The 144,179-nt window shown below is 37.9% G+C and overlaps 6 protein-coding genes across 7 annotated transcripts in view; 3 read left to right on the forward strand and 3 right to left on the reverse strand.

Moving 5' to 3' along the window:
- Nucleotides 1-1,677: 1,677 nt before the first annotated feature.
- LOC134542280 (solute carrier family 35 member B1) lies at nucleotides 1,678-2,806 on the reverse strand. The gene has a single exon (XM_063386423.1). It carries the CDS (start codon nucleotides 2,719-2,721, stop codon nucleotides 1,777-1,779), a length of 945 nt encoding a protein of 314 aa, XP_063242493.1. The 5' UTR covers nucleotides 2,722-2,806; the 3' UTR covers nucleotides 1,678-1,776.
- Nucleotides 2,807-3,535: 729 nt separating this feature from the next.
- Nucleotides 3,536-8,850, forward strand: LOC134542281 (elongation factor Ts, mitochondrial). The gene is made up of 4 exons (XM_063386425.1): nucleotides 3,536-3,818; nucleotides 4,314-4,562; nucleotides 5,553-5,847; nucleotides 8,500-8,850. Exons 1-4 carry the CDS (start codon nucleotides 3,660-3,662, stop codon nucleotides 8,733-8,735), a joined length of 939 nt encoding a protein of 312 aa, XP_063242495.1. The 5' UTR covers nucleotides 3,536-3,659; the 3' UTR covers nucleotides 8,736-8,850.
- Nucleotides 8,851-10,221: 1,371 nt separating this feature from the next.
- Nucleotides 10,222-70,450, reverse strand: LOC134542279 (luciferin sulfotransferase-like). Its single transcript, XM_063386422.1, has 7 exons — nucleotides 70,353-70,450; nucleotides 58,497-58,712; nucleotides 47,685-47,784; nucleotides 14,665-14,806; nucleotides 13,137-13,257; nucleotides 12,227-12,321; nucleotides 10,222-12,014 (listed from the first exon to the last, which is right to left on the reverse strand). The coding sequence occupies exons 2-7, from the start codon at nucleotides 58,699-58,701 to the stop codon at nucleotides 11,694-11,696; spliced, it is 984 nt and encodes a 327-aa protein (XP_063242492.1). The 5' UTR covers nucleotides 58,702-58,712; nucleotides 70,353-70,450; the 3' UTR covers nucleotides 10,222-11,693.
- Nucleotides 70,451-86,847: 16,397 nt separating this feature from the next.
- On the forward strand, nucleotides 86,848-105,944 carry LOC134541875 (SAP domain-containing ribonucleoprotein). The gene is made up of 7 exons (XM_063385579.1): nucleotides 86,848-87,228; nucleotides 90,983-91,088; nucleotides 93,356-93,429; nucleotides 93,646-93,936; nucleotides 98,632-98,736; nucleotides 101,778-101,855; nucleotides 104,281-105,944. Exons 1-7 carry the CDS (start codon nucleotides 87,178-87,180, stop codon nucleotides 104,443-104,445), a joined length of 870 nt encoding a protein of 289 aa, XP_063241649.1. The 5' UTR covers nucleotides 86,848-87,177; the 3' UTR covers nucleotides 104,446-105,944.
- Nucleotides 105,945-108,968: 3,024 nt separating this feature from the next.
- LOC134541874 (chymotrypsinogen A-like) lies at nucleotides 108,969-115,752 on the reverse strand. The gene is made up of 7 exons (XM_063385578.1): nucleotides 114,859-115,752; nucleotides 114,377-114,461; nucleotides 113,335-113,485; nucleotides 112,404-112,564; nucleotides 111,152-111,250; nucleotides 109,616-109,755; nucleotides 108,969-109,244 (listed from the first exon to the last, which is right to left on the reverse strand). The coding sequence occupies exons 1-7, from the start codon at nucleotides 114,910-114,912 to the stop codon at nucleotides 109,044-109,046; spliced, it is 891 nt and encodes a 296-aa protein (XP_063241648.1). The 5' UTR covers nucleotides 114,913-115,752; the 3' UTR covers nucleotides 108,969-109,043.
- Nucleotides 115,753-120,414: 4,662 nt separating this feature from the next.
- The window catches only part of LOC134542518 (DNA repair endonuclease XPF), a 27,030-nt gene continuing 3,265 nt past the window's right edge, over nucleotides 120,415-144,179 (forward strand). Inside the window, exons 1-17 of one of the 2 annotated variants that reach the window (XM_063386890.1) lie at nucleotides 120,415-120,725; nucleotides 123,964-124,156; nucleotides 124,269-124,385; nucleotides 125,135-125,366; nucleotides 126,294-126,497; nucleotides 128,531-128,710; nucleotides 130,425-130,605; nucleotides 131,030-131,182; nucleotides 132,754-132,867; nucleotides 134,405-134,553; nucleotides 135,985-136,163; nucleotides 137,494-137,660; nucleotides 139,787-140,071; nucleotides 140,319-140,483; nucleotides 141,388-141,525; nucleotides 141,956-142,183; nucleotides 143,764-143,937. In XM_063386890.1, coding sequence (XP_063242960.1) covers nucleotides 126,430-126,497; nucleotides 128,531-128,710; nucleotides 130,425-130,605; nucleotides 131,030-131,182; nucleotides 132,754-132,867; nucleotides 134,405-134,553; nucleotides 135,985-136,163; nucleotides 137,494-137,660; nucleotides 139,787-140,071; nucleotides 140,319-140,483; nucleotides 141,388-141,525; nucleotides 141,956-142,183; nucleotides 143,764-143,937 — 2,181 coding nt within the window. In that variant the 5' untranslated portion in view covers nucleotides 120,415-120,725; nucleotides 123,964-124,156; nucleotides 124,269-124,385; nucleotides 125,135-125,366; nucleotides 126,294-126,429. Of the gene's footprint in view, nucleotides 120,726-123,963; nucleotides 124,157-124,216; nucleotides 124,386-125,134; nucleotides 125,367-126,293; nucleotides 126,498-128,530; nucleotides 128,711-130,424; nucleotides 130,606-131,029; nucleotides 131,183-132,753; nucleotides 132,868-134,404; nucleotides 134,554-135,984; nucleotides 136,164-137,493; nucleotides 137,661-139,786; nucleotides 140,072-140,318; nucleotides 140,484-141,387; nucleotides 141,526-141,955; nucleotides 142,184-143,763; nucleotides 143,938-144,179 lie in introns of both variants that reach the window. The other variant, XM_063386889.1, reaches the window with a different exon arrangement.

Consider the following 144,179-nt stretch of genomic DNA (forward strand, 5'->3'; position numbering starts at 1 on the left):
TTTCACATACTGTAACTACAACACTGCATCAGATGTCCAAAAAAGTGCTCAACTGAGCACTGTGCTTCTTAGGCCCTTTGTCATCTTGGATACTTAAAATATGATAGTGCAACATTGTACATGTTACCTAACAGAGTTTAAAATTGTATACACACATCATGCCATAGTTGCCTAGAATTTTATGCTAAAATAAATACGTAATAAAACAAATTTTATCACTGTGAACACGTTTTAGTGTCGTACTGTGTTTAAATTTTCCTTTGAAATATACACCTAAAATGTTGTTTGAAAAACAAATTGGCAGGCCAACTTGGATTTTATGTGACATACAAGTTTTCAGTGCCTATTATGTGTGACCGCACTTAATTGTTTTGGTTTGAATTTCAGACAGATGAGTTCATAAATGCTTATTAGAAAGCAAACCAAAATTTTGACAAAGCATTACGCATATCAGTGCAAACTTTATATTAATTTGTCATTACAGCAGACCATTTTAAAATATGAAATCAGTAGGCTTACTTTTGTGCTTTTACTTCTTAACATCTCTCTTGAGGAGCCTAAAAGCCTAAATGGGACTATTCTAGAACGCGATACCATACCATTTTTCATGACATCACCAAAATGTCATCACTTACATCATTACCACCCTTACTTTCTTTCGGGAAAAGCACGGAAAATAGAGTTTTTGGGTGGAAAACATTTTATTCCCAATTTTTCTTATAATTATTGTTTTCCAGTATCGTTAATTAGAATATAAATCCCCACCCCCATCCCCTCGTATTCTATATTATGATACCAATAACACATTTCCTTGAAATGGAGGATTTTTTAACCAACTAAATACTGGTATTGCAAAAAAAAAAAGTAGACAGGGTGGGACTATTCTCTAATTCATGATACAAAAAAAAAGTGTTTTTTTTTATATTTCTCATACATTTAAATATTTAAATATCGGAATCATCAAACATAGTACACCGGGTGGGACTGTACTATACTTCACAATACCAAGAATAAAATTTTTCTACACTTTTCACACATTTAAAGATTTGAATACCGGTATCGCCTAATAGAATACACCGGGTGGGACTGTATTTTACTTCACGAAACTCGCAAAAATAGTATCTGGATATTTGAAATTATTATTTGTATACCATGAAAACTCCTGAATTATTTTCTCTTATTTGCCTCTCCTATGGTGTTATTTGCTTCCCTCTAACTCCCCCCCCCCCCCCCCCCCGGTATTAGGCCTCCTCAGTTGTCGGTACGGGTTCTAGAATTGAGCCACTTAAATTTACCAGAGTTAATCTATGACTACAACATTAACTAAACATTGCACCAGACCAAACATTGGATTTTTTTGGTGGTTAAAACAATTTGCCAGTTGTGACTGATCCACATTTTCCAATGTACAACTGCATTTAAAGTTTCTCATAGTCTACAGAACAATGCTACATAAGACCACATCAGTTGTATAATACTCTTGATATTAGCTAGATTCAACAGGAATAGCATTTTACCAACTTAACAATGTCTCTTAAACACATTTATCACAGTGCAAATCAAATCACCATCTGCAATTCCCAAAAACAGGCTAGCCTGTTATTTTGGTGGTCATTATCTAACTCATATTACCATAATTAAATTGGCCTTTTATCACTCATGTTTACAATCAATGTAAGCACTTAGCCATTGTGAGCGGTACTGTACACAGAACACCCCATATTTTTGTACAAGTCACACACGTCAAAACAAGCGTGATTCTGCCAGAGAAATGCTTTACTTTTTCTTGCTAACAGTTTTTCCATACATGGTGTCAAGAAAAAGGCCAAAGAACACAATAACTGTCGCAATCCACTGTCTCGGCAGCAGTGTGTTACCGAAAAATAAAACTGAGCCCAGAACAGTGAAGAACTTTCTGGTTGTTGTTATAATTGAACAAGGCAGGGGCCCAAAATCACTCACTGTCAAGAAGATGAAAAACTGTCCCAGTGCACTAGTTACGGAAAAGGTCAGGATCTGCCAAATAATACTTGGATGATTCTGCACAAAGGTGATGAATGCAAATATTTCTCCAGACATAATGACTGCAAAAGATACGTACAAGATAGACCATAAATTCATGTTCAACATCATATGCCCAGACTTAGTCTGGTGCTCTGCACGCATTCTTTCTTGGATAGCGCCTGTCAAGCCATCCATTGTGAGCGACAAGAAAAGTAGCAGTTCTCCAAAACCAAATAACACACTTTCCTCTCCTCCTGCTTTGCCATCTTTAAAAATAAACAAGGCTACACCAACTACAATCATTACCACAAACAAATATTTCTTCATTGAATAATGCTTCTTTCCTACGAGAACTCCTAGAATCATGACAGGTATCGGTTTGCAAGACTTCCCAACCACTTGGGTGGGATAGTTAACCCACTGCAGGGCCATGTTACTACAAACCATTGCAAGCAGGTAGGTCAAAGCACTCGAGGAATAGTAGGCAGTCCTCGTCGAGTCTTCGCCTTGCTTCATCACGGTGGAAAGAATGATCTTCGCATACAAATAGTTCACAATACACTGCACAAGAACAAGTGATAGCATGCATGTGAATTTTTCCTGATTTTCACCTTCACCATAGACTCCTCTGGTTATTCTCTCTTGTAATATGCCATAAAAGAAAAAGCATATAAATACACCTCCAGCATATATAAAAAATTTAGTATTGTTTTGCATACTTGAAAGTTTCTGTCACAACACACCACAGAAACACCTGTCAGTTAAACACTTCACCAGCTGGGAGAGAATAAACAACCTGGAACCGGCACAACGTACCAGAAATACTATAAATTAAAAAAAGTGCTCTAGAAAAAATTGGTATTAGAGTACAGATGTTGCAAATCGAAGTCTGCAAACAATTCTTTTATTCCATCAGTTAGAAAAAAATTGTCAATTGTGAACGGGTGTATACTATTAAAAAGTAAGTATTCATTATGCTATTTCAATTTTATAGTTACAAAACCTCTCTAAAAAACTATTTTCATCATAGAATGCTATGGGAAATTTTATTCTACAAAATGTAACCCTGGCATATTTTTCGAAATAAATACGTAATGTACGATAACTATTGGAAATACACATGTCAATCAAACGCGTTCTCGTTCGTCTCCACGTTGAGGCAAATCACGAATCCACGTTGCGCGAATATAAACCAATCAAACTTTTATTATACAGGTCTGCCATAGCAACGGAACTAAAATTAAAGATTGTCTGTTTCTTGGGATGATTGTTGGGAAAGATTCTCCTTAAAAAACCAAAAGTAAAAATATATATATATATATTAAAAAAATTTGAAATACGTGGGTTTATTTAGCGAATAGTTATGTTTCACTTTTTGTAAATGATAACTTATAACGATAATTTACTAACCGTATGGTTCAATTCAATTTCATCCAATACTTCCTCTACCAACACCTCATCGAGTCTGAAAAGATAATAATTATTGTAGTAAACGTTTTGTTGTAATAAGGAATTTCAGTTTCCTCAGTGTGGCTAACCTGCGGTGTCGTCAATTTTGTTGACATATTTTAATTATAAAAAATATCGGCTGCCCTGTAACCTATACAATTCGGGGGTCGTGTAATAAGTAGAAACTTTTTGGCGTAATCAGTATAATGCTCCGCCGTGCTTGTCATTTTATTGACCTAGGTAAATCATTCTGTAGTAGTGTCAGTGTAAACAAAGGTTCATTGGCTAAATTGAGGAAATCAACCGGCTACACATTTGCTAACTGCAAAAAAGCGTTGCAGTTGCACAACAATGATATAACACAGGTAAGTACCTACACTTCATTTTAGTTTGATTTAAATGTTTTGTTTTATTTTATGAAAATTGGAGCCCATATAAAAAATTAAATGATTAAAAAAAATTGTTGTTTGGGTGGTGCTGTCTGTCTCACGAAAGAACATTTTGAATTTTGTGTAGCCTTTTAATCGAAGATCTGCCATCTACACCACCGCCTTTCCAGGTGCTTTTTTAACATTGAATGGCAGGAGTGCAACTGGCACTCCCGTCTACCTGCAAAGTTTTTTTTTTTGTTTCTTGGTATTTAAATACTTTTTTTTTTGTTGATAACCTTCCAACCCCACACAGTTACATTGGAAAAGCAAGAAGTTGCAGTCATAAAGGTTTCTTAAACTAGTAGCTGACTGAATTACTTTGATTTGTTTAATGGTTTTTTCCCCAGTGTTTACATATTTTATTACAGAAGACTAAAATGAGAACATTAAGCAGAAGTACACTGTGATAGTTGGTGTTGCTTGTGTCAGGCAGAGAAGTGGCTGCGAGAGCAAGCCCAGCAGATGGGCTGGGCCAAGGCCACAAAACTAGAAGGACGGCCAACCCTGCATGGCTTGGTCGCAGTGTGTGTCGACCGCGCCACTGGTATCATGGTCGAAGTGAACTCTGAAACAGATTTCGTGGCTCGGAATAATAATTTCCACTCATTGGTCGAGACTGTGGCCAGCACGTGCTTCCACTTCATGGATAAGAAAGATTTTGACCTGCCATTGGCCAAGGTAAGTCATAATGTCGTTGCTTGGTACTGAATAGTTGCTGAAGCAGTTCCTATATGTCAGTGAAACAAACTGAATACTTTAATGAAACTGACTTAAAACTAACAAACAGATCTTAGTTATACATTTGTAGGGTCGTCATTTAAAGTCCATGGTTGCTTTGGAGTGGTCCATAACCTCTGTACTCTTGTACATATTGTAGAAACAGAACAGCAGAATTGATTTATATCATACATCACTAGCTGAAGTAACCAGCATTGCCAGAGATTAACGCAGAGTGAAGATGTTTCATTTAGGAGAATGGGGGTTGTTTCTTCCAAATCTCAGGTAGTCTGTGATTTTCCTCTTATTTTGGTCTTAGGTTAAATTTGCAAAATTTGACCGAGCTCTAATAAAACTTTAGAATACCAACTTTGTTTTTTTCTTTAAATATATATTTATTACATTTTATGGCAAAACTTAAGGGTATGCAGTGTTTTTTTGTTTGTCTGTTCGGAGTTGTACCCAGTATTTTTTCTCTCTTATTTTGAAAAATCAAGTGTGCATAATTTCATCCAGAAGTACCAAAATGATACGTTAAGGGGGTGTGGGAGGGAAGGAGGATTTTTTTTTTAAATCTCATTTAGGGAGTGACTTATCTAATGTTTTGAAGGTCAAGTTTGCGCAACATTTTATCAAGCTTTGTGTGGATCTGAATAAAAAAAAATTAACCTACAGACTGTATTTTATCCCTTTGTCTATCTGTGTCAGGGGCGTAACAACTAAATTTCCAAGAGGGGGGGGTAGGTCCGGGGGTCCGAAAATTTTGTATTTCAAGGTGGAAAATGGTGTGCTATTTAAGCATTTTTACTATCTAAAAATTGATTACACAGCACTTTCTTTGCCCTCACTTCAAGGTTTCAGAAAGGGGGGGGGGGGGGGGGCAAAATACCCTTCCCCCCCCCCTGTTGAGGCACCCCTGATCTGTGTGCATGAAGTATGTGGTGCACGCAGTTCCAGCTGGGCCAGGAGGAGCTGAAGGGCCTGGTGGCGGGGGACGGCAGGCCGCTGGCGGACCACCTGGCCCTGGCGATGGGGCAGCTGGGGGAGAACCTGACGGTGCGGCGCGCGGCGTGCCTGCGCGCGGGGCCGGGCGCGGAGCTGGTGGGGCACGCCCACCCCTCGCACCCCTCCCAGCCCTCGCAGGCCGGCGCGGTGCTGCGCGGCAAGTACGCTGCCCTCGTGGCCCTGCAGGGAAGCTCGCCGGCCCTCCGGCAGCTCGGCAGGCAGCTGTGCCAGCACGTCGTGGGTGCGTGCTTCGTCGGCATTCGCCGTCAGCGTCCTTGTCGGGTCTCTCAACTTCTTAAGGCCCGTCTACAGTAGCAATGTCCTAAACTGTGTCCGAAGGACACTCGTCGCTGATTGGTCCACATGACCCTCTGACGTCACGCGTCAAGTGGGCGAAGGTCCGAACCTACCTGGTCCGAAGACATTCGTCAATTTGAACTTTTTCTCCCAACCTGTGTACTTCGGACACAGAAAAAAAGAACAGAACACTCACGATATTTGAATTTCTGGTTCCCGTTTGAAAATGTGGTGTTTGTTTTTGTTATTGAAGGAAATGGAATACATATAATTTTGAACTCCCACAACTTTCATAAGTTCAATCTCAAACTACATAGCATCAAAACAATAAACAAAACATTTGGTTTGACACATTTACTGCGCTCTGGTGACATCTTTAGAAATCAATACATTCGGACATCGGACATCGAAATTGTGGACAGGGCAGTTTTCGGTGAGACAATGTGACATCACTCACATTCGGATAAGGACACGGACCACGCACAGATTCGGACTATTTTAGACGGGCCTTTACACACACGTTGTAAAAACAGACGTCCTCGTGACAGCATCAGGGTGTACAGACATCGTGAAAAGTCCCGATATAAACCGTTAGCGGTGCTGGAAGTCACAAAAATTTAATTCCCAGCAGCATTCAGTAAAATTAATTTTGTTTTTTTGAATCCTCACTTCAGTTTATAGCCGCACATTAAATATATAGATATTTATAGACACACTTCTTAAAAAATGTGGAAACTATTAAGTGATATTTTTTTTAGCTTTTCAACATAAAGATGGCACATTACTGTGGGTTGTAGATGATATTTTTTTATAATGGTAATTTTTTTATTCAGTTTTTTGTCTGAAGGTAATTTTGTATCTATACTAATATTATAAAGCTGAAGAGTTTGTTTGTTTGTTTGAATGCGCTAATCTCAGGAACCACTGGTCCAATTTGAAAAAATCTTTCAGTGTTGGATAGTACATTTATGGAGTAAGGCTATAGGCTATATTATATTATCAATAACATTAGGGATCCTTACTAAAAGTCCAATTTAGAATCAAATGCGTTGGAGGGGGTTAGATACAACATGCAGTACACGTACGAAGTGTGTTGACAATGCCGCAGGCGCTAGAAGTTTATTTCCTATTGCCTATTAACATTGTTGCCACACACTAGATGCCTTATTATTCTTAATTTTCCCATACAACAACGAAGCAATTAGTACCCTCATAAGAGTTCAATTAGTATTTAAATACTTTTTATCACTTTAAATCACAAACCTAAACTATTGTTTTTTTTCCTCTCTCTGTGTTTAATTTGTTTTTTTATTTCCCTTTTATTCAAGTGTGTGTGTGTGTGTGTGTGTGTGTGTGTGTGTGTGTGTGTGAGTGTGTGTGTGTGTGTGTGTGTGTGTGTATATATATAATTACAGACTTGAAACTTCACAGTAATGTTCCTTATGTTACGCAGGATATTTTCAGAAAATTATATCCCATGGGTGGTTAAAACCAGGCAACAGTGGGTACTTTGTCTGCATGAGAACAGGACTTTGCATTGTTCGTTCCTTCTGCGTCTCCATGGCAGCGGGCATCGCGCGGCAGTGGCGTACCCACAAGGAGGGGCATGTATAATGAACGGCGCAAGAGTGATCTGCCTGTAGACTGCCGTAGCGAAGTACGGGTACATCAGTTGTGCGTTGTGTGCACGAGTCGGGAAACCATCGGTGCTATTCATTTTCTCTCCGGTACATTATACAGCATTGTAATAAATTTTCACTGAATTTTTTTTATTTACCATTACTGTAAATGGGAGATGTGGCTTAATTTTTTTCCTTTAGTATAGCCGTGCGAAGCCGGGTCGGGCAGCTAGTATGTAATAAGTCCTGAAATTGGTTCACAGGATATTTGTAGACACTCTTGAGTATGTGTGTGTGCATTTGTTTTGTGGGACTTAGAAGTACTTTGTTAAATTTAATATTAGGTATTTATTAGGTTTTATTGTAATTAGTAAATTGGAAGTACTATGAAGGAAAAATTAATAATAATTATATTCAGTAGTTTTATTTAATCATTCGTTGACAAATGTCTCATAAACTTTTTTTTTTTTTCGAACTCCAGTATCATTATCTGTTACATAATTTGCTATAGATAGTGAAAGGTCTTAAATCTTATGTGTTCGGGCTTTTCCAGATTATCAATTAACAATCGTCAATATACTTTTAACCGTGATATCAAGGAAAAAATTAACATGCAATTGAATTTAAAACAAATTGCAATAAAATGCTCAGTAGAAAGAAAAAAATACAGATGAGTGTAGTGTTGTTATCTTCTTCAGAATATCACTATGGAAATAGACCTGTGAATTGTAACCCTCTAGCTAGCTGTGGACGCTGTACTGAAATGAAAACTCAGTGATGATAAACTCTGTTGAGGGAATTAGATATGCCGGTGGTGCAGTAATGCGACCTGACGGTGTGGGTCGAAAGTCGAATCCACGTGGAAAAAATTTGAACGTGTGCAGCTGGATTGGTGGCAGGTACAGAGTGTGCCGGATCGTAGACCTTTCACTGCAGGAAGGTTTGCTGGAGGAGACGGGAGACTGTCGTGGTTGCAGGGATGAACCCGGCGAAGTTCGGGGAGCCGGGCGTGGACGAGCCGGCGGCCGACCCCGACGAGGAGCGGTGCATGATCCACCAGGAGTTCCTGCTCGATCCTTCCATCACGGTGGGGCAGCTGCTGGCCGTCAACGGTGCCTCCGTGCTGGGCTTCGAGAGGTTCGAGTGTGGGGAGGCGCTCGGTAGCAGCTCCGTCGAGCCACCGGTGAACCTCCATGCCCAGATCGGAGGCTAGTCACCCTGAAGTCATTCCGCGAGGAATAGTTTTCTTGTCCGCAGGTCACTAAAGTGACGAAACTGAAGCATTTGTCACGAAAAAGTCCCAAAATATACAGTAATTTCCAGACGCCTTTTGCTAACTTGCGTTTTATTTTTTTGATGCCACAGTTTATAGTTTCATATTAAATGTAAATAAATATGTGAAGACTGTCAACTAAATCATGCGGAAATACTCTCTGAAAAGGTTTTAATTTTTCTAACATAAAAATTGGCACATTTCTGAAAATATCGGATATATTTAGTATTATGTTCAGTTTTACTTATAATGTGTAAAAATTACTCTGTGCTATCAAAAAGCTGTAAGAAATTTTTATTAAATTATCTTGAAAATTTTCCGAAAGAGGTTTGCCAAGTATTTGTAGATAACCTGTTATATTTGTTAAAAAAAAATTATATAACTTTTAAAAAGTGTCTTGAGGATTTAAGAAAGTACAGAATTTTTTATATTTTTTTATTATTACTGTTATACGATGCACAAAGTGGTCAGTATGTTAAATTTTTATGTAGAATTTACACTATGGAAAATTGAGACCTACCCTTAAATAATTAGTTGTGTATAATTTTTTCCTTTGCAATAAAGATATACCCACATAAAGATCATATGGAACCATTGGGTCAGTAGTCTGGAAGTTAACCAGACTTTAGTTAGTTTTACAAACTCGTGAATTCCTTAATGATTTTTTTTAAGGGGGCAATTAAATTAAAACTATTTTGTGGACACATGGCATTGCTGGTTTTCACTGGATGTTGTTCTCTGTGTGTTTATTTATGTATTCTATTAGTTGTCTATGACATCCAGCATAAGCCAGCAGTGGGTTATGTCCCTGTAATTGTTTGACAGTATATGAAGCTGTGCAGGTTAAAGCATTTGTTATCGATTGCTCTGCACATCAACCACACATTATAATTTTTGGCAAGTTACATAAGAAATTTGAAATATATTCTATTATATATGGACTGATCATAATGCAAGCTAAAACTGTTAATTATAACTTTCCCATCTATCTGGCTGTCATTTTAGCTACTGCCAGGGTTATGCTCCTAATCAATTCCGGTTCACATTGAATTTCTCCAGTTATGAAATTGGAGACTTTCCATGACCTTTTAGGGAACTACTCAACCTCAATAGTCAGGTGTCAAATATTGCAAAAATTGTATTGTAAATACACAAAGAATGAAAATTTATCTTTCATTAATGTTTTGCGTGGAGCTGTAATAAAAGTACATTCCTAAAAACTGTTGCACCATAACACACTTCACATACTGATAGAAAGCCACCACAACAGTGATACTGTTTGTCCACAACAGTGATACTGTTTGTTTGTGTTTATGAAGACTTGATCAAATTTATTGTTATAAAGTCTTCATATACAGAACTGATTCAACATAGATAACAGTTATACAAATTCAGGTTAAATCAGAGAATGAATTGATGTAGAGTATTTGAATTGAACTGAATTTTTAATAATCATTATTTTTAAAGGTCATTAAGTACACATATAAATATGATAAATATATTCATTTCTTTAACACTGTAAATTAAATTAGAAATAAGCATATAATATATCCTTTATGCATGCTCCTCTGATCAGGTTATTGCCATGTTATAAGCACTTCTTGCAGCCCCTGATCACGTGCACAGTAAATCGACCTTCACTGAGTTAAAAGTGCTGCTGTTCTAAAGACAACTGTTACTACACAGGCATGAATTTCCCTCACTGTGAGCTGATAACTATAGTAAATCCCTGTTGAGAACTTCTGTAGACACTTAGAGAAATTTAGACTTATTAACGTAAGATTTTTTTTGTATTTGTAGGTCAAGTACAAATTTTTTTTTAATAATAATTTTATTAAGAGGGTTTTACCGTAGAACCTCATTTGGAATAAAATCTCAGAATAACTATCAGGTCAAGGTTGGGACATATTCATTGCTAAGAACTAAGATTATTTTATGAACTGTAAATAATACAGTTTCTTACTAAGTTACAAAACTTCCATCAATTCACACAACAATTACATGAGGACAAAGGCTCTGAATGATAGGTATTTACAAATAAAAATGCTATTTTTATATTATCCATAGTTAGTATATCATAAAAGAAGTAATTTTTGCATTATATTGCAATGATTTGTAGTTGTGAACACAAACAGATTATACAGTCTATTTAGAAATATAAATTGCTAAGGTTGATTATAGAACAGTTGTACTAGATATAGTTCCAACTTGTAACACCATCTTGATTTAATATAAACAATCCACAATACTAGGTCATTGATTCAACTCCATTGATCATCTTCTCAGCATATCACCCCTCCTTCTCCCTCCATTAATTAACTGTTGTAATTATGAAACAAGGGGAGAGATAGTAACTGAAAGATATAGTGGTTTCAACAGTTTTCATGCCATAACTTTTTAACATTAAATGTTCAAAATTTTCTTTCATTAAAGTAGAGCCTGTTGTAAGTATTAGCACAGTTGTGGTCATCCTCAAAAATGAATTCAGTACTAAATGCCAGTGACTTCACAGAGACTACAATTTTAGAAATCAGTCACTACTAACGTCAGACATACTACTAAATTACATACTATGCTTTAACAAAGCCTGATATAGAAAATTGAACAATAAAAAATTGTTCTGGCCTTAAACTCTTTCATTTGAGATGGCATATTTGTGTTCCTATTGCTTCCCCTTAAGTTATTAATTTTTGTTCTTCACTTTGTGGTCTAATACAGTGAAGATCTGTTACATGTCAACTCTTAATGGCTTAGCGGTGTTTGTGTGCGAGACAGTTTTCAATTATGAGAAAACCTGAGGGAAATGCAAATGAGTAATTATGTCTGATTTGCACTTGGCATATCAGAAAGCCTCAAACTACATATGTAGTGCAAGAATGACATGCTGTGTCCGGGACTTCACTTCACCAAGTTCAGGCTTATGTCGTAATCGCTGTCTCGTAACTTGGTGGCGGTCCACTCGTCAAACCTCGCCGCAGTGTCGGGCGACAAGGCCTTGGTCCAGGCACCGGCCTGTCCCTGCCTGATGAACTTGAGGTCCTTCTCCTCCTCGTTCATGTGGTTCCTGCGAATCTCCTCCTTCACGTACACGTCCAGGTTCACTGACGGGTTCTCCTTCATCTTGGAGAAGCTCAGGTGGTCGGCGAGTTTCTCCACCTCTTCCATCGAGTACTTCTTGCCCAGGAACTTCGCAGTTCTTTCAATCACACCGCACAGGTCCTACAGAAGACACGTACAAATATTACGATCATCATAGAATACCCACATAATACAGTAGTAATTTTAACAAACCTTTTTTTTTTAACTTTTGATTTTTTGTAGGTAAATTTTGTTTATCTTGATCAACAATTGCGAAATGTGCACAGGAAAAGACAGGCATGCACAAAAACTGTTAGCATTGTAATACTAGTAACTTCTGTAATGAAAAGTACCTTTTTCATTTCTTCATATGTGTTAAATAGGATGTGTTCTTTATCCCTGCACTTCCAGAACTCTAGCACATGATCCCAGAATGGACTCGAAACAACTGAAACATTATGAAATAGTTGAAACAATAGTTACATTTTTTTTTTTAAATGAACAGCACTATTTACTTTCAAAGGCCTTGGAGTGACAGTGTTCGTAAAACAAAACTTCAGTTATTTGAGGTGACTGTTTGCATGGACTCCCAAACAATGTGTAGAGTTACAGGCGTGAATTTTCAATTCAGAACCTCTCAAGATTTCTGCAATGCATCTGATAGCTAACAACATTTAATTACGTTTTACACAGGCCCGAAATAGTCTCTCTTAATGTGCATTTGTTGATGGAAAAAGTGTCTGAATCTGGTGTTTCCACAAATATATTTTTTTAAATTATGATAATTTGTTTCACAGTGTTTTATATGGTGTAGGTAGGTGCAAGAAACATTCAAGTTAAATTATGTATTCACCGGTGAGAAGTCCAAAAGAGGTGCATTAACTAATAAGACCGCACACCAGTTTACAACCTGAACTTCCCGTAGAGGCAAAAAAGAGGCTTGTGAGGCATGAGTCGGCTGGCACCATTGGTGCACGACTCCAGGCTAAAAGCAACTGCGGTCACATGCATTCTGTCAGTGGACCAAACATGCTCTGCATCTCCAATTCCTTTTTTTTCCTATTCACAAACCATCTACAGCAGTGACTGTTTTGCCTAAGTTTTGCTAGGGTATCTATATATAATTTTAAAAAAATCAGCCTAATTAAATGAGCTTTTAGGTAATAAGAGTAGTCCCAGGAAAATAACGCATTGCAAAAAAAAAAATAGAAGTTATAATATAATACTTGTAAAGAAACCTAAAATTACAGCCTTTGTGCTTACCGACATCTGCCAGAAAGGCTTCCATGAACTCCTCCATGGAGCCTTCGTACCCATTCCACAGCCTGTGGTGGTGATAGTAGGATACTGCAGCATCCTTGGGGTTCCGTGATATATAAATAATCTGTAACAGTGCAGTTTTTATGACTGATAACAGTAGTGTCTCCTTGCGCGACCAACGGGCAGGCAGAAGTCGAATGAGAGGAAAAAAAAATGTCGGCTTATAGGTAATATGGTGTTAAGAAAAAGCCTATTTAACTTCAAACTATGTTATAATTTACCATTACGAACCTAATAGTCATGTTTCTTTATTTATTTTAAGTTTTAACATGCTTACCGACAGCTGAAAATCGAATGTGTTGGCACCGCATCAGAATGTGATGGCAAGTGTAATGTGAGTAGCTGTCGGTGAAGAAAATGGATATAACCTGACCAAACCCAAGTGCCAGCATGCAAATTCATGACCTGAACTCTTTAAGTTACCCAGCGCCTCCCAGACCATCTGCTTCTCAACTACATACATAATTATATAATTTTCAAGCCCGACCACGATCATTGGGTACCACGGCCACGTAACGACCCTGGCAGGCCTGACTACCTCCATCCACGAAGGAGGGAGGTGATAACATGTTCTCCATACAAGCTTAAAAAATATGCTTTCAGAAATTAGCCAATCAAAACACAAGTTACAAGACCTGAAAAAACTCTGCATTCATATAACTCTCCCTTCTCTGTCTCTTTCCAATTCTGATGATACTTTTGTCCTTGAGTTCCCACGCTCAGCGGGGAGCTACCATTTCTGTCTCTGTCTTGCACTTCAGGGCATACCCTGCCCCTCTCTTTCTCACTCTAACACTATGTAATTTACAATCACATGCATCATCGTTCTTTCAGAAAAAAAAGGATGATAGCAAAATAAGTAAAGAAAAATGTGTGACTACACTTGAAATCTTAACCAACCTGCCATGTAGGTAATGATAATTTTTAGCTGTTTTAAAAGTTTAAATTAAGTAAATTAACAGCCATGATTACAAACCTGAACTAATGAGAAATAGAAGCAAAACAACACATTGCTAACTTTGAAACGTGTAATCGGCCGTTATTTACACTGAAACAGAAAAGCTATTCAAGAACTGAAAATTATCAAAAAACATAACAAAATTATTTGTGTCATTGTATTATATCTTATGTGTTGAGGGTTGAGGGCTTGCAATATAACGTGTGTAATAAGTACTAGGACTCGACAGCTCCCATTTTCATCTATGTTAATTTGGCTCTGATGTTATGAAGGGTACAGAAAGTTGTGAAATGAAATAGACCATGGCCTATGCCCAGTGGTAAAATGTATAAGAACCTGTGGCGGGGCTAATTTTAGGAAACCAGGGCAAGCCGGAATCAGGTTGTGAGCCTAGGTGCTCCGTAATGCTAGACCACTGTATCACACAGCTAAGTATGTTGTTTCACGTCTCTTGTCATTGCACAAATAAATAATGTGTGAATCACGTGCATTACAATTTCAGTTTCTTATTACCTTTGGCTTTTTCACCCACACATCCTTGGGAAGCATTTGTTTCGGCAAATGTGTCTTGAATATTCTTGGAGAGCTCAGTTTGCTTGCAAAGGTTATGGAATCTTCGGGCAACACATCTTTCACGTCTGCTATCGTTGAGTACCTGGATGATTAAAAAATGTCGTTCAGTAAGAAAATAATAAATAAAGTAATTATTTCTTCTGCAAAACTTTACACTCTGCGCATAACTTAACAGTGCATTGCCACTACAACTGTACAGCTTTGGTTAATATCGTTAAGTGTAACAAAACTTGATATGTTGTAAGTCTTGTCCATGGGCTTATAAAGCATGTTCTTCCAGCCAGTGCAGGCAGAGAGTGAGGTCCATCTCAAAATTCGTTCTGTTTCAGCCACCAGGACTTATATTTGGTTTTCCGTTAATATTATCACAATTCCATTGGTGGACTGGGCCTCCTTTAACGCTCTCCTCTCTCCAAAATTGCACAGAGAGAGAGAGAGAGAGAGAGAGAGAAACACACACACACTCACTCACTCAACAAGAGAGACACAGGCAGAGCGACATGCAGACAGATACACATACACATACACATACACACACACATGCACACATGCACAAAGAGTTACATATACACACACACTGAGCCACTTTCTATGATTAAAGCAGTGAGATTCTCAGATTCCCAAGATCCTAGCAGGCTTGGATCAACCGGAACAGAGACTCACTTTTTGTAACTTCGAGTCGTGTCGGAAGTTGGAATTGAACCACGAGCATAAGGCATTGGTGGTCACAGACTTCAAAGTTGTCCTTAATGGCATATATATATAAAGATTATATGCAAGTTGGAACATTACAACATCCCATGCCTTTTGTGCTGAGAGTTCAGCAGGGGGCAGCTTAAAGATAACTACAGTTGATTCACCTTTGATCGAACATTTTTGGAAGCCCTGCTTTAAATGTACTTTCAGTATCCCTCTGGCAGATGAAAAATTCAGCTTTGCCATGACCAAATGACTTCTGTGCATGCTTCAATCATGTGAAAATACATTGGTAACTTTTACGCCAAATCATACTGTATTGTTAATGCACAGAAAGAAACGCATTTCAGTGGCCAGCCATTTCTAACAAATCATGTTCACTAGGATGTTAAGTGAAGGAAATGCTTTTCTTTGATTTGCTGCCAACTTCACAGGTTATGTTTGCGTTGATTTAAATGCATTTACCATCAGTGGCATTTTTGAGAGGTTGATTCATAGAGTTCAGTTAAGGGGGTAGTATCTTAAAGTACATATTTTGCTTATTATAAATTCGTAATATAATTGCATTTATTTTTTTATAAAATGCTTTTTCTTCTAAACAAATTGTTAATTATTTAATTTAACTTAACAGGCAATTTTTTGTGTAAGTCTTAGCATGTACTGAAAGCATAAAATAATGTAGTTTACAGATTTGGATTATCCATTTGTATAGCCTTTGTCTTAAAACTATTTTCAGTACCTGTGTCATTTGTTAGTTAAATAGTTCCCAAAACCCTGACACAGGTTTCTATCAGTTTTGGAAAACTTAAGTTGTATTAATTAAATGATTGATATAAGTATGTACTATAAAAAAAAAGAGTTTTAATACTGAGGCTACATGAGAATGGATAATTCAAAACTATGGTTTCATATTTTCAGTTCATGCTAGGACTGACACAGAAATTTGCCTTTAAATTTGTAGAAGTTTTTAAATAAGGACTTGCTTAGTAGAAACAAACTTTTATAAACAATTAAATATGGTTATAGGTAATATGAATTAATTTTAAATCATGTGCAAAAATCACAAAATATTAGAAGCAAAGTAATTTAGTGAACTACCCCCTTAAGCCCAGTGGTGGATCCAGCCTTGAATTTTGGGAGGGGTGGATGACTAGAGAGTTTCAGGTGGTATAGAATACTTCCCAGTTATATGGTATGCCTGAAATTAAAATTAAAAAGAAAAAAGTTACTTCAAATGATGTTTTAACACATTTCTGATGCCTTGAAAAGTTAAAAGTAAAAAAGGCAAAAAAAAATGCAGGATTACACATTAGTAGTATAGGAAAGTATTTCCGGGCGCACGGCGCTGGCGCGTGGAGCCGGAGCCGGTGTCCGCCATATTGGATTGTGACGTCACGGCGGCAAAAATTCCTCAAAATTCCTCAAAAATGACTCAAAATGACTCAAAAATTCCCGTTTTAAGAAAAAATTTCCCGTTTTCGAGGGAAAAATTCCCGTTTCGAGGGAAAATTTCCCGTTTTATTCCTCAAAAATCCCAACGGCTAGAAATGTCCTGATAGAGGCTTAAGCATCCTTAACTCAAGCCTCAGTTAAGCCTCTATCAGGATGTGACCTTGACCTTTGACCTTGACCCCGGCGGCCATCTTGAATCCGCCATTTTGGATGACGTCATTTTGTTTTCTAGAAAATTCCGGCATTGTGTTATCCGCCATATTGGACGATGACGTCACCGTGGCAATTTCCGTTACGGCCGCCATCTTTAACTTTTTTATTTATTATCCGATTTCAATGAAAAAATTTTTAAAATTTATTAAAAAATCCATTTAATAAAATTTTAATAAAAAATATTTAAAAAATGTACTTTTACGACACGGAGTTCAGAGTCCTCGGTTCGAACCCGGTGAGGCCAAAAAAATTAAAAATGGCGACCGATCCTTCCCCCGTGGTGACTTTTGGCAGACTGACTCCCACCACTTTTCTTAAAGCATATATATATCGTCACCTAGTATGACGTCATGTCCGCCATCTTGTCTTCGTTGCTGGAGACCACCATCTTGTTTTCGTCGGCGAGAGTGCGCTGACACCATGTTAGTTTAGTTCGTATCCGCTAGAGTGCAGTAATCATTTATTATTACTGTGACACCCGCCATCTTGAAATATGGCCGCCATCTTGAAAATCCGTAATTATTTAGCTAGAAATTCGGGAAAAATTCCAAAATTCATTAAATAAATCACTCATTAACTTACATATTGATTCGATCCGCTCCAGTCCTTGGTTCGATCCCTGAATGATGCAAAACATTTAATTTTATATAAAAAATAATAATTTCAATAAACCATGTTCAAAATTCTTAAAGAGACTTTAAATCCTCTACTACCATCATCCTATCAGACACCAAGACCACCATATTGGAAATTCGTAATTGTAATGCTAGAGATTCGGGAAAAAGTTCAAAATTCATTAAATAAATTTGTAATCTATATACTGATTGATTAGATCGACTAAGGTCCTTGGTTCGATCCCTGGCCGATACAAAACAACTTTAATTTTAAAAAAGTACCAGAAAAGTGTAAGGTTCGAGAAATAAAACACCTCAAAGTCTATTACAAACATAATATTTATTACACAATTTCTATCCTACTACAGAATCACTTGCGAAAGCCAACAACAATCTTATAAACATTTAGCCCTGCATAGACGTGCAACGACTACTTCTTAGCTCCAAATGGCTCCCAAAGCTCCAACAGCCTCCAAATGCTTGACAGCTCCAAATGCTTCAAAAGGCTCCAAATGCTCCAACAGCTCCAAAAAAAGGCTCCAAATGCTCCAATAGCCTCCAAATGCTTAACACAGCTCCAAATGGCTCCAAATGCTCCAAACGGCCTCCAAATGCTTGACAGCCTCCAAATGCTTAACACAGCTCTAAATGGCTCCAAATGCTCCAAACGGCCTCCAAATGCTTGACAGCTCCAAATGTCTCCAGCAGCTCCAAATGCTCCAACAGCTCCAAAAAAAAGGCTCCAAATGCTCCAACAGCCTCCAAATGCTTAACGGAGCTCCAAATGGCTCCAAATGCTTGACAGCTCCAAATGCATAACACAGCTCCAAATGGCTCCAAATGCTCCAAACGGCCTCCAAATGCTTGACAGCTCCAAATGTCTCCAGCAGCTCCAAATGCTCCAACAGCTCCAAAAAAAAGGCTCCAAAAGCTCCAACAGCCTCCAAATGCTTAACACAGTTCCAAATGGCTCCAAATGCTCCAAACGGCCTCCAAATGCTTGACAGCTCCAAATGTTTCCAGCAGCTCCAAATGCTCCAAATGCTTGACAGCTCCAAATGCTTCAAAAGGCTCCAAATGCTCCAAATGCTCCAAACGGCCTCCAAATGGCTCCAACAGCTCCAACAGCCTCCAAATGCTTGACAGCTCCAAATGTTTCCAGCAGCTCCAAATGCTCCAAATGGCTCCAACAGCCTCCAAATGCTTAACACAGCTCTAAATGGCTCCAACAGCTCCAAAAGACTCCAAATGCTTCAAAAGGCTCCAATTGCTCCAAGAGCTCCATCTTCAATTGGTTCCAACTGATTCCTATTACTTTTATCGAACTTGGCATGATTACTAACATGTCTTTATCAGTATACATTTTGACTGGCAGTGGTAACGTTTTTTTACACCTTTAAGTTATAAGTTTTATTTAGAAATCAGATTTCGATAAATGATAGCTTCCATCTGGAAAGAAAATATATTAATTTATCTTCAAGTTTATACACATACATTTAATTTAATCCATTATTGTATGTAGCCAGCTTCCCTCAGTTCTTTGAGTATGAAGGATATTTCTTTAATGTTCGAATAGTTTCCTGCACAAAGCGATCCATGTAGTAGTCGTAGCCTGTTAACCAATATGTTAGGATCTTCCCATGAGGTATAATCAATCTCTTCTGCTGCCTTCATCATCCTTGCATGTTTATAATAAATATTATCTCTGGTGTTTATCGTTTTAACACCAACCACAAGGTCACTTTCGTCATCTTGCCAGTGATTATCACAAGCTTGATCAGGATAATTTATTTTATTACGCCGTTTCCATCGTTTTGGTCTCAAACCACCATCACAGTCTTCGCTCTTGCATGCTTTTGGTGCTTCAGTACAGTACTCAATCATGTCAGCCTCAGATGTGTCACCACAATCTTCAATCATGCCAGCTTCTGATGTGTCACCACAGTCTTCAATCATGTCAGCACCACAAACTTGATCAGGATAATTTATTTTATTACGTCGTTTCCATCGTTTTGGTCTCAGACTGCCATCACAGTCTTCGATCTTGCCTGCTTTAGGTGTTTCAGTACAGTACTCAATCATGTCAGCCTCAGATGTGTCACCACAATCTTCAATCATGCCAGCCTCAGATGATTCATCAAAGTCTTCGACCTTGTAAGCTTCAGGTGGTTCTCCATCTTTCACATTTTCATGGAGACGACTAGATATTGGAGTAAATATATTTTTATTTCTAATGTGGTTACAACTTCCTTCGTTTGTTTTAAATTTTAAATTATTATCTTGATCTAGATCAGTAATTTTAGCATTAGCTTTTTCGCCTTCGTTCCTCTTCCGCGATGTTGTAGCCCAGTCTTCGTTATCTTTATTCATCTTAATTGTACAGGTCTTGTAATGTCTATCCAAGTAATATCTTCTACCAAAGGATTTCTGACACTGACTGCAATGAAATGGTTTTTGACAAGGACCCAAATTACACTCGCTTCTCTCATGTCGTTTAGCATTCTTTCTCAAGGTAAACACCTTGCTACAGTATCTACAGTGATGACGTTTTGATACAGCAACAAATCCCGTTTCAGGATTCATATTAGTTATTGAGACTAATGCCAGATGCAAACTAAGAGTTTTAAATTAGATATATTACTTAAATAGAATTTTTTAATTATTTCATCAGCGAGAATTAATTTATCTCATTCAAAGGTACTTGTTGCAAGTAGTTCTGCTTTTCAACAACAGATGTCGCCACATGTTACTTGCAGGTAAATAATATTTAGTTATTTTATGCGGGATGCGGGATGCTCACTAACGATCGCAAAAGAAGGATGGCTTCGCTAGACTCCAAGGAGAAGGAAGTTCGTCCATCCTGTTAGTGCTTCTTAGATTTCTCAGAGATTATTTGACTGAGTAATGATATATTTTTTTAAAATTTCCACCTGATAAAAATATTACAAGTGCTGATTTATTGGCAGAATTTCAATAATTAAATGCGACCTTGAATAAAAAATGACATGACTCATTAAGTAAAAAAAATTCTTCATGCAGAGATCAATTCCTCATCAGTAACCAGAAGCACTCGGAGAAAACCATCAGATGTCTAGTCAGGAATAATCAGAAGCACCCAGAGAAAACCATCAAAATATTGTCAAGAATAATCAGGAGCACACGGAGAAAACTACCATAATATTGTCAAGAATAAACGGGAGCACACGGAGAAATCCACCATAATATTGACAAGAATAATCAGGAGCACACGGAGAAAACCACCGCAAGTTTTCTTTGATATCATAAAATTTCAGGAAAAAAATAATACTAAAAATAAAAATAAATTAATAAAAAATTAAAAAAAATACATAAAATTCTGCTAGCTTGTGAACTTCTCATTGTTGAACAAAGATAGAGTTCTAGTACAAGCCAGAATTTTATGTATTTTATTTTATTTTATTTTTTTTTTAATTTTTTATTAATTTATTTTTATTTTTAGTATTATTTTTTTCCTGAAATTTTATGATATCAAAGAAAACTTGCGGTGGTTTTCTCCGTGTGCTCCTGATTATTCTTGTCAATATTATGGTGGATTTCTCCGTGTGCTCCCGTTTATTCTTGACAATATTATGGTAGTTTTCTCCGTGTGCTCCTGATTATTCTTGACAATATTTTGATGGTTTTCTCTGGGTGCTTCTGATTATTCCTGACTAGACATCTGATGGTTTTCTCCGAGTGCTTCTGGTTACTGATGAGGAATTGATCTCTGCATGAAGAATTTTTTTTACTTAATGAGTCATGTCATTTTTTATTCAAGGTCGCATTTAATTATTGAAATTCTGCCAATAAATCAGCACTTGTAATATTTTTATCAGGTGGAAATTTTAAAAAAATATATCATTACTCAGTCAAATAATCTCTGAGAAATCTAAGAAGCACTAACAGGATGGACGAACTTCCTTCTCCTTGGAGTCTAGCGAAGCCATCCTTCTTTTGCGATCGTTAGTGAGCATCCCGCATCCCGCATAAAATAACTAAATATTATTTACCTGCAAGTAACATGTGGCGACATCTGTTGTTGAAAAGCAGAACTACTTGCAACAAGTACCTTTGAATGAGATAAATTAATTCTCGCTGATGAAATAATTAAAAAATTCTATTTAAGTAATATATCTAATTTAAAACTCTTAGTTTGCATCTGGCATTAGTCTCAATAACTAATATGAATCCTGAAACGGGATCTGTTGCTGTATCAAAACGTCATCACTGTAGATACTGTAGCAAGGTGTTTACCTTGAGAAAGAATGCTAAACGACATGAGAGAAGCGAGTGTAATTTGGGTCCTTGTCAAAAACCATTTCATTGCAGTCAGTGTCAGAAATCCTTTGGTAGAAGATATTACTTGGATAGACATTACAAGACCTGTACAATTAAGATGAATAAAGATAACGAAGACTGGGCTACAACATCGCGGAAGAGGAACGAAGGCGAAAAAGCTAATGCTAAAATTACTGATCTAGATCAAGATAATAATTTAAAATTTAAAACAAACGAAGGAAGTTGTAACCACATTAGAAATGAAAATATATTTACTCCAATATCTAGTCGTCTCCATGAAAATGTGAAAGATGGAGAACCACCTGAAGCTTACAAGGTCGAAGACTTTGATGAATCATCTGAGGCTGGCATGATTGAAGATTGTGGTGACACATCTGAGGCTGACATGATTGAGTACTGTACTGAAACACCTAAAGCAGGCAAGATCGAAGACTGTGATGGCAGTCTGAGACCAAAACGATGGAAACGACGTAATAAAATAAATTATCCTGATCAAGTTTGTGGTGCTGACATGATTGAAGACTGTGGTGACACATCAGAAGCTGGCATGATTGAAGATTGTGGTGACACATCTGAGGCTGACATGATTGAGTACTGTACTGAAGCACCAAAAGCATGCAAGAGCGAAGACTGTGATGGTGGTTTGAGACCAAAACGATGGAAACGGCGTAATAAAATAAATTATCCTGATCAAGCTTGTGATAATCACTGGCAAGATGACGAAAGTGACCTTGTGGTTGGTGTTAAAACGATAAACACCAGAGATAATATTTATTATAAACATGCAAGGATGATAAAGGCAGCAGAAGAGATTGATTATACCTCATGGGAAGATCCTAACATATTGGTTAACAGGCTACGACAGTAGGGGGACCATAAGGATACTGGACCAATGTAAACATAGAAATGTAAACACCGGCCCCAGTACCCCCATGGGCGCCGCCATCTTGTCACGTGGGCGCCGCCATTGTTGTTGACATTGGCTACCAGGGCGCGCCATCGTCTGCTGGAGGCCGCCATCGTAGTTCAGCCTTTAGTTACCGGAGCGCGCCACCGTCGCTCCGAAGGCGGGAATTGAATACAAAAAAATCCTGGGCACTGGGTGGATTCGATCCCGGGGACGCACCAACGTCGTGGTTAGGAGACGGACGCCTTGACCACTAGACCACGGGACCAGATGAAGTATGAGGAATTAAATAACGAACATATGCTTTAAAGAAGCTATGCCTAAAAGAAGCTATGTCTTTAAAATTCGAAAAAAAAACATACGTCTATAACCCCAAGTATGCCTAACCGCCATTATGCCAAACCGTCATGTCTTAAAAAATGCAACCATACTAGCTATGCCTATAGACCCCACCACTCCACAATCGCCGCCATGTCTAAATTCCGAAAAATAAATATGTATATAAACCCACACCCACCCCCACCCCCAAGTATGTCTAAAAGAAACCCCCGCCATACTAGCTATGCCTAAACCGCTATGCTTAAAATACCTGCCATATTGTATGCTTAAACCGCCATGTTTAAATGTCAAAAGCCCCGCCACTCCACAACCGCCGCCATGTTGTATGCTTAAAACAATTGACGCCATGATGTATGCTTAAAGCACAAACCCCCCACCATTATACTTAACCGCCATGTCTTAAAAAAATATGTCTATAAACCCCCCACCACTCCACAACCGTCATATCTAAATATGCTTAACCCGCCATGTTGCATTCGAAAATATACGTCTACAACCCCCCACTCCGAGTATGCTTAATCGCCATATCTAAATTTCGAAAAGAAATAAAATATCACTATGCTTAAATTAAAAAAAAAATACAATCATACTAGCTATGCCTAAACGGGTAACTTTCGAAAATAACCACCATGTTTAAAAGCCCCGCAATACCAGCTATGACTAAAACAAACATAACCTCAAAATCCCGCGCAGAGAGAGCGAGATGTTGCCTGCTGGAGCGTCACTCGTAAACTGCGCAATTATAATCCCCACATAATATTATAAGCATAATAATGTCTTTAAAAACAACAGTGTGTGTGCAACACGCCAAGTAATAAGCATAGTTACTATTACGTCGAGTAAAATAAGCATAGTTAAAATATATAATATTGCGTAATCATATTTAAATTATTAATAATATTTTTACAGGCCAATGAGTTAGCACCTTAGCGTTAAGTAATAAACATATTTAAAATTAATAATATTAATAAAATTATTACAAACATTGTGTAGTAACTGGCTCTCGGCCAATGTGTTAAGCATTAAAAACACCGTGCTGGAAGCGTGCGCTGGCGACCAGGAATGTGTTTACCTGCTGGGTGACAGTGAAAGTGTTTACCACAGAGGAGCAAGGTCAAGCCATCGCTGTGTACAGGAAAGGAGCAAGCACAAGGAATATACAGAGGTGGAAATAAAATCCCCACGTCATATTATAAGCATAATATAGGCGCCATGTTGTATGCTTAAAACCCCCGCCATACCTATGCCGCCATGATGTAAGCTTAAAACACACACACACCCAAGTATGCCTAAAAGAAACCCCAGCCATAAGAGCTATGCCTAAACCGCCAAAATTAAATTTCCAATAGTCATATTTAAATTTGGAAAATAACCCGCCATGTTTAAATATCGAAAAGCAAATACCGCAACCCCACCACCTAGCGTATGTTTAAAACAAACACCACCATAAAAGCTATGACGAAATACCTGAGAGAAACATAACCGCAAAAAAGCGCCATACTAGCTATGTCTACCCCACCCCCACCACCACCAGTATGCTTAAAACAAACACCACCATAATAGCTATGACTAAATACCTGGGAGCAACATAACCTCAAAAAAGGCACCATAACAGCTATGTCTACCACACCCCCACCACCAGTATGCTTAAAACAAACACCACCATACCAGCTATGACTAAAGAAACATAACCTCAAAAATCCCGCGCAGAGAGAGCAAGAAGTTGTCCGCTGGAGCGTCACTCATAAACTGCGCAATTATAACCCCACACACAATAGTATAAGCATAATAATGTCTTTAAAAAAATGCTTTAAGTAATAAGCATAATTAAAATATATAATATTAGGATAGCATAGTTAGGACCCCTGCAGTGAACACGTAGCGTTAAGTAAGTAAAAATAAAATATAGCTGCGGCAATATCGTCAGAAACAAATTACGTATGTTACCGAGGTAATAAAAAAAATAGCAAATAAGCATACATAAAATAAAAACTCACCGGAACGCACCCCACCCACCCCGGCGATATGTAACAAATAAAAACGCAGACGAAAAGATATACTAAAAAATAGTAACACCTATGTACGCCGTGTAGAGTGCAATCCACACACCGCCATCTTTAATGTCACAGAGGAGAGCGAGAAACGTAACGTAAAAAACGCGTGAAGTAATAAGCATATTTAAATTTCATAATATTTTTACAGGCCAATGTGTTAAGCATTATAAACGCCGTGCTGGAAGCGTGCGCCGGCGACCAGGAATGTATTAAGAAACCCCTGCAGTTAACACGAAGCGTTAAGTAATTAAAAATAAAATGTAGCTGCGGCACGATCGATAAAAACAAACTACGTATGTCACCGAGGTAATAAAAAAAATAGCAAATAAGCATACATAAAATAAAAACGCACCGGAACGCATCCCGCCCACCCCGGCGACTTGTAACAAATAAATATAAATAAACGTCGAACAAACGACCGTGTAGCCTGTTCGCGCACCGCAAATAAGCATACATAAAGGAAAAACTCACCGGAATGCACCCACTCCAACACGGCGACGTGTAATTAAAAATAAAAACGCAGACGAAAAGATATATTAAAAATAGTAACACCTATATACGCCGTGTAGACAACCGACAGCGAATAACGATAAGTAAATTTATAAAATATATTACAAAGCGGGAGCGCACGTCTGTACTCCGTAGACGCACTCGGAAAACTGTTTTCAAATTCCCGGTGCGACGAAAAGAAAGTTTTGTTTGTCGACCCTGGCCCGCCGCGTGCTATAGTAGCTTGCAGGAGAGCCTAAGCGTGGAACACAATAAAAAAACGTACAGCCCAGTAATACATGAAACCGCCGAATGCATGTGACAAAAAAATTACCATAAATAACAAAAAAAACATTTAAAACATAACAAAAACAATCAAAATACACTCACAAACGCAATACAGCGCAATGCAGTGAAAACTCCCATGAAATAATAAAATCGCTTATTGAGACAGCATGATGCAAAGAGTAAAAATCCCTATACGTAAAATAAAACAAACGCGAAACTTTAAAAAAATCTATCTACGAGAACAATATTATAAAACTACCACACTCTCCAACACACCAAATGACATGGCCCGATAAATGACAACACAAATAAATATCAATAACCATAAATACCTACATAATCAAAATATATTATTAAGCAACCGAAAAATACACCACAGCCCACATAAGGCCTCGCGAACGAACGGCACAACACCAGAGACAAAACATGCTATTCCCATTTGTTAAAAAGACGCACATACGAGTCTTTAGTGCTAGCCCAGCTAGTATGCATTCATTAATAAATAAAATCGGTTATAGTATTATGTGTAGGCAATAAATAGGAAGTACAAAGCGATATAGCCACAAGACGTTATTAAAAATATAGTAATAAAGTGTATGTATAGCCAGTAAATAATATATATGTAAGTAAAACGTGTTATACCCTAAACTAAATACCTGCAGGTTTATACGGTCAAACTTTGTAGGAATATAAACATAAGTCGTTTTAACGGTCTGTGTAATACAAATGCTTATCATCAGCTCTGAGTAATTTGTCCTTCATATAAGTAAACTTAGCATGTTATTCTAATAAATTATGTATCATTATAAAATAGTTATACCATCGTTACAAAATAATCATACAAACAAACATTAACAGCTATCCATCCTTCCCTTTCACTCATGACATAGTGTGTGGTGTTCTAAATAAGGAGTGAAAGAATATCATATGAGTCATGTTGTAAATGCTTATAAGATTATTGTTAACTTTCCATCAAGGCTAGATAAAAAACAATCTCTATATATGGTAGATGAATAAACAGAGACCAACTATAGACTTCATACTAGTAAATAATAATTAAGGACATATCGGGGCAAATAAAACAAAATAACCTATATAAATACACCCAATAAGCATAGGAAGCTCTGGCGTTAATAACAAAACGTAAAATAAAAGGTTACAGGTTCAGGTAAGAATATATATTCTACTACTATGCATTCCATTAAGCATAAGAAGCACTATAATCCCATCCCGACGAAACCAGAATAGAACACACCAGTAATGTTTGTGAAAGAACACACGATGATATTCATATTAATAACCACTTAGCCAAAATCGTTTGCAGAATAACAGACATAGCAATTCCATGTCTCAAACACCACATCGCTTCGGCGATAGTCCAGAAAACACAAAAATTATATCTGCCTTCCCCAAATGACCGCCACAGTCGCCTCGACGAACCTCGTGAGGTCACCAGTAAGTAACTATCACTTGCCGGAGGGCAGACGGTAATAACACACACGCAGCCGCCCCCGAAAACAAGCCTCCAACAAGAAAAAAATAATATATCAAAATATCTAAAACAACAAGGATGCCTTGCAAACTATTAATTACACCACCCATGCCTTTAAACTAAGTAACGTGAACGACGAAGCCCGACAACGACTTTCAAGTGACAAGGAGTAAAGAAGGAAATAATAATTAAATGTGGTGTACGAATACTCATTGCCCACCAACTATATACTACCTACTAGTGCTAATCCATGTATTGCCAGACATAAAATATCTTTACATTAAAATAAACATAGTGTCAGGATAATACTAATAATAAGTATTGAAGTAACTGAAGCGTGTACACAAACAAAACTGTATAATTCTCATCATAAACGTTCCTTGAAATTCTACCATCACATATATAATCATTTAATATTATCATAATATAGTTACCAAAAATAACAAGTCAACTCGAAAAAACCAAAACAACCCCTACAGGCATATTGCAACCTACATCGAAACGATCATAAGACTCAAACCCAGACACTTCATAAACCCACAGAGATGGTCAGGAGAAATTACATTTCATATACTACAGATGCTGTACTAAAAAGACACATGTATGCCAATAAGAACAGGTGTAACCGCCATAACTGAAAGTATTATATAAAAGAAACAATACAATAAATATCACAGCCTCAAAAAAACATAAGACAGGAGAATGAACCAAAAGAGAAATTTCAAAAGTCTAAACTGAACAGAAAATTAGGTAAATATTGACGTATACACATGAGAGTACAATTAAGTATAAATATATATTTAAAAAAATACACTACCTAGAGTTAAAAAAAAAAACGCATTCAGAAAGATCAGACATCGCTTCCCCAACACAAAATGTTCGATGGTAATAGTCACAATCCCTAATAACATACATGTGAAATAGAAAGAGTTAAAGACACAGACTTTAAAAAGAGAATCACTCGTTAAAGACGTGTAAAAGTTAAAGGACTAAGCTAAATGAATATAATGAAGCGTGCGACAAAACACGTTTCCTATACTAAATGTCACATCCCAAATAAATTAAATTCATTATTTAAAAGAAAAAGGTTATTTTTTTGTTCACCTAACCGAAATCTAAGTTTAAAAACCCATATAGAAGAGAGATTCCGCATTATAATTAAGTATATTGAAAGGAATTGCGAACTCTTGTTCGCACAAATCATTTGAATTATGTATGTTCGCACACAAGTTGAGAAAAAATGGATTAGTGTAAGAAATTTGATGTTTGCTCAAGTGCTATGTAGTGACAAGAAACGATAAATACGGAATTATGTATATTTAGATACCAACCATACAATTATAACAATTTAAATACGAAACATATAAAAAAATCCTCGGGTATGTCGTATATCCAGAACCATACTGTCACCACTAGTTGCCTGTACACATAATGAAGTAATAATAATAAAACATCCAGTGGTTACAAACATAAATATTACAAAAATATGCACTTAACAATGACTTAGGTTATCCAGAAGCATATAGATATAAATATACAATTAAAAAGCAAACCAAATTACCAATAAAATGGAATCACTTCAAAAAAGTAAACAAAGTTCAGACATTTCAAACACAGAAAGGTGAAAAAAACGCAAATAGATCAGTAAGATGAAGCTTCAAAGACCAATTCCCTCGCGGATGAAGGATGATAATCATTGCAGTAGCACACATTGTCCCACATATGTATCGAAACACAAGGTTAGATCGTAACACACACACACACACACACACACACGACTTCCAGGATGTTTCCACCATCATGTTTGGAACCTTTATACTTATTTTAAATCTAAATTTACATTGATTAACAACGAGAACTGTAATATATAAACAACAGCACCGATAGTAGCTAAACACAACACACTTAATAGAATATTCTCCATCACTTTCACAAACCCATATAAAGACCTTAAACTCTGCCGACCACCGCAGCCCAGCACGAGTTGCCAGACGTGTCCTTCACAGACAGAAGGGGTTGCCATTGCGCAACCAATATGTAATTATTGTAAAAGACGCATCTAAAAAAAAAATCAAACATGTACGTTAAACCAGGCTAGCAATCTCATAGTTTAAGTGAAAACAGGCCGGAAGACAACATAGTAACATAACATTAGCTATTCCTAAACCTTAAATACATACAATGTAAGAAATCGCACTAGCCAACTTAACACTCATATTCCACAAAACATAAGTTCACCGAGATACAATGACACACGAATATATGCATGAATGATAGATAAATACTATACAAGACACAAAGTTCAAAACATATTTATCAAAGTACCCTTTCAATACTAACCCAATGAAGCAGAAAATTCCATTGCATACCAAGCATTGTATATGAAAGTAAGCACATATCACAATTGAACTAGAAAAAATAAATATAAAAAAAAGCTAGCGAACACACAGACAAATATTCATCATAGCACCATTGGGTGGAAAGAAGATAGTACCATCAATTTCATCTCTACAGCCACATGCATTAAGAAAATATATATATTTATTAACCTCACAGGAATCTTTTAGTGTATAATCGTTGTGTAGCAAAATTAGGAGGGTAAAATTACAATGTATTTAAAAAATAAATCTAATTACAACTATTAAAAAGTATGTGCGCTAACTCACAATTGTAAAACCATTAATGAAAAACCTACAAAACCTCTCTCTTCATATCTCTCCCTCTTTCTCTCTCTCTCTTTCTCTCTCTCTCTCTCTTTATCTCTCTCTCTTTATCTCTCTTATTCGCTCTATATACTGGTTGCGAAATTCCACGATTGATACAATTAACTTAGAGATAACCCCCACACCGATGCATTGTAACGTCAACTACATTCCGCTTTTGAGAGGGAAACGAGAGCAACTCGAGAACACTCGCAGGCTCACAGCAACGTCCGCCACATTTACACACAGAACTAACCACTCGTACCCACCGGATGGGATACGAACCCCGAGCAAAAGGCAAATACCTCCGCTTAAACACAATAACAAGTGATCTAAATATAGAACGATAGTGCTAACGCGAGCAAACACATTGGTTAAAAACTTTTTAGAGTAATGGAAGCAATACGCTCTTCAATTCTGTGTGTTAACTCTGGAAAATCATTACGTAGCGGCGGCAATATTTTACAACATCTTTTATAAAGAACCCTAAAGGAAAAAAAATCTCAAAGTAAACGATGAAAACAAAAAAAAAAAAAAACGTAGTATTTGTCGGTCGATGGTAGTGAAATAATGTGAGATAAACCATTAAAATAATGTTAAATAAATATATTAATATTTACTATAAAATGAATCCACGTATAACCATAAGTTTTTGATAATAAATCAACAAATCAACATAGATTTAAATTAATTAAAAAGTTTTAATAATAAATTCTTAAATAAATTTATTTCCTTTAACAAATTAACATATAGGTTTCAATTAATTAAAAAAAAATAGTTTAATGCGAATTTCACCAACGTTTCGGTCGACATTGCAGTCGCCATCATCAGGAAGCAATTATCTACAAAGTAGTTGTAATAATAAATTCTTAAAACAAATTTATTTCCTTTAAAAAATTAACATATAGGGTTCAATTAATTAAAAAAAATAGTTTAATAATAAATTTTAAAATCTATTCATTTTTTTATTATAAAAGGACTCTGCTTTTAACCATTAGTTTTTGATAATTTTCAACAAATAAACATAAATGTATAAATAAACATAAATTTAATTATTAAAAAAATTAATTCATAACAATATTCTTAAAAAAATTTTGCGGCCGCAAAATTTTTTTAAGAATATTGTTTAGAATTAATTTTTTTAATAATTAAATTTATGTTTATTTATACATTTATGTTTATTTGTTGAAAATTATCAAAAACTAATGGTTAAAAGCAGAGTCCTTTTATAATAAAAAAATGAATAGATTTTAAAATTTATTATTAAACTATTTTTTTTAATTAATTGAACCCTATATGTTAATTTTTTAAAGGAAATAAATTTGTTTTAAGAATTTATTATTACAACTACTTTGTAGATAATTGCTTCCTGATGATGGCGACTGCAATGTCGACCGAAACGTTGGTGAAATTCGCATTAAACTATTTTTTTTTAATTAATTGAAACCTATATGTTAATTTGCTAAAGGAAATAAATTTATTTAAGAATTTATTATTAAAACTTTTTAATTAATTTAAATCTATGTTGATTTGTTGATTTATTATCAAAAACTTATGGTTATACGTGGATTCATTTTATAGTAAATATTAATATATTTATTTAACATTATTTTAATGGTTTATCTCACATTATTTCACTACCATCGACCGACAAATACTACGTTTTTTTTTTTTTTGTTTTCATCGTTTACTTTGAGATTTTTTTTCCTTTAGGGTTCTTTATAAAAGATGTTGTAAAATATTGCCGCCGCTACGTAATGATTTTCCAGAGTTAACACACAGAATTGAAGAGCGTATTGCTTCCATTACTCTAAAAAGTTTTTAACCAATGTGTTTGCTCGCGTTAGCACTATCGTTCTATATTTAGATCACTTGTTATTGTGTTTAAGCGGAGGTATTTGCCTTTTGCTCGGGGTTCGTATCCCATCCGGTGGGTACGAGTGGTTAGTTCTGTGTGTAAATGTGGCGGACGTTGCTGTGAGCCTGCGAGTGTTCTCGAGTTGCTCTCGTTTCCCTCTCAAAAGCGGAATGTAGTTGACGTTACAATGCATCGGTGTGGGGGTTATCTCTAAGTTAATTGTATCAATCGTGGAATTTCGCAACCAGTATATAGAGCGAATAAGAGAGATAAAGAGAGAGAGATAAAGAGAGAGAGAGAGAGAAAGAGAGAGAGAGAAAGAGGGAGAGATATGAAGAGAGAGGTTTTGTAGGTTTTTCATTAATGGTTTTACAATTGTGAGTTAGCGCACATACTTTTTAATAGTTGTAATTAGATTTATTTTTTAAATACATTGTAATTTTACCCTCCTAATTTTGCTACACAACGATTATACACTAAAAGATTCCTGTGAGGTTAATAAATATATATATTTTCTTAATGCATGTGGCTGTAGAGATGAAATTGATGGTACTATCTTCTTTCCACCCAATGGTGCTATGATGAATATTTGTCTGTGTGTTCGCTAGCTTTTTTTTATATTTATTTTTTCTAGTTCAATTGTGATATGTGCTTACTTTCATATACAATGCTTGGTATGCAATGGAATTTTCTGCTTCATTGGGTTAGTATTGAAAGGGTACTTTGATAAATATGTTTTGAACTTTGTGTCTTGTATAGTATTTATCTATCATTCATGCATATATTCGTGTGTCATTGTATCTCGGTGAACTTATGTTTTGTGGAATATGAGTGTTAAGTTGGCTAGTGCGATTTCTTACATTGTATGTATTTAAGGTTTAGGAATAGCTAATGTTATGTTACTATGTTGTCTTCCGGCCTGTTTTCACTTAAACTATGAGATTGCTAGCCTGGTTTAACGTACATGTTTGATTTTTTTTTAGATGCGTCTTTTACAATAATTACATATTGGTTGCGCAATGGCAACCCCTTCTGTCTGTGAAGGACACGTCTGGCAACTCGTGCTGGGCTGCGGTGGTCGGCAGAGTTTAAGGTCTTTATATGGGTTTGTGAAAGTGATGGAGAATATTCTATTAAGTGTGTTGTGTTTAGCTACTATCGGTGCTGTTGTTTATATATTACAGTTCTCGTTGTTAATCAATGTAAATTTAGATTTAAAATAAGTATAAAGGTTCCAAACATGATGGTGGAAACATCCTGGAAGTCGTGTGTGTGTGTGTGTGTGTGTGTGTTACGATCTAACCTTGTGTTTCGATACATATGTGGGACAATGTGTGCTACTGCAATGATTATCATCCTTCATCCGCGAGGGAATTGGTCTTTGAAGCTTCATCTTACTGATCTATTTGCGTTTTTTTCACCTTTCTGTGTTTGAAATGTCTGAACTTTGTTTACTTTTTTGAAGTGATTCCATTTTATTGGTAATTTGGTTTGCTTTTTAATTGTATATTTATATCTATATGCTTCTGGATAACCTAAGTCATTGTTAAGTGCATATTTTTGTAATATTTATGTTTGTAACCACTGGATGTTTTATTATTATTACTTCATTATGTGTACAGGCAACTAGTGGTGACAGTATGGTTCTGGATATACGACATACCCGAGGATTTTTTTATATGTTTCGTATTTAAATTGTTATAATTGTATGGTTGGTATCTAAATATACATAATTCCGTATTTATCGTTTCTTGTCACTACATAGCACTTGAGCAAACATCAAATTTCTTACACTAATCCATTTTTTCTCAACTTGTGTGCGAACATACATAATTCAAATGATTTGTGCGAACAAGAGTTCGCAATTCCTTTCAATATACTTAATTATAATGCGGAATCTCTCTTCTATATGGGTTTTTAAACTTAGATTTCGGTTAGGTGAACAAAAAAATAACCTTTTTCTTTTAAATAATGAATTTAATTTATTTGGGATGTGACATTTAGTATAGGAAACGTGTTTTGTCGCACGCTTCATTATATTCATTTAGCTTAGTCCTTTAACTTTTACACGTCTTTAACGAGTGATTCTCTTTTTAAAGTCTGTGTCTTTAACTCTTTCTATTTCACATGTATGTTATTAGGGATTGTGACTATTACCATCGAACATTTTGTGTTGGGGAAGCGATGTCTGATCTTTCTGAATGCGTTTTTTTTTTAACTCTAGGTAGTGTATTTTTTTAAATATATATTTATACTTAATTGTACTCTCATGTGTATACGTCAATATTTACCTAATTTTCTGTTCAGTTTAGACTTTTGAAATTTCTCTTTTGGTTCATTCTCCTGTCTTATGTTTTTTTGAGGCTGTGATATTTATTGTATTGTTTCTTTTATATAATACTTTCAGTTATGGCGGTTACACCTGTTCTTATTGGCATACATGTGTCTTTTTAGTACAGCATCTGTAGTATATGAAATGTAATTTCTCCTGACCATCTCTGTGGGTTTATGAAGTGTCTGGGTTTGAGTCTTATGATCGTTTCGATGTAGGTTGCAATATGCCTGTAGGGGTTGTTTTGGTTTTTTCGAGTTGACTTGTTATTTTTGGTAACTATATTATGATAATATTAAATGATTATATATGTGATGGTAGAATTTCAAGGAACGTTTATGATGAGAATTATACAGTTTTGTTTGTGTACACGCTTCAGTTACTTCAATACTTATTATTAGTATTATCCTGACACTATGTTTATTTTAATGTAAAGATATTTTATGTCTGGCAATACATGGATTAGCACTAGTAGGTAGTATATAGTTGGTGGGCAATGAGTATTCGTACACCACATTTAATTATTATTTCCTTCTTTACTCCTTGTCACTTGAAAGTCGTTGTCGGGCTTCGTCGTTCACGTTACTTAGTTTAAAGGCATGGGTGGTGTAATTAATAGTTTGCAAGGCATCCTTGTTGTTTTAGATATTTTGATATATTATTTTTTTCTTGTTGGAGGCTTGTTTTCGGGGGCGGCTGCGTGTGTGTTATTACCGTCTGCCCTCCGGCAAGTGAAAGTTACTTACTGGTGACCTCACGAGGTTCGCCGAGGCGACTGTGGCGGTCTCTTGGGGAAGGCAGATATAATTTTTGTGTTTTCTGGACTATCGCCGAAGCGATGTGGTGTTTGAGACATGGAATTGCTATGTCTGTTATTCTGCAAACGATTTTGGCTAAGTGGTTATTAATATGAATATCATCGTGTGTTCTTTCACAAACATTACTGGTGTGTTCTATTCTGGTTTCGTCGGGATGGGATTATAGTGCTTCTTATGCTTAATGGAATGCATAGTAGTAGAATATATATTCTTACCTGAACCTGTAACCTTTTATTTTACGTTTTGTTATTAACGCCAGAGCTTCCTATGCTTATTGGGTGTATTTATATAGGTTATTTTGTTTTATTTACCCCGATATGTCCTTAATTATTATTTACTAGTATGAAGTCTATAGTTGGTCTCTGTTTATTCATCTACCATATATAGAGATTGTTTTTTATCTAGCCTTGATGGAAAGTTAACAATAATCTTATAAGCATTTACAACATGACTCATATGATATTCTTTCACTCCTTATTTAGAACACCACACACTATGTCATGAGTGAAAGGGAAGGATGGATAGCTGTTAATGTTTGTTTGTATGATTATTTTGTAACGATGGTATAACTATTTTATAATGATACATAATTTATTAGAATAACATGCTAAGTTTACTTATATGAAGGACAAATTACTCAGAGCTGATGATAAGCATTTGTATTACACAGACCGTTAAAACGACTTATGTTTATATTCCTACAAAGTTTGACTGTATAAACCTGCAGGTATTTAGTTTAGGGTATAACACGTTTTACTTACATATATATTATTTACTGGCTATACATACACTTTATTACTATATTTTTAATAACGTCTTGTGGCTATATCGCTTTGTACTTCCTATTTATTGCCTACACATAATACTATAACCGATTTTATTTATTAATGAATGCATACTAGCTGGGCTAGCACTAAAGACTCGTATGTGCGTCTTTTTAACAAATGGGAATAGCATGTTTTGTCTCTGGTGTTGTGCCGTTCGTTCGCGAGGCCTTATGTGGGCTGTGGTGTATTTTTCGGTTGCTTAATAATATATTTTGATTATGTAGGTATTTATGGTTATTGATATTTATTTGTGTTGTCATTTATCGGGCCATGTCATTTGGTGTGTTGGAGAGTGTGGTAGTTTTATAATATTGTTCTCGTAGATAGATTTTTTGAAAGTTTCGCGTTTGTTTTATTTTACGTATAGGGATTTTTACTCTTTGCATCATGCTGTCTCAATAAGCGATTTTATTATTTCATGGGAGTTTTCACTGCATTGCGCTGTATTGCGTTTGTGAGTGTATTTTGATTGTTTTTGTTATGTTTTAAATGTTTTTTTTGTTATTTATGGTAATTTTTTTGTCACATGCATTCGGCGGTTTCATGTATTACTGGGCTGTACGTTTTTTTATTGTGTTCCACGCTTAGGCTCTCCTGCAAGCTACTATAGCACGCGGCGGGCCAGGGTCGACAAACAAAACTTTCTTTTCGTCGCACCGGGAATTTGAAAACAGTTTTCCGAGTGCGTCTACGGAGTACAGACGTGCGCTCCCGCTTTGTAATATATTTTATAAATTTACTTATCGTTATTCGCTGTCGGTTGTCTACACGGCGTATATAGGTGTTACTATTTTTAATATATCTTTTCGTCTGCGTTTTTATTTTTAATTACACGTCGCCGTGTTGGAGTGGGTGCATTCCGGTGAGTTTTTCCTTTATGTATGCTTATTTGCGGTGCGCGAACAGGCTACACGGTCGTTTGTTCGACGTTTATTTATATTTATTTGTTACAAGTCGCCGGGGTGGGCGGGATGCGTTCCGGTGCGTTTTTATTTTATGTATGCTTATTTGCTATTTTTTTTATTACCTCGGTGACATACGTAGTTTGTTTTTATCGATCGTGCCGCAGCTACATTTTATTTTTAATTACTTAACGCTTCGTGTTAACTGCAGGGGTTTCTTAATACATTCCTGGTCGCCGGCGCACGCTTCCAGCACGGCGTTTATAATGCTTAACACATTGGCCTGTAAAAATATTATGAAATTTAAATATGCTTATTACTTCACGCGTTTTTTACGTTACGTTTCTCGCTCTCCTCTGTGACATTAAAGATGGCGGTGTGTGGATTGCACTCTACACGGCGTACATAGGTGTTACTATTTTTTAGTATATCTTTTCGTCTGCGTTTTTATTTGTTACATATCGCCGGGGTGGGTGGGGTGCGTTCCGGTGAGTTTTTATTTTATGTATGCTTATTTGCTATTTTTTTTATTACCTCGGTAACATACGTAATTTGTTTCTGACGATATTGCCGCAGCTATATTTTATTTTTACTTACTTAACGCTACGTGTTCACTGCAGGGGTCCTAACTATGCTATCCTAATATTATATATTTTAATTATGCTTATTACTTAAAGCATTTTTTTAAAGACATTATTATGCTTATACTATTGTGTGTGGGGTTATAATTGCGCAGTTTATGAGTGACGCTCCAGCGGACAACTTCTTGCTCTCTCTGCGCGGGATTTTTGAGGTTATGTTTCTTTAGTCATAGCTGGTATGGTGGTGTTTGTTTTAAGCATACTGGTGGTGGGGGTGTGGTAGACATAGCTGTTATGGTGCCTTTTTTGAGGTTATGTTGCTCCCAGGTATTTAGTCATAGCTATTATGGTGGTGTTTGTTTTAAGCATACTGGTGGTGGTGGGGGTGGGGTAGACATAGCTAGTATGGCGCTTTTTTGCGGTTATGTTTCTCTCAGGTATTTCGTCATAGCTTTTATGGTGGTGTTTGTTTTAAACATACGCTAGGTGGTGGGGTTGCGGTATTTGCTTTTCGATATTTAAACATGGCGGGTTATTTTCCAAATTTAAATATGACTATTGGAAATTTAATTTTGGCGGTTTAGGCATAGCTCTTATGGCTGGGGTTTCTTTTAGGCATACTTGGGTGTGTGTGTGTTTTAAGCTTACATCATGGCGGCATAGGTATGGCGGGGGTTTTAAGCATACAACATGGCGCCTATATTATGCTTATAATATGACGTGGGGATTTTATTTCCACCTCTGTATATTCCTTGTGCTTGCTCCTTTCCTGTACACAGCGATGGCTTGACCTTGCTCCTCTGTGGTAAACACTTTCACTGTCACCCAGCAGGTAAACACATTCCTGGTCGCCAGCGCACGCTTCCAGCACGGTGTTTTTAATGCTTAACACATTGGCCGAGAGCCAGTTACTACACAATGTTTGTAATAATTTTATTAATATTATTAATTTTAAATATGTTTATTACTTAACGCTAAGGTGCTAACTCATTGGCCTGTAAAAATATTATTAATAATTTAAATATGATTACGCAATATTATATATTTTAACTATGCTTATTTTACTCGACGTAATAGTAACTATGCTTATTACTTGGCGTGTTGCACACACACTGTTGTTTTTAAAGACATTATTATGCTTATAATATTATGTGGGGATTATAATTGCGCAGTTTACGAGTGACGCTCCAGCAGGCAACATCTCGCTCTCTCTGCGCGGGATTTTGAGGTTATGTTTGTTTTAGTCATAGCTGGTATTGCGGGGCTTTTAAACATGGTGGTTATTTTCGAAAGTTACCCGTTTAGGCATAGCTAGTATGATTGTATTTTTTTTTTAATTTAAGCATAGTGATATTTTATTTCTTTTCGAAATTTAGATATGGCGATTAAGCATACTCGGAGTGGGGGGTTGTAGACGTATATTTTCGAATGCAACATGGCGGGTTAAGCATATTTAGATATGACGGTTGTGGAGTGGTGGGGGGTTTATAGACATATTTTTTTAAGACATGGCGGTTAAGTATAATGGTGGGGGGTTTGCTTTAAGCATACATCATGGCGTCAATTGTTTTAAGCATACAACATGGCGGCGGTTGTGGAGTGGCGGGGCTTTTGACATTTAAACATGGCGGTTTAAGCATACAATATGGCAGGTATTTTAAGCATAGCGGTTTAGGCATAGCTAGTATGGCGGGGGTTTCTTTTAGACATACTTGGGGGTGGGGGTGGGTGTGGGTTTATATACATATTTATTTTTCGGAATTTAGACATGGCGGCGATTGTGGAGTGGTGGGGTCTATAGGCATAGCTAGTATGGTTGCATTTTTTAAGACATGACGGTTTGGCATAATGGCGGTTAGGCATACTTGGGGTTATAGACGTATGTTTTTTTTTCGAATTTTAAAGACATAGCTTCTTTTAGGCATAGCTTCTTTAAAGCATATGTTCGTTATTTAATTCCTCATACTTCATCTGGTCCCGTGGTCTAGTGGTCAAGGCGTCCGTCTCCTAACCACGACGTTGGTGCGTCCCCGGGATCGAATCCACCCAGTGCCCAGGATTTTTTTGTATTCAATTCCCGCCTTCGGAGCGACGGTGGCGCGCTCCGGTAACTAAAGGCTGAACTACGATGGCGGCCTCCAGCAGACGATGGCGCGCCCTGGTAGCCAATGTCAACAACAATGGCGGCGCCCACGTGACAAGATGGCGGCGCCCATGGGGGTACTGGGGCCGGTGTTTACATTTCTATGTTTACATTGGTCCAGTATCCTTATGGTCCCCCTACTTACGACTACTACATGGATCGCTTTGTGCAGGAAACTATTCGAACATTAAAGAAATATCCTTCATACTCAAAGAACTGAGGGAAGCTGGCTACATACAATAATGGATTAAATTAAATGTATGTGTATAAACTTGAAGATAAATTAATATATTTTCTTTCCAGATGGAAGCTATCATTTATCGAAATCTGATTTCTAAATAAAACTTATAACTTAAAGGTGTAAAAAAACGTTACCACTGCCAGTCAAAATGTATACTGATAAAGACATGTTAGTAATCATGCCAAGTTCGATAAAAGTAATAGGAATCAGTTGGAACCAATTGAAGATGGAGCTCTTGGAGCAATTGGAGCCTTTTGAAGCATTTGGAGTCTTTTGGAGCTGTTGGAGCCATTTAGAGCTGTGTTAAGCATTTGGAGGCTGTTGGAGCCATTTGGAGCATTTGGAGCTGCTGGAAACATTTGGAGCTGTCAAGCATTTGGAGGCTGTTGGAGCTGTTGGAGCCATTTGGAGGCCGTTTGGAGCATTTGGAGCATTTGGAGCCTTTTGAAGCATTTGGAGCTGTCAAGCATTTGGAGCATTTGGAGCTGCTGGAAACATTTGGAGCTGTCAAGCATTTGGAGGCCGTTTGGAGCATTTGGAGCCATTTGGAACTGTGTTAAGCATTTGGAGGCTGTTGGAGCTTTTGGAGCCTTTTTTTGGAGCTGTTGGAGCATTTGGAGCTGCTGGAGACATTTGGAGCTGTCAAGCATTTGGAGGCCGTTTGGAGCATTTGGAGCCATTTGGAGCTGTGTTATGCATTTGGAGCTGTCAAGCATTTGGAGCCATTTGGAGCTCCGTTAAGCATTTGGAGGCTGTTGGAGCATTTGGAGCCTTTTTTTGGAGCTGTTGGAGCATTTGGAGCTGCTGGAGACATTTGGAGCTGTCAAGCATTTGGAGGCCGTTTGGAGCATTTGGAGCCATTTGGAGCTGTGTTAAGCATTTGGAGGCTATTGGAGCATTTGGATGCTTTTTTTGGAGCTGTTGGAGCATTTGGAGCCTTTTGAAGCATTTGGAGCTGTCAAGCATTTGGAGGCTGTTGGAGCTTTGGGAGCCATTTGGAGCTAAGAAGTAGTCGTTGCACGTCTATGCAGGGCTAAATGTTTATAAGATTGTTGTTGGCTTTCGCAAGTGATTCTGTAGTAGGATAGAAATTGTGTAATAAATATTATGTTTGTAATAGACTTTGAGGTGTTTTATTTCTCGAACCTTACACTTTTCTGGTACTTTTTTAAAATTAAAGTTGTTTTGTATCGGCCAGGGATCGAACCAAGGACCTTAGTCGATCTAATCAATCAGTATATAGATTACAAATTTATTTAATGAATTTTGAACTTTTTCCCGAATCTCTAGCATTACAATTACGAATTTCCAATATGGTGGTCTTGGTGTCTGATAGGATGATGGTAGTAGAGGATTTAAAGTCTCTTTAAGAATTTTGAACATGGTTTATTGAAATTATTATTTTTTATATAAAATTAAATGTTTTGCATCATTCAGGGATCGAACCAAGGACTGGAGCGGATCGAATCAATATGTAAGTTAATGAGTGATTTATTTAATGAATTTTGGAATTTTTCCCGAATTTCTAGCTAAATAATTACGGATTTTCAAGATGGCGGCCATATTTCAAGATGGCGGGTGTCACAGTAATAATAAATGATTACTGCACTCTAGCGGATACGAACTAAACTAACATGGTGTCAGCGCACTCTCGCCGACGAAAACAAGATGGTGGTCTCCAGCAACGAAGACAAGATGGCGGACATGACGTCATACTAGGTGACGATATATATATGCTTTAAGAAAAGTGGTGGGAGTCAGTCTGCCAAAAGTCACCACGGGGGAAGGATCGGTCGCCATTTTTAATTTTTTTGGCCTCACCGGGTTCGAACCGAGGACTCTGAACTCCGTGTCGTAAAAGTACATTTTTTAAATATTTTTTATTAAAATTTTATTAAATGGATTTTTTAATAAATTTTAAAAATTTTTTCATTGAAATCGGATAATAAATAAAAAAGTTAAAGATGGCGGCCGTAACGGAAATTGCCACGGTGACGTCATCGTCCAATATGGCGGATAACACAATGCCGGAATTTTCTAGAAAACAAAATGACGTCATCCAAAATGGCGGATTCAAGATGGCCGCCGGGGTCAAGGTCAAAGGTCAAGGTCACATCCTGATAGAGGCTTAACTGAGGCTTGAGTTAAGGATGCTTAAGCCTCTATCAGGACATTTCTAGCCGTTGGGATTTTTGAGGAATAAAACGGGAAATTTTCCCTCGAAACGGGAATTTTTCCCTCGAAAACGGGAAATTTTTTCTTAAAACGGGAATTTTTGAGTCATTTTGAGTCATTTTTGAGGAATTTTGAGGAATTTTTGCCGCCGTGACGTCACAATCCAATATGGCGGACACCGGCTCCGGCTCCACGCGCCAGCGCCGTGCGCTCGGAAATACTTTCCTATACTACTCACATTTTCTTAGAAAAATCAAACTTGAAAAGTCAGGTGCAGTGTGGAGTGGTTTATTTTTGTTTATGCTCCAATTTTTCATAGTGAAAGGTTTTTTTTCTGGAGAAATAGGAGGGGGTATGGGTGGCACCCCCATTGCTAGGATCGCCACTGCGTTAAGTCTGAATGGACTGAAGCTCTCTCTATAAACACCCGTGTATTTCATGTGTCACATGGTCGCGTATTGTCTTTGAGGACCCTTTAAATGATAAGTGATCTTGTAAAGGGGGGGGGGGGGGTGTTTGTGAGCGAGTTTTACAGTACTCGCCAGTGATGTGTAAGATCTAACCTCAGAAATGAGTGTTCTCATGTCGCAAATACAGTTATAACACGAAACTTGGACACAAAATTAAAAGTAGAATAATTAAAAATAATGCCGAGCATGATATGTATACACAAATTATGTTTTCAACGAGAATCACACATAGTTTTCTTCTACCGCCGCTAAAATTCGCTGCCGGAGCAGCTACATCAACTATCGAATCATTAAATTTGCAGAGCGAAATTACATTGAAATGTCAAGGATAAAAGCGGAAAAGACTTTAAAAAAAATTCTAAACCCTGGCTTTGGACCTGATTTTCGACGAGGAACATTTATAAAAATACTGCCCATCTTGTTAAATTTAACCAAACAGTTAATACTGTAAAGTGTCCCTTAGTCTGTGAACTTTGGTTCGCTCCGTCCGCCACGGATGGCAGCACTGTGGTTGTTACACATTTCCGTTACTAGAATTCCGTCGCATTCACGAAATTACTGCCACCAAATGTCCTGTGAACCGAGAGCTGAGATGTTACACATAAAAAAAACACCATCCCAGCCTCAAGACGAGTGTCAGCTCAACTGACCGAGCCTCTTATCGTGTCCTACTTCAGTGAGCTTGGCGGCAAAAAAAAGAAGTGGGTGATGAGGTCTACGAGCAGATGCCCGCCGACAGCCGCTGAAGCGAACCGTCGGCAGAAAAAAAAAAGTCGACGGGTTGCATGTATCAGCTGGGCTAGAAAAAGCTTAGCGGAAAGAAAGGCGTGGCATAACACGTAACCAAGGGCGTATCCGCTCAAAAACGGTAAAGGAGGGAGAGGAATTCAACCTCTTGTTATGGATAAAATGAGAGTTCATGTTTTGATTTAATAATAACCGACAGCAAAAAGAACACCGTTTATTACAAAAAAAAAACTTGAGCGGGTCTTTTAGGCCCGTTTTGCAATGATTTTCTGATGCCTGAACGTAAGGGGACTATTTAGGTTCCCCCCCCCCCCCCTTAAATAGAGAATAAATATCATTTATTCGATTTCTTCAGCCTGATATAATTTTTTTTTTCTACGTGTAACACATACAATTGTGACATTTTTGGTGCTGAGATATTATACGCCACTGTGTCAGTGTGAAGCCGGAATTACAATAGTCCGTCGCCTCCGTCCGTCAAAAGTTTGGTAACTTCTTGCTTCTGATGGACGGACGGACGGACGGACGCGGACGGACGGACGGACGCGGACGGACGGACGGATGAAATTACAGCCTCCATATAAGGGTTTTCCGTGTGAAATTTTATTATATTAGAAAAAATGGCAGTTTGTTTAATTATTTAGATGTTTACAAAATAATTTTTAGCTTTATATTTGAACACGTTTTAAAGGTCTTGTTTCGAAACAAAAATGGTCTGATTCACCGAATTTTAATTAATTAATTACTCCCAGTACCTCAGAAAATGTTGAAATAAATGTTAGAGTGAAAAAAAAAGTTTTTATGAGATATAAGTGCATCGCTTACATGATTGTCAAACTAACTAAATTATAAAGATAAATTTTCTCCAAAATTTAAGTTTTCTACACAGTTGGCAGTGTGTACGTGGAAAAACACCATTACGGACGAACTGAGTGTTATAAATCGCTCGGCGGCGGACTAACGGACGTGAATGGCTACTGTAATTCCGGCTCTGCCCACGTTCAAATTCCTTGGAAGACAAAACGACCGGCTACCGGCTGGCATTCTTATCCAAGACGGGTATGGGGAGGGGGTGGGTAGGCTGATACAGAAGACACTATCACAGTCGTGTCCTTCAGCGCACGTGTGCGTAATGGTTTTCAACCCAACACGCTAAGTGTTTATGCTTATAATCTGGCGCGATCCAATTCCTCCCAAAACAAAAAAACTTGGATGTCGTCGACCTGTCCATAGCTCCCAAAGACAGGCTGATGGAACCTCTGTGACCGGGATGAAGGTTAACTAGGTGCGCAAATCTGTATTATTCTCAAGGAGAGCCGCGCGAAAGGTTAAACAACGCGTCATCTCTGGATACAGTGCTTGTATGTTGTGTGCTGCCCTTATTTTGACGTGACAACGTCTAATAAATCGATGAACGCCGGCGGCACGCACGAAAAAGTGTCCCATTACGCTCATTGTACGCTTGCGCCACATCTATCTCTCTTTCACTCGATTGGAACAACCACCGATTTGACTTTTTCGAGGCACATTAAACTTGAAACACTCCCATTCGTTTCCTACTTTTCCTATCATCGTCCTATCCTTAACAGAATAACACAGATTGGAAGAAGTTAAATAGCAAACATGTATAAAAGTATAGTTAAAATAATCTCTTCGTTTATGTAATAAACATATTTGAATTAATGAGTGCAAATAAAAGTAAATTTATCAATTAAATTGTAGATTTCATTTCACTCCTTTGTATCCATACAAAATAGTGATAATTCAATAAAAAATGATTCAATTTTATTCATAAAAGTATGCAATCATTTCATAATCAACTTTACAGACAAACAATTTTTTTTTACCTATATACATGCAATATGCACAAGAAAATAATTTAGTGTACAAAACCTTTTCCATAAAATAAAGGTTTGACATCATTATGTTCTCGGAACCGCTTTTTGTAGTCACAATTTAACAAGAATACACGGGCCAGCGGGCCGTCTCAGCGAGGAGCTTCTTGATTGCGGTGGGGGGGAAGGACATACGCCCACGGGCTCAGCAATTAAGGGAGCGGAGTCCCTAATTACTAACGAGTCTCTCACGTGGGTTTGATCACAACACCCAAGGATAATTCACGAGCACACCGAGTCCTTGCCCAAGTGGTTAGGCGCACGCTGTAATTTTGGTCAGTCTGAAACCTGCCCAGTACCACGGGAAACTGGTGGTCGCGAGGGTCGATCCTTGAAGTGAGAGTGTTTGTTCCCCGCTGAAGTATTCTCTGTCGACCCAGGGTCGGGTTGGTGTAGGACTCGCACTTTGGCAGTTGTGCTCCTCAGTGGCGGATACAGCATTGTTATTTTTTTTCTGGTTGGGGAAGGGGGGAGGGGAAGGGAGTTTGATAGTAAAAACCGAACACACTGACTGACATAAGGGCCGTAGGCGACGTGCTTCTCACACAGCACAGGTTCCCAGAGTGTTGCAATGGATGGATAGGGGTAGGCGCCAGTAATACTAAATTAAGTTAAGGAACTTTGGATTTTGGGAAGGGGGGGGGGGGGAATTATGGTGGTGACGATGCTAGGATGGTCAGCCTCGTAGCCGGACCCTCTAACCACCTTCCCGCACTTCTGGGGCTGGCCCCAGGGAGGAAAAGGCAAACGCTAAGAACGCTGGGCGAGCAAACAACAGCGCAATATATATCTGTACCTCGGAGGCAGTGGCGTAGCCAGGATTGGTGTATAGGGGGTGTTAAGTAAGCATAGCCCCCCCCCCCCCGTATTAAAGCGGGGGGGTCCGGGGGTCCTCCCCCGGGAAAATTTGGAATTTATTTAAGGTGTAAAATAGTGCTATTTTTAGCAGTTTTCGGTTCTTACATTTAAATATTGTAATGGTAAAAAAATTTTAATTTTAATATGAAATTTGATTGAGTGATGAATAAGAAATTAATTAAAGATTTGGTGCTAAGGGGGGGGGGGGGTTTGAACCCCTAACCGCATAAGACACTTGTCACAACTACCATATTTAAATTAGGAAACGATATATTAATGTAATGAGCCATTTTAATTTAATAGTTCGTTTAATAAATATGTAGAAAGTTTTGGTAGCTTTATTTTATGATGAAATCTGAAAATGTCTTCAACCTTTGAAGTTTTTGTTGTCCAGCTTACAGTTCAGTTTTTTTTAATCAATGTTGGATTTAAAAACCAGCACACCCAAAATAGCAAGACACGAGCAATATTAGTGATTGATGTGTTCCCGTTGTAAGTATACAATAAATCGCTAAATGTGAATCATCGAAACATTGGTATTACACCTTTGAAGCATGTCTTGTATTGTTACGGTCCATAACAATAGAAAATGAGCGCAGTCTATGGAATCTGATTAAATTAGGTCATGGTGGTGAAGATAAATCTTAAACACAGTTCATAACAATAGGAACTGTAGCGTTGCTACAGTTGGTAACATTTGATAAAAAAATATCTAAACATCACCTCAGATTCCCAAGGAGAAAGCGGGCAGCTTGTTCCGTGATCTGTTTTCTCTAGTGCCATCCATGAAACCAGCGAAATTTATTTCTACGAAAGAAAAAAAAGGAAAAAAAAAAAAGAAAAAAAATCACGGAAAAAATAATGAATGATTACTTTCCCTACCCGCCGCACAATGGCACCACCAGCTTGAGGCGAATACAGTGCCATCTCGTGTCGGTCAATATTACTAACTTTAAAAGTGCACAAAAATCGTCTTATGGCTTGGCGATTCTATAAGTATTATTTATATTCAATGCTAGTACCGACCCCACTGTATTATTCGAGACTCCGTGCCTTAATCCTGAGAGCGTGATCGTGGTATGAAAACGTTTGCACGCTCTGCTCTCGGATTTGCTTGCAAAATGTGCTCGCCATTTGGAAATGTTCTCTTTGAGATCATTCGAAATTTATAGTTTATTATCCCCGTCAATAATACGGGGCTTTTATCGCTAAGCATTCCTTCAGCTGGTGTTGCATCTTCCTGCTGAAATGTTTTCAACGACCTGGCGGAGTTCAGTAATGGGGCATTACTGATAAAAATACACAGTGACGCGATTTCAGTAAAATATTAAAATAGTAAAACAAGAAGTCTGCAAGGTCACCCTGAACGATAAGAAGTAATTTTCTTCCACCTTGAAGTTTGCGTGCGATAAGTGGTTTCGCATACATACTTGTAAACTGACACTTTCTTACTAAATTCTCCAAATAAGAAACAAACACTTTTTTTTTAAAAAATAATAGCACCTTTCAAAGTGGGTGGGAAGAGATAATGTGCAATTAACCCGACTTACTCGAAGAAAGGAACTCGTGCGACGAGCGGAACTTTCTCTGCTTCCTCGTAGTTCAAGTCGTTCACTAAGAGCCAAACCATTTCTTGCGTCCACGTGGTGCCTGCAACGCACCAACACAAACATCATATATTATAAGAGGAAATTCTAGGTATTTAAATTTTTTTGGTAACTTTCTTTAATTGCTTGGCACTGAATTAGTACCTACACTCACATAGTGTAATACAGTTATTTTTAATGCGTAGGAAAGTCTTTTTATTATTTTTTCCTTCAAGCACGTAACAGTACCTTATCAGATATTTTCAAAGGTGTACTTAGGTGTACTTTTTAGTTGAATCAATGTCTTCGAGGATTTGGAAAAAAACTCTTAAACAGTGAGACAAAATACCCAACATGGAATGAGCTATAAATATCACATACATATCCTGCTTACCCTACGAGAAATTTGAAACTTGCTTGGTGTCTTTACGATTTTGCTTGATAAAACAATTTTTTTCCCATTGGTAAGCCTACTTATTACATTAAAACTTACGAAACAATAATTTTCACTAAATTATTTTTTGTACAATTTGTATAACTTAAACCAAAATATAAGTAAGTCTTATCATGTACTTGCAACAAAAGAAATCTAACTCCTTCATGATGGCTGCATCTTGTCTCATAGAATCAATATCTACTTTACCCGAAAAAAGAAAAAAAGTAACTACAGGCAATAACAGTAACCTCTTGCATGGGAAATGGATGTGTTTCACCGTGACTGGTTGGTCTTGAGCAGTAATAACAAATATGCTCACAGGAAATATTCGCCTAAGGTCCAAGAAGTACCTAGTATTTCGATTGTAAAATTTAGTTTCAAGACGTTTGTAATAATATCAGTACGCCATAGACGTGGAAATTAAATTTTTATTGACTACTTCTTGACTTCTGGACGTTTCGGCGATTGACAGTTGTCAATCGCCCTTGAAAATTGCTGCAACAAGGCGCGACAAGCACTTATACAGACGTAACCTCGACCTATACAAGCCAAGAAGTAGTGCGTGGCTCTAGCCGTGGAAGCCTGCGATCTAGATTGGAGATTTTATTGGGCAGCCGCTGTATATATAGCCTTTTAATTGTCCGTCGATGAGTGACTTTTGGCAGAATGCCATGGCCTGCCGCGCCGGTGGCCTTGGAAAGCCTCAAGGATCCTTCCCCTGGCCCACGGGACACGCGGCAAGTCCTGTCTCGCGTGACGTCACTCATCAGGTCCTCCCCGAGGTCAGCCCGCCCCCCGCGCCCAGGGGTCACCTCGGCCGGCGGCGGGAAAACTGCACGGACCGGCTCGGCGACTCTAGATACACGACGGCCGCAATACTACAGCACAGCCAAGGTCGAGGCCAGGATGTCGCGGCGGTTACTTCATTTCATGTGTGAGTTTTCTTCACAGCGTTGAATTATAAAAGAAAACTGATAGTCACTGTGGATTATTAGAAATCCAGCGTTTACGCACAGAAACTTAAGCTTGAGAAAATAGAACTGAAGATTTTAAATTATGTTTTTTCTTTATTTTATTGTTTTAATACATTGTTCTTTAAGTCAATTAATTGAAGAAATCGTTAAAACAAGTCAATAAACGTGTTATATATTAAAAAAAAAAGGTAAAACTCGTGTCAAGTTTGTATGAAAGAAATACGTATAAAAATCCGTGTGCAAACCGGAATTAAATATAGTCTACTTTGTAAACACAATTCCTGTCCGTTTGTGTGTGTGTGTGTGTGTGTGAGAGGCATTTCGGGCTATAATAGGGAGGATGTACATTATTCCAAAATAAAATCTCGGTAACCTCATGTAGCTATAATTGTGTTAGCTTTTTATTATTATTATTTAATCCTGCTAGGTCTCTGCTGCAGCTTTGTGTCTTGTTTTAATTAAGAGTCTCGTCCGAAGCCATGCTCAGATACACAGTGTTCTCTGCTCAGTGTTAATAATGCTTCATATAGACATCTGTACAGAATGAGTCTGAATTCGACCGACTAACTTCGTCAGTTTGTTCGTCACGGTAAATTAAGTTGAAAACGCTTATACGAATTATGGCCTAGAGTGCTTCCAAATGCTGATATTCGTCTTTGAAGTTGGAGCTAAACAAAATTTTCATCGTAAATAACAGAGAAAGTATATATGACAGAACACAAACCGTCTAGATAGTTTTTAATTGAACAAAGGTCTACAACCACCACAAGACTTGTCACTGTAGTAAAATTATTTTTATTGACATAATTAAAGATAGCCTAACACCTTTATTTTCCACATATTGTTGTGATGTTTTACTACTCCCAATTATTTCAAAGAAACCATTTTACGACAGTGACAAAATTCAAAGTGGTTGTAGAACTTTTTCTTAGTTTTTGAGTTATAAGCTTTTTTTTTTTTTTTTCAAAATTTTTAAATCACCAGCTTGCACCAAATTACAAATTACCAAATACAGTGACTAAAATTTTTTGCTACGTAATCATAAATAAACCTACTATTGATAATTCAAAATAATATAAAACATGCTATACTTTTGAGGAAAAATAAATCATTTGCACAATCTATGCGGCAACAATTTTTAATCGGATAACTCTGACTTTTTACTCTGTAAACAAATACACATATTAACTTAGCAAGTTATTGCTTTTAGACATCTCTCCAAATAATTTGTTATATTAACAAAGTATTTTTTTTTTAAGTATGGCTAACCAAATTTACTCGGTTAAAATTTTTTAGCCTCATAAGTCTTCTAAATAATTTTTTTTTTCCCCCTGTAAGTATGGAATATTTGATTTTATTTTGAATCTTTTTCGTTAGTAGGGTTATTTATGTTTGCGTGGCAAAATTTTTAAACATTTAAAAGTCACAATATCTAATAAGTTAGCGCCGGGTGAGAGTTCAAAACCTTTTGAAAAAAAAAAATTATTATAACTAGGAAACTACGTTTTTTTTTTTTTTAAATTAGTTGTTTGGTTCAGAACCGCAATTGATTGGCCTGTCGACTGTTCTCGGCTTGACGTTGAGTTGTGGGACATTCTGTAATTTGTGTTTGAGATAGTGTGCCAAATTTATTCAACAATGGCATACTAATGACAAGTATCAGACTTTTCCTTATCTAGTAAATTTTGCATGTAGCTCTTGCTTAGTCTACGATGCATTAAGTACTCGTTAGAGCCGCTTTATATATATGTATGTATGTATGTATATATATATATATATATATATATATATATATATATATATATATATATATATATATATAACAGCATTGGTCAAATCGCCAAAGCCGCTTCGTTAGAGAAGCCTAGCTTCATTTCTACCGCAAATAAAACACATATATTATTGCTAACTTAAGTAATAAAGAACTGAAAATTATTCGTGTCACAATTTCATAGTTCCCGAGCTTTGTGACCTTGTGTTCTTATGGGTGGGTGATTGAAAAAAGCGCACTCGGCTCCATACTCGACGAAGTGCGAGTAGTCATTTACGTTGAGTGAACAGCTACTAAAACTTCTATTAAAAAAAAAAAAAATTTAAGTGTAGGTGTCTCTTGAAACGAAATTAGTTTCGAGACGTCTCGATGCGTGATAGCTGTAATCAAGATGTGTGGACGCGTTCAGCGCTTCTGTGTCGGGAGAGAGTGAGACAGAGAGAGGCGCTCGAACGGTAGCCTACAACTCACGTAGTTTCGGTTCCCTACCACGTTCGTGCAACTTCGGATTTCTCTCAAAAATTTAAATTAAAAAAAAATCGAAGGGTTAGGTTACGTTAGGTTAGGTCAGTCACAACATGATTGTTTTCATTGGAAACTTCTGATTTAGCGGCTGAAGTGGCGTTAATACGAAAACGCAAAACTTCGGAAATCTTCGGAAATTCTTGCAGGGAACCGAAACTACGTGAGTTGAAGGCTTCCCGCGCTCGAAGCCCGCCACAGCAGGCGGTCTGCAGAGGCGCGCGCACACCCGCCACTTAGCGGTGGTAATCGGCGTCCCTCCGAGGCTGCGGCGGAGGTCGGGGCATGGAGGACGACCGCGGAGCAAGTGGTACAAGGCCTTCGGGCCGCCGGGGTGGCCGGGGTCCCGAGTCCTTGTCGGCGGCACTCGCCTCGTAGACCTGACCGGTCTCAGCTACTTGTCGCAGTCTTGTAACCTGAGAAGAGTCACGACCAGTGGATGCTCTACGGGAAGTCCCCGCAACACCCTCGGAATTGAAAAATAAAATGAATCCACTCCAGTCCTCACCTAACCTTAGAACCATTTTGCCAGCTGTTTGCTTTTTCGCTTTCAAAGTCTTTTCAATTGTTGGTGGAAATAATATATTATTATTTTTTGGATTTCTGGTGGGTGGGGGCGGGGGGATTGTTTACACCCCACCCCAACCCCCTCCTACTGCATACGCCTTTGTGCTATTATACTGTATTTTTTATGTGCCTCATCTTAGCTCTCGGTATACGGCATTTGGTATGATTGATTTCGGGAATGTAACGTAAGTCGCATGGAACGGAAAGTGCAAACCTAAAGTTCCTAAAACCAAATGTAAACTTTATAGTATTAACTATTCAGTGAATTTTAACAAAATGGGCAGTATTCTAACAACATTCCTTGTTGAAAATCAGGTCCAAAGACGGGGTTTAGTTAGTTTTTTTTTACAAGACTTTTTCGCTTTTATCGGAGCCGTTTCATTATATAATTGAACCTTTCGCTTTGCAAATCCAATGATTCGATAGTCGACGTAGCTGCTCTGGCAGCGCATTCTAGCGGCGGGCGCGGAAACTACTTGTGATTCGCGTCCAGAAATTTACGATAGTTTAAGAACGCAATTTCCGCACATTTATCAGGCTCGGATTTATTTTAAAGAATTCTCCGTTGAATTTCGTGTCAAGAGTTTCGTATTATAAGTGTATTTGCGACATGAGAACGCATGTATGTGCTCGTTACAGAGGTTATAAGTTACACATCTCTCGCGAGTACTGGAAGGCACGCTATCATTTTTCTATGTCTGTTTTCAAGTAATATATATATATATTTAATTTAAAATCAAAATTATAATTAAAAAAAAACGTTGGTACCCTAAACTTAAAAATCAGGTAAAAACCACAATTTTGATAACGAATATTTAAAACGTCCTGCAATTTCCAATCTGTTGCTACAATTTTTTTAATTGGAGCTGTTCATCTGGATCTCAGGCATCACAAGCAACGAAGTTCACAAAACATAAAAGGGGGAAGGGGTGTGTGTAACGAGAGATAATAAATATATCTCCCGCCCTCCATCTTTAACAGAAATCCTAAACAACCTAGCACGCCCACCAACGAAAGGAAAGAAACTGAAAGCAAACAACGGGCGGAGCGGTGCAGCAGCGCAATCTCCAGGGAACACCTCCGGCTTTATTTGTGAGATATGTGTTCCTCAGTAATTAAACTAACTCTGCCTATTTGGTGGACTGCCCTGGTGACGAGGCACAGAAAAGCATCTCCCCCCCCCCCCCCCCCGGGCTTCGTGACAGCCTAATGCGTGGCAGCAGGGCAGAGTGTCTGCAACCGGCGGGATACGACCAGCTGTCGACACCAGCCAGTGCTCGAGGTCAGTATCACCAGGGCCGCTGGGACGGCCGGGACCGAGCACCAATGGGGGCCCTGCAGGGGGCGCAACCGTACAGGTCGAATATGCCCACCAAAAAAAAAAAAAAAGCTGCGCGGTCCAGAAATGCCAACATCAATAATTAAGTTTTAAATATAAAGAAAACATAGAATTTTTCTTAAACATAATAGCTTAAATTTAAAAAAAGTAATTTTACAAACATTCTTAGTTCAGAATGTATGAAATGGTGTGTTAACGGAGAGGTGTATTGAGTTTAACGGCAAAATATTATATTTTGGAATAATTTTGACAGTGTTGAATTATATTGGTAGCACTGAAATAAGTAAGTACTTTGCAACTACGCAGTTTTTTTAATTTTTGAAACAAACGATAAAGCATTTTAAAATAGTGTTTTGGTTGTTCCGTCTTGCAAAATATACAATCCTAAACATATATGTAGGTGAATATTCCCAGCAAAGAACGACCGCAAAACAAAAACAACATTGCCAACATTTACTTTTGAAAATTTAAAGACTTTTAGTCTGTTAGGTTGCTTATGAATATCGCACAGGTCGCTGATTTCCAAAGAAAATAAGAGCGTTATTTATAGCATTGTGTTGCGACTCTTATCCTCCTTGCTTTGTGGAGCCCGGTTGTTTCAATTTTTTTTTATTCATGGAACTAAAATGACAAGTCTATTGATAGTGTAATTCATCGTAAATCGTACCCGGGGAAGGAAAGGGCGCAGCGCAGGGCAGAGAGATGGGTGATGAGTATGTGATGGAGAAGGGAAGGCGGAGAGAGGGATATGCACGGACAATCGGGAATGAAGGAGCTAGGGTGGGAAACACTGCAAAGGAGAAGGAAAGTGGAAAGACAGGTGAATCATGGGCGTCGCAAGGATATATTTTTTTGGGGGTACTGCAATTGATTTAGTTGTTGAGGAATATCCATCCCCTGGGGAAAAAAAAAGGGGGGGGGGGGTGGTCAGGGGGTCCTCCCCCGGGAAAATTTGGGGTTTGAAGGTGCAAAAAGGTGGTTTTTAGACATGTTTCTTTCCTAAATATTCTAATTATAGCTGGTTGCAATATATATATATTATTTTTTTATAAAAAATATTTTCAGAGAACAAATTTGTAAAAACACAGTGCTCACATTACCACGATTGGACTAAATGCACCATGCGCAACATATGGGTTGTATCACAGAAATAATATTTTTAATATATGGTAACTACGAAACTAAATATATTTTGGAGGGGACGAAATTGAAAACTTTTATTATTGGGGGGGGGGCGTGTCCCCCCCCCCCCCCCGGTTGCGACGCCCATGAGGTGAAACTGTTTAAGGTGGCTCAGGGGGTTGGGGAGAGCTGGGAGATCGGTTGCACAGAGACGGGTCTCGAGTGGAAGGTCCAGAGGGAGTGGAGAATAACGGAAAGAGGGAAGCAAGTACGAGGAAGGGGCGAAAAGATGCTGGTTGTGAGAGGACGGAGCCTTCGTGAATTAGGGCGGATAAGGTAGAAAAGGGGGTGGGGGACTCCTTGCCACCGGGAAAAAGCCCAATAGCAAGCGTATTGTATTTAAAAGTTGTGCGGTGCGCATAGATCACGTTTACAGTGATGGCCACGATAACGTTAACAGTCTTTAATTTTTGACGTGACGTCTAATAAATCGATGAACGCCGGCTGCACGCACGATTAAGTGTCCCGTTACGCGCATTGTCCCGTTACGCAGTGTCCCGTTACGCGGTGTCCCGTTACGCTCATTGTACGCTTGCGCCGCATCTATCTCTCTTCCTCTCGATTGGAACAACCATCGATTTGACTTTTTCGAGGCACATTAAACTTGAAACACTCCCATTCGTTTCCTACTTTTCCTATCATCGTCCTATCCTTAACAGAATAACACAGATTGGAAGAAGTTAAATAGCAAACATGTATAAAAGTTATAGTTAAAATAATCTGTTCGTTAAAGTAATAAACATATTTGAATTAATGAGTGCAAATAAAACTAAATTTATCAATTGAATTGTAGATTTCATTTCACTCCTTCTTTGTATCCATACAAAATAGTGATGATTCAATAAAAATTATACAATTTTATTCATAAAAGTATGCAATCATTTCATCAATGTTTTGTTATGACGTTGTCACGTTAAACTATCGTCCGTAAACCGACTTTACAGACAACCAATTTTTTTTTAAATTGTGGGTTTTGAAAAAGTGTACATTAAATAATAGGTAAGGGGGGGGGGGGGGGCTCGACAAAGTTATTTGCCACTGGGTCCGTATTTTATCTCGAAGTCCCTGCGCTGTGCCATGTCACGGAAATTGTACTCCTAGGCGTGGCTTGATATTATAATAAAATAATCGCACGTCCGTGCAACGTCCTTGAAGTAAGGACGCGCCGGGCTGCTGCGCGCAACCTTGCACCGGGCCTGGGAACAGTGCGAGCAAGCCAGCCGAATACGCGCTCCGCGTGCCTCCACAAACACACGAACACGGCAGCAAATTTCAGCTCAGAAGTCGCCGCTACTTGACTGGTCGTCGTCTGACAAGGAAATCGCACGAACTTTCGAAACCAGATTAGATTATCTATCGACAAGAATGTTACGCAAGTTTTGTGTACAAACAGAACCACGTAGTCAATCTAATCATTGACACTGAAAGACACACGAGATAGTAAAAGGATGCAAAAAAAAGGGCCTATTACTCAGGTAAACAGACGAAATTTGAAATAAACCAAATTAGACTAAAAAAAAAACACACGAGCGCAGTTATAATTTATAAAATATTTGTGAATATATTATATTTTTAGTCTGTTGATATGTTTAACTGTGTAAGCTCATTGTGACGTTTGTGTATGTTTAAGCTTATTATGATAGATTATTAAACTTATCTATTCGTGTTCAGAAACTCCAGGGCGTAAATTCAAAAAAAAAATTGGTTGTCTGTAAAGACGGTTTACGGACGATAGTTTAACGTGACAACGTCATAACAAAACATTGATGAAATGATTGCATACTTTTATGAATAAAATTGAATCATTTTTATTGAATTATCACTATTTTGTATGGATACAACGAAGGAGTGAAATTAAATCTACAATTTAATTTATAAATTTACGTTTATTTGCACTCATTAATTCAAATATGTTAATTACTTTAACGAAGAGATTATAACTATAACTTTTATACATGTTTGCTATTTAACTTCTTCCAATCTGTGTTATTCTGTTAAGGATATGACGATGATAGGAAAATTAGGAAACGAATGGGAGTGTTTCAAGTTTAATGTGCCTCGAAAAAGTCAAATCGATGGTTGTTCCAATCGAGTGGAAGAGAGATAGATGCGGCGCAAGCGTACACTGAGCGTAACGGGACACAACGTAACGGGACAATGTGTGTAACGGGACACTTTTTTCGTGCGTGCAGCCGGCGTTCATCGATTTATTAGACGTTGTCACGTCAAAAAATGTTACGAATTGCATGAAAGTAAATTCAGTTTATAAATATTACACCACTGCTGTTGTGTGTGAGAGAGTGTAAAGTTGTTTGAACGATGACAGGCTTCCTACGAATGGCGTCCGCCGTCTTCAGCAACATGCAGGACCGTGGAGGAAGATCGCCTCTAGACTGGTCGAACTCCTGATGTGATTATATGATACAGACCCCTTCTTGTCGTCTGCACGTGGAGCCATCTTTGACCTCCGATTTGCCACCACAACGTTTCAAATCCGCTTTTGGTGAGATTTTTGATTGTTAAGACAGTAATCTGACGCATAACATGTTAAATTGCATCTGCAATGCAATACAAACAACATTATTAATTACATAATTGCCAGGTGTTCCAAGATGAGTACAACTTCTAACCGCAGACTATTATAAAATCCCGTTGGTTACATTTGTTTTAAGAAATTTTAAACACAATACTTCTGCAGTCATAAAAACTGTGAGTGATTGGCTCTGAAGATGATTGCAGCCAGCTTTCATTGAAAAGCGGACGTACGCTCACTGTTACAAATTTTCAACTTAAATTCACGGAACTGATGACGAGGTTCTGTAATATTTAAGTAAGGTGTTATGTACTGTAGTAATTATGTACTTGTTCTTTTCCTATAAATATTAATTTTGTCTTTTTTTTTATGTGTGTATAGAGTTTTTTTCTGAATCAATGTCATACTTTATCGTGTATTTTATTTAATTACTCTTTTTTTAACTTTGAATTTTATAAGAATTTAAATCAGATATCTTAAGTTCTTTAAATTTATCAAATGTCACAATTTTAAAATGTTTACATTAGTCAAAATTCCGCACGTATGTTAAAGTGACCAGATGCACTCACACACAAGTTCAAGCTTACTTTTGTGAGTGCTATATTTCCTGTGTAATTTAGTGACATATGTAACCAAAGAGTAGAAAAAACAGGAGAAAACATTTACGATAATATTTGAACCGCTCGCCGAGAGACAGGGCCGGTGCAAGGTAAATTGGCGCCCTAAGCGAAAACCCTTAATGCCCCCCCCCCCTCCTCCTCCCGGGCGGACACCCCCAAAAAAAATTTCCTTGCCTCAAAATACATCACGTAAGCCTAAGATTTTATCAACAATCAAATGTAAGCAGGCTTGTGTTTTTTTTTTTTACTTTTTTACTTATTACAAATCATAAACAGGTCACCGTGGACTTTAAATAATTACTTACATCAATATAAACATTCCAAACTGTTGCAAAAATATATTTTCATCTAGTTTCAATAATCGTTAAACATATTATATCAGCTGTTATGTGTCGTGCTGCGCCGCCCCCAGCCAGGGCAGCAACTAGAGTCTCTGGCAACCGGGGCATGTATGGATTCATGCCCCCCCCCCCCCTCTTTTTTGCACATACCACACCAATAAAGCGGATGTCCGGGGGCCCTCCCACGGCAAAATGGTGCTATTTAAGTATTTTCCATACCTACATGTAAGTTTCTAACCTACTGTAACTTCCATGCAAAAACATTTTTACCAGTTACCATTTTTGTAGTAGGAATTACAATGCAAGCGATTTCGGCGCCCCCCACAGCTTTGCGCCCGGGGCGTATGCCCCGCTTGCCCCCCCCCTCTCCCTAGTTGCGGCCCTGCCCCCAGCTACTTGGCGCCCTAGGCGGTTGCCCAGTTCGCCTGCGTGGACGCGCCGGGCCCGTGCCGAGACAGACCCCGGCGGCGCGCGCGTGTGTAGGTACGCACCGCACTTGGGGAAGGACACGACCCAGACGTCGTCGTCGCGCGCCTCGAAGTCCCTGATGGCGGGCGCGTGCTCGCGGTACAGGTGGGTGACCACGCAACCCGGCGGACTGACCACCAGCCCGCCCACCGGGTAGGCGGGGCTGCGGGACCTCTTCCTCAGCCTGTCGGCGAGCGGGCTGTCCAGCGCCTCCACGGTCTGCGCCATCGCCGCGGCTCCTGCGGGGCAGCGTCACTGCTTGTTGCACAGGGCGTCCGCGACTATTCACAACAACAATCCTACAGCACACTGAATGCAAACTAACTTTACTTTTTTGACGTGACAACGTCTAATAAATAGATGAACGCCGGCTGCACGCACGAAAAAAAGTGTCCCGTTACGCACGTTGTCCCGTTACGCTCGTTGTACGCTTGCGCCGCATCTACACTCTCTTCCGCTCGATTGGAAACAACCGTCGATTTGACTTTTTTTTCGAGGCACGTTAAAACTTGAAACGCTCCCAATTCGTTTCCTACTTTTTCCCATCATCGTCCTGTCCTTAGCAGAATAACACAGATTGGAAAGAAGTTAAATAGCGAACGTGTATAAAAAGTTATAGTTAAAATAATCTGTTCGTTAAAGTAATAAACATATTTGAATTAATGAGTGCAAATAAAAGTAAATTTATCAATTAAATTGTAGATTTCATTTCACTCCTTCTTTGTATCCATACAAAATAGTGATGATTCAATAAAAATGATTCAATTTTATTCATAAAAGTATGCAATCATTTCATGAATGTTTTATTATGACGTCACGTTAAACTATCGTCCGTAAACCGACTTTACAGACAACCAATTTTTTTACAAATGTCCAATATGTGCACCTTTAGTTATACGGCACACATCCAACCTAAAGCCCAATTCTTCCCACACTTTGGTTAACACATCCGGGGTAATGGAAGCAATAGCCTCTTCAACTCTGGCAAATTCGTTTTAAAAAGCCGCCCTGTTCAGAGTATTCCCGCAAGAGATGGAAGGTAGACACGATATTTTATAAAGCCCCGAAGGAAAAAAGACATCGCATGGCGTTATGCCAGGTGAACGTGGAGGCCAGCGGAAAAAAAAAAAAAAAAAAAAAAAAAAGATCTCTTTAAAACAAAACGCTTTACGCTCAGGAGTCTCAATTTTGCGTAGGTGGCGCTGCAAGCGAGAAAACAACAAAGCAATACTCGCGCATGCGTTTATCTAAAACATATCGAAATACTTTTTGTGACTTTGAACCAACATTTTACAACGCTTATAGTTGATACTATTAAATGTTATAACTGGGGCATTAGCTCCCAAACTAAGCAGAGTAGGAACGTTTCCTGCCCAGCTCTTATCATTCCTCTTTTGTCCCGTATTGCACCCCGCATGAATGAGCCCAGGGTCTGTCCATGCAGGTTTTACCTGGGCTCAACTCAGTTATAATCTAGATCTAAGCTAGGGGAGTTAGTTATGACATCAAGCTCTGTCATGGCTGGCCAATCCCCTAGTAAAGCACACGATGCATGCTAAATGCATGGCTGCATGTCTGAAACCCCGCATCATACGGCTCATAGCTTCGACCTGAGAAGCACTTAGAAGTCTTTTCCTCGCCCGGGTCTCTCCCAACCCAATACACTTACTATAACATAGGACAACGTGTCGATCCGTTGACCCGTTGCTACGTGAAAGAAGGACTAGCCAACAAACCATCAAGCACACTTTATCATTTATAATGTTAGTAAGGATACATAGGCGAGCAGATATGCGTGGCCATGGCTTGAAACAAGATATGGAGTATGGAGACTATAGTGATGATTCAGACTGATTTTCGTCTCCTGCTAGTACGTCTTGCTAGTACATGTGAGCAATGACACATCCCTAGTAAATATATTTTTAACTCAAGGGACCCTCAACTAACCGGGCCAAGCGATACGTGAATGCAGCAGTGACAAGTACAGCGGGATATCCAATCGGCTCTTGGCAACGTCCGTCACGTTCCCCACTTGCTGTGAATGCTGGCTCGGCCCCGGCGGGAATCGAACCCGGATGGCCTCGGCGGGACGAGAGCGGCCAGACCACTGAGACCACGAGGTCGACTCGAACGCTGACTGGGCGCAGCTCCGACTAAGTGGCCGGCGAACTCATGGCGTTCACTCGTCGAACTGAACATCTGGCAAGGGTTTATAAACTACGCAAGAAATAAAAAGTATAATTGCAACGTAATCAAGTACTCGTTCATAAATTACGCAAGCCACAAAAAACGCAACGCAAAATTTCGGACAACTTTCTACTTCTTGCGTTTCGGCTTGAGTTTTCGCCTTCCATATTAAAAGGAAAAGTGTTCCAAAAACCTTTTGAAGATTCAGATGTTATGTGCACAGAAAACTAAAATATTATTTTTTACTATATATGTACTTTACGTTTTCACTTGTTAAACTTCCGCACAGTGAAAGTAAATAAAACTTTTAGATCAAAATTTTGACACGTTTCATTGATGAACATGAATCATCAAAAGAAGCAAGAGAAAATTTTGTTTTCAACTGTTTCGCAGTTTAAAATTATAGGATTAGGGACGTATTATGACTTTCATACTTCTTAAACGACCGTGATAATCTTCCGTTAGTTGCGTGGTGCGTCCTTGCGTTTCTGCGTTCCTTGCGTAGTTTATAAGCATTAATAACAAAAGAACATGCCTTCTTCTTCTTCTTTTTAGTTTCGTGATGAAATTAGCTTGTTTGTCAGGGTACAGGTCGTATGAAGCGCATATTTCACCGTCGCAAATAGACCAGAATTTGCATTATCTTATCATGTCGAGCTTGACAGGCAACCTCCTGAGTTAACTAGACGCTTTGAACAATCTCTCATAGCTGAAAGTTATGTGACAGGCGGCACACAGACGAGTGAATTTTCTTTCTTACCTCACTAAAACCAAGTGTATTTGTTTGGGAGGGGTCTGGAGTAGGGAAGACTAGGTGCGTCCCACGCCGAAGACTTTACGCCTAATCATGCTGCGTTTCAGGCATGCGTGTGCTTTGCTCGGGGATTGGCCAGACACGGTAACAATTTATGATCATCTTTGCTGAAACTATAGTTTACCAATTTTTAGAATAACAGTGCGAAAACAGAGTGGTTTTACCTACCATAAGCGATTTCGGTAAATTTCGCCTATAAATTATTTTAATTTTGCTTGTTAACTTACTGTAGGTGTATACTGACAGAAACCTTTCTCCGTTACACATATTTAAAACTTTATTTCACACATTACATTAGAGTGCATTCATGCTAAGTAATTCCTAATATTTTAATGTTAAATATCAAGTAGGGACAGTGCTGTAGGGATTACTTGAGAAAGCGGAAAGTAAGTTATTTGTTTAAGTATCGGCAACAATCTACATAATTCTTCGTCCATCCATACAGGCCCCGTTGACTATATACGTTACCATTTGTTAACAGTATTCACCGAGCGTTAAAGCTACGTAAAGCGACACTCGCCCTGAGCTTTTTTTTTTCTACTCTACAAGCATTTGTTATCTGCGTACTTTATCTACAGCTTTCGTTTTTTGCGCCTGTCTGCACTCTATGTTACTTCCTCTTGGCTGTGTTCTGATAGGAGCGCGTGTCTTGAGCTCCGTCTATCTGGCGTCGCACTTATGTCCCGCCTCACTCCTGGCTAGGAAAACTCTTTTAGCGGCCGATAGCAAGTGAACTGCCAGGGTCAACATTAAGAGCGTTCATCAGAGCAGCAAGTTCTCAGCTCGCGCCTGGCATCTGCATTTGGGTGTGTGTGTGTGTGACCGCGAAGAGAGCAAAAGGAGGAGACAAAAAAAGTGTCGGTTATCGCTCTCGTACTGTCTTCTCCACACCATTCGGGAGGTGTTACCTTTCTTCCCCCCACCTTGCGGGCCCCTTGTCAAGATAAACCCTTCCCAAGGCCACGGACGCACAACAACCGATGCGAGCCACAGCCACAGTGCTACGCATACGTATATATGTACACTCCAACGATTCACTCATCCTATTTAGTCTTGTTTCATATTAATATATTATAATCACAAAAGTAAAAATGGTGTTATAATACATACCGCACTTTAACTTGAATACATTTCGAATAGTTGTAATGGGAAACTAGGAACTATGATAGAAAATTTTCCAAATTAGTTAATAATTTCTATAAGTGCAAATATTAATTTTTGACGTAACAACGTCTAATAAATCTATGAACGCCGGCTGCACGCACGAAAAAGGATGACTCATTATCCCGTTACGCTCATTGTACCTTTGCGCCGCATCTATCTCTCTTCCACTAGATTGGCCTATGAATCTACTATTATATTAAATAGGTTAAGGCGGGCTTTTCAAAAGTAGCTTTTAAATTTAGTACTTTAACTAAACTATTTTTTTATTAATTAATTAATCATTAGCTTTTAAATTTAGTACTTTAACTAAACTATTTTTGACGTGACGTCTAATACATCGAAGAACTCCGGCTGCACGCACAAAAAAAGTGTCCCGTTGCGCTCATTGTTCCGTTACGCTGTGTCCCGTTACGCTCTTTGTTCCGTTACACTGTGTTCCGTTACGCTGTCGGCCAGTGCAGTAATAATAGGCTATGTTACAATTGACTAAAAAATTATAGTGATTCATATAATTGGTAGATATTTGATTACAGTTTATTAATATGAAAACTTGTTCATAATTATATTTAAACTTTATAGCTAAACGCCAGTTTTTAAAATTAATTACAAGTCATCTACAGGTGAACTGTTTCGTCGACTGTTTATAAAGTGAAAAAAGTTAATGTGGTTTTCAATGCTTATAACAACAATTTCGGCAATAAAGGTTAATTATTCTTGCATTTTAAAAATCTGATTACTAGTATAATTTCAAGTATTTATTCTTTTAATATTAAAATAAAAATGATTAAATTTTATTCATAAAGTATGCAATCATTTCATCAATGTTTTGTTATGACGTCACGTTAAACTATCGTCCGAAAACCGACTTTACAGACAACCAAATTTTTTTATTAATTAATTTTTTGACGTAACAACGTCTAATAAATCGATGAACGCCGGCTGCACGCACGAAAAAGCATGACTCATTGTCCCGTTACGTTCATTCTACGCTTGTGCCGCATCTATCTTCCACTCGTTTGGCCTATGAATCTACTATTATATTAAATAGGTTAAGGCCTGCTTTTCGAAAGTAGCTTTTAAATTTAGTACTTTAACTAAACTATTTTTTATTAATTAATTTTTTTGGTTTTTTTTTTCATTTTTCCAAAATAAAGAGCAATAAACAAAAAGAAACATAAAAGAGAATTTTAAAAATATTTAGAAATTTTAATATCAAGTTGAACCGCCTAACCGACGTGCAAGGGAATATACTATTTTATGGAGCCAATTGAACATTCCAATTAAACAATCACTTTCATTCAAAAAGTTATAGTTAAAATAATCTGTTCGTTAAAGTAATAAAAATATTTGAATTAATGAGTGCAAATAAAAGTAAATTTATCAATTAAATTGTAGATTTCATTTTGTATCCATGCAAAATAGTGATAATTCAATAAAAATTATTCAATTTTATTCATAAAGTATGCAATCATTTCATCAATGTTTTGTTATGACGTCACGTTAAACTATCGTACGTAACCCGACTTTACAGACAACCAATTTTTTTTTTGATGATCTTTAAATACTACGGACAAAATACGATAATCTAAACCCCCTCGTCAAAAGTCAGACATTCTCCATCTGTATATTTCTCTAATCTCTGGATGTGACACTGAATTTAACATGAAGTACATGTCGCCAAATTACAAGGTTCAGTTTCCTCTATGAGAAACAATGTAAAATCAAAGTCGGAGATATTAACATTCCAAATTAGTTTAAATTCATTTAATTTGCTTTATCTGGGATAATACAAACCAACTCTAGACTAGCATAATCAATTATAGAGAACTCAAAGTTAAATAAAACAAAATATAGCTGGTACAGGCTTGTCAGTTATGGTAAAGCACTTTACGATAAACTTTTCTAAATTGATGATAGTTATGGAAAATTACTTCACAATAATTGGTGCAGCAAATTGAATATTATAATATTGATGTTACATTAATTAATCAGGAATAAATCTACAGATCAGCACGTCGTTTGGATTACCTACTAATATTTCAAAGCACTTCACATACACATTTACACTGTCAATTAACAGTAACTCCATACCACTTTAATCCTTCTGTAGTTCCAAACATAAGTCAAAGGATATCGTGGTGTTATTCGTCCAACCATAACATATAGTCATGACACTCCATAAATGTCTTCATTGTCACGGCGTTTGTTGGTAGGTAGCAGTAGAAATAACCAGTAGATCCTTAGACATCAACTCTATATTCGGAGTTTGACTATCATCATGTATACCCAGGTTCTTCAAGGTATTATGAAATTTGAATTATGGGATTCTTGATTTAGTTATCCCTCGTCCTGAAGTTCGTGGTCCAGCATAATAGTCGAAGCAAGATATTTCGCAGGACAATTATAAGTTCGTAGTTTTCACTCTAAGATACACGCTGAAGTCGCCAACAGTTCTTTTTTCAATCTCCGTAGTAGCTTAGTTCACATTTTATACGATTAAGTATATATGGATCACAATTTTAATAAATTATAATCACCGTACATAATACAGTCTTAGTGTATAAAATAACATTGATGTATTTACTTCTTTCAAAAAAGAACCAAATTTTTTGCGTTTCAAACAAACAATTTTGTTTCTCATATATAAATTAGTAATACCCAATTTCAGCCACAAGTACAAATAAAAAATACGTAGTGTTGATAGCAACACAGTTCGCATTTCGTAAACAAAATGGCATTTAGTACGGAACTAAATGTCACTTGTAATACGCGTGGCACCCACGCACACAATTTTTATACATTATGTAATTAGTGCGTTAGTAACGAGCGATAGTCATTCCTGTGAGTTACCTCAACCTCGATTTCTCAGTTACTTCCACAACGATCACCAACAGAAGGACAATGAAAAACAAAAATTACATAAACTACAGCAACACAGAGATTGTTCTTGGTTTTCTGTTGTATAGCACAGACATTTTATCCTATGAAAACAATTTTAATTTACATAATTGCATGATTAAGTACCAGTACATAAGTTACAGTGGTTTTATTTTTATCAATGTAGGCTAACAAGAACACACGGCAAAGAACACTGGTCAAGATACAGTAACACAATCACATATACAACATATACACAATATAACAAACGACGTGAACATAAATAAGATACAGTAGTGTACATTTAAAGTTGATACAGTCCTACAAAGTACAAAAAAAAATAATAAGGAATAATGTGTTCCAGAATTTGAATGTAAAAGTTATTGTTCACATATTTGTCCAGTTAAAATTTAAATATTTTCTGTAACTTAAAAGTTACATAATTGCAATTGAACTAATTTCTGAACACAGGTTTTATTGCAAATGACCTTCTCAATTGTTGGTTTCAAATTAACTTCAGACTATAAAATACTTTAATGGTGTGAAGTTTTAAGCAAAATGTATCAATTCAAGCAATCAAAAAAAAAATGTATTGGCGAGTTAACTTCACAGGTTGAATAAATCAACTCTATATCTATAATCAAGTAGCAAATTTAGTTATAATCAATTTAATTACATTGACAATAAAATTCATAAAAACGAATGTCGGGTTTAACCTATAATTAATTTAGATAGTTATATAATTATTTTGACACGAACCATTATGAATCAGAGGACCTTTAAAATAAATAACATAAATTTAGTTATAATGGTAAAACTATCGTTTACCATTAAACTGTTGAACTCTAGAAATGGTTTTACAAAAAAATACTTTGTGGAATAAGTTTTTGGATATTCGTTGAAAATGAAGCGTCAACTTGTAGCAAAAATCAGTTCAAAATAATTAATTCGTGCAGAAATATGATGTAATTGATATAAATAATTAAGTACTTAATTTTTTTTTACGCTGGTAGCAACCACCAAAATCATCAACACTATCTATGAATTAGAATTTTCGAAGTGCTAACAAATACGATATAGCTGTTTAGTACTTGGTCACCAAGTCTTGGTGCTACATCTAAACACATTTTTATGTATTCATTGGAGGATTGAAACTCTCTGTACACCCTAACAGCCAAAATTTAGACACTTAGTTATACCTTACAGTCTAACAACCAGTCATCGTGCGGCTTATTAATGCATTCAAAATTGCAATTAACTTTGAATAAACTTACTTACAACTTAATTAAGCTTATTTTCTTATATAGTTATCCTTTAAAACACATTAAATGATCAGAGTTAGGAAAATAGTACATTTACAAATTTACAACAAAAAAAAATTTTCTTTTGGTTATTTACGAGGGTGGTAATACTTCCTGGTAATCTGAGCTTACGCAGCAATGCCGCGGCGCGCCGGGTCAGGTAGAAATCTATCTTCGTCTCCTCTTTGACGCTTCTTCGCATTCCAAGATAGGAACCGCGAGTATCTCTTGTTCCATTCTCACACATACACGGCAGTCCGGCGCGCCCAGCAGTATGCTATAAACGCGTGCAGTGCCTTCGGTTTAGGAAGATTACTCGAGATTTGTCGCGGTGACAATGGGGGACAAAGCGACAAAGTTTCTGGCGAAGAAATACAGTTTTTGCCTATTAAAACAGAATGGAGATGTGCCTATATTTCTTGGCTACAACGTCGTTTGAAAATGGCTAAAAATGGCAATTACAGTATGCTTTTAAAGCAACTTTCAATTGATATTTTCAAAATGTTATGCATTTAAAATGTTCACCAACATTTAAATTCTTTTAATGCGTCAACAGAAATGCTAAACGTGTAAAAGTATAGTAGTAATCTTCCGAATCCTGGATGACTGTATTAGAAAGTTTAACTCCATCTGATGCACGCTCTTAACAAGGCACTGTCATGACAGACAACAGAAGTTCACCAAGTTGCTGTTCTTGCCACACCCTTTGAAATATATTTGTCAGCCAACAGCCTAATCAGGATCCCAAACTACGGCATTGGCGCGACTGTAGTGGTTGATCATGGTATTGCGCAGTCCGGAGGTGAAGGAGCTACACAACACTTAGTCCTGAACCAGGGAAATATATTTTCTACGAGGGTAAACTTCCCGACTTGGCCAGAAATCGAACCCAGGTCCTTCGGCTCGCCAGCTTGAAGCGCTAACCACTGAGCCAACAGGTGGCAGATATTTTGTACCTAGTAGGATAACAAGCTCTGTGGAAAAGTTCACTGCACTTGTAAATAATTTTGAGCATTATGGCAGAAGTTATTTAATCCATCATTCCATGATCCGACATATTCTGTGATTCGTAATCAACAGAGTCGTTCGCGTTTAGTAAACTGCGGGTGGATTCCTGCAGTTGACCTTGGTCGTTACTGCGCAGCGAGCGTTTTTAGTTCGCTCAGTTCATCGCTACTGCCGGTTTTTTCATGTCAGTAGTATATAAAAAAGGGTCAGAGCCCAGGGTTCAGGGTGAGGATTGATGATTGTCGCCGGCATATTAGCTTGTGACGTCACGGTGGCCATCTTGGATCCGCCTTCTTGAATTTCACCATTTTGAATTATGTCAAATTCACCGTTTTGTTTTCCGCCATCTTGGATTCTAGAAAGTTCCTGAATTTTTAATTATAACATTATCGTTGCAATTTTCGTTATCACCACCATCAGGAAAAACCATAATTATTATCAGAAATAATTGGGAAAAAATTTCAAAATTTGTAAAAAAATTAATTAATCAAATTTTAATAAAAATATTAATAAAAACTCACATCATGGAGTTCTGAGTCCTTAGTTCAAACCCGGTGAGGGTAAAAATAAAAATGGCGACAGATACTTCCTCCATAGAAACCACTGGCAGACTGACATCCCACCACTGGTGCCAAGTTGTGTGTGTGTATGTGTATGTGTGTGTGTGTGTGTGTATATATATATATATATATATATATATGAATTGGCCGACGTTGTCGTGCACTTAAAATCGTCGTCTTCTTCCACAAAAAGGTGTCTTAGAATCCATTACTTTTTGTCACTGTTATGTTATCACGAAGGAAACGCACTAATGACGGTCGGCAGTCGTTTCAGAGGAAACACTCTGCCCAGCGACCGTAGAACTGCGACCTGCGACTGCGGTCGCCGATTGCGGTCGCCGTCGCCGGTCGCGCCAAAGGGCTCCCAACTTTACAGATGCGCAGACAGAAATCTGGCAAACAAAAATTAGCTTTCCATCCTTTTTTTTAACCCTATATACCAAGGATTTTTTTCCTCCAAATATAAGACTGCAACTGAAAAAAAAAAAAAACTCCTGCGAACTTATTGTCACGTTTCAAGCCTTGTCCACACGCGCCTCGATCACGCCGAAGGGACTAAGCGTTAGCTGGTTGCCGCCATTCAGATTACCATTCTCATTTTCCACGCGAACCAATTCAAATACTCAAAATCATCTCAAAATATTCGCCTCCGAAAAGTATGGTTTCACCTACTTACCCTAAATGTATGGATTTTAAGATACATCATTGCAACGTTTAGTGTATTATCAACATATGCATGAGATTTCACGTTGATAAAACGTAGTAAACAGAGCAACATCCACCACCGAGTTTCGAATCTACGCAAACAATCAGAGCAAACAAACAAATGCCAAAACGGATGAAAACGTGCCCACTTATCATTTGAACTCGGATAGAAGACTTGGTTGTTCTATTCATGTGTGCATAGTTCAAGGTTTTGCCTGCTTCACCTGCTCACGGTGCTCGGGATAACGATGTTACTTAAGGGGGAGGGGTAGAAACCGAAAGACACCAATTTGTTTCAACAGTTTTTTAGTTTTTTATATTGAAAATTTGCCTTCGTTAAAGCAGAGATAATACACTAAAAGATTTTCAAACACCATTACATGGTATTATTGCGAAATAAAATGAACGTTCAGGACTAAACGCCAAAATTCCACAGGAGAATCTATTGTAGCAGCCAGTCACTATCAACTCCAGGCATTCCACGAAGTTGTATACTATGCTTTGACAAAGACGAAATTTTGAAAAATTAATCCATACAAAATGGTTTAGGTCTAAAAACTTTTGAAACAAAGGTGGCGTCTTTGGGTTTCTATCCCTTCCCCTTAACGTAGAAGAGATAGAGCAAATGCAGGTGACAACTTAAGTGGTAATGCAATTTTTAATAAGTGACAGTTGGGCTGCTTCCGGAAGAAATTAACACATTGACCTGCATCTCACAAATGAAATCGGGTTTCGAATATTCGTAGATTCGAAACTCGTTGGTGGCTGTTGACGTGATTCAGTTAGTTTTCCCTGGGTGCTCCAATCTCTCCCCATAATTAATTACTTTGCTGCTCATGTCAATGAGTCGTCAAACCCTAATTTATCAACGTAAAAAATATACTTCTCTCCTCAATTTCCCCCCCCCCCCCCTGAAATATTACCTGTTCAGTCTGAAGTTTATTATGCTTTTATACGTAAATATTAATAAAAAAGAACAACTGAAAAGCTGTGGACTATTGCGGTGTAAGTCAAGAATTTTTCAGATTTTAGTTTGCCATTCCCATAACAATTTTATCATTTCAGTTGTAAAATATGTAGTTAACTCAAAGCTGCAACGCTAGTATATTCCAAAGTTCCTTATTCGTTGAGTTCGACAGAAAGGATATTAAAACACTTACAAATGTAGCGTGTGTATCGTTTGATTATGATTTGCGGTGGTTGCCAAATTTTAGTTGTACAGCTGACCTAACAACGAACGAGCGCGCGCTAGGATGTACTCACGATGTTCTTCCGAAGTACGTTCTGCCTGCAAACAACTCGCCTCGACAACTGTCACCGCGAACACTGGCCGCCGAGATGAGAAGCAGTCGCCTCTCCCGCGCTTGGCGTTGGAGGGGTTAGGTTGGCACTCCCGTGGGAGGGGCAGAAACGGAGGGGGAAGGGGCGGCGATACGGACTGAAATAAATGGGACGACCGACAGCGTTACGCAAGCATCAAAACAAACGACAATTCAAGTGAGTAATTTGTTCTATTATGCTGCTTCCTCGTCCGACATTGTTACCGAGCAAGTGGTAAGAACAACCGTGTTTTGGAGCTTCGGATAATACGTACGTACGTACGTACGTACGTACGTGGGAAATCTATTAGATACAACCACGGGCAGTTTTTTTAAGCACAAATGCCAGACGGCTAACAATACCGGAGCATGGGGGTTTGAAAATATACTCGAATTACAGCTGGAAACGCCGTACGTAGCCATGCCTTATTCTGGATTCGAACCCAGAACCCATCGCACATTGGTTGACTTGCGTTTCAGCCTTCTAGCTGTATTTAAAGTGAAGTGTTCAGAAAACCTTTAATGATGACGTTTAAAGTTTTTTTTTAACTTGCTTGCTTAGTTCGCTCAGAGTTTGTTGCTGCGGTCTTTTTTTAAATACAGTGTTTCCTGTTTTCTAGTAGATTACACTTCACAATTCACCTTTTACGGGTACATTTCCGTAATGATTTTTTGAAGAAGATATCCGAATCACGGAAACAATGTGATAGAGCAACTTCTTACAACTGTTTTTAAATACCGTTGCACTGAATATTGATTTTTCTTTGGTTTTCCCATTAAAACTAAATTTACGTTCGATAATTCGGTGAAATAGCTAGTCCGGCATGGCTCAAGCCCTTAGTGCGCTAATGCAATAAAAGATGACCAAACAATTAATTTTTAGAATACACACCAATGTTCACTAGTGTTTTCCAAGCTATTATGCTTTTATTTATTTATTGCCTTATTTTAAGTGGCGAAGTTAAGGCTAATTCACAAAAAAAAATAATTAAAAATAACAATAAAGTAAGCTATAATAACTAAAATAATATTTTGAAGAAGAAAAAAACAGTTACTGGCATAAAAATGTTAGAGATGAATAAAATGAAAAGTAATAAAGTTACAGCAAGAGTAGATGAAGAATGAAATAAGGAACAGTCAAGAGGAGGTTAAGAATGCCAAGAAGAGCGAAATTGACGAGATGAATAAGGACCAAGAAGAAATGAAAAATGCACAAGATATGCGAAACGAGCTTGTGGCGGCACTAGAAGACATGCGGAGTGAACTAGTGGCTGCTCAAGAAGAAATAAAGAAGAAGATTGACGAACCAGCGTTCAGTTTGAAGGTGATAAAGTACAGTGCTGGAGCAGCATCTCGCACAACAAGAACAGGAACTTCCCCGACAGAAGCAACAGATAGCTAAACATGAGATAATGACGCAACACATAATACGGCTTGAATAGACAACCGAACGGTGTGTAGAAATGTAACCGAGGAGTGCCGACGTATGATTAAAGAAGCGAAGCTGCGCAAACTGACAGAGTGTGGTTGGGGAAGTCAAGGTGGAAGGTGCTACCAACGAACACCCAAAATTCAAGCCACCAACCTTCGAAGAGAGCCATTGGTAGAAATGTTTGTTATACTGAGGAAAATCTCTACATTTTATTTTGGGATTTTACTTAAAATAAAAATCCTTTATTTAATGCTTTTGATGTAAAATATTGAATTAAAAATCTATGAAGTACCTATGCAGTACCCTAAAATATTAAATATATTTAAAGTTAAGTATACCTACGTAAAAAATATTTTTTTTGAGAAATTATTTTTTTGATGCTCAATAATATCAAGCTATTTTGCCATATAAACACATATGTGTATAATAAATGCTTGCATTATGCTTTTTGCTTTATAGGTATAGTTCATAAATGGAAAATATACCATTTTCTGAAAATAAGCAAAAAACCTAGTAGGCACGAACACGCAACCAAAGGTAGCTACACATAATTAAATGTGTAATGTAAAACAAAGTCTCTCAGCAAAGATAAATCAGTAGGTTTGAAATTTAATTACAAATATACAACAATGGGTAACAACAGCTGGTAAGAAAATGATGATTGACTCCTATTTTGCTCGGTTCCAAGTGTGATGATCCTTATACAAAAACGTGTCATGTCCACCATTTTGGCCTCGGCTGGTATGATAGCACAAGCCCCAAGTGCGCCACCCCTCCTACACAATCTATGGGCAGGAAATTTAGTTCGCCACCCGCCCCTAGATGGCAGACAAAGGGGAATGTAAATTAAGGTAACTTTGTCTACCTGCCCAGCCTAATTCAGGACAAATATGTAAATATATAGTGTTGTGACAAGAAACCTGTTAATGATACAAGTGAATGTAAAGAGTATTGTAATTCGAATATGTATGCACAGGAAGGGTACAGATGTGCCCTCCCTACTGAATATGTACATACATTGTATATTTACCCTGGCTGAGCTAAGTCAGGCAGAAAGCTCTTCCCAGTAATTTCTGGGTAGATGGAGTGCGCTGGTTTCCCTTCAAAGGCATAGAATTGTTCAGGGGAATTTTTGCAAGCTATTTGAAGCAAATCAGTGCACTTTCGGCTTTATACTAACTGATTTCCTTTCAGCGATTTTAGCGAGCTGCCGAGACTTGCTGCTGCAAGTTCCTGAGTCGACCACCAGGAGTGCTCTTGTCGTAGATCTAGCTCTTAGCACCTAGATCCTCTTCTTGTGAGTGCTGTGTGCTACCGAATCGTAGCCTATAGGGGAGGTCGAGGGGGGGATCTGGAATGGATCCCCACCCGACGACGCCGAACCTTGGCGGAGACGATCTCGGTCCGAGGCCTTCGGCCGAAGCCACCATGTTGACCGACCGACCAACGCCGACGAACCCTTATGGACGACCAGCGAAAGCAACTGCATCTTCGCAACCATCGACGACGAAGCTGACCGCGCCTGGTGTGGCGGCCTCTTCCGCGTCGGGGGGGGGGGGGGGGCTCTGCCTTCGCCCTCGGCACCGGCGGGGGTCCGCCCCCAGAGCGCCAACATCAAGGTCAGCGACTCGAAACACCTCGCCGGCATCGACCTGTCCACTATTCCGACTGCTACCTCGTCTCCTACTCTGTCCGTCTACACCACTACCACCACCACTGCCTCTATCACCTCGCCCATTGTGACTGCCGCTCCCTCCTTACCCGTTCTCGTCGTTGACGCGCCTGTGGACCCCATGGACACCGCCGCTCCAGCTACTTCAGACGACGACTTTGGGTTCGTGAAGCCTCGGAAGACCACCAAGCGGCCTCTCCGCGACGTGCTCTCTTCGGATGACGCCGTCCCAGTGGAAAACCGCTACGGATCCTTATCCTCCTTGCCTGACTGACATCGACGACGCCGCATCATCTGCTCCTCCTCTCACCGCCAAGCCTCGTCGTACCCAGCACCCGAAGAGACATAAGACTGTTGCCGCGCCGCCCCAGCCTCAACCTTCTACATCTGTCTCCCCTCCGCAACCTCAGCCATCCACGTCTCAGCGGCCGGCCACCTCTGCTCCGTCTGCACCTAAGCCGCCTCGCATGCCACCCATTGGCATTCGCTCCTCGCCGACCGCTCAACCCTTCCTCCACATCAAACACTTGCAGTCCTTGCTCACCGGTCCACTCACCGCCACCTCCATTAACGATCGTACGTCTTTCTACACTGCTAATCCTCACGACCATCAGTTCCTCTACGACCACCTCAAGAGACATGGCTACCAGCCCTACACCCACCTGCGTCCCGACGAGCGCACCGACCGTGTTGTGGTCAAGCGCCTGCCCTCCTCCACCACCGCGGACGAGGTCAAGGAGGCTCTCCTGGACCTCGGCCTCCCGGTGGGCACCGTCTTGCCGCTCCGCACCTCCGCCGACTCAACAACCCGGCCCTTCCTCGTCTGCACCAACGGACTAGGGGAGGCGACGCGGTTCCTCAAACTGAAGACGCTAGGCTGCTGGGTGGTGACCGTAGAGCGCTACCGGGGCTCTGGGAGGGTACCCCAGTGCTATCGGTGCCAGTCCACCGGACATCCATCGACACGCTGCGAGCGGGACCCCAGGTGTTTCAAATGCGCTGGGCACCACTGGTCGCGAGACTGCACCTCTACGACTAAAAAGTGTGTCAATTGCGACGGGCCGCACTTTGCTACCTCGACGGACTGCCGTGTCATACAGGCATACATCCGACGACACCCGCCGCGACCTGCTGACCCGACGATGACGACCGACGCTCCGCGCCCGTCTGCTCCGCTCCCTTCTGACGTTCGGACTTTCCCGGCCCTGCGGACTCCTGCTTGGCAGGGCCACGACCCGCCTTCCTCCTCTTCCCGGGCACCACCTCTTGCTCACCTCCCCTCATCCTCTTCACAGAGGCCACCCGCCACGTCATCCACTTCCACTCGCCCCGCCGATGCCGACTCAGACGACACTTCGCTGACATCCATGTTGAGGGAACTCATCACGCTCATCCGCCACTACCTGCCACTCATCCGCCAGGTCCTGACAGCGCTTTCCCGTGCCCAAACCCCATCGGAGAAATTTGAGGTGCTCCTCCAAGCCCTCCTCAATTTCTTTGATGTATCACGCCCCACCCCTTAGTATCCTTATCTGGAACACCTTCTCCCTTCCTCCCAAACTCCACGATCTTCTCCACCTTCTCCGGGTGCATTCTCCCGATGTCGTGTTCCTCGCAGAAACCTGGCTCGACCCCCCCACACCCCTCCATATTCCGGGGTACGCCGTTCACCGCGCCGATCGTGATGGTCGGGGCGGAGGAGTGGCGTTACTCGTCCGCGCTACCTTGTCCCACCATCGTCGTCTCGTTCCGTCTTCCCCCGCGGCCGAGGCTGTCGCCGTGCGTTTGCATGGTTTTCCGTACTCCCTGACTTTGGTCTCCCTCTATCTCCCGCCCCAATTCCCCTTCCCTACCGACGACATTGTGGCCCTCGGACGGCTCGACGCCCACGTCGTGCTGGCCGGGGACTACAATGCGACCCATCCTTTTTGGGGCTGCGCTGCCGCGAACCGGCGGGGCAGCTCCCTCCGTCAATTCCTCCGGCGTACTCACCTTTCTCTTCACGCACCACCCACACCGACCTTCTATCCGGCCCAGCGCCATCGCCGCCCCAGTGTCATCGACCTCGCTCTCTCATCACCCCTTCCCGTCATTTCTCACCTTCGCACCATCACCGCCGGTACTTCCGACCACTTGCCTGTCCTCGGCTCGCTCCACTTCTTTCCTCACACCAACCCTCACCTCCCCCGGTACGACTTCATCCACGCCGACTGGTATGGCTTCCAGGATTCACTCTCCGCTGCTCTGGACCTCACGCTTCCCTTCGCCACTCCTGCTCAACTCGACGACCGAGTCCTCTACTTTTCCGACGCCATCTCAACGGCCGCTTCTTCTCACATTCCGCTCGCGCCTCCGCGCCCTCTCATCGTCCCCTTCCCGCCGTATCTCCGTGACGCCGTGTCCTTGCGCAACCGCTTCCGTGGTCGCTGGCAGGCGAGCCGCTCCCCGCTGCATCGCCGAGTTTACCTGGTGCTCCGGGGGTGGTGCCGCCGGTTGATCGCGGGGTGGAGGGCCCGACTGGAGGCGCGGCGCCTCGGCTCCCTCACCGCTACCTCTGGCTCTCTGTGGTCTTACGTCCGTCGCCTTCGTTCCGTCCCCACCTCCATCCCTCCCCTCACTCTTCCTGTCGGGGTGGCGGAGACGGCTTCGGAGCGGACCGAGGCGGTCGCCGCCTACCTCGCCACCACCTTCGCCTCCGCCCCCCACCCCACCTTGTCGTCGGAGTCCTCGGACGATGATGATGCTCCTTCCCCCTTGTCCCGTCACGTCACTCTCCCCCTCCTCCCTGATGTCCTGCCCTTCCCGCTTGCCACGCCTTCTGAAGTCACCTCTCTGCTCTCCCATCTCAAGTTTCGTTCGGCCCCCGGCTCCGACTCCATTCCCGCCCCCGTTCTGCGCCATCTTCCCCGTAAAGCCACTGTTTTTCTCACTCGCATCATTAACGCCATGTTCATCCTCTGCCATTTTCCGTCTCCTTGGAAACTCGCCATCGTCTCGCCCATCCCCAAGCCCGGCAAGCCTTCATCCTTACCTTCCTCCTACCGTCCTATCTCTCTTCTCCCCATCCTCTCCAAGATCGCAGAGAGAGTCATCCACCGGCGCCTTCTTCTTCAAGTCAACACCCTTCACCTGCTCCCCCATCACCAGTTCGGTTTCCGCCCCCGTCATTCCACCACCCACGCCATTGCTCGTGTGGAACTCCTGGTGGTGCAGGGGTTCGCCAGGCGGCAACACACGGGCATGGTGCTCTTGGACCTGGCCCGTGCATTCGACTCCGTTCCGCATTCCCAACTCATCTCTCGCCTCTCCGCCATCGGTCTTCCGCCGCACCTGGTCCGTCTCCTCTGCTCGTTCCTGGGGGGTCGCTCCTTCCGGGTTCGAGTAGAGGGGACGCTTTCCGCACCCCGGCCCATTCTCGCCGGCGTCCCCCAGGGCGCCATTCTCTCGCCTCTCCTGTTCGCCCTCCACATTTCCGACTTGCAGCCCCCGCCTGGGACCTACCTGGTGCAGTACGCCGACGATACCTGTCTCCTCGCCTCCTCCGTCTCCGAGCGGCTGCTCGGCGACCGCCTTGCCCGCGGACTCACCTCACTCAACGCCCAGTTCCTTGCGCACGGCATTGGCTTGAATCACTCCAAATCACGCTCTATCATTTTCTCCCGTCTTCATCCTCACCAGGACCGCCCCCCCCCGCATCTCCACCGTAGTCGTCCCTTGGTCGCCCACCCTCCGCTATCTCGGGGTCACCCTCGATCGTTCGTTCACTTTTCTTCCACACCTGGAATCCGTCCGCACCAAGTCCCGCGCCATCTTGGCCCAGCTGGCCACCGTACTCAGGCCGTCCTCTGCCGTTCCGCTCCCAGTTCGCCTCACCGCATATCGCTCATATGTCATCTCACATTTCATCTACGCCTGCCCGGTCTGGGTTCACTCATCTCGTTCCAACCTTCGACCTGTCACGTGCTCATATTTTCTTGGTGCCCGCCTTCTCCTCGGCCTCCCTCGCGCCACGCTCCGTCAGACACTGTTGGACAGGACGGGACTTCCGCACCTCCACCACCTGCTCTGTCAGACGACCGACACTTTCCTCCGTCGTTGCCGACGTAGCGACAATCCGTACATTCGGCAGCTGGCGGAGCCGCCGCCCGACGCACCGCACCCACGACGTCCGCTTTTCAGTTACGATCACTTACTTAACGAAGGACAGCCGGACGACGTAGGCGCGGCCGGTGGACCAGACAGATGACCCTGGGGCCTCCACGCCGACTGGTAGCACTGTGGGAATCCCATCCTCCTCGGCGCCGCCATGATGATCTTCTCTCCGCTGTTCCGCGCCGGCCCATCAACGGCGCGGCACCATCCGAGCCCTGAGGACCCCCCAGCAGCCGTGAAGAACTCGCCCATCAATAAGTAGCTGAGCATCAAGGACGACCTCGTCGGGGAAGCTCTGCTTTGTTGTTGAATAAAGACTATTGTCACCTTGCAGGCCTTGTGCCCATGTACCAATCTTTTATTGTACCTTGTGCCCTTTTTTATTAAATGATGGATTTTTTGGTGGGTGACTCCCTTCAGTGGGAGTCCCCTTTGTTAAAAAAAAAAAACTTGAGCAGTTTTTGTTTTAGGCAGCGACCTCCCTGGAGGACTGCTCCTAACCCCACCCCCTCTGGCAGGTAGCGACCTCTCTGAAGGACTGCTCCTACCCCTTCCCTCCTCTGGTAGGCAGCGACCTCTCTGCAGGACCGCTCCTACCCCTTCCCTCCTCCGGTAGGCAGCGACATCTCTGGGGGACTGCTCCTACCTCTCCCTTCTATTGGGCAGCGACCCCTGCTCGGGGACCGCTCTCGCTCCTCCCTGTGCCCCTCCCAGAAGCCCGGGACAAGTCAAACGTAGTGTGCAAGCAGAAGCGCTTATAATGACCTCGTGTCAGGGTGACTCTGCAATGTTCTGCTGTTGCCTTTCCAAGAATGGGAAAATAATAAATAAACAACACCACCCGGGCCTGAGCTCAGAAACTAAATTTCCCAAAAGTGAAAAATTGCCCAACTCCACCGGAAATCGAATCCCAGGCTTTCGATCTTCTAACATGGAGTCCAGTCCATTTGCCCAAACTTTTTTTATATAAATTCTAGGTTTGTTGATAATTTACATCACCAGTGAGCTAATCAGCTCTGCATTATTGACTTGCTATTGACAGTTCGTTTAGGTAGTTGCACATTTTTATGACCAATATAGATTTTACATATAGCCTTACCCGAGACTCGAACCCGGAACCCTTCGCACCGAAAGTCGACGTGCATCAACCTGCGCTATGGAGGATGGCTTCGGTCAGATGGTACATTTATACAATAATAAAATTAGCCATTGTGAAAATATTGCTGTTAAATTTAATTTCAGTAAGGACACTCTGATATAATTATAATCAATGTCCCTCTCGGATAATTAACACATTTAATTCACGCCAGTATTCACTTGGTCCACTTCAGGTTGTGGCCACAAGACTGTTGGTGATCGCAGCACATTCCAACACTGTCTGTACCTTTCCCGTACAGCACAAAATTCTCTTGTGAACTGGTTGTTGTTCGTCAGAACACCAAATTATGCAGGAAAGTTTTCACAGGGAGTGTAGAATCATGTCGGATGGTTCTCGGTAGCATTGCTCGAAGGTATTGTTGCCCTGCTCAATTTCTGGAAGAGCAACCTCTCGCAGGTAGATGAGGCATGGACCGTTTGGCCCATGTGGCTTACAGGAGGATGTCACCCACACTGGAGAACAATGGTTGTATATGCAGACTAGCCTGGATTAATTTGCCTAAATGTTCCAGACCTGTGGCCACATCTCTTTCTAGAATAAGCAAGCTCTTGTGTGGAAACTAACTGGGACCGTATTACGAAAGGAAAAGTAGTACTCACACGTCCAGTAGTGTTTAGGTCTTGTTTTATTACACGCCCAAATACACTCAGAAGTACAACTGTTATAATCCTCCATACTCCTCGATAAAACTGTTATTTAAATGCATTACAAGGCACTTGCTCACAGTCCGAAACATTGTGGCCGGCACACAACTGTGCTGGAGATTGCTTGTTAACAACACACTGGTCCCGTTAGATGTTACCTGTTGTGTGTCTGACGAAGCGAGATGGTTAATTGATGGAGGGGGGGTTAGTGCCTCTCTCTCAAAAAAACACATGGTGAGATCTGCATGGAGCCTCAGATTCGATAAAAGAAATGTTTAAAGAAAATTTTGGATGAATATGGATTTAAATATCAATTAAAACAAGTAACTCTGGCAACCCTTCTGTTTCGTTGAAGAGGAAGTGGCATCAACAATAACACTTATTTAAAATATGTGATGATGCCAGGATGTATTCGGATGGCTGTAAAAGATTATATAAATTACATTTATATTAATAACTCTAACCATTTTACTGATTAGATTCTTAAAACCAAAGAAAACTGTATCTTAAAACACAGCACTGGTGGCAGTCGGCCGTGATGTATAGGTTATGCTCCTACAGCAGAAGATAGAACTTGGTACCCGCACTTTGTATACTGCCGAGGGCAGTACTATGTCAATGTGCCATCCCCCACGGTCTCGGATTTTAAATACGGGGTGAACCTAGTAAATGATGGTGAAAGTTAATGAATTTCAATGATCCTGGAGGGCGCCAGGCTAGTCTGCAAACTAACCAGTGTTCTGTGTGAATCATCGGCCCCAGCGTGATTCACTATAGTCTCGTATGTGGTAATTTGCACTGAAAGGAACTAACTAACCATGTGTTTGTGCACTCCCTAGTCAGCATATTGCGCTGATTCAGAGCCGGTGCAAGGTAAATTGGCGCCCTAGGCGAAAAACCTTCATGGAACCCCCCCCCCCCCCCTCAACCCGCCGGAAACCCCAAAAAAATTTTTTCTTGCCTCAAAATACATCACGTAAGCCTAAGATTTTGTCAACAAACAAATGTAAGCAGGCTTGTGTTTTTTTATTTTTTTTACCTTTTTACTTATTACAAATCATTAACAGGTCACTGTGGACTTTAAATAATTACTTATATCAATATAAACATTCCAAACTGTTACAAAAATCCATTTTCATCTAGTTTCAATAATCGTTATGTGTCGTACTGCGCCGCCCCTAGCTACTTGGCACCCTAGGCGGTTGCCTAGTTCGCCAATATGGACGCGCCGGCCCTGCGCTGATTCCTTGCTAATAAGATTAAACAATAACTTAAAATAACTACAAGCATTTTGCCACATTTTTTTAATGACAGATAACTACAGTTTACAAAGCAGGGACTTACACCTACAAAATCACACCAAACACTTGAATAAATTGCAATTTACGTTACACTATAATGATGTTATAGCAGCAGCCTACTAGGGTTTCATTTATTAATGGAGGCAGTAACCCTGCGGCGGATTGGTCAAGTGACGAGGTGATGTTAAAAACAGCTGGAATAAGCCCTGCGCCGCAAAATTAACTTGGAGCCACAAGGGAAGTTAAAGATAAGGTATTGATGCAATGAATTATAGTTACCAGAATTAAATTACTCGGTCGAAACAAAGTTGTAGACTCCCCACGGAACTATGTGTCCGCTCCGGGCTGCAAGCTAATGAAGACTCCTGGAAAGTAATGCCACAGGGGAAGAGGAACAACACCACCTCATGCCAAAATGCACAAGAAAAAGTAGTAAACTGTTCTCTTAATACTTACAGACGAAATACATAACAATATTATTAAATAAATTACTTGTGTGAAAAACAAGTAACTGAAGGCTTGATAATGCTGTTGTTACTTATAATTTAAATAATTTGTTTGAACACATGAGTCAAAATTGAGACTGTTTCATGTTTTGATTAGGTACTCCATTTAAATACTAAGAGGATGTCTTAAAATTAGGTAATGCACTCAGTTGTCAGTATGAATTATTTTAGTTCCTAAACCACAAAGAGAATAAAGAGTGTTCGCTAATAATGGTGTCTTGAGGGGGCCAACACATGTGCTTTGTGTGTCGCACTCTCCCTTGTTAGAACACTGGGATGAGATTAATAATGATTAAATATTGAATGACAAATATTTATGAACACACTCTGTAGGGAACAAAACTATGGCACTTATCTGCATTTTGTCATCATTACACAGTTACGCCCTTGACTCGTGAGGGCAGGCTGGGAGGAAGCGTGCTGCTAGCGGGAACTGGTGTTGGTAGAGTGGGGACCAGGCTTAGCTGACACAGGAAGTACGACGTCAAATGTATGTGGGATGGTAGCTGACTCTTACTAATAAAATAAATGAATACAATGGCCATTTTTACACGAAGCTTTGAATTTTTGCTTTTTGTAAATAAAAAAAGTTTATTTCAGCTCCAAAATAATATTCAGTTCAATTTTACAAAAAATTTTATTTAGTGCATAATTTGTTTTACCATTACTTTTATACTATTATTTATATTTCACATCATAGAAACATTATCTATTACCATTAAATATGTGGGAAGCCTTCATTTCACACAAAGGGTTGAGGACCAACCCGAACATGCCCGAAGACTTCACCTTCGGCAACTTCGGGACTTTGTTTTTCTTTTAACAAGACGCGCGGGAATTTTGATTAGTGAAGGCCCACCGCCCATACTTAAGGACAGAGGCTATTCCTATCTTGCAGAATCTCGTCACTGTTCAACTATGTAACAGAACTTAACTGAATTCAACATGTTTCAGGATAAATATATTTAGTGTTGTATCTATAGCATGTTTCAATTGTTTTTCATGGAAAATTCAAAATCAGCTTTATATATTTACAGCTTAAAAATTTTATTTTCTTTCCGGGAGGGTGCCAGGCTAACTTATGCAGCTGTTTGGTGGGTCGTCGGCCCCAGCTTTGTTCATTAGGATCGTGGCAGTGGTTGAATTACTAACTAGAGAAGTAGTAATACACTCCTCAGGCAGCATGGTTGGCTGATGCCTAACTTAGGTAAGGGGGCACTGGAAATCACTGTCAATTTGTTCTCGCATTTATTGGCATGCTATGCATTGCGGTGTTACACTATGCGTTATACCTTATACTTTACCCTGACAAAAGTTTCTGATTGCTTCATTATGTGCTTACGTTACATCTAACAGCAGTCTTATTGGGGATTTGCATGGAGTCGGCCATACCCGTAAGTTTTTGAATTACGACTCGAACAGGCTCTACGAGCCGTGAATCTACAAGTGCTTTAATATCTTTGTTTGGGCCAGCAGACATATGCACGGCTACATTAAATTAAAACGCTTACCTCTGGAGTCAGCGAGTTCCATAATTGTCGACCCTGCGGCGTGGTCACGTGGCAGGGTTAAATCTAAGGCGGTTGGAATAAGCCCGGCTCCGCAAAGATGACTCAGGGATGTGTGGGTAACGAGAGAAAAAATATTTAGAGGTGAGAAAGTCTATAAAACATTTACCACAATATTTAAAGACATGTGTGTGAAAATGCTGAGAGTTAATATTGTGGTCATTCACTAAAAACTGGTTTCATTATATTTGTGAGGTTCATACTGTGCAGCTATACTGCATGACTATTAAGTAAATTATATAAACAATTATTTTATGCACAAATTACTACATTATGTTTCTCACCATAAAAGTAATTGTCCATAAAGGTACATACTGAGGTTGTTTAAAACAATAGCATGTTATGAGACTTTGTAGTGTCACCTGATGGTATAATGTAAAGAGGAAATATTACTGTGTAAGCTCTGTGTTGGTAATGCTCAGTATAGAAATTCAGTAATGTATGAGACATTTGCAGCCTAGATTGTCACTAAAGAATATTTTTTTTATGAAAAAAACAAACATAAATATTAATTTTTTTTTGTGTCCACAGTAATCTTTTTCCATTGTATTATTTTATCTGTAACATTCCTGTATAAAAAAACCCTATCATTGTAGCTTTCCTAATTGTTCGTTGGTTTACTTGATATGTACCAACACAGTGGGTGAATGTATCTTGAAAGCGATACCACATAAAAGGTTACATATTACATTTAAATTTATATGTTCACTTTATAAAAAAAATACATTTATGTGCTGTGGAATGAAAAAAACGAAGACACATTGAATATTTAAACACTAATATTTTAAAGGCATAAAATCTTGCACTTTCTTTCTTGTACATACTAATAACTACAATGTGTTTTAAAGCTAACTGACATGTCAAAAGGTAAAATTATTTATTATGAACGTTCAGCAAAAATCTTTACACTTTTCTTTCCTTTAAATGACAGCATTATTTTTTCCATATGAATCACCCAAGTTTGGTAAGTTTTGAAGATAGACAATCATGAAATATAAGGTTGTAAAAAATACTCTTTATTTCTCCAAAAAAAAAAAAAATTTATTTCACTTTCTTAGTTACTATCAATTAACCGGCAATGAAATAAAATTCTAAGTGAAATAAAAAAAGCACTATTATAACAAAAATTCACAAAATAATTCATTTTCATTGAATGTCCAAAGAATTTAATCTAAAAGAAAATGTTCTAATGTCTTCACATGCCAGCATTAAACAGAAAATAATTCTTCCTTTCTATGGAGTGTCCAAAGAGTTTAATGTTTCAGCTCATTTTCTAATTTCCTTACATACCTGCAACAAACAGAAACAATTACAAGTACTGAGAATGTAGAGAATAAGTCATATAAATGGCAATCTGGAGACAAAGTCCATAACAGAAACTGTAGAGCAATAAAGTAATACATAGTATTTAACAGAAACTATATAGCAGAAAAATAATATTCATGGCAACATGATACACACCAGATGGTCAACACATTTCATTTGGTAAGTATATGTATAATTTGATAAGCTCAATATTTTTGGTAGGCCTATCTTATTTAAATGTATACTGTTCTTCATGTATTCACAGCTTTCAATATTTTTTTTTTGTTTTTAATATTTGTCAAACATTCAGTTACATAAAAAATTGGAAATATCGTATACCTACATCACAAAGAGTGTTTGGGTGATTTAATGCAATGGCAAAATTAGCACCTACACACATTAATTAAAAAAAAAAACTACTACTGCTTATAAATACAAATGGTAACAAAAGTTAACAGCACTTAGCTCTTAATGTTTCTCAGGTAGATGTATAGAATATAAACGTGTGGTGATTGTAGTAGTGACTGCATTTTGCGATACTGTATGCTGCAACACTAAGTGAGATTAATGGCAGAACAGTAAATATTTTTTGTGTAAACTTAAGACAAGCAGCCAGAAAAGTAGGTGGTTTATTTTTATGATTTTATAAAATGTTATAGTAATTAAGTAGTAGTGTTTTGTGTTCATTGTAATTTTACAGTTTATCAGATTTTTTGCAAACAAGAAAATAAAAATTACAAAATACCTTTTGCTTCCTGAAATGCTTTGGAATCATTTTGTAAGACAGCACTGTGTTACATCAAGCAGTCTACCAATAGTTTTATAGTTTTAACATTCATGATTGCGATATCGCAAGTGCCGCCATGTGCGAGTCCCTGCTGTGCTTGCAAAAAGCTTGCTTCAATAAAAACAAGGGCCTCATAATCAGATTTTGTCACATATGGAGTTATGTGTTTCTTGCTGCAAGTATTGCTCTCTTGGGTAATGACTGAAAAACATATCAGGAAGTAAAAAAAAAAGTTATAATTTTTACTCTTCTTACTTTTGTTGATTAAAACAAACTTAATAAAATCTTGTGCAGTTTTAAAAACGATAAACAACTTAAAGTACCTCAACATTCTCTTGGGAAATATTTCGATACATGTCAGGATGTGAGAAAAAGTTTTTCAGAATTTTTTCTTTATTCATTTAAAAGCCGCAAAACAATACAATTACTCTGTGCATTTTATTTGCTGTTAGGAGAGAGGTGGGTAATAATCTTACGTTGTGGCTTTTCCACAAACTAAAAAAAAATTAGACAAAAACTTTTTTTGACACTAGTCATAGCCCTGAATTTATCCTGAAAACAGACTTTAAATTTCTACAGGTTAGCAAGTAATCAAAGTTTAAAGCTTACATTATAATACCTGTCCATTCACACATACCTGTACGTTCTTAAAGTACAAACACTGGGAAAAAAACTTTTGGACGGAGGACATTCATATGCTTCTGTTACATCAGATATATATCTTGAGAAATAATAATGAAATGTAATATATCTTCAGTATGGTGTTCTATTATACTAGTACAGGTAGGGCTTGTTCTTAAGTATAGAATATGATACCACAGGTAAAATATATACTGTAGTATGTTCTAAATCTAGAATAGGCATGGCCATAGCATAAAATACGTTACCAGAAAGCTAGTTTAATACACAAACATATTTTGTGCAAAACAAGCATTAGAATACTCCCAAACTAAAACCCCCATATAATCATGCTAGTCAAATAATAATGCAGAAATGGTAATGACATAAATGTGCCATGTTAATGTCATCATTAATGTGATGATATTGTGATACATAAGTACTTGTCCCGAAAGTGAAATTGGTAAAAGTTCCGTATAACATATTCAAATTCATCCCTTGATCCAGAAGGCATGATCTTGTATACATTGTTCCTGTGGTACATTTTGCTTGATGTTTTGATTTGGTACATTGAAAGAACATGGGCATACTAACTTGTGTTATTACAATTTATATATGAATGTAAAACAGTTACAAAAGAAATTATTTCACAACACCTGAGATAATTTGTTTGTCTTGTGATGTTCTAGTATTTGTTATGTCCATACTCTTTCGACGTAACAAATTAAAACAGCAAGCATCTTGTACCACAAAACCAAGGGATCAATTTGGACACGTGATACGAAAAAAATTACGTCAACCTAGGCTAAACTTTAAAACCTGTAGAGAGAAAATATGAACTAAATGATGATACATATCTCTTAATTAACACGCAAATCTGAAAGTTAGTTAAAGTTCAGTATCTCATATCCAAGTTTTTCACTTGATCCCGAGGTACATGATGCTTGCTGTTTTAATTTAGTGCGTTGAAAGATCCTGAAACATAACGAATACTTGTAATATAACAGTGAATAATAATCTTAAGATTATTACTAAATATGCACTTTCTTTCTATGAATTAAACACTTAACCTCACAATTATTATTAATAAGTGTTTTTGATATCCACCAACATGGTCGTGCTGTTATGAAAATAAAAACAAAGTCACGAAGTTGGCCGAAGGTGAAGTCTTCGGGCATGTTCGGGTTGGTCCTCAACCCTTTGTGAAATGTAGGCTTCCCTAAATATGTACCTTTGCAGGTCTTGAATAATAATAGCTAATAGGCTATTAAATCAAATAACATCTTCCATCATCTGAGTATAAAGTATATGACTGAAGAAAGAATAACCATAATACAATTTTGAATATTTACCGCGTTAAGTTATACATAATAGTTGAATATTTGGCCACAGTTAACGCGCAAGCGCTGTTTACTTAAATACAATTCCTTGAAGAAAAAAGAAATTTCCAATTTAACTATCATTAAGTGTTCTATGATTATTTGGATCATGCGCTTGCATATGGCCGCGTAAATTTTCTCTGAAGAGGGTATACATTTAATTTTGAATTATTGAATTACACTTTCTTGAACTAAGTGTTATTTGAAATTTTTACGAATTAACGCTTTATTGAGTCTGATTTAGCTATGGCAGATGCTAGTAGTGAAGGTGAAGGTCAAGATTATTCGACGATGAAGGTAAATCTTGGGATGATTAGATATAATTCTAGTTGAATTTGTAACTATTAAAACGAATTATGAATGAAAAAAAAAACTTGTTTTTGAGTGTTTACTTTGTTTTAGGTTATTATTGATTTCTTCTCATATTTCTGTGCAAACTACAAGTGATAAACATTGGTTACCACGTGCAGGCTTTGTAAGGCCCAAACAATTGACACACACCGTTACATATCACTATAAGCATAAACACGGCGCAAACAGTACTGACCTGGCCAAGTGGACTTACACTTAATTCCATTCCTTTTGTGTTTATTTGGCAGTTTGAGCTTGTGTGTAGTTGTAATAATTAACGAGAGGTCCGCATCCAAAAAAAGAAGAAAAATAGAAATTCAAAAATATCTGTTTGTCCCTTTATTTTTTAAAGGTTATTCTGTAGAAAAGCATTGCAATTTTTCTAGTACACCTATCCCTCACTTAGCACGACTAATTCGTTCCTAAAAATGCTCGTGTTATTCGAAATCACATATTCTGAAGCATTAGTTTCCATAAATAGCAAGGCTAATTTATTTAATTTGTTCCGAAATTGTGCAGGAATATACTTTACGTAATATAATTGCATTGAATAACACTCTCAACTATCAATATGTCACACCATTTATCTTTATATGCCTCTCATTGCACTTTGTATGACAAATACGAGACTGCGTAATGGGAGATACGTGGTTATGTACTTTGTCAGTCGGCTGGCTGACTTGCCCGCCTGGGCGTGACCTTCAACTCACGTCGCATACTTTTCCAAACCATCCTTTACTGACAGTGAAGACGATATTACTGTCGGGATAGTTATAATTTAATTTTTCAAAAATTAAAGTGCTTATTCGCATATCACCACCTGGTTCACACCAATCTTGTCAAGCCAATTTTTTTTTTCATTGCAATATTCATTTAACAACCTTTTCCACGTGAATCATCTGTTCATTTCTGTTCCGGTATTTAATGTCAAATATATTCCCGCTAGTACAACCAACAGCATCAGACTTTATAAACTTTTGGTAAGAGTCCTTATTTCGTACGATTGTGCGGACAGTTGACTTGCTTAAAACTAAAGTGCAACCAACATAAGCGTGGCCTTTATGATAATCTGCGCGCCGTAATACTTCTAGTTTTGTCTCAAATACTTGAACATGATGCATTATGAGTGATCAGGCACGTACAGTTACCGGCAGCTGAATGGGCAGACGTTGCTTTTGTTTGAGTGAATTCTCTGCCACTGGCTAGACTGAGTTCACAGCCCGGTTTGTGGCCAGGCGACAACGGTACGGCACGGCGGCATACACTCGGACATAAAAACATTTGGTTCTTCACACTCCATAGCCGAAATTTAACTTGCCATAGCTGATGTTTGTACAACAGCCAATAGCATAAACAGACCTGCGCGTGATTCTCTCTCTCCCCCCCCCCCCTTTCCTGTTTGGCTAAATGTATCCCACAGCACATGTTTACAGAGTTGAAGTTGAAATGGACTGTGTGGTGTCCTGCTTGTCTTTTTTTTTTTTTTTTCCCTGCCGAGATTTCGTACTAACTGAAGTTTACAGCCGTGCTATTTGAGACTGGGGCAGTAAAATTAAAATCGCGATAAATGAATTTGCTTAATCTGAAGCCATGCTACGTGAGGGATAGGTGTACTATTTTCTCATTAGTTTACTGTAATGGCTGGTTTGGTTAGCTGTATGCAAAATAAAGGTAAAATCTTGTGAATGGCACCTGTTACCTACTCTATAATCACAAATTTACTTACTCATTTCAGTATTGTCAAAAATCATACTGTAAAATAAACTTCAAAAGTTTCTTATTACGTATCGAGTTTATCCCCTGATACTGCTAGCATTATCCTGTATACATTGATCCTGTGGTACATGGTACTGTTTTAATTTAGTATTTGAAGAATCTGGCCATAACAAAAACTTGTGATAAAATAATGAATTATGATTGTAAGTTCAATATAAAAGAAAAAATTTCCCCAAAATCTAACATAAGTAGTTGTTTTGTATTGTGTTTTGGGCAGGATTTTTTTGACTTACTAATAACAGCTAGTATCAAATATATACACATTCATGCTATCAGGATCAAGGAATAAGCTTGGATGCGTGATATGGAATAAGTACCGAAAAACTTTCTTAACCTTAAGCCTAGGCTATGTTAGTGATAGCTTGCAAATAAGCATGTAACTAGCATAGTTGCACACACACACACAGCACGTACAAGTCCAACCTAAATATGCACTCAACATAGCAGGTTTGTAACTGCACAATTGTTTTCTTCCCTTAATTTATTTCTGTTGAAGTTTTTATCTCCAAACTTGTGAATTTGTAGCTATTATCATATGAAGCAGATGTTTATAACTGTCTGTACATTTAATTTCACTTTTTTGATTTTAAAAACTAAGAATAAAGCATTGCCTCACAATTAAATTTCATATGAATATTGTATATACACAGAAAAGTTAGAAATTCAACACAATTTGTGTAGTCAGTGTGCTTTTTTCCTGCGTGGGTGCTGTTTTCAGATGTAGCAGTTGCTAGCTTTTTGTGTACATTCAACTTCCATGCATGCATGTGTGCTGTGTATGTGCTATTGCGAGTGTACCCCGTCCTTTATGCCTGCTATTATTTGCAACAGTCTCTCAGATGTTTGTAAGTGGATAGGCTAGAAAATGAATTTATTTGTGTTGTATCCATTGCATGCATATCACACTACTACGATTCGTGCATTAAACAATATGTATTAATATATTGCAGGCTGTATCTTGGAAATCCAAATTATAATGCGATAATGTGAAATGAAAGACATTGGTTGTATGATTGTCTTTCCTGAGAAGAGGTCACGTTGGTGTCTTGTTAGGACAACTAGCCAGTTGAGGTGAAAATTTTGATTCTCTACAGATCAGGATTCGTATTCATTGAAGATGTGAAATGTGGTGGATGTTGCGAGTCTATTGTCTTATCTCACTCCTGCCTCCAGTTATAACCCACAGCACTCCAGTGGGTTCTCGGTGGTAGTATAGCTGTGGTGAGAAGCACTAGGTTGGGATCTCTACATCTGGGATTTTTTATTTAATGGGCCCGCCTAGTGAAAGGTGTATATATTCGTGTTGGTGAGGTGGGATGGTAAGTGCTCGCTCACTGGTGCTTCTAGCACGGTGTCACCTCCAAGGTGCAAGGCTTTGTGTGGACTGGCTCTCGTGAGATCTGAGCGGTAACCATAGCTTTATATGGCCGAGAAATGAGGATAAAGGTGCAATGCAAGGCCCTTGGCTGCTTTCAAGAATCTGGTCCAGCCATTTCATGTCCGAAAATTATTCTGAAAATAGTGTTATAGCCTTTTTCACTCCTAAAAACACAGTTTAAAAACAAAATGTGGAAACAGAGCTACACATTCATCAGTGCACTCTTAAATGCGTTTTGTAAAGTGACACCACTCTGATATCTTGAACGGTTTTCAAATTGTGTGACATTTTGTAATAATTTGTGTACATTGGGAAGACATAAAAAACTATTTTATTTCAAAAAAAAATATTAGAGACCTGCTTTTTTTTTTTTTGTCAGGAACACTGGGGGAAAGTCAGGGAAAAATTTGATTCTGAAATTGTTTTAGCATCCATGACCAAGCAACTTTTAAACTTTCCCCTGCCTCTTTTTGCATTCATTGAAGCTCCTCTCATCTCAGCTGTTCTCCAAGCTGGCCGGATATACAGGCAAGTGTTACTGTGCAGGTGGCGGATCTGAAGCGAGAGTTGAAAGCAAGAGGGTTGAGCACGGCCGGGAATAAAACGGACCTTCTGGAGAGACTGCAGCTAGCACAGCAGGGAATTGAGGCTGGTAAGGCTGTTTGCTGTATGTGTGTGCGTGTGGCCCAGCCAACGTACGCATGCTGGCCCTGGAAAGCTTACCTATATGTGGTTTAGTGTTGGTGAGCTCAAGTGTTTTTAAGTAGCTCTACATGCCTCTTCCTGTTCCACTAAGGTGTGTCCTGTTGTATGATATTAAGATGAATTCCTTGTGATTAAACAAAAACAAAAAAAAAAAGCTTGGCATGTACTGGGTTGTCAAGTCAGACCATATTCTAGCGTTAAATATGTATACAGAAATTCTGTAATGTGTTCCAATAGAGGGAGTGGCTCGTATAGGTTATAATACTTAATAGGAAGTGAGGTAGCAGTTTTACAAGCAATTAAACCACAGGTGCCAATCTTTATTAAATAGCGAGGGTCAATTGAAAAATTAAAAATTTCAGTGACCAATTTGTATATGAAACCAGTTTCACTATCCCTTTTTTTCCTTGAATTTATGTATTTTTGGTTTGTGATTGATATAGTTTAAGTACAAACAATTGGCCAATATATTGTTCTTGCATATATAGTTCACTAAAAGAATAATTTATAAATAGGAATTATTTTAAAAATTTTAGTATGTAGTGATTTTATGTTGGTATGGTAGGCCACTGCTCTAACAGGGTGTCTGGAGGTCATGAAAAACTCCCAGAATAAACAGTACCAGTGCTGGTTTTCATGAAACTTCAATAATTTCCAGCTGCAGTTTGCTAACTTGTATTTTGACGCCTCATTTCAGGTAATAGATAATAGTTGAAGCCTCACTATTCCCTTAAATAATGCAAATATTATTTTTGAAAAGGGTTTTTGCTTTCAGACATAAAAATTGGCACATTCCTGCAAATTTTAGATCTATTTTGTATATTTGTAATTTTGCTTAGTGTTTAAAAATGACCCTGTAATTTAAGTTTTTAGGAAATTTAGAAAAAGTTCTGAAATGGTTCACCAGGTAAACATACTGTCAAAACTCTTGAGGAAAAAAAAAAGGTGAGGATATAATTCTGAACACAAGCAAAATGAGGACATGAGTTTGTGCTGTTGACTTTCATAATAAAATGGCCCTCGGTCCACGGCTTGCCTGCGGCTGAGCCGGACATGTAGTCTTATTCCTAACCTTGTGCATTAAAGAAGTCATTTTTCAATACTTGGTCTTTGTAAATTATAATGTTAAATTTTATATAGATACTAGCGGACCCAACACACGTTCTGTTCAAACGTTTTAAATTTGAAAATATTTACAGGAAATTTCCCTGAATCTGATCACAGCACCCACTGAAATAAAAATAAAATATTTCTGAATATTCGATAACGCGATAACAGCGCTTCCTACCGAATCCAATGTAAAAACATCCAACGTAAAGCAACTAAATTAAATTTAATTAATTAAAAATATTATTTATCGGATTGAATTGTGAATCTAAACCATTCTTGAATCCACCTGAACACACACTTTAAAGTGGACCCGACAGACGTTGTCCTGTTCAAACGTTGTAAATCCTAAAATTATATATTTTTCTAAATAAACTATAAATTAAAAATATATATAAATTAAAAATATAAATTAAAAATTTTAAATATACTTTAAACTTTAATTACTATATGCAATTTTTATTTTATAAATGTTATAATTTATTTTACAAACATATTTTTATTTTTAAAGAGGCGTTCAATACGTCATAAGTTGCATAGAATAAAATGAGAACTGACGATTTTAAATTGTAGGTTAAGTTGATTGGTATTGAAAATTACGAAAAAATAATGTTAATTACTCACTTCAATACTGCGCCTCACAAATTTGCACAATGTATATTTTTAATTACACTTTAAAATGTTATTTCAATAAATAATAATATATTCTCAATAAGCAATTCTATTTAAATTTTAATGTAATAACAACAATCCATAGAATCCATCCAAAGATTAACAACACATAAATAAATACACAACATACACATATATATACTGTAAACCTAAACCATTCAAAGATCAACAACGATTTATAAATAAAAAATTAATTAAATAAACATTTTCCAGTGGACCAAATTGTGAATCCAAACCATCCTCGAATCCCCGTGAACTCACACAAAAAATTTAATCAAAATCGGTCCAGCCGTCTAGGAGGAGTTCAGTGACATACACACGCACATAAGAAATATATACATATATAAAGATGTGTGTGTGTGTATATGTATATATTGTAATTTTATTTGACGTATTACAAATAAATCTTCTGTATTTAATTGTTTGGTGTTGCAGATGTGAGCCTAGCGGAGACTGAGTCAAACGCAGTAGATTCTGAAGAAATGCTGGATGAAGATGATGTTCTCGCAGTAATGTCCAATTATTATCATTCACTTCTCACTTTTAACATTTCTTCGAAAACATTTATGGTTAGAAAGTAGAAATTAATTAGTTTAGTTTATGTTTGAATAAAATTAGAGCTGGGCATGATCCTATATTGTAACTTAGTTTTAATTATGAAGTCATTAGCATTTTACACTAAAGTACTACTGAGACAAAGGCTCAATTTTTTTTTTTTTAATAAGGATGAAGATGTATTAGAAGATGAAATCGCAGACATAGACAAGTCCGAAGAGAGTGTGGAAGCCACGTCTACAGTGAAGAGGAAAAGTGAAGAGGATCCTGAAACTGTTCCTGAGCGCAAGAAGATAGTGCTGAACCGCACTCGGCCTCTGTCGACCGTAGAGGAGCCGGAGGCAGACCGCGAGGTCGATAACAGCTCGCTGGACGTGCTGAGGAGCGACAGCGTGGTTGACCAGCAAGACGAGAACAAGAACAAAAATATTATTAAGATTTCTTCTCTGACAGCCAAAGACGTACGTGTATTATATAGTTTCATTTCCAATTAGTGCGTTAAATTATTTTTATTTAATAGTGGTTTTGGAGTCTTTAAGTATGAGACACATGTTTGATTTTGTGGTTAGAGCTCCTGACTGGTATGCCAAAGGTCCTGGGTTCAATTACCAGGTTTCCGTCCCGGGTTCAGGACTTGGTGTTGTGTAGTCCCTTCACCATGCAACATGAATCATCGTAGAATCATCTTCCCTAGTTTACCCTAGTTGCACAATGGCCATGGCTTGGGATCCCAACCAAGCTCCAGGCTGGTAAATACAGTATGTCCACAAAAGAATGACCCAGTTATAAATTTTAATAGTATCAACTGTAAGCGTTGTAGAGTTTTGGTTCAAGGTCACAATTAAAGAGTATCTCTGACAGTTTTAGATAAGCGTACGCGCGAGTATTGCTTTGTTGTTTTCTCGCTTGCCGCCCCACCTACGTAAATTGGGCATAATTGCCTTATTCTTGGTGACTTTAATGTGCCGGGTGTTGACTGGTATTACTTACATTCAAAAAACGTAAATCCTATTGGTATGACATCCAAAGCTAAAGCTGTGTTCCACTTTATCTCAGGTTTGGGTTTGTCCCAATGTAACGTCACTCAGCCTCCTATCCACCTTTTGGACCTATGTTTTTCTAATTTACAGCATTGTGTGGTTAGTAAAGCCTTAGAGTCATTAATTAAAGAAGACACATTCCATCCGGCTCTTATTATTAATATTGAAATAAGTCTAACAATCAGAAAAGAAAATACATCTACAACCTTCATTAATTATAAAAAAGGAGACTACTTAAGTTTGTATAATGCTATTAAAAATCATGATTGGTCTATATTATATAACACTACTGACGTGAATATTATGGAAGACATTCTAACTACTACAGTTAATCAATATATTATGAGTTACATTCCTGTCACTGTGAAAACTACTTATACATAGTTACCCGCATTGGTACTCAAAGCAACTTATACGAACACTAAAACATAAAAAACATTTCCATAAATTATACAAAAGAAACATGAATCCTTATTACTATGCTCTATTTTCACAGAAACGTAAAGAGGCTAAATATCTCATTTCAAGAGACAAAAATTTTTGGTTACAAACTCTAAACAACAAAATCAAACAAAATAAAAAAAAATTTGGCGTTACATAAAAATCATGAAAGAAGGATACAATCAGCCATTCTCTCTCAAGGTCAATGATACTGTCACTAATGACACATTTTTTATTGCAAACAGTTTTGCGAACTATTTTTCTAGCGTATATGTAACTCCAGCCAATAACAGCACTCCTTTGATATCTGATAATACTGCTTGCTCAATTCCTATGTCCACTATTACTGAGAGTCTTGTACTTTGGGGGATCAAATCCTTGAAATCTACTATGTCAACAGGTCCAGATGGTATTCCTAATTTCTTAATAAAAGGATGCTCTCTGGTTCTTGTTCCTATCCTTCAGTTTATATTCAATAGCAGTATTAAAAACAGCACCTACCCCAATATATGAAAAACTGCCAAGGTCATTCCTATACATAAAAAAGGTAGTAAATTTAATGTCACAAATTATAGGCCTATTTCTCTTTAATTTGGATTTGCTAAAGTTTTTGATAAAATAATATTTAAGGACCTTGATTTCAATCTCAAAAATAAACTATCTGATTGTCAGCATGGTTTCAGAATTGGCAAATCTACTTCTACCAATCATAACTTTCATAAATCCAATTTATTCTGAATTGATAATGATAACCCGAGGCCAAGTGGATGCTTGCTATTTTGATTTAGCAAAGGCTTTTGATACAGTAAACCATCAGATATTACTCAGCAAATTATCCATTATGGGATTAAGCGACAAATATATCAAATGGTTTGGCAGCTATTTGAAAGATAGAAAATACTTTGTTTCTATTAATAAAACTAAATCTGATTTACATATGGCAAACTCTGGAGTACCTCAAGGTGGTACCCTTATTCCCCTTCTTTTCAACATTTTTATTGATGATATAACCAAAGCACTAAATTATTCTGTTGGTCTGTTATTTGCAGATGACCTAAAAATATATAGAAAAATTACTTCATTTAATGACTGTCACTTACTTCAACATGACATTTCTTCTGTTGTTGCATGGTGTAAGACTAATCTCGTTAAACTTAACTACAGTAAAACCACCACAATAACCTTCTCAAGAAAATATCATCCTATTGTATTTGGATATAAACTAGACAATTGTACTATTGCAAAATCAAACTGTGTCAGAGACTTAGGTATTTTGCTAGATTCAAAATTATTCTTTCACAATCATATTGAAACACTTAGATCAAATGCTAATAAAATGTTAGTGTTGATTAAATATATCACATTTAATGCATCTAATTTAGATTCAACACTTAGTCTTTATATATCCTTGGTGAGATCTAAATTTGAATATGGTTTTTTGATTTGGAATAACATTAATACAGGGGTGCCCACAAGGGGGGGGTAACGACGCAGACTGCGTCATTAAAATTTCAGGTGGGGGGGGGGGGGGGTTAAAAGACGAGAAAAATGTATATATTATTTACATAATTATAGCTTCTAATGTGAAAATACGTTTCTGGTGCTTTGATAATTGAAAGGGATCTTGTAAATCAAATTGGCAACCCCGCACTTTCCTCAACAAAAGCAGTTTGGCATCTGTCGGTTCAGGATGGAAATATTACCTGATATGACCAAAATTATTATTAGAAAATCAGTTTTAATTAATGCAAAATGTGATAAAATATAATACTAAAAAAGTATAATATTATAAAATAACTGAGTAAATCATTAAGAAAATGGCATAAAAAATTTCGACCCGGGGGGGGGGGGGGGGGGCACCTTTGATTAATAAATCAGATAGTGACAAATTGGATAAAATACCATTCAAACTGATCAAAATTATAAACCTAAAAAGTAACATTAATCTAAATGTAGATTTACACTTCCTTCTTGGTTCCTTACCATTAAGAAGAGAAATATTAGATGCATTATTTGTACACAATTGTTACAAAAATACAATTAATTGTAACTATTTTCTTCACAACACTGGAATTAGAATACCTACTTTCAATAGTCGTAATAAATCTTTAATTTGTACATTAAGTAAAACAAATGATCTATTAAACAGAATAACAAAAAATTACAATAAATATGCAAGGTTATTTCCTGAATTAGATAGCAAAATAAAATTTTAAAAAATACAACTATTCCTAACTTAATTTTTTTTTCTTTTCTTTCTTGGGGTTAATAATCATATTGTTTCAAGTTAGTTTTTTTTTGTGTTATTCTTATTTTCTACATTATAAAATTTACAAATAAATTATTTACTAATTGTTAAATGTTGCATGTTGTGTGTATCGTTTTGTTTTGTTGTCTTGTATTTTGTATTGTTTTGTTCTGTCTGTATGTATCTGTGTTGTTTGTATCGTGCCTACCACCCAAGGCCATAAGCTGTAGGTAGGCATGCAACAAATATTAAATAAATAAAAAATAAATAACACCTGAGCACAAAGCGTTTGTGTTCCGCAATTCGCTAAGCATGAATCTGTAATTTCAGTTCAACGTGCGTGGCAACAGAATGGAGCCCTTCCGCATTGGAATGCCTTTGTACGAGAGTGGTTTAACGTTGAAGTCCCTGACCGTTGGATCGGTCGTAATGGTCGAGACGATAGAGCTCTTTTCCACTAGCCTCAACATTGCCTTGACATAATGCCATGCAATATTTTTCCTTTGGGCTTTTTAAAATATCATGTCTACGTTCCGCCGCTACCTAATGATTTGCCAGAGTTGAGACACAGAAATGAAGAGGCTATTGCTTCCATTTTTCTGGATGTGTTAACCAAAGTATGGGAAGAATTAGAATTTAGATTGGATATGTGCCATATAACTAAAGGTGCACATATAGAATATTTGTAAGAAGAACTAGGTTAGTTTACCTTTAATTTGATGTATGATTGTTTGTAAATAGTCTAAATTAAACTTTTATAATATACTGTTCAAACTGGTTCATTCTTTTATGGACATCTTGTATATCCCTAATGGCGAGTCAGTATAGTGACAAGGAGATACATTTGTGATGTTAGGGAATTTGGATCTGTAGCCATGACTAACTCCCCTATCTTAAAACAAAATTAAAACTATGTTAAGTTGGCCCTTTGTAAAACCTACATAGACACACCTAAAATATTGTGCTCAGTTTTACAAGGTGCAAATTTGCACGTATTAAGTATATAAGAGTACAGGAGACAGAATATGGTGTGTTTGAAGAGTTGGTTAGAACTACCATGTGGGTGTTGGGGAATTTGGACTCAAGGTCCACTCTCATGTTTAATTGCATCTGGATGTTGATAACCAGAGATGCAAGCGCCCCACCATCTTCAAGTAGCACCTGAAACACACTGTTGTCTGTTTATAGTGACATTGCCTTGCCATTGTTGGCCCTGCCTCTATTAATGTTATGACTTTCACTTTAAATTCACCAGTTTTCATTGGATTCTTTGTGCTCAGGTACAAGTTTTAGTTTGTAACTGACGTGTGTTCTATTATAAATATTCTTTAGCAGGTCTTGTATAGAGTGTATACTGTATTTATTACATATTTCTAGCCAAATAATCTCACTGTTGTTTTAATGGCTGCATTTTAAACTGTTTTTAGCGTCTGGAAATGAGAGCGCGCAAGTTTGGGGTCACTGCACTCTCTACCGATGCCAAGAAAGCTGCAAGAGCAGCAAGATTTGGATTGGAGTCATCAAATACCATCGTGAGTTTAGATTATTATTTTTGCTATATTTATTTGTCAAATACATCTTATGCACTCTACAAGAAAAATATGGATTTGGATTTCTTTAATTACTACTGTTGCCCTCACAACTCTCCCTCTGCGAGTGCGGTGGCGGGGGCCTCAGGGGAAGGTTGCTCTCCCCTCGTACTGGTGGCTGGGAGCGAGTAGCGGGTAGTGGCCTTTCTTCTGTGCTGCCCTGCCTCAGTGTGACTGCGGGGGCCTCAGGGAAAGGTTGCTCTCCCCTCGTACTGGTGGCTGGGAGCGAGTAGCGGGTAGTGGCCTTTCTTCTGTGCTGCCCTGCCTCAGTGTGACTGCGGGGGCCTCAGGGGAAGGTTGCTCTCCCCTCGTACTGGTGGCTGGGAGCGAGTAGCGGGTAGTGGCCTTTCTTCTGTGCTACCCTGCCTCAGTGTGACTACGGGGGCCTCAGGGGAAGGTTGCTCTCCCCTCGTACTGGTGGCTGGGAGCGAGTAGCGGGTAGTGGCCTTTCTTCTGTGCTGCCCTGCCTCAGTGTGACTGCGGGGGCCTCAGGGGAAGGTTGCTCTCCCCTCGTACTGGTGGCTGGGAGCGAGTAGTGGGTAGTGGCCTTTCTTCTGTGCTGCCCTGCCTCAGTGTGACTGCGGGGGCCTCAGGGGAAGGTTGCTCTCCCCTCGTACTGGTGGCTGGGAGCGAGTAGCGGGTAGTGGCCTTTCTTCTGTGCTGCCCTGCCTCAGTGTGACTGCGGGGGCCTCAGGGGAAGGTTGCTCTCCCCTCGTACTGGTGGCTGGGAGCGAGTAGCGGGTAGTGGCCTTTCTTCTGTGCTGCCCTGCCTCAGTGTGACTGCGGGGGCCTCAGGGGAAGGTTGCTCTCCCCTCGTACTGGTGGCTGGGAGCGAGTAGCGGGTAGTGGCCTTTCTTCTGTGCTGCCCTGCCTCAGTGTGACTGCGGGGGCCTCAGGGGAAGGTTGCTCGCCCCTCGTACTGGTGGCTGGGAGCGAGTAGCGGGTAGTGGCCTTTCTTCTGTGCTGCCCTGCCTCAGTGTGACTGCGGGGGCCTCAGGGGAAGGTTGCTCTCCCCTCGTACTGGTGGCTGGGAGCGAGTAGCTGGTAGTGGCCTTTCTTCTGTGCTGCCCTGCCTCAGTGTGACTGCGGGGGCCTCAGGGGAAGGTTGCTCTCCCCTCGTACTGGTGGCTGGGAATGAGTAGCTGGTAGTGGCCTTTCTTCTGTGCTGCCCTGCCTCAGTGTGACTGCGGGGGCCTCAGGGGAAGGTTGCTCTCCCCTCGTACTGGTGGCTGGGAGCGAGTAGCTGGTAGTGGCCTTTCTTCTGTGCTGCCCTGCCTCAGTGTGACTGCGGGGGCCTCAGGGGAAGGTTGCTCTCCCCTCGTACTGGTGGCTGGGAGCGAGTAGCTGGTAGTGGCCTTTCTTCTGTGCTGCCCTGCCTCAGTGTGACTGCGGGGGCCTCAGGGGAAGGTTGCTCTCCCCTCGTACTGGTTGCTGGGAGCGAGTAGCGGGTAGTGGCCTTCTGTGCTGCCCTGCCTCAGTGTGACTGCGGGGGCCTCAGGGGAAGGTTGCTCTCCCCTCGTACTGGTGGCTGGGAGCGAGTAGCTGGTAGTGGCTTTTCTTCTGTGCTGCCCTGCCTCAGTGTGATTGCAGGGGCCTCAGGGGAAGGTTGCTCGCCCCTCGTACTGGTGGCTGGGAGTGAGTAGCGGGTAGTGGCCTTTCTTGTGTGCTTCCCTGCCTCAGTGTGACTGCGGGGGCCTCAGGGGAAGGTTGCTCTCCCCTCGTACTGGTGGCTGGGAGTGAGTAGCGGGTAGTGGCCTTTCTTCTGTGCTTCCCTGCCTCAGTGTGACTGCGGGGGCCTCAGGGGAAGGTTGCTCTCCCCTCGTACTGGTGGCTGGGAGCGAGTAGCTGGTAGTGGCCTTTCTTCTGTGCTTCCCTGCCTCAGGGCAGCTGGGTGGTGGGTGGCTACTGCGGGAGAGGCTTCTCCAACAGGGTCTAGCTTATTGACGTTGCTCAGTGTGCTCAAAACCCTAAAATCTTGGCTCTACTTATTACTCTTTCTATGGGATTTGCAGAAGGATGATACACTGCTGTGTGCCCAAAATACCCGACAAAGTTTTCCACTGCTTACTATGTCAATTTGTGGTCCGTTGGAAATTGTTTTACAAACAATTATTCTTATTATTTTATTGTCCTTTTTTGTAGGCTTTTTTTATTTATAGATTTAATGGTGTCACCTGCAGTATTGTGTTGCTTGTTGACATATTTACTGTAATTTGTTGGTAAATATTATAATACGTAATTTATTTTTAAGATGAAAAAAGATTTGGTTGGATGAATCAAGAAACTCAATTGTTTAATGTTATTTTATTCTTATAAATAATTATTTTGATATTACATAGTACATACCAACCATGAATGTCTGATAACAATCAAACTGTCATTTTAAATTTCTGTCGTGCCTGAATAATATTGATACTTCTTCATAGCATGTTCTCATATCCTTAAAATTATTCATATTCAGTCTATCACATATTGAGCAAGTTTTATTTTGGCATCAATCCACTTCATTCATACATACATCGTTCCATAGGGAGTTGCTCCCTAGTTTTTCTCGGCCAACCCGGCTCTCTTAGGCATAAGCCCCTATCCATTCACTTCAGGCCAAAACTAGTGTAAGTGATTGTACTTGGAGTAATTATTACTACGTATTTAAAATTGGTGTTTGTAACACGAGTAAATAAACACTTGCCATATCTCATTGTAGCAGCCGAAGATGGGTGGCACTGGCTACCATGTGATGTGATGACTACTACTGTAGGGTGAAACATTTTCACTCGCTTTATTTTTTCAGATTGCAGACATAGGTAGGAGATACTATGCTTTTTTACATCATGCTTTGTCGTGTGAATTAACATGTATGTTCATCACATCAGTTTTGAATGTGTTTTAAAAGGCAACTACAAAATTGACCTGATGATCCTAACTTTTTTTTTTTTCAAGAAACTGTTTAGGAAACCATTTAATCTTAATGTTTTGAATTTCAGCCTGTTAGCTCTGATGTACTGAAAAAAAGGGCAGAGAGGTTTGGTTTGGCAACATCCACAACTGTGACTGAAAAAAAGGTAAGATGTTTTGCTATGTTAGGTGAAAAAATCGCTAGGAATGTGCAAATATTCTGTAGGGCAGTCAATGTAGAAACCTTCAGAACAGTAATTTAAAATTTTGATAATTTGGTATACAACTCTAATTTGTAAAATAATTTGTGAATAAACTATGTTTGAACTTGTAATAATGTGACCAGCGGGTTCTCATGAAGTACATTACATTATTTGTAAGTAATTAAATTTTTGTATTACGTATGTTTTTAAATCTACTTATTTTTTCCCCCAAATTTTGAACTGAAAAGCCATAGGTAGAGGCACGATTATATGGTAATGCGCGATAAAACGAAATAACACCGAAAACCGCTTGAAAACACGAAATAAAACGAAATTGTGTGAAATCCGCGATATGTCACGAAATTTTGTCCAGCCTGATTATTTACGTTTTTTTTTTTTTTTTTTTTTCCATTCTGTAAGGACAATTCACTATCTTCAGCACAATCAAATATTTCTGACAGTAACTAGCAGCCATATATATTATATGCGACGGTGATTCATTATAGAATTTAAAATGAAGTCTCGGAATTAACGTAATATTTTCTTTAAACGGTAATCTTGTGTACCATAATAATTTAAGATGTTGATAACTATCATACAATGGCCGCCGTTCACTTTCTGTAAATACAAAAATAACAAACGTCCAAAATATGTTTTTCTAAGATTACGTTTTTAATCATTAAAATATTACACACTAAAGAGTATTGCTTTTACTGTTTATTTAAAATAAAGTACGTAGGGTACGAAAATAAAATTAACCCTGCTTAACGTAACGATTGTAAATAATAAATACCTAGTACATGTTTATGTCGGTATTAATTTTCACGTACGTATGTTGGTATTCGGTATGCGTTTGTATTCGCATCTATTATCCATTGTTTTGATCTTTCCAGCACGGCAAGTTTTTGCGTATTAAGAGGTTAAATTCTTCCTATGTGATTAAAAAATTTTGATAATGCCTAAAACGAAGGTTTCTGCCAGTGACCGATCAAAAGAATTTTCCAGCGAAGGATTTTATTTCAGTGATAAAATTTTAATGTGCAAATTCTGTAACTGCAGGCTAGACACGCGATACGCTTGTGAAACATGTCGCGAGTGAGAAACGTAAGCGTTTGAGGCAAAACTCATCTGTTAAACGACATCCTTGTCTAAGAGTCTTTAATGCCATTAATTTTCTGTTCAACCCAAGAAATGTGAGTAGGGTTAGCATAGAAGATGCAAACCTACAGAAGTCTCTGCATAACTTGCCTTCTGTTTCCCATCTTCTCATTGATACATTCATACATGGCTATGTTGCTTTCAAAAAAATAATTGAGGATGAACTTTCATTGCCAGAAACAAGCCAAATTGATGTTGCAAAGGTACTTTGCTCCCTTAAAGGGGACTACAGTGAATTTGCTCAAGCCAGTTTAAGGGCAATCTGGTTCCCAACATCAAATGTTGATGCAGAACGTTCATTTTCCAGGTACTCACTGGTATTTAGTGACAGAAGACAACGTCTCACGCCAGAAAATGCGGAAAATTTAACTATGATAGCATTTCAATAAAACCGTCTTAATAGTAACTTTGGAAGTGCTTAATTGTGTAATTTTGTAGTGTATGTGATTGTAATTAAGTCGTGAAATTTTTAGTAGTTATTTAAAAGTTTGAATTTATGAATTTGCAAATGAACTTAATTATCTATGAATTTGCAAATGAACTTAATTGTAATTAGATAATGAGGTTTTAGTGTTTATTAATATTTGTTTTAATAAATTTGCATGTCGAACATAAAAGCAAGAAAATTTTGCCGTGGGTATTTTGAGCAAAAAAATAAAACCATATAACACCGAAATCTTTATTTCTTTACACCGAAATTTGTCTTAAAATAACACCACAAAATCTTGACTCTAGCCATATTCGTGTCAGTATTTTTGACTTGGACGTGCAAGCCCCACAGTTGTACATGCACAAGATCTTGACTGAGGTGTTAAGATAAATTTATGAGTTTATGTTTTCTGTTGATTTTTTAAATTTTGACCTTAGCAGGCTTTTAAATTTTTTTCTGTGTTGCTGCTTATGATAGTATCCTTACGTCAATAGTGATAACATCCTAGCTTCGAAGCCAGTATCCTTATGTCAATAGTGATAACATCCTAGATTCGAAGCCAGGATTTCAAGGTTTTCATGTATTATATTATGAACATGAAAATAATTATACATAATTGTGTAGTGAACTTTCTTACTGTTTGCTGACAAAAAAATGCTTTTTGAGTAAGCATACAGCTGCAGTGTTTACTGTGCACAATTGCTTTTATCCTAACAAAGTAAAATTTTTAAGTTATTTTTAATAATTATCAGTTTTTATTAGAGTAGTATTACAATATAACAGTACAGTTTTGTATCTTAGGTTGATGAAGACAAGCTTAAGAAAAGGGAAGAGAGATTTAGTGAAGCGAAGCCATCCAACAAGACTAAGATTACTTTCTCCTCCAGTCCAGTTTCGTCAGCTTCGAGTTTGTCACTCGAAGAGCGCAAGAAGTTACGGGCAGAAAGGTTCAAAGTTGGCCAGTGAGGCATTTTGCACGCGTTTCAGCACAATTTCTACATGCAAATTATGTTCGCTGATTGATGAGTGTTACTTGACTAGCATATTTTACTGTTCGCCAATGAACAATCACCCAGTTATTCTGAATGTTGCTGTACTCGTTTATGACGTGCAGTAGTTTGAATGTTAATTAGATTTATCTGTGTGTCACAATTAGGGCTGTGTGGTTCTGGGTTTTAATGGGCCGGTTTGGTTCTGGTTCAGTTTTACACCATGAACCTCGATTTTGGTTCTTATACAAGACAGAAAAAAATGTTTAGTTCCAAATTGCTAACTTAAAAATATGGGCAGTGTTTTCCGTTTTTCCTTATTCATTAAAATAATAATGGTAGTTAAAAAAATTAAATAACTCAGTCAAGTGGAGGGCACTAGCTGACTTCAAGATCTTGATGGTGAAGATACCTTCTCATTTTCTGGTTCAAAGTTGTCGACGCTCATTTATATGTATTTTTCCTTAATAGTCTACAGCTGGAATATTTTTGCTTTATAAAGCGATTACAATATATTTCATGTGTGCTTTATTTAAATAGTTGGCCTTTAATGTGCATGCAACCAGAAATCTTTACTTTCCAAAATACAAACAGTAATGCCAATTTAATACATGTATAAATGAATCCTATACTTTGCTATGGATAAAACATTCTGTATGGCATACATATTTCGTGAGTTATTACATGCATATATGTCGGTGACATTGAAAAAGTATGTTTGTTTAGGTTTTCAGCAGGAAAAACATTTAGTGTTGTTGCAGATAGTGAAGTAATAGAAATTTATAAAAATAACCAAAACCAAGGATTTAAAAAACTAATATATGTTGGCTAGTATGAAGGAACCAAAGCCGGAACAGAAAATTCGGGGAATGTCACAGGCCTAGCAACAGTGCTTTGCGTGAAAAGCTGTTGTATAGTACAAATGTATGTAGTGTGTGGCCAGGTGCATCACACTGTGAGATGAAATTTGTAGTGTGTGGTTTTCTTTGGTGAGGCCACATGCCTATGAGTAGAGATAATAGATATAGCTGTTTACCAGACTAGGGTAACCTCGTATCATACAAAAATTGTATGTTGCCGTTGCAAAAGGCTGAGCAGCTTATCTTCATGAATTGTGTTTTAACCTGTCCGTTTATATCTGTTGTGCTTTCATCGCAAGCATTTTATATGAAATTAAATCTTTAACTCGACTTTCAGTACAAAAATGTGATGGTTGCAAAATTTTATTGACGCAATTTTGATTACCTGTTGTTTCTCTGATATCATATCAATTGTTGTATTAGTTTTGTTGGTGTAACAACTTTTGTATGAATTTGAAATAATGCCAGTTTATGACGGAGATACATAATACCTAGGTTGAAAACTTTTATGTACTGTACTTGTAATTTTTTACATGGAGGATCTTACAACTTTGTGAGTTTTGTGCTTATGTTAGTGCACATTCCATTGTAAATTTATATAAAATTTAACACTGAAGTTTGTGTTTTTTTTTTCACCTTGAACTTTGTGTACATGTAATACAGAGAGGCACATTCACACAAGTTTATACATTTTTATGATTGCAGTTTTCCTAAGTCCTGTTATGCATGTGAGAAAATAGGTTGGGGAATTAATGTCTTGCATTTTTATTTATTAACTATTATTTACTCTTTTACTTAACTTACAACAATTTAGATGTCTGTCCATACATTAATCACACTTTACGTAAATCTTAAATTTACTCTCCCTACTGGAGCTCAGCTCAACAGTGGCTCTCGAATGCTCGTCTCTTACCTCTCACCTCCGTCTCAACACACTGCCTTGCAGTACTCACTCGTCTGTGCACATACAACACAGTCCCTATGCACCAATCTTCGCACACGAAGAACGTCGCTTGCCATCCGCTATTGCTCACTGAGGGGTCACTTGCCCTCTTCACTTCACTGCTCTCGTTGCTCCAAATGTTCACTAGTCTTGCACTCTGCTGGTGTCGCCACCAGCCCCAGACACTCCCACACTACTCGCTGCAGGCAGGCCTCCGTCTTAAATACCTGCCAAGTCCCGAACTACAAAGGTCTCGTAGCCTTTACAAAGTCTCTTGTCATCAGAATCCCTGACTTACCACTCAAAGTTTCTAGAACAATGGCAGCCTGGTTATGCCACTTCATGCAGGGAACGTGCTGAACACTCGAGAGGCAGGGAGAGAGGTGCCGCTCCTAATTGGACTACCGCAGAAGAAGGTATGCTACCTGTCTCGGGGGTAGGGGACTCTCTCCCGTCTTCACAGGCCAGCACGTTGCCTTTAGTATCCTCGTTACAATCTTATAATCTCTCTTTGTTCCTCTGTTTTAAAGGTTGCATTCATGTTTGCCTTTATGAAACTGAAAAATAGGAATATTTTAGACTGTCATAATTTAAAAATTTAAATAATACCTACAGAAATGTATTTGCTGCCTTAGCAGTCGCCAGATTTAGTTTATCCCGTCTAGTTTGTATGTAATTAGTTTTGACTGCGAAACTGCGATTAGTGTCCCAGTTCTGTAATGGCTACCAGCGAATTTACACGTACGAGATCTGTTGGTGCAAGCCTGAGGTGTTGTACGCATTCCAAATTCAAAGAATAGTTGAGCTTGATAGGATTGGTAAATAAGTTGTTTGCAATTATTATTCACCCTAGCAACTGGTTTAAAAAATCCTTTGAGTAATTTTGATACATTTAGCTGGAATGAATAAAAATTTGGCTCTCCTGTGTGCTGTGTATTGAAAGACATTATAACTAGAGCTGGGCAGGTTCATGATTTTTCGGATTTGGCCGGGGGGAGGGGGGTGAAAGATGCATTTTCCCAAAGACGCATGATGATTTGTTTTCCCCATATCTCGATTTTATTGGGTCCAAGTGCCAATATTGTTACCAACAAACTATTTTCAAACAAACTACTGCACTTTATCTCAAGTCAGTTATGCATGGATTCAAAAAAACACTATTAACAGTAGCATAAAAATGTTCACAAGCAAGATCAAAAACTTTGTCTAGTATTTTCATCATAAATAAATTATTCAAGTTTTTTTAACTTTATTTCACTACTTTTGCTAAATGGTAACGGAACGAATTGTGTCCACTATTGAAATTGCAGACTACCTGACATAAAAGTGTAATAAACAACTATTTGTTGTTTCATCACACATGCCAGTATTGGAAAGAATACAGAATATACACAAATTTTTTACAGTCACGGACTATTATCAGAAAAAACCATGGGAACATTTATGCTATGGATTAGTGTGAAACAATGTATAAATCAGCAGCCTACATCCATGTTTACACAGTACATGTTGCATTAATTTGTGACTATAGTTGAGGCAACTTGAAAATGCAAATAAAGGAAAATAAAAAAAGTGCCCTTTTTGTGTAGAAATTTGCTGTAAATGTGTTTGTACATTGTAAATAAGTTTTTTTTTTTTTTAATTCTCTGGTTATAAAATTGAATGAATTTTGCTTTATTTTGTGGTATTTTGCAGTTCATGAAAATTACCTGCATCTATTAATTTATCATCACTGAAAATGAGCCTTGGTAATACAAATGACTCCATTTTTCCTTTGCAAAATTATATACATTTATGAAATATTTAAACCTCAATGATTCCCGGTCTCAGTTTCATTTCCCTTCAGCTCTAATTATAACAGTTTGAAAAGTAATTTTTAGAAATTTACTAACATTCATAGGGTCTTCTTAATATAATAGATAACGTATACTTAATTCCTTAAGTTTCTAGGTACATATATGCTTAAGCTTTCTGTACACTATACCCATTGTACCCTTTCGTTCTCATGTGAATTTGTTATTCTCATGTAGTTACTGTTAATCACATACAGTAATAGTTTTGTTTCTTTGTGCTACATAGGAATGCATTTAGATTTATCTGTTTTCATTTCAGAGTTATAATTTTACTTTTTACTTGGTCACTACAAAGCACCAATGTAAACTTTATAAAGAATTGGTTCATGAGCTATGAGAATATGACCCATTGTTTGTATCATTTGCAGCTGTGTGTTTTATTTTGTCATTTGATCAATTTTTCAAGCTTGGAAAGTACAGTGAATGCTGTTCGAACTTGACTTTTGATTGCATATATTTGTCGTTCCAATAAGAGATCATGATGCACACTTATTTGATCACAGGAGATTATTTTTTGGTTCAACAAAATCACCAAAAGTCGCACTAGTAATTTTTGAGCTGTAAGGTGTGATACAAGTGAGGCAGCCAGCATCTGAGTCGCCTCAAAATTGCTGGCAACGACTTATCAAGCTGTGCGACAAGTAAAGAGAATGAAGAACAAGAGACCAAGTGCTGTTTGTTTCTTGGTACTTACTGATAATTGTACTACAGAAAGTATTTTACTATTTGTATTTATATATAGTGTTAACAAGGTTAAGAAGATATTTTTGTCATTTAAAATAAATCATGGCATTAGATGAAATTTATTTAATTAAACCAAAATTAAAAATCTGTTTTCACATTACATTTTTTATTATATATATTGATTTACATATGTTTAATAATTTGTTATTTTTTCTATTTTATGCTAATCATAATATTAGTACACCATGTCAATATCCAGTACGGGGTGTGAGAATGTGTTTCCGATCTGCGACTTGATCCACTGGAGGTGACTGGAAACGTTGGTGTAACCAGTGGGATAGTTGGAGCATGTTTTTGAAGATCCGAACGAGACCAAACCTATCTGTGTGTACTCGCCGTCATCTTCACGTATTGCCAGAGCACCACCGCTGTCCCCCTGGAAAGAGAGAAACACTTGTTTTAGCGAATTCGCTTTCATGTGAACTACATCTGTTTCCTGTATTCTGCGCATTTCATCGGAAATCGTGACTCGAATTCAGGGTTAAAAACTGCCCTCTTGGCTGCTCTGTGTCATTCACTCTGTAAATATGCACCAGCACACATCACATGCAAGAGATGAACTGAATTGCGGTTACTTTGCGAGAACTTAAATGAGCATTAGTAAGTGTCACTATTGGCATGGTTTTGTTAGTCCTAGACAAGACTCTGCTCCAGTGGTGGCCCAGTTGAAGTGTACCATGCAAACTTGCACACCTTCCTTGTCCATATTCTCCAAACGTTACTGCAGGTTGGCGGCAGTGTACTCACCTGGCAGGTGGCTGTGCCATGCTCCCCCAGAGTGCAGAAAAGTGTCTCGCTTCTTACAATTGAACCATAAAACTCTGCACAGGCTTGCCTGCTGATTACAGGTAGCTCTGCATACATCAGGTTGTCGCTTTGCTCACCACCTGTAGGGTGCCAAGAACAATTGCAATAAAGTGCTTAAAACTGTATATATATAAATATATGTATATTTTTGTGTAGTTTTACTACTGTTATTTATTTTGTGCACAGTATAAGTTTACATTTCTGTTGTCTGGAAAACAAAAGTTTATATGTAAATGATACAGTGTAAGCTTATTAATAATTTAATATCACTTATCAGGTACTATAGGGGGTAAACAAGATCATTTAAAAAGTGACAAATTTAAGCTGGGTTTCTGTATCAAAAATTTTGCATACTATTTGTCTTATGCAAAAAACCATGGAAATCACACATCTTGCCTACTAAATTGTTCGTTCTGCAAATTTTAACTTAAGATAATCTCCATGTTCAGTGATAAACATAATGTGAAAAGAAAAAAAATATATATATTTAGTTTAAATCAGTTTATAATATTATTGGCAGTTATGGCCCCAGAATTCACGGGGCCGTGGGCCATTTACGTTCGCAAGGCTCTAATATTTTTTAGAGGGGCCGTACTCTAAAATTTTCAACAACATATTTAAGTCAGCCATGACCTCAAATCTCAATGACGGTTTTACTGAATTATTTTTAAGTTAAGAACATAAAAACAAATTAATCAATAGCGATCAGTCTAATAAATTACGTCTATGTTAAATGATGACTAGTATTCTAGAGTTTAATGACAAATGTTTTATATTACTACTGCGTTAGTAATAGAAGGGCCAGCGCGGGACCCTAGGCAACTGCCCAGCTCGCCCGGCCGTAGAGTCACCCCTGATTATTCAGTAAATGTTTTCACTTTAAAATTAACGTTTATATAATGCATATATTTGCTCATATCTCATCTATGTCTGATGTAAAAAAATTCCAACACTTCTGCATCAACATTTCAAAGAAAACCACAGGAGTGAGGCACTTGAAAGGTATCTTCTGTTGGAACAATAGAAGATAATGTGGTGATCCATTTAACTGAGAGTAGGTTTGAAAATCATTAGCATAATTCAGATGAGGAAAACATTTATTTTAGTTCAGTTTCATAAATCTCTTTGTAATTTTATTACTAAATAATATGCAACAATAATAACCAATCATGTGTTTATTTCTAAGTGCACTTTATTAAGCAAAAGTATAAGTGCATGCTGTCAGTTATGTATGTATTTAATTTCAGTCTGTTAATGTAGAAGGTACCAAAAAATCACATTGGTTTGCCCTTTGAGGATTTTCATTATTTAAGGTAGTCCAGTGTATACTTGATTAATATTGGAACATATTGATGATTTTGTTCTGTTATGCACAAGCAATGTTAGCTTATTTATTCTGAATATAGTAAAGGAAAATTTTGCCTTCTTTAAGTCACTTGTATTTCATAATGTGAGATTCACATCACTTGTACCTACTTTGTGAAGTTAGTCCGTAGCCGCAGACAACTCCAGTTTGTCCCTCGTATGTCTTGCTGCCATCTGCAGAAGATGGTAATCTGATTGGTTTGATGCTTGCTGAAAATTAAAATGAGATTAATTAATTTTAATGCACCTTTAAAGTAAAAAAAAATAGCATAACTTATGTGTTAAATTGAAATATTACGTCAGGTGTCATTATGTATGCACACAGTCACATACTGTAATCAAGGTTTCTCTCAAACAAATACTCCATCCACTTATTTGTAGGTACCTACATCTTTTAGCTGACAATCTTTAACTACATACATGGTCAAAGAACTTGATTTCCCCCCCCCCCCCCCCCTCTAGTCTTTATTTGAAAATCAGGGGGTAGTGTTTTAATTCCTTTTTAATCCTAGATCATTTCTTCCAAACAGTAAATGGAGAATGCTTTCAAGTTTATTAAGACTATTGGCCCGTTTGGAAAGGGGTGAACAAAATCAAACTAGGAATTAAATCTATTTCACATTGAAATTTTTCCGTGATGGTAATTAAAAATTTCACCCAAAAATTGGTGTATCATAGCAGCGCCCAGCACCGAGCTGTCTAGACGGCCATCTTAAGATTGCCTGACTTGTTGGATACACAAAGCTTAGAGAAAGTTTTGTCCACATCCAAACTACAGCACTGCACCAAAAAAAAATACTGTGACATTTTCAAGTTCCAATCACACACAGTAAATGTGAAACACAAATACCAATAAATGGTCATTATAAAGTCACTAAACAGAAATATTGTACTTAACATCTGCTATAATTTTATCATTTATGACATAATTACTCGTTTGAAAAAAAAATCATAATCTTGTAGAGTGTTAAGTAGCTATATACCAACAGGCAGGGGCGCAACAACTAAATTTCCAAAGGGGGGGGGGGGGGGGCAATATACCTTTTTATAAAGAATCATCGATCCCCCTATTGAAGCGGGGGTCCGGGGGTCCTCCCCCGGGAAAATTTGTATTTCAAGGTGGAAAATGGTGCTATTTAAGCAGTTTTTTTTTCTTCTAAAAATTGATTACACAGCACTTTCTTTGCCCCCGTTTGCCCCCACTTCAAGGTTTCAGAAATACCCTTGCCCCCCACCCCCTGTTGTTGCGCCCCTGCCAACAGGTCCTGTAGTCTAAAGTTTTAGTGTGAGAAAGTGTCTTCGTGTGTACGTGAAACGGTCGGGCGGCACATGGACATGTGGGGTGTGTCTATGCATGGCTTGCCTGTGAACGAGACTGCTGTTGTAAGCTGCAGAAGGGCTATGTCATTAGCGTGCGTGGTCCTGTTGTAGCCAGCGTGCGTCCTCTTGAGCGTGGTCACTTGGACTGGCCCGCTGTCAAGGTCCAGCGTTACAGAGCCTACGTAGATTTCAAATTCGCTAAACCTGTGGGGGGAAAAAATTGTGAAATAATTATAAAAAAAATACTTAGTAACATCACATACTGATGCAAAAAAAAATATTAATCATGATAAGGGAAAAAAATTGCTTTGTTTAGTTAGTCCTGCATCAGTTTGTGGATTAAATCTTAGGTCTATGTATTCAGCATGGGCATCGTAACCGGGGGGGACAGGGGGGGACACGTCCCCCCCAATAATAAAAGTCTTCAATTTCGTCCCCTCCAATAATATATTTAGTTTCGTAGTTATATTAAAAATATTATTTCTCTGATATAACCCATATGTTGCGCATGGTGCATTTAGTTCAATCGTGGTAATGTGGGCACTTCATAATTCGATCTTTGTATAAAATAAAAATCAGGTCCGATACCGAATACAGATATGTTAACTGTGTTTTTACAAATTTGTTCTCTGAAAATATTTTTTATAAAAAATAAATTATATATTGCAACCAACTATAATTATAATATTTAGGAAAGAAAAATGCCAGAAACCACCTTTTTGCACATTCAAACTACAAATTTTCCTGGGGGAGGACTCCCGGACCCCCCGCTTTTTTCCAGGGGATGGATATTCCTCAACACTAAATCAATTGAAGTCCCCCCCCCCCCCCCCAAAATATATCCTTGCGAAGCCCATGGTATTCAGTACCATTAAACCTAAAATTATGCTGTAGGAAAACTTAAACTTTGAAGAAGGAAAAACTTGGTTTTACATAGTGTTACCCATCTACCCGGCTCCGAGCGCCCCACTCACGAGTAGGTGCAGTGTGCAGCGGTCAGGACCCAGCTGCCGGCGACGAGGGCTCCCCCGCACAGCGCCATGCCGTCCCCCACGGTCGCCGCGTACCACGGGAACTGCCCCAGCGACGCTCGCTGGCCGTTAATGATGCGTGGCGCCACGGAACCTGCGCGGCATTTTCTCGACACGTATACTACTGCTGCCAGTAACGTAGCCAGGATTTTTGTATGGGGGGGGGAGTTTAAGAAGCATGGTGCCCCCCCCCCCCCCCTATTAAAGTGGGTGGTCCTCCCCCGGAAATTTTGGATTTTAAGGTGTAAAATAATGCTATTTGAGCAGTTTTCGGTACTTAACATTAATAATGTTTTTACCATTACAATACATATTTAATTTTTTAATAAAAAAATTGTTTGAGTGATGAAGTAAGAAATTAATTAAAGATATTTTAATCAATCCAAGTGCCTTGTCCACGTCCACTCAAAATCATAAATCATGCTCAAAGCTCGACACTACAAAAAAAAAAGGAATAAAAATGGTTGGGTTTCGGCAGAACTGGCCTATTCCTGGAAACAATTAGTTTTTGCTTGAAGAGTTACCCAGTCACCACCTGCTTATAATTACCGCGCTGGTTAAATACAATAGGTGTAAGATATTTGAAAACTTGGGACCCGTCACGGGGTCAAAACCTTATAGCTTCTGCTCGCGACGGGTAGGGGAAGGGAAGGAGAATCGGTAGGGCTCGCTTACTCTTCCCCTCCAGTGCAGTGGCCGGTGATAGCAGTAAGACACCCAGGCTTTTAGCTAACCTGCTTTCAGATAAGAAAAAAAATAATGGCTAAGCCCCTGACTGCTGCTAAGTTAATGTTGTATTTGCTGTGAATTTGCTCTTTTATAAACATTAATTAATCAAGCTTTAGAAAATATGGATCTTGAAAAAAAAAAAATACAAAATAGCTAGACTAAGCAGATTATTTTAGAACATTTATGTTGAATATACAAAGTTATAATATCAATTATATAAAACTGCTAATGTAGGTGTGCTTAATGCTCTGTTTACTTTGAGTGTGATCTGTGTTGGCTGGTGCGACTTCATGCTGGACCTTGAAATGTCTCCTCCTATTCTTGTGCAGGTCTGCTGCATCCTGCCAAATACATGTTTTTTTTAAGAGGTTGGTAACAACAAACACTGCAACTTATACATATGTATCTGATTCTTTATACATAGGTAATAAACTGTACATTATGAGATATTAACTCTAAAATTATTCTATGTTGTTCTTAAACAAAAAGTTGTAATTTTATTAATATGTGTTCTTGTTTTGATACATTTATAGACTCATACATCAAAAAACCTTTATATATAATGTTTTGATTAACTTTAGGCAGGAATATCATATAACTTATATATCATATAACTTATATATCATATAACTTATATATCATATAACATATTAGGTAAAATTAATCTGAATTGAATTCATGTATGTAATAAAAATACATGTTATTTGTTCTAAAATAAAGTGAGCATAATTTTTTTACCTGGGAAGAGATGGTAAGCAGCAGGAGAAATGCACAAGTGATTGCAGCAGACATAGTGGGTTTTGTTTTCTAGGCAGCGAACCTCGACACCTTTATAATGCTAATCTTGAGCAAGAACTGTTAAAAAGCTGCCTTTGTTATCAATATTTCCTTTCTGATTAGACAAAATGTTATGAAGCACCATAAATCATATTTTTGTGTCAAATAAATGATAAAAATTTGTATGTAATCTGATAACAATTTGGATTCTCATGTAGCTAAATATAATTCTAATTTTATCATCTCTTTCATAACTTGTAAGTTGTTTTTTATTGGCTTGTGCAATAATTTTATTTTGCTGGAATTTCACGTTGCCACATATTACACCGTTTAAATACCAACTATAATAGTGTAAGCAATTTAAATTTGACTCTAAAAAAAAAGCCCTAACAGCAATGAACAGGTGCTGTTGGTGCCTAACATTTCTGTTGTATAAGAAAAACTCACTTCGCAATAAAAACTCTTAAACAGCGAGATATTTTATTAACATTACACAGGTTTGAAATCCTACAAAAATAGCACTTTTGCACTAAATAGTTGAAGAATGTAGTAAATGAATTTCATTATAGTGTTTTCTGTTTCGTAGTGATAGTAAATTTTTAAAAAATATAATCTATCAAATATATTCATTAAAAACTGTCTTCGTCCAAAATTTTGAATTAACATTATAAATAGTTTTTTAACAGATTTTTGTGATCAAAACCAGTTGGAAAGCTGAATAGAAAATTTATAAAAATGTAATTTCCTTTGGTGAAGATGGGATGGTGAATATAAACAGTGTTAAAGTGACAAGTGGTCTATAGAATGAGGAATCAGTATAAATATAAACGATGGTACTATGGAAAAGAAATTGAGGCCGTTAGTCAAGTGCTAGTGTATGTACATTGCAGAAAAAATATTACCAGACATGGAAATTACATTCCGGTGTGTCTATCTGGAGGAATAAATACAACTAAACCCCTTCTCAGAAGTAACCTACATCCCTTCGACTTTAAATTGTGCTGTCTCAATTGCAGGGAGATGGTTAATAGAAACTTAATGGAAGCACCCCCATTGCTACCCAAAAATATGCTAACTGGAAACTGTCCCCAAAGAGATTGTGTGCAAAGATTGCATTGATAATGAATGGACTTAATTGAAACTGATGCACAGTATCATAATACTGTGATGATGGTTTTTTCTTTTTGTTCAAGTATGCCAGGCGAGCCACCATGGACATGTTCTTGGAATTTTATCTCCACTAGAAAAATTTTCTGGAGCATAAAATTACACAAAGACCTTGGCAACATACATAACACATACGTTCTTTTCATAAATACTTTTATGGGATGCGACAAGCCCTGCTCTGTGGTATAACAGGATGAATATACTTAATCGTTAATCAAAAGTTTGTAACATTATATTTTGAAATGTATTAAAGCAGAAAAATATACCTATACATTGTTCTAATAGTTTTAATAATGGTTTAAATACATTGTTCTTTGTACAATTATGTTTCAAAATATGTTACAAATTTTTGATCCTGTTTACCCTTGTGATCCTATTCACCCCATTTTACAGTAGTCCAATTTCAGGATTCAACAAGCTACAAAATAATAAATAATAGTAAATGGCAGAAAGTTAAAATATTTAGCAACCCAAACATGTTGCAAGATTGTGCTGTAGCTGTAGGACAGCGAAAATTCAGACATTGGTTTAAAGAAAAAAAAATATATATAGGTATTCATTATGTCATGAATCTTGTGCGCTTTCCTCCTACTTAGGCTGCCTCCAGCCAGCAGAGTATTTGCCGATATATTAGTGGCTGCCTGCGTGACTATTCGAATGAAGTCAGTATGCTCCTCCGCCAGTGTTGTAGGTATGTAACAGTCTGCCATAACCAAAATGTATTTAATAAACTTTATTGTAATACATTTTATTATACCATATTGTTTCTTTAATTAAATAACTATTTGTTTTCAAGCTTAGCCATAATTGTGTGACAACTTGGATTATTAATTTTATTAAAAATATTTTCGACATAAGACTGGTTATTTTGTATGCTAGATGCAATCAGCCCATCAAAATCGTGCATAGCGGACACGGAAATGACATCCGTTTTGGTAACTACAAATCTTAAAAAAGGCGAAGAGCACATGGGTGATTAAAGGCCCTGTCACACTGTCAAATATTTGTCACCAATAGAGCTGTAGCAAACCGTATGTATTCGTTACTGAGTAACGGGTGCGGCATCTAGTAACGAGTAACGAAACGTTACACACGAATGCATTTCGTTACTCGCATCTTTCGTATGTTTCACGCATGCGCGCGCTATTTCGTTACAAAGAACGATGTTTGTTTATTAATAAAAGTATAATTTGGAAATTCGTCGTCCAAGTTTTTTACTGTTTATTAAAGGAGTGTGTGTGTAGACAAAGTTTTAGATTCGAACAGAAACAACGTAAGAAAGTATTTTTTACAAATTATAAATATGTATGTTTTTGTTTTTTATAATCGCGTTTTTTCACGTTTTATGTTCTTATCTTAAAAGATATATTATAATAAAGCCGCTCTAATGAGAGTTAATTGTTTCTTGGTTAAAAAAAAGCTGTTAATTATCAAATATTTGTAATTGTTTATATTCGATTTATTTTTATTTACGCGACGTCATAATTTACGCGTACGAAATACGACTCGATTCGATGCTGTTACATAACATAGCATGTGCCATGTCATGCGGTATCAGAAGTAACGAGTAACGATACGAAAGTAACGAGTACTAATTGTTATAGTAACGAATACATACGAGTACACATTTTTTCGTTACTTTTTATTATTATTTTATTATTATTACTTAACCTGCAATTGGGCTTTCACCCGGTGGCAAGAACTCCCACTCACTCCCCTCTCCCCCCCCCCCCTCCATCAGCTTTCTCCTCAGCTCCCTCCCATCCCTGACCTCCACCATTTCCTCCCCCAGCCCATTCCACTCCCTCCCCGTCCTCACCAGGAAGGTGTTCCGCCCTCTCTCTGTCCGCCTCCACACCCTCTGGAGCTTACATCTGTGGTCTCTTCGTCCTCTGTACTCCCCTCTATGTACTTTGCTTCCCAATTGCCCCCATCCCCCTTCCCCCTTCAGCACCTTGAACATCCTGACCAACCTTTCCACTCTTCTTCTCCTCTGTAACGTTTCCCACCCCAACTCCTTAATCATTTCCGTTGGGCTATGCAGTTTCCCATCCTGCCCCTCCCTCCTTCTCCACATTCCCATCACCCACCTAGCCGCTCTGCGCTGTACCCCTTCCAGCTCCTTCACCTCAGTCACCAGGTAGGGGTCCCAGACCGCCGCCGCATACTCCAACATTGGCCTGACCAATGTGGAGTATGCCTTCTCCTTTGTCCTCCTCCCAGCTCCCTGCAGGGTCCTACCAAGCAACCCCAGCGCCTGCCTTCCCCTCCTGACCACCCCCTCTATGTGCTCCGCCCATCCTAGGTCATTTTTCAGTGTCACCCCCAGGTACTTATATCCTGCTGCCTCTCTTATCTCCTGCCCCTTCCAGTAATATACATTTCGTGTGACTTTCCTCCTCTTTGTAAATCTGACAACTTTTGTCTTACCAACATTCAAGGACATTCCATTTTTCTCCGTCCATTGCTCCAACCTTATCAAGTCCTCTGCTAAACATCCCCCTTCCCCCACAACCTCATACACTACACAGTCATCTGCAAATAGCCTCCATCTGGCTTTCATGCCCTCCCCCAGATCGTTTATCATAATTGTGAACAACAGAGGCCCCAGCACACTCCCCTGTGGCACCCCCGACGTCACTTCCCCCTCCTCGGAGCTTTCCTCACCCACTCTCACTCTTTGTCTTCTATTCCTCAGGAAATCACCCACCCAGTTTACCACCCTTCCATCCCTCACCAGCAACTCAACCTTTTCCATTAACCTCCTATGGGGGACCTTATCAAACGCCTTTTCAAAATCTATAAAGATTGCATCTATCTGCTTCCCCCCGTCCACCGCTTCCACCAGGTCTTCCAACAGCCCAGCCATCTGGGTCTCGCATGAGAACCCCATCCTGAATCCATGCTGCCTGTTATCCACCCACCCCAGATCTTCCATTTCCCCCTTTACGTACCTTCCTACCAACCTCTCCATCACTTTTCCTACACAGGACGTCAAACTGACCGGCCTGTAACTTCCTGGCTCCGCCTTATCATTTCCCCCCTTGTAGATGGGAACTACCACTGCCTCCTTCCATTCCATTGGTAGTTTCCCCTCCTCCAGAGACTGCTTGAAAACCTCCAACAGGTACTTCCCAATCTCCCTATCACCCAACTTCAAATGACTATTCCCTATACCATCTGGCCCAGCTGCCTTTCTCCCTTTCAACCTCCTGATCACCTTAATTACATCTGTCAGTCGCAGCTCAAAGGCCTTCCTGCCCATTAAAATGTCGTCCTCTTTACCCTCCCATGCCTCCCCCTTTGTAAATACTGCCAGATATTGCTCCTGCAGTAAGTCTGCCTTTTCCCTGTCCTCTGTATATTCCTGCCCCCCTCCTCCTCTGAGAACCCCTCTAGTCAACAATATATTTGACAAAAGAGTAGGTTGGGAAGTATTGGACGGAAAATCGCTTCCAGTTTTCTATATAAAATATATAATGTACAAATAACCTAAAATTTATTTTAAATCATGAAACACTAACAATTTAATTTTTGGTCTGAGCAATCTCAAACTTTTCATATTTTTCTCAATTTTAAAATTAAATAATGCGTCACAATGCTCCGTGCATTTTTAAGTTTGTTATTGTATATGTGCAATTTTAAATTTTTTGAACAGAAAATGATAATTAAGTCACAATGTTTAAGGTTATAGTATCACAATTTAATTTTTTTAAACAAAATTTTTTTTCGCAAACGACAGTCATATTAACATTATTTAATTTCATGAACTTTTTAAACTTTTAAATCAGCAATGTTCTCTTCACCATTCTCAAGAATTGTTGAGGCGGAAACCGATTTAATTTCCGTTTTCGCTGTGCACGATTTTGATTGGGCGATCGCATCCAACATCCAACATAAATTTTAGAATCCATCTTATATCCATAATATTTTATGGAAACTCGATCCATTCAACTTGTTAAACAAACATGGCTATGCTAGTGACGATTTCGGTGATGTCTTAACCCTGCAACTTTATTTGACACAACATATTGGAAGGTGTTGGAAGCGAAAATTTGATAATATGACTACTAAAGGAGTTATAATATTTATATCACTTAAATAATTTTTATATGAATATTGTATACGAAAACATTTTAAGTATAAAAGCAAAAAAAAAATGTTTCTATAAATTAAAAAAAATTGAAAATACACAAATATAAGCTCAAAAATTCCATCAAGCACTGTTTAGTTTCAAATTGAGATTAAATTTGAAAAATATATTTTAAGTTATCTGTCCAATATATTTTATGGAGAATATGGGAACCCATTTTTTGTCCAATACCATTTCTCCAACTCTATTGTCAAAAAATATCGAAGATAATTTTTTTTTTTGACAGGGTCTTAAGTTATAATACTTTCGTTGTAATCGGTTGTAATCACTATGTAGCATATTCTATGGCTTACAGTTTGTTGTTTTCATTGTTTACATAATATCATTGAGTATGTCCTTTAGTGAGTTTTATTTTTTACATCCTGTGTATTGTACCATACAGTCAAGCCGTCGTGATTCTTCGAGTATATTTATCTAAATTTGAATAAATTATTTTTGTTAAGTAGTGTTGTAGCACTTGGCCAAGTGGTTGGATGAATATTTTACAGCAGTATGCAATACAGCTAAGGTAACTTTAAATATAAATGTCATGGAATTTTTTATTTGTTTTCATCTCTCAGTTATTATTTTGGGCATTCCATAAGGGGAACCATTTTATCTGGAAAAAAAAAAGTGGAAATATATAACAGCTTTTTTTCTTTACTTCTTGACTTGTTTTCCAGTTATCCTCTACGAGCGCATTGTAGTTCAATCAGCCAACCCGACTGGAAACAGCTAACAAAAGTAGGCAAAATGCGCACATTCCCTACTTACTACTATCTGATGCCTCTTCACTTGACCCAAATTGTAGCCCGGGGTTTCTCCGTTCAAGCCACCACATCAAAGTATCTGGTACAAACAGGGATCAGGAATTAAAAACCTTTCGTCTCCATAATCTCATATAGTCGACACACTAGCACAGGCCATTCTTCTCCAGTTATTTTAGTACAGAAGGTTTTAGTATACTGGCAGTAATTTTTCCCAAACATGACACAGGTTTTTGTGATTAGGTCAATTAAATTCATGCAAAAATGAATATAACTGTAGGTCCCTTATTTAAAGCTTTCATAACCCCCTTCTCTAATGAAGTATAATTTAGGTGGAATATTGAATGATATTTAGCACATACTTTCTAGATCAAAGAGTGTTATCAAAAAAAAAATTATTTAACTGCCCAATCCTTGGACACATACATTATAGAATAGTCCTCCAGTCAACAATTTGACTGGCCCTCATTTCACCGTGGCCACGTTGTGGAATCACACTGATTATCCAATCGTTCTAGAGAAATATCTCCCCCTTGAAGTCATCAATCTGTGCAGTGGTTGTCGGCAGAAACTTAACTGCCAAAAGGTCTTCCATCGTAGAAACTTGACAGTGACCAGCACTCACGAAATGTGCTAACACTAAAGAAGTGGTCGACCTGCAATAAACACAGGAGCTATCTATCTCACCGAGGATTATCGCAGCCCAGCTCGCAGTCAGTCACAACTTACGAGTCTAGCCCATGGCCCAGCACGCACACAGTTGCCGCACACTCCTCACGACTGTCCCACTCCGAGACTGTCCACAACCACCTCTCTCAGCGAATTCTCTGTCCCCACGACACAGCTCACAAAACAAATCTCAGTGCTGCGTGGCACACCCTACACTAGGCACAACGCTGAAAACAAGCAGTGGCCAACCAAACTCAACACAAGGCAGAAAACCCACAAGAGAAATGCACAACAAGAAACAGACACACAAAATAAAAAAGGAAGCACTTAATGACATCCAAATCTTACAGTTTTAAGTACAAATAGCCTATAACAATATAACCAATATTAACAAAATGAGTACACAAAAGTTACCAAAAAAAATATTTTTTATGGCGACATGTTCTCTTGGGTGATAGGAAAAAAAAGGGATGGTGGTGAGTGGCTGTTGAACAGATACCAGCAGAAACTTGAAATGGGAAACACTTCATTAAAAAGTGTGGGAGTTGGAGTTCACAAAATAAAAGGTGTACGCCTGCAGCCGGGAGAAAACTAAAACTGTCTCTTTACTGGGGGGGGGGGGGGGGGTTGTTTGGTTGTGTGTGATACTGCAGGCAACCATGTATAATTCACCATCAGCTGAAAGGAGGCATTTGTGAACTGGAGGAAAAACACTACTTACCTAATTTTTAATCATAGAATAGTCTCTTCAATATACATTAAAATCTGTAATGACACCCACTGGCAGTACATTAAGCCAAGGCTACATTCACATAGCATGAAACCGGGACACAAATAGCACACATGTACCTTGTGTAAAATAGAAATTCATGCTGTATTCACATTGCTTTCTTCTGCATTTTGATTGTGTCAAAATTTAAGTTTCAAGAATTAGGATTTTCTGTTATTATTTGAAGCACTTGTAACCAAAAATCCAAGCCTCTGAGACTGTTATTTTATTTTTAAATCCATTGGGTAATTTTTACCAAAGAATTGCCTTAGAAAATATTTAATAAAAACATTTTAACTTTTTTAATTTTGAAATAACGGGTAAAATTTTTCTCACTGCTGTCAGTTTCAGACGTGTATGTTTAAATAAATTTGATAAAATCTACTGCAGAAAGGTTGGACTAAGTTCATATTGTTTAGATAAAAAGTTTTTGGCCTTATGAACTATAATTGACATACGTACTGATCAGGAGCGAATGGCTGTTTTCGACATTTAAGTATCTGGAATTTTCACAGCAAATGCCTTTCGAGTTTTATGTTACATAACTTTATTGTTTGTTAATCTATTATCCTTCTTTATAATTCAAAATGTCAGTTAATATTTCTCTCTCCCTCCTACTCGTATGCACTGTGCCCCTCTTCCCCCCACTCCACGTTCTCTCCCCGACTTCTCCTCCTCTGCTAGGATGGCTGGAGGAAGCAAAGCCAGCCATTGGATCCCTTTGCACTGTACAACCTGCCGAGGAACGAGTTTACATGTTTCACTACTTTTCAACCATCCATTTTGTGTATTGAAGAACTTAAAGACTTTGCTGTAATAAGTGAAGTAAATGTTTTTACAACACACCAGTGTTTAACAACAGAGTAATTGGTTTTACTCACACTTTTATTGTTGGCGCAAGGGAAGCTGTGTGCTGGTCTGGTTCCCCAGTCCGGCCGCGTGGCTTCTGGTACAATCGGAATACTCAAAGGTAGCAGAGCTCTGAGTAAGAAGCGATCAGCAGACAATGCACGGCAGCATTTAAGCGCTGAAGTGAAGAGAGAATGTTGTGTTTTTGTTTGAAAACTATAAATTCTACTGAAATAATGTTGTCTAACTAACCCATAGTTCCGTTTGTTTCATGGACTATTTACCCCTGAAACTAATAAATATTTTAAAATTATTCTTAAGCCAAAAGGTTTATTTTTTGGTTCAGTAATGCACGGTAGTTTGTCCTTTAGTCTGAAAAAGTTCACCCTAGAAAGGAAAAGTATTGTACCCTCTGTTAAAAGACCTGAAATTCTTTGCCTGTAAGGAAATATGTTTGAAAGGTATGATTTCTTATTGACATTACAAACTGGTTTCAGGATACATCATAGTGCCTAGCTAATTTTACATGCTACTGTCTCACAAAGAGCCACTGACTCTGTAAATTATTATCTACTTATATCAGAATTATTGAAATACTTAATTTTTTTTGTACACAGCATAGTGCGTTAGAAAAAAAAATACTATTTTTCAAAATTATTAACATCGGAATGTTTTCGTGTCTTTGTTTGATTTGAGACACACATGTTTTACAGGTGATGGCACTGAAGATATTTTTAGCAGCACTTGTGAAACGATGGAAAGTATTTACCTATTTGTGACAGTGGTTTTGGGGGTCTGTCATGGGGAGACACTGCTGCAGTCCATATCAGGAGACGTCGGCCAGCAAAATTACACGTACTATGTGCTGACGTACGAAGGCCCCATAACATTGCGCTTGTATTCAATGTGAGTATTTACATGAATGTCCGCGATGACTCAGGTTGGTTGCATTTGGTTTTTTACCAGGTAACTTTGTGCTGGGAGAATGATTCCTCGAGACATTCCTGCATTGTTGCAGATCCGGCGATGCAGATCTGTATGTCTCTCAAATAACGAAGAAGCCCACTTTTGAGCCAGAGACGTACTGTCTGCAGTCTGCTACTTGTGGTCTGGATGTGGTAACTATTCCCAAGAGGTTGGTCCACAGTGTTTGTGTAAATGTTTTCTTTGTATTAGATTCTGTGTTAATGTGCAGCTCTTGTTGGATGTATATCATGTACTTGACAGGATCATGTAGTGCAATGTTTTTAAAACTTCATTTGGTACCAGTCAGCACAATGCAAGAGTTTTTTTTTTAAATCTTGTTAACATTAAATTTTGCAAATATTAACTTAAAACCATAACTGTTCCCCAGAGATATCTGAAAAAACTAAGGGCCAGGGGCAAATGATTTTGTCGGGCCCCCTTACCGTGACCGTAACTGTATTGTGATCTGTGCTTTCACATAACTTGTAAGGTTTCCAATGAATTATTTTAGATATAAACTTGTCATTTTTGGCCTACTAGCAGGGTGAACTAACATGACAATAAAAAATTGAAAATCGACCAGGATTGTTAGTGGACAAATGATTACGTGATCATGAAGGAATTTTTTAATTTTAATTTTTTACTATGGCCGTAAGTGTTGATTCTTATTTATGTGTGCACTATAAATTGGTTTGGATCTAAACTCAATGTGACCATATTGTATCACAAAAAAAAAAAAAAACGTTTTTTTTTTTATAAAACTTAAGTATTCATAGAAATATAAAAAATTTTTGATGTTGACAAATTGTATTGTGAGTAGGAATGTGTATATGTTCATATAATATACTTAAAGTGACAAAAAAAAATACTACCATAGTTTTGCCAGCGTAGATTCAGAGAGTTGGTTTTAATCTACAGTTTCCATCGTCCTGTTCGGATCGGTGTGTACGGACACCCATCCCACGAAGTGAGTTCTTACTTGCTGGAAGTATTTTCCATTGATGATAGTGAAGACTTTTATGGAGATTATTTTCCCTACGAGGACGTGACGAAAGAAAGTGACAATAAAGTACAGTCAGAACAAGCACAGTCAAATCGACAGACTTATGATGTTCAGGAAAACAGGCGTAAAGAAGAGGATGTAGATAAGGTAAGAAAACCACTAGTAGCACAAAACTAAAAGCTTCTAAAAACACTAGAAGGCAGTAAATTCTCTTACCTATGTTCAGTATTACTTTTAATGATAAAAAACAAAACAAGAAATAAACTTAGGCCTACGTCCTATTGTCTTCCTTGTTCTGGTTTGTTCTTACCATATAAAGGCCTGTCTACATTTGAATCTGCGTTTGAGTCTGTTGTAATCCTATGTTGTGTGTATTGTAATCATAAAGTCACTCAGTCAAATTTGACTACAGTTAGTATTTTTATGTGTGGCTTTTGTGTGCTCTCTCTATCTCTCTAGGCTAAAGAATATGAGACAACTATATCAAGTTCACATTTATGCAAGATTTGTTTTTTACTTGGCAGGTTTTTCCTACTTGTGGCCTTTTTTGCCACTGTAAGTAAACTTACACAGAAGTGAATCCTAAGTGGTTAGAGTTAATATTTAAAACCTTTTAATCTGTTGTTTCCATTAACCTTCATCCATTTTAGTTGTACAATATTGAACACAATATGTACTGAAAAAAACAATAAAATTACAATAATTGTCATATCAGAATTATTGGGACCAGGCTGAAATCTGGTAAAAATTATTTTCTGTGTAATTGAGTAACCTGCAGTGATACACTTTGTTTTATGTTCTAAGTGACATGATAGATCATGCTTAGGGACCACAAGGGTAGTCGTCACATGTCTCTCCTCCCTCCGTGGTGATCAGGGTGATTCCTGGCTTGGGAAAAGTGCAGACTTTGCCGTAAGCTAGTGGGGTTTCTCTGGTAACTCCCATTTCTCCTACCCATCCATTCCGTCAATTCTCCATTCGCATGGCTATTGCTAGGGACTCTGATGTCTAGATATTATGCCCTAATTCTTTCATTGATCATTCTCCTCTCTAGTGTTGTTATTCTGTTTTCAGGGCAAAGAAGACTCATCATTGTTATTGACATTTTTAGTGTCGCTCATAGAAATTTTATTGGGGGCTTTATAAGGAGTTTGCCGCCGTGTTCACTCTGGAATCTGTGTTTGCGTACCTGCCATAATTGTAGCGGAAAATGTTGGAGTACGAGAATCAGATATTTTTGGACATTTTGCATGAAGATGGGTTGGTTGTAGCGGCCAAGTGAGTACCTGATGCATGTGTTTGCCTACCGTATCGTGAATCAGGAAGTACAGTGACTGGTCCAAAACTGTTTCTCATTTTGTAATGGCTAATTTAAGGACCTTAGTTATGTTGCAAATAACTGGGAATCCATGTTAGGGTAGTGCTAAACGCAAAGATGCAATTTTGATGTTTTTTTGTTTGTTTTTAAAGTCTCTCATCATACTGTGTTTTATTGCATAGTCATCGCACATTTTATATTAAAATCACGTTTGAATGGTAGGGGTGCAATTTTTATGCCAGAAGAGCATTTTCATAAAAACTAAACATGTTGGATGGAATGTATGTTTAATTAAAATGTAGAGTATACAAAAGTATGCCAAACAATTTAAATTAATTAGTCATGCAACACAAACATATTTTGTTCGACATAAAATAGAAAAATGAAAACCTTGACCGAAATGTGAGTTGGAACAACCGAGTGCACGCATAACTATCGTCGTACATCAGAATGAAAAACTTTTATGGGAGAATTTTTCCCCCCAATTTTGATGCCCTAAAATAACAGTGCAACAATTGTGCACTAAAACACGGTAGTTAAAATATATTGAATCAATCAGCTCTGAAGTATTAACTAGTAATTATTCAGTCTCAAATGTTAGTGATTCTGAGATTGTTTTGTATGCATTGAAATGTCATTTGTGGTAATTCCGTACCTGTGTCGCTCATATTCACTATCTCAATGGTTTTCAATACATAATTCTGTTCTATATCAATTGTTTCTATTGTACTTAGAGTAGTACAATCTGTGCCTGTTGGACACTCATTAGTCCATTAATATTATTTTATTAATTGTGTTAAGTGAAGCCTAGTTACAGAAATTTTCTCAGTTCCATTGAAAAAGTAGATTTGCACACTAACTGATAAGCTTACTTCAGTACATTTTTTGTATTTTCTTGAAGCCCTGAGATGCTTAGTAAATAGACTGAAAAACATTGGTTAAAAATGGTGAATTTGGTCATCTAAACCAATGCTGGCTAACTTCAGCACTTTTCATGGCCAGATATAATTTTTAAAACTAACCTGAGGACCAGAACATACAAATTACTATCAATATGTTTCTACTTTTTATTTTAATCTTAAAATGTCTATGTAGGTGTTTTGCAAGACAATCAGTACTATTTTTTATTAGAAATTGTGCAAAAAATAAATCTTTGTTACTAAATGTTCTCATAAAAAACTTTCAAATTTCAAGAAGCATTAAATTACTTTGATGCCAGTTAGCAGTAGGTATTGCAAATTCCACATTGGAAAGGATTGGTTGTTATCAAAAGTTTGTGATGCTTCGTTCTAATGGTTTTTCTTCAAAACTCCATCTACTGCTTATACAATTTAATTTTATTATTATGGCACACGATTGTGCTCTGTAAAGGTCAACTAAGATAGTACTTGTACCTGCTTTGTAAGAATCAAGTGGGTTTATACTTTTATACTGTGGCACTTGCAATAACAGTAAATAAAATGGAGGCAATTCAAAAAATTAATAAATAATGTTTAGCAAACAATGACAGATAATACACAATGATGTTTATCTGTGTCTGCGCTAGTTGTACGAAACAGTATCGCGGGCCGGATCCGACTTGTGGCCCGCCAGTCGGCCATCACCAATATAAAATGAGAAATAACTTTAGTATAAATCTTAAGATACCTTCAGGTTGGTATTTGCCTGGTCTTATTTTTACATTTGTGAATTTATGATTCAGTAAGTGTTTGAATTTTTAAAAATAAATGCAGGAAATAGAACAGACGTGTGCAAGTGTCTCTCAGGATTCGTGACCGCGGGGGGTAAGTGGGCAGATTGCTTTGCCTTCCGCGGTAACATCTGGGGTCAATCCCGAGTTTTTCGCAGGTGGTAAAAATTACTGATGCTGCTGTGAACCACGGATTTCCTCGAGAGGTACTCCAGTTTCTTGCACTTGTTCGTACCTTGGATGCCCCATCCTCATCCCAGTGTTGACGAGACTGTGAGGGCCAAGTCCCTGGTTGATTCTCAGGGGTCTTGGCCTGGAGAGTGTCTTCTTGAGCCTCCTGAAGGTGTACTCGGACCCCGGCAACCTGGTCATCGTCCTGGGCACCTCCAGCAAGGAAGAGGAGTTCTACCTGTCCCAGTTGGAGGCTGAGGGTGTCAAGCATCTGCCCAGAGTCGTCACAAACGAATACAGCTCGTCCGACCGGTGCGTTCATTTCCACTGCTGACTGCCTTTTTGGAATTGTTTCTTTCTTCAGTCGATTTTATTGTTGTGCTAGTAAATAAAGAAATTTTTCCAAGAACATTTACTAGAATGGAACTTGCAATGAAGAACTGAACATTTATGAGACATCACATTTTTACTATATTAAAAAAATTCACTTCTGTTAGTATTATTAAGATATTGAAAATTAATTTTATTTATTGAAATAAATGGCATATTTTAAGTTTGGACTTAATTGTCAACCTCACACACCATTGCCATTACTTTATACAAGAGCTGTTCATGAGTATCACAAAAGCTCTCATGTATTTTATATTTCATTCCAAAGTTTGTCACTGGATTTGTATTAAGCACTATTTGCGAGCTGCAAAATGTCACTCAAGATTTTTTTACAGTTTTCGGTTGGAAAAATCGGTGTTATTTAACTCTGTCAGTATACTTATTACAAAAAAATAATTGTCCCAAATGACAGTTCAAAATCATTATTTTGAAAGTGAATAGAACCACTTGTATATTTTTTTGGTATGAAGGAATCATGTTTGATGTTCATCATCCTCTGCTTATAGTGAACTAGTGCTATTTTCCCGAGATGGAAACTTAGGGAAGGGAACTTACTTATTACGCAATGAGTTATTTCTGCACCCAAAAGCACAGCACCTATTAGCTATTATTAAATTAACTTTACAATCATGAGTAAAATATAAAATATCATTGAACTCACGTACGAAAAGTGTATGGGAAACGGAAGAACACATTGCCCACATGGTGAGCTAGACATAGGCGAGACTGGCCCTGTACCACTTGTGACTTCGCGGCTATTGTTTCCCATACTTTAAGGTCTCATATTTTGAGAACCATCCACCATGCAAAGCTCTGATTGCCACTACTTTTTTTTTTTTTTGCTACATTATGCAAATTTTGAGGAACTTATTTTCTTTTTTCCCAGCTCCTTTAGTTTGAACTTCATTCAGTATATCTGCAACCTTTTAAATTACATGCATTTTTAAAACTGTTCTCAATTATTTTTTCAGTTTATGGTGAAAAGTAAACAAATTACACATCCATCACATGCAATGAACATAATCTCTGATGTTAGTCAACACACTCAATGCTCATAGCATTCTTCAAAAAGTCAAAGCTTCGATTGACTGTAGTTGGTCCCTGCAACACATTGCGCTGTTGTGAAACACACTTTAGGAGGGTGGAGTTTCAAGTACTGTTACTAAAGTCATTCTAAATTACTGCAACTGTAATTTTCAATCATTTTTGGAAATTTTATTTTGTTTTATATTTTGTGTCATATAAATTATGGATAGCAACAACAAAATACCTGTGCAGAATCCCTTTTAGCCTGCAAAAATGTTTTTATAAATATTTATTGCTATTTGCTCCATTTTTTAATGTGATTGTTTGGGATATAACTAATTTTATTCTGTAGTTTTATAGGTGCAGAAAAATAGACAGTAAGTACACCTGGGGATTATTAAGTCAATTGTAGATTCACCTTCAGGTCTAAAATTGTAATACGTATAATATTAAATTTAGTGAATTTTAATTCTAATTATTAATTTCTTGTGCATCATCTATATTTGTTTCTGTTTTATTGTGTAGTAAAATAGAAAGAAATATAGATGATGCACACACATTGTTTAATGTGATCTTTTGTTGTTAAATGTGCTCTCTGTTTTCCCTTCAGGGAAATAGTGTACTTGGAAGGGGGCGTGCTGTTCATGTCATCTCGTATTCTGGTTGTCGACCTTCTGAAAGAGAAAGTGCCCATCGCCAATGTCACTGGCTTCATGGTCTGGCGAGCCCATAGCATTCTGGAGTTGTGCCAAGAAGCATTCGCATTGCGACTGTACAGGCAGAAGAACAAAGTACGTGCTTTCATTTCATCCTTTAGTCGTTGTGCATGCATATAACATTGTATCCCTTTTGTTTGTGAATAGCGAAATATAGCAAGGTGTTCAAAAATATTTTTTTTGTTTTTAATTGTGAGAATATAGTATTACATTTGCAAAATTTAAAAAGAAAATAGTTTGCTTGGTTTCATAACACTGGATGATAATGAAGCAATGTAGTTATGATGATTTACAATTCTAATACATTGTAAAATATAGCTTGCTTGCTTGCTTTTATTTTTAAATTTTATTTTAAAAAAATGGGTTATGTTTGTGAAATTCGTTGCCTTCAACTTCAAATATTTCAAAACATTAACTTCTAAATAGAGATAAAAAGTTTAAACCTAACATTGTTATGTGTAATATTTTTCTATTGATAGCTGAATGTCTATTTTAACAGACTGGTTTCATCAAAGCATTTTCAAACTCGGCACAGTCGTTCACAGTGGGGTTTGCTCAAGTTGAAAGGGTAATGAAAACTTTATTCGTAAAGAATCTTTACCTTTGGCCACGTTTCCACGCTACGGTGCACGCAAGCCTTGAGAAACTGAAGGTGAGTCATTAATTTGATTTTTCCCTGTACTTCACATTAGTGAGTTAGATTGAAACTGGGTTCGTTAGTTGGGTCATACAGCAGGTGTCAGATAGGTTTCATAGAAGTATGTTATGCAGACCTCAAGGTCTGAATACTATATTGGTAATGTTTGGCACTATTTTGAAATGAAATTTCAACACTTATTTTGTTTTAATATATTAATACATTTAAAGAATTTTGATACTGTTACAAACATCTTGCTGTCAATAAACTGAAAAATGTTAGTATTTGTAATAGCTATAATGGGAAAAAATGCACATAATTTTATAATTTCATGGGTTTTGGCTCAATCTCTCTCACCATGTTGATCTTTTTTTTTTTGTTTATCGTTATCTTTAAGGGCTATTTATAAAATTTTAACTCTATACCTCCCTTGCATTTGTTTTTCTGCCACTAATATTTTCAACTGATATGTATGTAAAAAGTCATGCAAATGATGATAATTACACGCCTGATATTACACTAAGTGATATCTGTGGAAAACTATCTACATGGTGTGCAATTTCTTCAGATGTTCCATTATATAAAAATTGCATTTGGTTTTCTGTATCAAATGTTACCGCCAGATATGTGCTACTTGATATCTGCAATTTATAAAAAAATCAAGCAAATATTCATAAATATAATTTTTATTGAACTGATTGCATCACAAGCACTCACTAGAAGTTCCTTTTATGGGTAACACATACTTAATTGCTTCTATAATCTAATGCTTGATCAATTTATTTACGAAAATCTGCAATGAGCAAAAAACCGAAAATTTAATATGGAGGGTGCAGCAGAACCTTAAGGCAATTGGTTAGGCTTGCCACACTGGGTTTTAAAATAGTATTTTACTATAGTTACCATTTATAATTATTTGCCTCAAAATGGCTTAGGATCCAGCCTTGGGCAATAGCATTAAAGCATTAATAAATGGGGTAGTTTCTAAGATAGTTCTAGTTACATGCATCATGAAATAATCCATTTTTTTCTTCTGACAGTTACGGACTATAGCCTGATAGTAGATATGTTGTAACAGTGTATAAAAGCTAACAAAGATATGATTAATACCTTGTCATGCCTGAGATTTTGATAAAACAAAAACTCAAAAGCTAAATTATAGTAAAACAATTCAGTCGTCTTAAATCTCTGTGTAGAGGTCATTAACATAGCTTTTTTCTATGCACTGCAGTTGAAGAAAATGTTTGGTAACAAATTGTAGTTTTTCTAAGGTGGTTTGTTTTTTAAACAGTCAGAGAAAAGTCTAGAAACACCTCTTATTTTTATTTCTGAAATCTTGGGCAATGTATATGTGTATGTTTCTATTTAGATTTTTTTTATATTTATCATGTAGTTTTATGTTTCTGTGCATAAATTAATCAATTACGTATATGATTCAAAACCATTATTATTTTACCAGACATGTTGGTTGTGCTAATGTCTGATAGTGATTATACTAACATAATAGTTACCACTTATAAATTTGTTCATTGGAATGTATTTTGTAGATGTAAATGCAGTTGCACATGATTCACCTTGTTTTCCAGCCCCTTGTGGTTGAGCTTCACATTGAAATGACCCCTGCAATGCTGCAGATTCAGGCAGCACTCTTGGATCTCATGAACTTCACCGTGAAGGAAATCAAGAGGTGCAATCCAACTGTAAGTCCTCTAAATCTCTAAATTAGCTTTGCTATTTTCAGTTTGAGTTTCTGAAATGATGAACCCTGAAAAATCAATTAAATTCTTCTTTTGTGATTGGATGTAAAAAAAAATCGTACGATGCCATCTCTACTTAAAATTGAAATTTTTGGTTGTGATTAATGTTGGGGAAGAAAAATTTACTGACGTCTTCAGGTTGCTGTGAATTTGAATTGCAATTAGTGATTATTTTTAAGAATTGTGTTATTATGCCACGTGCCAAGGTACAAAGAGATAGTGTATGTAAAGTCTTGTAAGGTCTTCCCCTACATAATCTTTCAGTTGTGAGCAATATAAGCTCATCTCATTACAATCAACGAATGCCCAACCTGAGGGTTATCCCGAACCCTCCCTAACGTCAACTCCTAGAGGCCGTAGCTGCAGGGAGAGCACCGCCCTGCAGGAAGGAAGGTGGTCTCTCTCTACCCTTGGCCTCTCCAAGGTGGAGAGGGGGTTGGAATTGCTGCATGACTTGTGCCTCAGCCCCTTCATCCTCGACACGTGGGCGTGCTGGCCCGTCAGAAGTCCCGTATCTCCCCTTGGTTGCACGCTGCCGTACGGAAGTGCCAGTTTCGTCTTTTGCCAAGGTGATTGCACCGGGTCGATCAGCCGCTAGACGCACGTCACTCGTGCCGGCATTGATTTTCGGGAAGCAGCCTCCACTCTGGCAGACCGCACATGCGATGATACCAGCTGCAATTACACCTTCTTCCCTGCCCCGTGCCATAAGGTATGTGATATAAAGGGAGGACAAATTCACTCACATGGTAGTGCTTCACCCTACTGGGCTCTTCGCTGCAGAGCCTAGTGAACTTCGCTGACCAAGGCTAGATGTTAGGTTACCCATGCCCGGACCTACCGTATGGAGAGTAATCGGAATCCATCTCCCCTCAGTAGCCGGACCGCTGGGTCGGTTAGCGGACAATCCCCATCTAGCATGAGCTATAGTTGAAACACCTGGCGCTCACCGTGAATTAGTGCCACACGCGAGTACTGAAAGTGTGTGATTCGTAGTCAGCGCTATTCTACAAGCAACCTGCCTAACAAGTGTGTGTCTCCTGCAGCCAGAGACTGTGCGCATGTTTTGGGCTGTGTTTAAATACTGGACAAGCAAAAACAAATTGCTTTTTTTTCATCCTAATTGGTTACTTTAGTATTTATTTCCCCCACTGAATAGTTGATCAGCCGCGGTTAGTCGGACACGTCATTCAAAAAAAAGGAAGCTGCTTTTTGTGAAGCACAGACCAAAATATTTTTTATGTAAAGCATCGAACAACAGTTTGAATCCCTAATTTAAATAATAATTTTTTGTTGTTTGTGTGAACTACTCTCTTCTCTTATCTTCATTATGTGTAATAGTTAAGAATTGGGATTTTATGCTAGTTTCTGATGTATGTATTATTGTTACTAACATAGTTTTTGTTAATTTTTATTTGACTAGGCCTGTTTGGAAAATCCTTTTTGTTTTCCTAATTATTTAACTGCTTCTTTATTCCAGCTTGACACAGATGATCTAACTGTGGAAAATGCCTTGTCGAAATCTTTCCATAAAGTTTTGCAAATGCAGCTGGATCCCATGTGGCATCAGCTGAGCACCAAAACAAAGCAGCTTGTTGCTGACTTGAGGACACTGGGTCACATTCTGGTGTAAGTACTGCAAGTCTGACATTGGCGGAGCAATATTCCGCAGTTGGCGGGGTTTAGTTTAGAAGATTTGTAAATGCTTTATCTCCTTTTTGTACTCATTAATATCATACCTTAATGATTTAATTTAATTATTTTGAGTGTCTTCTCACATATTTATGGATTAATTAATTCCACATGTGTCTCATTCTTACTAAACCTTACCTGTCCTCTGCCTTGATTATTATTCAGTTGACCTTTCAAATAGACAAAGAGTAGCTTATGTCAAAATGTAGGAGATGGCGTTTAAAGCTTAAGGAAAAATTGGTACATTTTAAATTAACATGCCAGACAATTCTCTAGGTTAAAATATTTCAGTCTCTATATGTTGGTATATATGACGTTGATAAACTCAGACACTGTTTGACCGATCACCATTTAAGTTTTCACATAGGTGTTTTTCATGGAGAAGGTTTTTATGCTATCCATTTTGCTATAACTCGCCACTAGATGGCGCTGCAGTGCATCAACTTCTGTTCCGTTCAACCAATCACTATGGAAATTGGTATATTGTGATTTTTACTGTCCTTAATCCTCAATAACAACAAATAGTGATTGGACTGTAATTACTATTTGATGGGTGAGTTGAAAATGGAATGCCATTTCAAATGCTTTATAGATTCTAGATTACATACAATAAATTTTAGATTTGTATATAGAGATAAATAAACACTGGCAGGACAATGTCTGCTGGGTTCTGCCAGTATAAAAACTAATACAATTTTTTAATAAGATGAGTAAAAAAAATATAATTCTATTATAATAGTTGCTTCTATTCCCAGCTGAGTTAAATATGAATTTTTCACAATCTGGAGACATTTTGGATATTTCTGTGAATGCTCTACTTTCATCTCATAACCCCTTATGGTGTCTAATGACCTTTATTTTGATGTCATTTAAAGTTAGATTTCATTCATTCTTTTCTTTCCATGATTACCGTACGTTACAAACGTATATTACGGGTTCTCAGTTCTAACGTGTTAATTTTTTTATCATCTCAAAAAAAGCAAAATACCTAACCAAAAATCTTATGACATATACATATGTGCCAAATTTTTTTTTAAATGCAGCCAGTATATCTTTTTAGATTGTGGACAAGGCAAGTTACAATGAAAATAAATAAATAAAAACAAATATATCTTAATAAGCTACCAATAAAATATGAACTATTAATGCTTTTATAAACCTGGTGTGCACTAGAAAAAAAAGTTGTATTTTTGTCTGTGCTACCATACAGTACTAATTTTTATCTATATTTTGCTTTAAATTATTTTCCTAGCAGCCTTTTTTTCAACCATCAAAATTAATAATTGTTAAGAGACAGCCGTAATTCTTTTGAGGCTTACTTATACATCAGCAGGCGGTACTTAGAACAAACATTACGTGCGTTTCCAGTTCGTTGACGAAGTACGACTGCGTGACGTTCAACTCGCAGCTGTCGGCGCTGCGTGCCATGGACTACGTGCTGAAGAACTCGGGCTGGATGCTGCTGGACGCGGCCGAGACGCTGTTCTCGGTCGCCAAGCAGCGAGTCCTGGGACGGCCGAGGGAGAAGGCAGAGGCCGACGCTCCGAGTGCGTGGTGCAGGTTGCAGCACTTTGTGTGGGGGGCAGTCGCTGCCTTAATCGTGCCAGTTGTTTGAAACCAGGACAGTTAGTTGGCGAGCAGTGTGAAACTATACTCTGAGTAAAACTGGACGGTCTCCGGGTAAAAGGTAACAAGTCACATTTTTGGTGATTTTTAGTTTATTCCAGCAATAAACTCTTAAGTATACATACTTAGAATATGTAATGCATTTTTAATCATTGGCAACTATGTTGGTAAATAAAAGAATAATGCAAGAAAAATTTAAGTATTTAAATTCAATTTTTATCAAAGAGTTTTTTGTTTCTCCTGCAAAAAGTGAATTCTTGACTTGTTACCTTTTACCCGGAGACCGTCCAACTGATTGCTAGAGGCAAAATTTTGTGGTGAATAACGTTGTAACCGAAATACATAACTCTGAAATGGAATTCAATACACCACATAACACAAAAAATGCAATGAAATTCACCTGTATTAGTATCTCATTTTGTCTGTTACAATGTAAAATGTTACAATGCAACATTTTTTAGTTTTTTTTTATACCATATTTACCTACAGAAGGGTTTGCCCTTGTGTCTGGGTAGCATCTATAATTTGAGTCTTAAAAATCTAACGATATGAGTCCCACCATATATCCGTTTCAGCTTACTTATTGGTGCGTAAGAAATATGGCACTGGGATCAATCAACCCTCTGTCCTCTTTTTGTCTGCTTTCTGTGACACTTTATTACTGTAGGAGGGTGTGAGGTGGCATTCTTGTACTCACTTCTCTCGCTCTTTCTCCCCCCCCCCCCCCCCCCATTTCTTTACGACAGCTCCTACGAACAACAAAAAGATAAAGGAGAAGGCTACTATTTTTTACACTCCTGTATCTTGTCCTGGCTATTGTATATGTTTTAAACCAGTTCTCTTACAGAATAGAAAAAAAAGACAGAAAATGTTTGCAAAATCTATGAATATACAAAAATATTTTTGCTATTATCTGATTAGTTGAATGAAAAAATTGCAGTATATTTTTTTTTTCCTTTTCAAATAAAAATTTAGTTTTATGTAATTTATAAATTTTGATTTGATTTTATGTTAAGCTTTGAGTTCCTGTTTGGATATGAAAATACAAATGAATCCTTGATTTGATTTCTGTAATTCTTTCCCACATCCTAAAAATTTGTATAAAAGTACTAATTTTATGTGAAATTTTAAAGGAAATTTTGTCATATGTTTACCTTCTTTGTAACTAGAACTGTGTTTAATTACTTTCAAAAACTCTTGTCGGGTGTAAGTATATTTATCTAAAATAGTAATGATCTTTGGTTCTTGCAGATGCTAATCCAGAGGCCAGTCCAAAATGGGCTGCGTTGACAGAAATATTGAAAGAAATAAACACTGATGTGAAATCTAGAATGCAGACTGGAAGTATCTCTGGTTCCTCCTTGGACAAAGTTCTAATACTGGTTGAAGACAACAGAATTTGTGAGCAGCTGAAGCAAGTTAGTGTTATGTTACACTTAGCGGTGTGTGATTCATGTCTGTTGGGTACTAGGAAGCATTGAGTTTTTCATTTTAGTTCATGACACTTTTAAGTTAGCTGTCGTATTCTGAATGTTAAATTTGCCATGAATTGTGAATTAACTTTACAATAAATACGTGTTAAAAATTTTTGAATTTTTGAAGTGAAATTTCTTTGGATGCGATTAGAGTACAATTTTAAGGCTGTGTTTTAATGCAATGTTTTCATGGAACACATTGTTGTGAAACATTTCTGATGTGGAAAGGATAGAGAATAGGTACTTGACGAAAGATATACAAAGAGAGCATAATGCTATATACATTGCTGGGCTCATTTTCGTACTTCTCTTTGTGCTGTGATTCATCCCCAACCCAAAAAAAAAACACCAAGAGAGATATATGAACAAAATGACAGCGTGTGTGCACAGTGCTTGTTTGTCAGGATGGGAAAAGTGTGTTAAAATTTTTATTTAACACTTTATTTGTGCTGCAAGAGTGTTCCTGAAGTTGGTACATAAATGTGTGTACAAGGTAGAGAGGCAAATAGAGACTAGAGGGAAACGATAAAATCCGTAATTTTTTGATGTCAGAATTATAACATGGATCTTCAGGAGAAACTGATAATTTTTTTTTTTTTTACAATTCACATTAAGTATGTACAGTAAAACATCTGTAAAGCAAAAATTGAAGGCTAGCCAATCTACAACATAGTATTTTTTACTATTCGTGGACATAACACACAGATTTTTGAGTAAGATTGTCTCAAAAACTGCAGTGAATTTTCTATAGGGATTGATTTTTGACATGACACAATATAATTTTTACACCTATTGTTCTATTTCATTTGTATTAGACTCAAAATTTCATTAAATTTGGTAGGAATTTTTTTTTTTTATATATAGAAGTGTAAATATGTAATGTTAGATACAGTTTAAACTGGGAATTAGCTAACATTTTGTGATACAGATGTTCACTTAAAAAAGATTTTACTGTATTCAGTTATATTTGTTACATTTAAAGGTATCAATGTTTGCTTTAAACAAAGTCTAGCAACAATATTTTTATTTATAATATTTTGTATTAATAAGTAATGTTATTTTCAAACATTTGATTCTGAGCTATAAATTCTGAAGTGTGCATTGTATGACAGATGGACTTTAATCTGGCATTCTGTGGTTCTGCACATTCTTTAGTCCGGTAACAATTGAGCTGCTAAAGTTTACGTTTATTTTGGTGAGAATTCCGACTGTGGACCTTGGCATTACTGTGCTGCCTGCATTTCATCAATACTGTTGGTTTTCATTTCAGCACAATGTTTCCTGTTTTCTAGCGGGTTACAGTTCACATTTTCACATTTGTTTTCCTGTTAAAACTATATTGATGTTCGATAATCTGTCTAAATTGCTAAGCCAGCATCCGGCATGACTGTACTCCAGAATCTGCCTAATAAGAGACCTTTCGCAGTACTAGTGAGAATTTTTTGGGTTCTTTGTCTATGTCCGAATTTGCTTGAAGTGTATGTTTAATTTATACACACTTATCTGTGGAAGTGACATTATGAGGGCTGGCTGAACTGCGAGTGAAGTATCTAGGTATGCAAGTAAATGATTCTGTATATGTTCAGCCCGCTTTCAAGAAAATGAACATAGCTTTTTAAAAATAATCTCATAGGTTATATTTGAAAGAACAATTTATTGATTTAAAAACTTGTAAAATCATTTATATTTTACTAAGGTATTAAATTAAAAAATTAACTTTGAAACAAGTTTTAAATGAGTTCTCAACAAATAAATGTACCTATGTACCTATATTAATTTACCAACCAAAATAGAATGCTGAAACCTAAAAAAGTTAAAATATATTAATGTGTACTTCAGTGTAAAAAAATCTACTATTTTCATTATTTTAGCTTTAAAAATAAAATTGTCAATGACTCGTTAAGCTGGTTAATATTGATTGTAGAGGCCAAAAATTATACATGTCCAAACTGCTGTAGTGCCAGAAAGGCAAGTGAAGTATGCAGGCCCACTAGTACAGAACTGTGTACATGAATTCGTACATGGCCTTAGCAAGATATTCAAGCCACGTGTTTGTTCTGTGCCCACAGTATTTTACTCTCGGAGGCGACGACATGCTGGTGCAACTGTACAACAAGTTGTCTAGGCGCAGGATACATCAGGCTCAGTTCCGCAGGACCGCCACGCTGTCCCCGGAAAAGAGAGCCGAAACTCCCGGGGAGTGCGCAGAGAGTAGAGAGGTGGGTACGTCGGAAGTTGAAGGGAAGCAAGAGGAAGAGGAAGATGATGAGAGTGCCGAGTTCCAAGAGACCTACGTGTTATCTCAGACCCAGGTCGACAAAGACATAAAAATGGAAGTTGTTAAAAGTGAACAGGTAAGCAGCACGTCACAGCATTTTGGTTTGTTTTGTATCAGTGAAATAATTAATTTTATTGTAGGAAGAGTGAGTGTGAACCTGCTATTCCCTTTTGTGCAAGACAAATCACATTCTCTACTTTTTTTGCAAAGGAAGTATTTTTGTATAATTGAGTAAAAATAAAATAATTTATTCTTGAGGTTGTACCTACAATGTATGTGTTACTGCTGACTGAAATAACTGAACAACTATTGTGGCTGCTTAGGTGGACTCAAGTGATAAAGTTGAAGAAGATCAACCTCCGATGATAGTGATACAGACGTTCAAGAAATACGGTGATCCTGTAGCATTGTCTAGGACGTTAAAAGAAATTCAGCCCAGATATGTGGTCATGTATGATGCAGACATGGCGTCTATTCGACGTGTAGAAGTAAGTTGTCAACCAATAAATTTTTTTTTATAGAAGTATGCAAGTATAAAAAATACTAACGAGATGCACTTACTGATTGTCTGCAGTAATGGAAAAAGGGCTAATTCAAATTCTGTATTTTTAAATTAGAATTTTCAAACTGAAAAAAAAAATCATAGCTCTCAAATAATGGGAAATAATCATGCTATTAAAAAAAAAATTAATTGAATTCCTATAAAGTTGGAAAGATTTTTAAGTGTATTACATGTAAAATGTTAAAACAACACTGTAATAATTTTAAGTATCCCTAAGTAATTTATCTAGAATCTAGATTAAAATGTATGTTATTAATTACATATTATGTATCTTCAATTAAAAGCTTACTGAAAGGTTATGGTGCTCAATTGGCCAATTCACAAGGTAACTACAGCCTTAAATTGGTACAACTTAATTTTTTTAACTTGTGTTTTGGAATATTTTTTAAAGCTTAGTTAGAATATAATACTAATTCTAAATTTGGAGATAGTACTTCATTTATATTCAGTCATTGATTCAAATAACTCATTGAAAAGTTAAATAAGTTTTGTGAGTTTTAGATTTTATGTAATTGATTTATAAAATATTTTAGAACTAATACAAGTTTTTAAATAATGTGATCTCCTGTAATCCAGTTATCAAATAATTTGGTCTCCTATAAAACAGGTCACACTAAGCCAATTGCGATGTTGCAGACTTTTACATTACCAATGTAATGGTAGGTTTATAAAAATATTCAATTTGCAAATATTTTTTCGAGCAGTTATCACCTATTGCTGTCTAATAATGATTGATTATTATTTTGCATTTCAATATAATACATATTACATTTTTAGTGATGAAGCAGTGTTCACATGTGAGTTGATGAAATGTGTTGGTCTGAGTGCAGGTTTACCAAAGCGAACATCCGGAGTTCCAAATACAGGTGTATTTCTTAATGTACGTCGGCTCTGTCGAGGAACAAGCGTACCTTACAACCTTGCGCAGAGAGAAGGAAGCATTTTCCTTCCTCATCAAGCAAAAAGCTGTAAGTTGTATATACATTTTTGTGAAATTTGTGTCAAAGATAGTCAGTTTTCAGTAAATAAGTTGTTAAATGTGTTACAAAATATAATTTAAATAAGTTTAAGTTGGGTTGTAAATCTGAATATTTTATGATTTTGTAATTAATATTTACTTATTTAAGTTTATTTAATTCAGCCTCATTTTTGTATCTACTTAATAATGAAAGTATTTTATCATGAATTATTTTGCTATAATAATATAGCTACTATGGTAATTACAGGAATTTGAAAACTGTAAAATACATGCATACTTGGAAGTAGAGTTATTTGTAATGAGATTGTATTTTAGTTATTGTGGTTTCTGATATGTATCGATCACCATGTTCTGCTAGCTCATCTTGCATTGCTTGAAAGATTCGTTTCAAAGGTTGGTAATGGTGGCGCTCGTTTCAGTCAATGGTGATCGAGAAGGACCAGGACGGGCTGTCCGAGGACTGTGCGAACCTCAGCAGGGACTCGTCGAAACCGGGCGAAGGGCCCAACACTCGCAAGGGCGGAGCTGTGGAGCAGCAGGCTAGATCGAAACCCTCGACCATCATCGTGGACATGAGGGAGTTTGGGAGTGAGTTGCCCTCCTTGATCCACAAAAGAGGCATCGAGATTGATCCTCTGACGTTGCAGGTTAGTTTATCTGGTTGCTTGAATTTACACTTTAAATTTTGAGGGACAGGTTTTTTTATTCTTGTTCTGAATGAAAAGTGGCTCAGTCAGTAGTTGAGCCGTTGAGTGAAAGTTTTTTTTTTGGGGGGGGGGGGGGAGGGGGGAGGGACACACTCTTATAGTGTTTGCCATATTGAGATTTCTCATTTAGAAACAAAACATACCATTAAAAATTAAGTTCTACATAGCAATGTATCAATTCATGTTGTGACGGAAAGATAAAGGTCTTTCTCTGTGGTGCTAAAATTTTGAAGTGTATTTTTTTTTCATTTTGCATTTGGAAATGATTCACATACAAGATTGTTGAGGAAAAGAACCCATAGCACTATATAATATTTAATTTTTTTTGGTAGAAAATTTTGTTTTCTAAGTTTTGAAAACTTTTAAGTAGTATTGCTAGGAACAGAAACATGAACATTTCAGAAAAATTGGAATGACCCAAAAGTGGTGATAAATTTTATTGATTATGTAAAATTAAGTAAACTTACTAACAGTATAAGTATTAACTTACGTAAATATAAATATACTAATGTATCAATACTATTAACAGAACCACCCAAAAATACTCCATTTGCTGCAGAGCTACATAGCTCAGCAGAACCTTACTTAACCATGTTAGTTGCCTGTGGACTCTTGTCTGATGGTGACATCCGGTCAGCATCAAATTAATGCTTATGTAATAAAATATAAAAATAAGAAAATATTGGGATAAACGTTTGAAATGTGCTGTTTACGAGGAGTATGTTGTCAGTTACAAAGCGAGCAGGATCAGGAATGAGACGGTACAAGCAAGCGCAGGGTGTAGGGCTTTAATGAGATGGTAAGGCCATGTACAGAGAATAGGAAAAGAGAGGCTGCCTAGGAAAAGCATGGTGTTGAAGAACACAGGAAGAAGACCCCAAGGAAGACCAATGAGGAGGTGGGAAGAGCAGATAGTTCAAGTGCAGGAGAGAGGAGAAGAATGTAACAGAGTAAAGGAGAAGGAATTGTGGAGAGACAGAGGAAGATGAAGACATCTTACTTTGCTGACCAGCCGCAGGCTGGAAGCAGTTGATGGTGGTGATAAGAATGGTGTGAAATTTGTAACACAAAGTTTGGCCGTAAGCTGAACTGCAGGGTCATAGGAAATAAATTAACATGCAAACAGTGCCAAATGAAAATGATATAAAATAAATATAAATTTTTAATTACAGTGTGAGGTCTGTCTTGCTTTTCATTCTGATTTTGTTCATTCTTTAGTCTTCAAAATTTTGACAGTTTTTACTTTTCTGTCGCATACTGTTTCTGTTTGTTTTATCCAAACATATCTATTGATTTGCTTTTGATAGTACTTGGAACTTTTTTTTTAAGTTCATGCATATTGTTTAATGCTATGTTTTTGCTATTCCTAGTATTTATACTTTCAGTCTGTTTTTAGTTTTAGTGCATTACAGTTGAGCTTAGTTAATTTGAGTTTATGAGTTTATATATGGCGTCAATTTAGCTTCAAATACCTTAGATGTGGAAAGCAATAGCTGTTGGAATTTTCATTTTCTTCCCAGGTTGGAGACTACATTCTGACTCCGGAGATTTGTGTGGAAAGGAAAAGTGTGAGTGACTTGATCGGCTCTCTGAACTCGGGCCGCCTGTACAACCAGGCTTTGGCTATGACCCGACACTACGCGAAGCCTATGCTGTTGATAGAGTTTGACCAGAACCGGCCATTTGCCTTGCAGGTAAACCTCGGGTAGTACAGACAGAATGAGGTACTTGGATCTTGAGTGCTAGGTGGGATCAGCTATAGCAGTCTGTCATTATTTTTTATTTTGAAAAAAAAAAATGCAATTTTTTCTAATGGTTACCAAAGGTAAACTTTATTAATGGTTAAATTTGTTAATGTAATGCTAGTGTACAATTTTCTTAAAAGAATAAAGGAACTACATATAGCTATAGTCTTAATTAAATTAAAATTGGTATC

This window comes from Bacillus rossius, assembly GCF_032445375.1.
Source record: "Bacillus rossius redtenbacheri isolate Brsri chromosome 4 unlocalized genomic scaffold, Brsri_v3 Brsri_v3_scf4_2, whole genome shotgun sequence".
NCBI lineage: Eukaryota > Metazoa > Arthropoda > Insecta > Phasmatodea > Bacillidae > Bacillus > Bacillus rossius.

Coding starts and splice junctions, on each gene's coding strand:
- LOC134542280 (XM_063386423.1), bottom strand. CDS start 2,721: ATGCAAAACAATACTAAATTTTTTATATATGCTGGAGGTGTATTTATA.
- LOC134542281 (XM_063386425.1), top strand. CDS start 3,660: ATGCTCCGCCGTGCTTGTCATTTTATTGACCTAGGTAAATCATTCTGT. Junction 4,563..5,552: donor TTGACCTGCCATTGGCCAAG/GTAAGTCATAAT, acceptor TGGTGCACGCAG/TTCCAGCTGGGCCAGGAGGA. Junction 5,848..8,499: donor GCTGTGCCAGCACGTCGTGG/GTGCGTGCTTCG, acceptor TCGTGGTTGCAG/GGATGAACCCGGCGAAGTTC.
- LOC134542279 (XM_063386422.1), bottom strand. CDS start 58,701: ATGGCGCAGACCGTGGAGGCGCTGGACAGCCCGCTCGCCGACAGGCTG. Junction 14,807..47,684: donor GCACGAGTTCCTTTCTTCGA/GTAAGTCGGGTT, acceptor TTAATCATCCAG/GTACTCAACGATAGCAGACG. Junction 12,015..12,226: donor CATATGAAGAAATGAAAAAG/GTACTTTTCATT, acceptor TGTCTTCTGTAG/GACCTGTGCGGTGTGATTGA.
- LOC134541875 (XM_063385579.1), top strand. CDS start 87,178: ATGGCAGATGCTAGTAGTGAAGGTGAAGGTCAAGATTATTCGACGATG. Junction 93,937..98,631: donor CTTCTCTGACAGCCAAAGAC/GTACGTGTATTA, acceptor AACTGTTTTTAG/CGTCTGGAAATGAGAGCGCG. Junction 98,737..101,777: donor TGGAGTCATCAAATACCATC/GTGAGTTTAGAT, acceptor TTTGAATTTCAG/CCTGTTAGCTCTGATGTACT.
- LOC134541874 (XM_063385578.1), bottom strand. CDS start 114,912: ATGTCTGCTGCAATCACTTGTGCATTTCTCCTGCTGCTTACCATCTCT. Junction 113,486..114,376: donor CAACACAGATCACACTCAAA/GTAAACAGAGCA, acceptor AATGCCGCGCAG/GTTCCGTGGCGCCACGCATC. Junction 112,565..113,334: donor GCTGCACACTGCACCTACTC/GTGAGTGGGGCG, acceptor TTCCCCCCACAG/GTTTAGCGAATTTGAAATCT.